The following is a 142458-nucleotide window of genomic DNA, read 5'->3' as shown; positions in this document are numbered from 1 at the left end:
CAGGGAGGCAGAAGAAGGATCTGTAAGTCTGTGAATGTGAAATGAAATTGAATACTTTAAACTAGAATGGGGTTGAAGTTAAATGGAAGTGGGGAGCGGGGAGAAAGGGAGAATATTGGGCTCGCTTCTCTTTAAGAGATCCTCTGAGACTTGGAGAGACTAGAATCAGTCACAGCTAGTTGATTTAGTTCATCACCTAGAGCAGATATTGTTGGTTGCTTACCAACAGCTGGTCCCCTTTCATCCTTATTAAGGAACTTTGGTTTTATTTGGATAATCTGCCCTCCATTCCACAGCCATGTATTTCAGTAAGACAGTTATGGTCATCCTATGTCCATTCCAGGCAGGCATTGGTTTAGGCAAGAGTATGGGGTCTCCCCTACCCCCAACCCCTTCCACCAGGAAGAAGCAGGCAACTTCAGCTTCCTCTGCAGGGTCTAGGTGTTTGTATGTGATGCCAGAGTCCGCCATCTTGCTTCCATGAAATGAGCCACCTTGAATACCAGCCAACCTGTTGAGGACGGCAGAGCTGAAAGACAGGAGGAACTTTGATGTCAAGGAGCCCATGAATTGACTAACGTTGGAGCTGCCCTACCTTGGAACTGCTTACGTTGTGAATAACTCCCTGGTTGTTTATGGCAGTTGAGTCAGAGTTCTGTTACGCTAGCGTTTGAAAACATCCTAACTGATATAGCGCTTTCTTAAGAGAAGTGTTTTATTATTTTTTTTTCGATTTTTTATGACCAACCCATTTCTCTGCCCATATGAGGAGCCTCAAATCCTTAGGAGCGCGTCTTCTGAACCCTGAACTAGACAGTGCTCAAGATTAGTAATAACAACCATCATAATAATTCACACTTATTTAGGCTATGTATTTTCCAAATTTTTTTACATTGGTCCTTACCTGTGAGGCAGCTAAGATGGTTATTATTATCCCTATTTTCAGGATGAGAAAACAAACACAAGGAGGTAGAATGATTTGCCTGACACATCTAACGCCATGTTGATGTCAGAGCTACAATAAAAACCTAAGTCTGGCAAAGAGAAATGTTTTGACAATGAGAAAGAGTAAATGTAGGAAAGGATTAAAAAGCCCAAACTTTGGAGGCCGCCAGAACTGGGCTTAAATTCCCACTCTACCTTTTGTTGACATTACGGCCTTAGACAAGTGACTTAAATCTCTCTGATCTTTAGCTTCCTCATCTATAAAATGATAATGATAAAAACCATATTACTGGGAAATTTCAAAAAATTAATGAGAAAATGTATCTAAAGTACCGAATCCAGCACTTGGCACCTTACAGATTTCCCTCTCTTAAACACTGTGCACCACTTACCAAAAGAAATTGTGGTAACTCGGTCCTTGCGGCTTTTTAAAAGTGAAATGGGCAACCATGAGTCTCAACTAATGCAAAGAAATAGATAGAACTGATTATTTCTAAAAATTCTTTAAAATGCAAAGAGTTTATGGCAAGAAAGAAAAAAACCCAAAAAAAGGAGAATCAAAATTGAAAGTGTTTCTATTTGGTGAAGACGAATGATATAAAACAGGACGCCGTATAATGGAGACAAGGCTGGGAAATTTATGTGGGAATGAGAACAAGACCATAAAAGAGGCCAGGAAGGAGCTGGCAATGTACAAGTATGGAAGAAAAAAATCCAGGGGACATAGTGGTACGCAAGCTAAACATTAAGTCGGTTGTGTTTTGCTCTTAGTAAGAAAAAGGCAATCGTTGCCTTGGAACTCATAAGCAAGCACCCAGCACAAGGGCACTTTGAGCTGACCCTCCCACCCTGATCAGCCTCCATTAGGCCTCTCTTAGAATTCTACCTTCTTTCTGACTCCACCTCTTAAGTAAGTCAAGTGATTGAGAAGGGATTTGAATAAAATCCAGAGAAAGCAAATGAAAATGACTAAATGACTGGAAGGCAAGACTGAAGGAAGTGGAGTCGTTTAGTTTCTCTTGTAGAGAAGAGGGCAAGCAAGGAGCCCAATAATTTTGGTGCCTGAAGGGATATTGTCCAGAGGTCAGGATTCTGGCCCTTCCACCCCGTGTACTCTCTCCACCTGGTTAGGTGTCTGTACATATCAGATGTTCACATAACCATTTGCTGATGATATTGGGGAGGTAAGTTTTACATGCCTTCTGGAAATTGAGGTTGAACATTATAAAGAACTTCGTGACACGAAGTATTAGAGGACCTGGAATATAAACGATAAAATCTTCTTTTAGGAACATTTCACAGAACACTGTAGAAAAACTGCAAAGTTTATTTTATTCCCATGTATTTAAGCCCTCAAAGAAATTAGACCAAATAAAAAGAAATCGGTACTAAAAAGCATGCAGGTAGGTAATTGGGTTCTGGGTTTATGTCCCTGCTCTGCCACTTACAGACTCTGTAAATTTGTGCAAGTTCATTAGCCTCTCTGAGTCTTAGTTTCCTTATCTATAAATTGGCGGTAATAATAGAACCCCCCTCATGGGGTTGTGAGGATTAAATACAATACTGCATTTAGTACATTATTTAGTGATTAGTATTTACACAGTGCTTAGGACGTGGGAAAAGGTTAAAAAGCACAGACATTTGTGCTTAGGAATAAGTCAATCAATCTTAGCTATTACTATTGAGTAGGTAGAGAGTACCAATTTGTCCATTTTAGAAGGTGCCTTAGAACTTCCTTAGTCTTGGACACTTCTGCTCGTTCACTGAAGTCCCTCCATTCTGGGCTCTAGTGCCAGTGTTAGTCTACACCCTAACTCCCCTTCCAGGGTAACTACGACTCCCTCCCACTGCAGCCCCATCTGAGGTGGGAGTCAGGGTGGCTGCTGTGGTAACATGTACCCCACTCTGTCGGAATCACAAAGTGGGAGAGTGTACTCCTGACCCATGAGGTAGCCTGCTCCTATTAGATCCCTCCTCTCACGCTTTCTTTGAAGAATTTCAACTAAGAGACACGAGATACTGGGGCTCAACTGGTGATGGTCTCCAAAGTTAGAAATGTTGACGCAATAATCACTAGCCAATCTATAGATGGGAAAAATAGAGTGATATTTATTGAACCTAATGTGACGGCTAGCCTGGAAGCACTATCTACACCAGGGAAGAAAGCAGCCTGGGCTAGTCTTCATATTAGGCTCAACAAATGTCACTCTATCTTTCTCATCTACAGAATGGTTATTGGTTATTCTCATTGCCAGAAGGTCATCTACATTTGGTGGCTGAGGCCTCCATTTCAGGACTGGCCATGTGGAGCATGGTGAGGGGTCAGTGAGCACAGAAGCTGGTGTGCAGAGGGGACCATCAATCAGAAGTGAGAGTCGATGTGGCTTCAGAGAAGCAGAGTTCTTTGCATGATGGCCTCCCAGTTCACCAGAGGCCTGACTGCACTTCTTACAGATTTTCTGTAATAAACTTCTTGTGCTTAGTGACTTGAAACCAAAAGACCCTTGCCCTGGACACTGGTCCATAGTCTCCTCTGTCAGGCATGAGAAGCCACTTAGTAAATGCTGATGATGATGACAAGTTGGGGGTGGGGGGGTACATGAGCTATCTGCTTTAGAATCTAAGTTCTTAGATGCTGCTGAGCTCTGCATTTTGTATTACTGCCCTGTCCCAGCCATTGAGCGAGGCAAGACACACACAGTAGGCTCCTTATTTCCTTGGATAGCAGGTATAATTTCAGCTCCAGTTCCTACTGATTCTTCTTTCTCTTCTGTCCCTTTCTTCTTTGTTTAATGTCTGCGGCTCAGACCCTTGGGTACCTGACATCCATTATTCAGCTGAACCCTGGGTCCTTCAGAGCAATAATTTTTGGTTAACAGGTCTACCAATTAGCATAATTAAACTATCCTTTAATATGTAAAAATGTGGAGTTGTGTCATTTTGGGAGATTAAGTCCCAAAATCAGTATGCAAGGCAAAGATGGAGTATACTCAAAACTATTATTGGAAGCCCCTTCTATAATCCTGAAGTAGATGGCAGTATATGTGGTTTGTGTACATAAAGCTGTACAGTAATACTCTTGTATTCATGTTTAATAATACATACAATAATCTAGAGTATATGGTGAAGGGTTTTATTCAAAATAAATTTCCTGCTTCCCCCTTCTTTGCTTCCGTCTCTCTTTGCTGAGTGCACATTGTTGAACACACGTAAGTTAGATGTGTCTATGAGGCACCCTGCTACACTGAACTACGCTGCATTTCCTGACCTCAGGCTTTCCACGGGGGAAGAAGGTGCTGTCCTCTCTAGCCTGTGCCTGTGCCGGAAGGTTCCATCATGCCCCTCCCTCTTCCCACACTCGCCTCACAGACACTTCTGCAGCCCTGCAGGCAAATATACTCATCCGAGACCTAATCAGGAAACTAAAAGGAAAAATGAGGAGCTAGGAGAGATGCTAAAATCATCGGTTATCCACCTGGGACACTGTCTCTTCGCTTCCCTGCAAAGACAGATTATGGAAAGGAGGAGAGAGTGAGTGGAGGGGCCATGTGGGGCTCTGGATCCCAGGCTCATTTTACCTGCAGTCTTGAGCTCTGCAGGTTGGAGGTTAAACTGAGCGGCTTGATGCTCTGGTTTTCACCATAGTCGGTCGAGTTTTGTATTGGAAACTAGCCATCCCCCTGGAAACTTCAGATCGCTCTTCAAATATCAATAATGTCATCCTTGGGAATGAGAATGCTCTTGTTCCCGCGGAGAGTAGGATGTCTGACTGTCTGCGTGTGCCTTTAAGTTGTGCTTTTGGTATGGCTGACTTTTTAAATAAAAATCACCTAGCATGGTTTACCATATGTCTGATGAAATATTGCAAAAATGAAACGCAGATCTTTGCCATTCTCTCTTGAGCAAATACATATGCTGTTACATCTCAGAGCTATTTATTTCTCCTCATTTTAAGTGTGCCCAGTGCTACCCATCCAGATGCACATCAAATGCACAAGAAAAAACAGAAAATAATTTCTCAGTTATTTAAATTTTAAATTTTTAATTATTTAAACATTTAAATTATATTTGTAACTTGGAACAGATAAATGTTTTGGATAATGAAAAACAATAAATGGCTTTTATAATTTTATAAAATATAATAAGAAGTTTTGGATGGTAAAATTACACATAATACAATAATAACATAAATTAAGTCATAAAAAATTCAGGAGAAAATAGACCACATGTGTATCTCCTAGGAGTTGGAATGTTGACTCAGGAATCTGAAAATGTCATTTGAGTCTTACTCAGGTTCTGTCATGCCCTGTGTCGTTGGATGAACCAAGAGACTGTTCAGTGACTCATTTTCCTGACTCTTCTTGGAGAATAATCGTTCTGCCTGGGTCATACCACCTTGACACAAGGGTGATGAGAGGAGTGACAGAAGTAAGTGGTTAATAGCAAACCGGAGTTCAGAAAGATGGTCCTACATGTGTATGATTTCACGCATCTTTTGAAGCCTGGCAACTGGCTTAGTAGTTACTTCCAAGAGAATTGCAGTAACATTGTTCTTAAGCTGCTGGCCTGTGACCCTGAGCCTGTCGTCCACAATGGGGCAGTTAGAGTGAAGCCAGGAAGTGCTCAATGGTTGGGGGTCAAGCGAGACCTTCCTCCATCCTGTGGAAGTGGGTGTGAGCAGCAGGCTGGGACAATATAACTTTGCTGCCCTCTCAAGGGGTGTCGGGAACAGGACTCTGTACTGAAGTGTGTGTGGCTGTAGCTAGCTGCTGGCTGTCCCATCTCCTAGCAGCTTGTTAACATTCTGGCTTCCTGTGTGGCCTTGCAGCATCCCTGGACAGGCCGAACTCTCAGCGATCCCTGAGGCCATGCAGTACCCTGTAACAAAGAAGACGTCACTCCACACTGCCAGTGTCACACAATTAGACCAGCCCAGCACCCAGGAGAACAGTTACCCTGAGGTTGGCCCTGTTGCCACCCTGACTTGTCAAGCAACGTCTTCCATGGAGAAAGAAAAAGTCACTCCATGCCATATGCCGAGTCTGGCTCTGGTTCTCCAGTTTATTGGCTCTTACACAACTCATGTTAGGTTCTCCACAGAAATGATGGAGCATTCAACCACTGAACTGCCTTCATCCACAGAACAATCAGCTCAGCTCTCTCTTTCAACCAACCCTCTACCCCCATCCCCTGCTACAGGAATCCTAGAATTTCAGAAGAGGAAGAGGTCTTAAAAATCAGCAAATCCACAGGCTCTCATTTCAGAGATGAGTCATTAGTTGAGCTAATGACTTGACTACAGACAGTCTGCAAGCTGACCTATCCCTTGCCTCTGTCCACTGGGGATTTGGGGTAGCAACAGGTGGTAATAACCTGGGATCCTTGGGTCCCGGCTTGGGGATCTGCTGCTACGCCCCCACCCCACTGCAGAACGGAAGCCCTGCACATTCCTTCCCGCAGGTCGTGCACACATCAGGCTGTGTCTGTCTTTCACTAGGCCACCCTTGCCTCTGGGAACGTGAGGGTCTGTGTGTTAGTTTGCTGAAGCTATCCTAACAAAGTACCACAGACGGGGTGATCTAAACAATGGAAATGCATTTTTTCACAATTCTGGAGGCTGGAAGTCCCGGATCAAGGTGCTGGCAAATTTGGTTCCTTCTGAGCCCCCACCCCTTGGCTTGTAAATGGCTGTCTCCTCCCGGTGTCTTCACATGTCTTCCCTCTGTGTGTATACACCTCTGGGGTTTCTGTGTCTTAATCTCTTCTTGAAAGGACACCATTGATTTAAGACCCACTCTAAAGGCCTCATTTTAATTTAATCACCACTTTAAAGACCCCGTCTCCGAATAGTCAGATTCTGAGGTCCTGTGGGTTAGGGCTTCAATATACAAATTTTGAGGGGACACAATTTGGCTCTACTTCAGCCGCCCGATGCCCACTCCCACTTTCGCAATAGATGCTGAGCTTCCAAAGGCTCAGGAAATCATTGGTCACACTGGGAATATGGAGAAGGAGCCGTGTCCCTGGTCTACCTCTCTGGGCGTGGACAGCAGTTCCCCTACAGCACGATCTCCCCACCGGAGCTTCCTTTCTCTCTTCTCCTCTTGAAGGGAGCTCCAGTCAGGAAGCGAGGCTCCTCTCACTGGCTTCCAGCAATGCAAACTGAGCCCCCCAATTCCCTGCAGCTGCTGCCCTTCTCTTGTGGCGGAGCCCATATACGAGAATGTTAAAAATCAGTGAATCAGATTCCTCTTCAGATTGTACACTCCTAGGCACCGACACAGCAGCTCTTTGCCATGACTCCACTCAACCCAAACTCTCAGGCAACTGCTCCCATCACCTCGTAATAGTAGTTGCTACCATTTATTGAATGCCTGGCACGTGCCAGGTCGGCTCCTTGCTAAGAACTAAATGTAAATATTTAACAGAGTCCTACAATAATCTGGTGAGGTGACTATCGTGACTCTCATTTTACAGGTGAGAGAGGAAAGATTCTAGAAGAGAATATAGCTGGAAACAGAGGAATCTGAATTTGAACCCAGGTCTGTGTGACTTCAAGACTTGACTTCCAACCTCGACACTACACTGCCTGCCTTGCTAACCTCATCAGCTTCTCTCTTAAAATCATGTGTAGTCTATGGAACTTTCTCTCACCTGCTGCAATAGTTCTCAGCTTCCGGCCTCAGTGTGACTCCTTCAGTATTATCTCTTGAAGACGAGCTCGGATAGCACAATATAAAGGAAATGGGGTGGACTTTGGAGTCAGGGTTGGGTTCAAACACTGGCCATGCCGTTTACTAGCTCTTTGACATTGGGCAAGTTACTTAACTTTAATAAACTTCAGTTTCCTTATTTGTAAAAGGAGATAGCCTCTATCTCAGAGGGATGAAATTAGATAGGGTATGTTAAGCCACTTGCACATCTTCTGGCATGCAGTAGGCACTCTGAAAAGGGAGTTTGGGATTAAAGGAGACTCAAGAAACATGACAATTAAATGCATTTGGGATCATTGATTGAATCCCGGGTAAAAGAAAAAAATAATAATTTAATTATATTAAATTAATAATATAATTAATAATTTGTATAATATATATATGTTTCATATATAAGGTTCACATTCCAATACCTCCAATCTGAACGTGAACTTTATATGAGCCAGCAGTGTGGTATTAATGTCACGTTTCCTGAGTGTGATCATGGGATCGAGGTTATGGAGGAGAATGCCCTTGTTTCTAGGAGACACATGCTGAAGTATTTAGGGATGAAGCGTCAGACCATCTGCTACAAACTTTTGAACGGTTCATCAGACAAATGAGTACACACGTATGCTTATGTGCACATTGAAAAAGACATGTGCCAAAATGAGTATTCATTGTTCATTGCAACGTTTTTGTAGGTTTGAAATTTTTCAAAGTAAAAAAGTTGTGAGGGTGAGGGGGCTTCGTGCAAAACATGGGATGCAAGCCGTGGAACAACACAAAGGGACCTCGGAGTTTATTTTGATTTTTCTCCTGTGCTCTGTCATAGCCTCTGTCCAGGACATAAGAAACCACCTCTTCTGGCATAGAAGTCAGCTCTCCTGTTTCTCCCGAGGGCCACCCTGTGCCCACCACCGCCTGGCTCACAATGCAGAGCCTGTCTGCCTTCCTGGCTGTGGCCCCACTCAGTGCTTTAGAGATTTGCAGAAGCCCACATTTAGGGTTGCCACATTTAGAAAATAAATATATAGAAAGCCCAATTAAATGAGAATTTAAACAACAGATAATTTTTTTAGTGTAAGTGTGTCTCAAATGTTGCATGGGACATAACTTGTACTAAAAAAATGATTTGTTGTTAATCTGAAATTTAAATTTAACTGGACATTCTGTATTTCACCTAGCAGATCCTATCCACACCCCCTGCCTCCAACTCGTCTTCCTTCTCATGACCAGAGATCTTCCTCACCTATGAAAACTGAGTCTTAAGATACAGTGGGAAGGGATCTCAGGCTCCCAGCAAGATTTGCAAATTGTCACAGTGACCCTGGGCCCTCTGCCCCAGGACTCATGAGCAGACACATGAGAGGGCAGCTGGTTGAGTGGGACAAACCCATGGGCAGTCCTCCTGGGACATCTGGGCTGACCCTCATCCCGGCCACACCCGTGCAGCTGTGCCTGTGTACTGGGTGCCTCCTCCTCCTCCATCCTTCCCTCTTCCCCCTGCTCCTCCCCCTCCCCAGCGTGGCCAACCAACCTCACACACAACCCTGTGGCTGCAGGTGGGGAATCTGGAGCCAACTGGTTTGATTTAATCCACTGACTGGCTGGGTGCATTTGGGCCCAGCCTAATTATCTAACCTGTCTCAGTTTCCTCATCTGTAAGATCCAGATAATAATAATGCCACCCTCACAGCCAGGATTAACTGAGCTAATATTTGCAAAGAACTCAAGACACTGCCTGGCATGTAGTAAGCTCTATATAAGTGTTTGCTAAATAAATAACCCACTTGTGGAGGAAGGCTGGGGTCGCTGTGTGGTAAACCCGATGGCATGAGGCAGCCAGACCTTGCAGGGGCTGTGTCCTGGAGTTTGTTTGATGATGCAGGCAATGTGCTCAGTCCTTGAGGCTCATTTCTCAGGGGCACTTACTGCTGGGAAGTCAGGAAGGTGCCGCAGAGGCACAGAGGCTGGCAGCCTGGAGGAGTGACTGTGTCTCCCCACCCAGCTAATTGCCACCTGGGGGGACTCAGGCACTGGGGAAAAAGTAGCTCAGTGTGGGCTGTTTTGGAAACAAACCTCATGAACTATCCCATTGCCATGATCTTTTACTCATCGTGTCTCTTTTGCTCTTTGATGCCTTTTTTCTTCCAGTCAAGGTCTCACTCTCTCCTTCCCTTCTCTTTGGTTTTCAGTTTTGTTTCATGGCTTCCTCTTTGTTTTGACTCATGTCCCTTTAACTTATTCTGTCAGACAAAAAAAAATCACTCACATGCTGAAGGTTGTGGTTGGGGCAGGTCAGCTGGTCCCCAACCAGCCCCACAGGGAAGCAATGATGGTGGCAAACTGACTCGTGGCCAGGGGCTGGCCTGAGCCTCATGTTCTCAAGTGGCTGAGTCTCTAGGGGTCAGGGGAGGGGGCCACAGTGACTCACTCACGGTCCTCTGGAGGGAATGATGCTTCAAAGGAAAGAGTCAGTGTCTTCAGGTACAATGATAAATGGAACCGCCATGTGGCTTGGAGGCCCTCTCCCTCCTCGTAGGCAAAGTATTTGAGAAGGAGCCTCTAGAGGGTCCCAGTTCCCAGCAGCGGAGTCAGGCCAACCTTCGGGTCTTCCCAGCGTAGGTCCCAGCCATCACGGAGCAGAGACAAGCCATCCCTGCTGCACCCAGTCCAAATTCCTGACCCACAGAATCCACAGGCGTGATAAAATGGTTGTTGTTTTAAGCCATTCAGTTTGGGGTTAGTTTGCTATGCAGCAACAGTAACCAAGACTCTGTTTCCCACTGGCAGCGCCGGTGTTTGCCTTCGTTAGTCTCCTTTTCCTGTGCTTCCATCGCTGACCAAGTGTTCTCATTATTGACATATTTGTAATGCGTTTTTTAAAAAACAATATTACTATAAAAATAGAAATCCAAGCTATAAGTCACCTAGACAAAAATTTTTTATTTGGCCAGACTTATCTTTTAGACCCACGAGTGCTTCCTACCTGCTTACTGTGTGATGGGACATAAAGAACCAACTTTCCCTCTTTCAACGCCCTCCAACAAAACTTTTCCATGGAGACCAGCCCAGACTCAAGTTGAAGAAAAAAGTATTCAATGACACTTGTTAAAGATGGTAAGAAGGAATTTATTCAAGGGTGGTTACTTTGCACTGGGTGCGGGGACCACTGAACCACTGAACTGGGGTCTTGCAGTGGGAGAGAGAGATTGGACTCCAAATACAGCATGGGCAAGTAGGAATTTAGGGTCAAGGAGCAAGGTTGGGGTTGGTGGATGGAAAATTACTAAAAGGAAACACGAAGGGTAAAGGGGGATTCTGGCTAAACTGAGCTAACAGGATTCTTGAAGGCAGGTCAGGGGGATCAGACGTCACCTGAGGGGTGGTAGGTTGAGAACCTGATCAGATATTGATGGTGATCAGGTAACGAGAGTAGGGGGTTCTGGTTAAACTGACTTATTAGGATTCTTGCTAAAATTAGACAATGCAGAGAGAACATGGAAGTCCAAAAGTCAGCTGAAAAAGAGCTCAGAGGAGCCTGAATAGAGGTTAGTCAATGGAGAATCTTTGTCACTCATACGCTTTTTTTAAAAAAGAATATCTTAGAGTTGAAATCAAATCTTGCTCTCCTGAGATATATTTTTTCTCTTTATGATTGACTTTGAATATCATTGAAATTGATCCATTGTGCATTAATTGAAATATTATTTACCTAATTTCCAAGTTATTATTGGTGGTGGTGGCAGGTACCCATCTTCTGGTGGTACACAGCATATATATAGGTACACACCTATATTTCACCTGGACTAGTTTCTCCTTACTTCCTGCTCTTTCTTTCTTTCTATTATTACTTTCTTTCCCAAGATAGGTGTGTCAATCATATTGTCTAGGACATGGGAGTTTAGGAAAATCCCTAATATCTAGATACCTTGAGGTGTGGACTGAGCTTACTAAGAGGTTCACATATTCTAAGTATCTGGAAGACTCTAGATAGAATTCTCCACTGTGCGCGTTCCTGGTTCTGGAGTCTTATGTCAGCACCAATCCACTCTGCTTTCCTGGTCAGATTTCAGACTCTGTGCTTACATCCTCAGAACTACCAGTTCCCCATATCCTCCCTGCTCTCGCTTAGGTCTTCCGTCTGTTTCTGCCTCCTTTCTCCACTGTTAGGGCTGGGGATTGTATCAGGGCCTTTCTCCCTGGCGCAGAGTCAAGGGTGCAGATGTGGGCTTACGCCCTTGGGCAACAGTCCATGTGAACACTGCAAAGATGACCTTTGAGAGCTTTTTCTTTTATTTTGTACTGAGAGAGCATCTTCAGGTTTGTTGAAGATGGACTAGAAGACCCAGGGCTGGAGTGAGAGTGAGGCCAACGAGGCAGGCTCAGATAAGCGTGAGGTTGGATCTGCCTGTATTTAGAAGTTTGATATTCTGTTTATTGTGGAATTTTTTCATCGATTTTATTATTTTTTAAAGCATGGCTAAGAACAGCTTTTATCCTGATTGCTGAGTTTTGTGGTATCCCCTTAAATTTTGCACCCAAGGCGAGTGCCTTCCTCACCCCTTCCTGACAAGGCCACAGGCCTGTTTCCTTATGGGTTAGTTCTTGTTCTAGCTGTTGTTTAGAGAGAGAAGGCACAGACACACGGTGCTGGTCCCAGCCCCATTTACCCTTGCTGAGCCACTGCTTTTTCTGTTCCACACCCTGCTCCACTCCATCGTTACCTTTCTCTCATGCTTGTGAAGGCCCGTCCCATGAAAACACTGGACCATCTAGTTGAAGTCTGCACCTCAGGAAATAAAGGACTTAGGAGACCAACGGGACAAATCTGGGCACTCATAACTCTCAGTTGATAGAAGTAGATAAGTGAAATGACTTTTTCTTTTTTATGAATTATCAGAGCAATTATTTCAACATGCCTATTCATGCTAGGTGCCCAGATATGGCACTCCCCTGTGGCTTGCACTTAAGGATGACATGTGAAGCAGATGTTTGGTGCAAAAGTGTCTGGTCAAGTATAAAAGTCATTTTTTTAAAAGCGAGTAATGCGTGTCCCACTCATCCCCTTCCTGACCCTCCTCCATCCCTTCCATGGAGGATGGGGGTCTGAATTTCAGAGGTGACATATGGGGTGATTGAGGCTTCAGAAATGGTGAGGTTATCTGCTTCCTTATTCTAAAATAAAAGCTGAAATATTTTTTAAACAAAATAGTTGTATCAAAGCAGTAATGTCAAAATATCATGTCCCCTATTTGCTGATGGTAGGCTCTCAATTTCTGTTTGTTATGATGGTTGTTAATTTAATCTGAAATTTAAATTTTAAAGCCTCGAAAGAAAAGCTAACATAATGGCAGATTTCTCCGACATTACCGATGTGTGCATTTATATAGGTTCCTCCCTCTCTTCCTCCTTTCCTCCCTTTCTTTCTTTCTTCTTTCCTTCCTCCTCTCTTTCCTCCCCTCCTTCAGTTTTAAATGTTGAATGTCATTTGGGGTTGGCCTGTTAGCCATTCGCAGCAATGTATTATGCCCACCCTAATGAACCAGATCAAGTTTTGTATACCTGTTAAATACTGATTAATTTGGTTTAGTAATGATAGTCTAGGGTTTTACTTGGCCAGATTAGGCATAAAGAAGAATATCTTCTTCCAGATATCTCTGGGCATCGGCCAGTACAGTATTCTACTGCATACAGAGAAAACATGAATGAAAACATGTTGAGATAGATTGCCATACGGTACAGGGCACATCAGAACATCAAAGTTCCTCTTTCTGGGACGTGTTTTGACTGAAACTTAATTCATCCTCTAAAGGAATTTAAAATAGATTCTTTACCTATAACATATATTTGGCAACACTTTGAATTTTAATGTGAACCTGTGCAATGTAGACACAACTAAATCTGGCAGGATATTAATGTCACCAATGGCACATTTTTTTTATAGAATTTACTCTCTCCCCGTTCTCAGTTAGAAGCCCATACACAGTAATTAAGCCATTATAAAAACACAATAGGATAGAACATAATAGAACCATCCTGCTGTCAAGGCACACAGAGCAGGGAAATCAGGATGACACAAAGAACACAATGCATCTGATTGAGTCCTGCTGTGGAAATGTCACAAACCAGGAACCTCCAAAGGAGAAGTAGGGGAAAACATTATTTCCACAGACAACTGGGGATTGAGTCTTAATTTTTAGAAAATAGCAAACCAACCAGCAAACTAATCGGTCAATTAACTGATCAATCCATCAGTGAGGAGCAGTGGTCCGCAGCATAGCGAGGAAGACAAGGCACGGTCTTTCTACTAAGAGGTTTACAATCGTTCGGCAGTAAAGCCTTAAAACAAAAATGCAGTGTGACATCGGTTCAAGATATATCACAAGAAGGATGGGAGTAAGCAAATAATATAGACAGCCCATTATATAAATCCAAAAGAAGATCAGGTTGCTGTGCTCCAGAAATGCCAAGGAAGTCTTCACTTGAGGAAGTGGGGCTTGAACCGGGCCTAAAAGGATGTGAAAAACTTGGATAGCAAGTGAAGATAAAGGAAATGGTATAAAAAAGAAATAATGGGAAGCCAGACATTCTAAGAAAATATTTACATGCAAATATTTGGCGTACTCATTCACAAAATAAAGAATTCAGACAATTAAGTTGAGGAGATATTGTCTTTTTAAAACAGAGCAATGATAAAATGATAATATGTAGTAAATAATGTAGATTCAAAATGTATAAATAATAAGACCCAATGCATAAAAGAAATTCATATGTAGCAGAGAAAAAAAACTAGAAGGAAAGACATCAAATGTTAACCCTGTTTTGTTTTTTAATGGGAGATAGGAGTATGGGTGAGTTTTACTTTTCTTAGAACTTTTCTATGATTTCCAAGCCTTAATCTAAACAATAAAATCTCTACAATGAAGCAAAAACAAAGGGAGACAAAAAAAAATCTCAAAAAATATTTTTTAATGCCCTCCATATGTAAGTTTTACATTTTACCATTCATTCATCCATAGACTAATGGGCAGAGTATGTTAAAAGGATTTTCCTAGACTTATCTGTATGGACGGAATTGTGTTCCACCAAAGTTCATATGTTGAGACCTTAACCCCCAATGTGACTGTATTTGGAGATGAGACCTTTTAAGAGGTAATTAAAGTTAAATGAGGTCATAAGGGTGGTCCCCTAATCCAATAGGACTGGTGTCCTCATAAGAAGAGGAAGAGACACCAGGGATGTGCATGAACAAAGAAAAGCCATGTGAGGACACAGTGAGAAGGTGGCTATCTGCAAGCCAAGGAGAGAGGCCTCAGGAGAAGCCAAACATGGCAAAGCCTTGATCTTGGACTTCCAGCCTCCAGAACTGTGAGAAAGTAAATTTCTGTTGTTTACACCACCCAGCCTGTGGCATTTTGTTATGGCAGCCCTAGCAAACTGATATACTATCTTTAACTTACATTATCTGGATAATATAATTTGTCCACCTAATTTTTTGCTGTAAAATTAACATAAAATAACTCATGACATTTATCTACCCAAATGCACCTTTCATACCAATTATGTCTCCCACTCTTGGTAGTAATTTCTTCTGCTGAGCACCACAAGAAAATTGGCCATGGGTCAACTCCTAAAGAAGCTACAGATTGTACAAGACAAAGGGACAGCCTCTGCAGTACCAATAAACAGTAAAAAGTAGAATCGATGGGCACTGCTAGTCACCTAAGGAGATGATCCAGGTAGGAGGTCCCATTTGCTTCTTTTCCTGTGTATGTGGCCCTGCCCGGCTCTTCCTTCAGTATTGAAGGAACTATGCCCTCAGCTTCTGGGCATGCTGCCAGCTGACTGTCAGCTCTCTCTGGAACCGTCCTCTATAAAGACAGCCTCTTCCGAGGGCCACACCCTTCCTGGGAGCAGCTTCCATCCAATGACGGGCCAGTGGAGGCAGAGAAAGATCTGACCCCATTGTCCCAACTGGGGACATCTCTGAAAGGCCAGCCCAGCTCCAGAGCTCCCTGTGCAGTCAGCTGAGACCTTTGCTGAGTCCGCATCCACCTTTACCCTCTGACTAATCCTATTTCCTTCCTTGCTCCCACAGGTATTAATCCTGAGACCACGCCCTAATAAATTTCCTGTGTGAGTCTCTGCTGCAGAGTTTCTAGGGAACTGACTGGCCACCTTTCCCATTTTATCCGCACCATCTCTTCCTGCCTTAAACCCTGATTGCTTATCTACAGACTCTCAAGGCAATTAGCTGCACATCAAGGATTATACTTGACCTTTGTGAAACAGTGAGGTGGAATTTCATGACTTTGGGTCCAGGAGGGAGATTCATTTTATCTCAGATTTTAATTCCTACAGAAACTGTTGTTGAACACTGGGGTTAAATCATGAAGGTCATTCCAGACCTACCTGCCTTTCCCATCAGAGAGTTTGTCCTCATCCAGTCTTAGGAGTTTGAAATGAGGAGTCTAGGTCTCACTTGGTCCTAAGCAGTTGCTCTGTAATAGAACATTAGCATGTTAAAAGTCAAAGCTGAAAAGTCCCTTCAGAATGCTCTAACTCTAGAATAACCAAGGGGCTTTAATTCATGCTGTGACTTGGATCGATTAGTACTGGTTGTTGGAGAGCTACCTTGAGAAGGAGGCTGAGGATGGCCAGGGCTCAGTGGGAGAGAGTGCTGTGGTTGGTTATGGATGTCAGGTGTGGGTGTGGGATGGGGACTGGCAGCAGTCACTTCTTTGACATTCTAGATAGTCCCACTCTCTTCTTTCACCAGAAATGAAATTTGCCCAAGATCAGACCTACTCAAGATTGCATGGCTGGTTATAGGAGTTTGAACCTTAGCCAATATGTCCCAATGAATAGTCCAGAATCCTACAACCCACGGATGCTGTATTTAGCCTCTCTGGCTAAACCTCCTCTGCTCCAGCCCCTGGTCTACAGGAGCACATGAGTTTTGAGCCAGATCCCAGCCTCCTCCTCTTTCTTGGCTGTCTTCTGTTGCCATATGTGAACATGGTTCCTTGGGCCAAATTCCTGTGAGCACTTTCTGTTTCCTCTGTGTTTCTTATAGTTAAGCCCGACAAAGTTCTGACACGTTGGGGTGGGTACACCTGGGAATGGACTAACTCTCTGCCTCTGATCTGCCGACGCTCTCATTCATTCATTTATTCACTAAAAAATATTTTAGGCACTTGCCATTGGGAATATTAAAATTCCTGTTGAAAAAGCCTACCAATACCTTTGAGCAGTGACTTATATGCGTATAAGGCCCAATTTGCCTTGTAGTGGACATTTTTCTGTTTTTTCTTGCTAATAGCATCCTATCTTTCACTAGAGAACTTATTCTTACTACCTCTTCTGCATAGTTTTATTGGAGCTGTCAATCACACCAGCCCATGCTCTGGCTACACGGGTGGATATATAACCAAAACTTGGCTGCAATAGTCTGAATAATGCTCCCTCCCCCACAGATGATGATGCTCTATCCTCAGAACCTGTGAATATGTTTTATATATTCACTGCCATTCACACGTGAGTGTGTCATTTAGCATGCATCGCCATTACATGGCAAAAGGGACTTTGCAGATAGAATTAGGATTGTGGACTTTACAAGATTATCTTGGATTATCTAAGTGGCCCCAATATAATCCTATGCACCCTTAAAAGTGGAAAAAGAAAGCAGAAAGGTCAGAGAATGTGGTAACAGAAAGAGAAGCAAGAGATATTTGAAACGTGAGAAGGACTTGACCCAAGTATTGCTGGCTTTGGAGATGTAGTAAGGGGCCATGAGCCAGAGAATGTGGGTGGCCCCTAGAAGCTAGGAAGCGCCCACAAATGAGGAAGGAAAGAGGAAACAGAGACCTTGGTCTTAGAAGCACAGAGAACTGAATTCTGTCAACAAACCAAACAAACAAGGAAACGACTCTTCCCTAGAAACTAAGAAAGGAATGGATCCTTCCAACACCTTGATTTTAGTCTGGTGAGACTAAACTCTACTAGACTTCTAATCTCCAGAGCCATAAGATAATAACTGTGTCCTATTTTAGGCCAATCAGTGTGGCAACAGGAAATGAAAACACTGGCCAAATCTCCTGGCCATTAGTGATTGTCCCAGGGGTGGGCATGTGATTCAAGCTGAGCCAATCAGAGTCCTCCCCTGAGACTCCAAGAAAGAGAAATCTTTTCTCTTGTTGGGAGCTATAACAATGCGTGACCCCAAACCTGCCGGGGGCATGGCCCCTGGCAAGTGGAGAAGCTGATAAGAACTGGGCCAACACTAGGCAAGAGATGTGATGGGAGTCACCGCAGGTCCGGACAGATTTTCTCTCCAGCTGTGCTTGAGGCCAACTCCACCCCTGCCTTTCCCTATTACAGAAGCCAACTAACTCCTTTTGTTCAAATTCATTTCAGTTGGCTTTCTGCTACTTGTCACTGAAAGACTCTTGACTAATCCATGCCTCTTTAAACTATCAACCCTAGTCTTCTATACTTAAAATCAGTTCTTGGCTTAACACGTCTTCTCCAGAAAGAACCTAATAAATGTATATGTTCCCTGGGAGACTTGGCATGTTAGAAGAAATTATTTCATCAGATAATCCAGCTTCCACTGAGTGATGAAAGAGCCCAAAGAAAATGGTACACACACGACTAGGGGGTTTTGATAGAAGATGGGAACATGGAAAGATCTGGATCATGGGGCAAACAGACCAGGGAGATGTGGGAGGAGGATGTGATGTTGAGAGAATGAGTGAATGTAAGTGGAAGCAAACCATGTCAATCCTAGACATTGGGAGTGAAGTGGGGAGTAAAGAGGAGCAGAGATAACTCTTCTCAAATCTGCTTAGAGCCTCTCCATTCACACAAGTCATCCTCAACTTTCATGACAGTCTTGATAATATGTTCCAATTGGTCCCCATGGCAGGTGGTTAGTGGCAGACCCACAGTGGAGGAAGGAGGGCACTTGTCCCAGGACTCTCTCTAGGGGCCACCAGTGCTCCCTATATCAAGTGCCTCTGTACCCCTTTGGGGAACTCTGCCCGAGCAGGCTGCTGTGAGGACCCCCAGGGTGGCGACTGAAGTTCTGGGAGTCGGTATGGACAAAGTGCCCATAGCATTCTGGAATATCACAAGGTAGAAAAAGAAGAGCTATAGAAAAGCAACACAGAACAATCTCTTGGTGCGGTCTACTTATTGTTGGAGTTTGAAATTCTGCCAAGTGTTCATGCTTCTTATTTGTCAGCAGTTTCGTTTGAGACAATAGTGAAAACAGCTCTTTTGGCCTCCATCTAAACTTCAGCAGAGAAAAAAACGGCTTCAGAAGTCGAACTGGAATGGTCTCCTTACCTCATTTGCCCCGACCCTGACTTGCACTGCGCTAGCAAGGAATCTAGAACATGGGGCATGGAAACGCTGTGTTTACTAGACAAGGCTCGGGGTTACACATTCTCTGAGTCAGAGCCTCTGGAGCTGGCGGGGATTAATAGGGATGTGGGAGGGAAGCGCTTTGCCAACTTGAAAACCCCCTTCTTAGGTTCAGCATTTTAAGCAAACTTGAAAACTCAAATCTTTCAGTTTTGGGAGTTTATTTTCTCTTGGAAAATGTCTGGATCCGCTTTCTCTGTCAGAAGAGAAAGAAAAGGCTAAGAGTAAAGACGACAGGTTTACTTGGGCATGAAACCACTGGTGGACAACTCGTTTTTCCTGAGTTAAGTGTCAAAAAATTTGCAATTTACAGAATAAGTTTTCCTGAAATTACATATGTGGTGGATAATTGAGAGCAAACTTCCTGGGCCATTCGGCTGGACCGGTGCCGCCCTTTCTGGGAAGTTGGGTCCCTCCCAGTGCAGAGCTCCTGGGGCAAGTCATTTATTTCCAGCACCAGGGTCTGACCCGAACTTGCAGGGTCTGACTTGATCCCCAACTCCTGGCTTTGCCCAGGTGCCCTTATTTCTTAGCCGCCATGAGGCTAGCTTCGAGTTTGTTTGTAAGATCTGCAAGTATTCATTTTTATAGCGTCACTTAATAATTTTTATGTGAATCTCAGGAAAACTTGTAAGAATGAGAGTTTTATATGGCCTGGAGGGGAGGGAAGCTGAATCCTCCCTATTTAGCAACAGGTGATTGACAGCTTCTCTGTGTACAATGGGCTGTTTGTCACCAAAGCCATCAGAGCCTATGAGGGGGCACTCAGGAGTTTTCCATGCCTGTCTCTGTGTGTTCTGACCCCTGGCTCTCACCTTACTGACTTTGGCTAGTTTGGTGCAGCAGCCTTATCATGGGGGTCTTATCTGGAAACCCAGAACAGGCCATGAAATTTTAGGTCAGTGCAGAAAATGGTTTCTTTCAAAAGGTCTTTACATAATGTGGTTTTCTCAAGTAATGTACCACAGACAGAGTTTTCTTAACACTTACGTGTCCATTGGTTTTTTTGTGCAGGTGTTAGGACTTGGCATCATCATTAATTGACATTAATGACATGACTTCACATTCAGCTAGCACCAAATCCACCTTAAAAATCCAAGGGTCAATTATAACTAGCTACATAGTGTAGGGAGTGAGACCTCCCTAGAGATGTTGGCTTAAGCTTTGCACGCTTCAGCCTCTGGGTCTATGAGTATCCCAGACTTCTCAGTGTGGAATGGAGAGTAGGGCCTGGATGTGGCTGTAGGCTTTGCCACACAGGGCCTGACAGTTCAGGCCAGCTTTGCCGCACAGTCTCTTGCTGCAGGGAGCGAGAACCGGGTACACTGTGGGCCCATAAGAAAGGCTAGTGTTATGCTCATGGTGTTCGCATATTCTGAAGTGTGGACCAGGGGAAGTTCTTTCCTTCCATATCAGACAGGCTGTGAAAAGGCAAAAGCTCCCCAGTGAACAACCTTTCGCCTGGCCTCTCCTGCCTGAAGTGTAAATAACTTTGGAGAGCAGAATAAGCCAGTCGATGAACTCATTCTTTGAACTTCTCTGACTGGGAAGTGGTTCTGACACTTTGAAAATCTTCAAAGATCTCAGCCCATGAAATCAATCGTTCATTTTTCAAGTTGCCAGAGTTAAGGCAAGAATTCCACTCAGCAAGCAGTGTTGAGGACCTGGCATGTGGGAAGCAGCATCCCAGACACTAAAGAGGCTACTGAGCTGGGGGAGGCAGTCTGTGCCCTTGGGGAGCTGTCTAGGGAGGAATAAAGGACAAGGACATACACGTCTATAGGATCAGTACAGAAAACCACAAGGTCAAGGGTGAGAAGAGGCCCATCAGGCTGGGCATGGGGGAGGGAGGATGGGGAAGGGATAAGGGTTCTTTGCATGCAAGTAATTACAAGAGGAAAGTTGGAAGACAACCAAAATGGTCTGAAATATGTCCCATCCTTCTGCATTTCTTGACTGATAATTTTGAAACAATAACACAAATACTAATAACATAATATTTATTAAGCACTTAGTAGGTATTATGCTATGAGTTTATATGAATTATCTTGTTTAATCTTTATCTTAAGTTCTATGAGAGTTATACAGTTATCTCCACTTTTTTGAGATGAGAAAACTAAAGCCCAGAGAGATCAAGTAACTTGCCCAGGACCCCTCGGCCGGTTAGTGCAAGAACTAGGATATAAATTCACATCTATCCGTGTAACTCTAGCACCTTCCCTCTAAATCATCATTAGGTATTTTTTTTTAATTGTTTGTTTTTTGCTTTTATTTTCTGTTCCTTGTCAAGAACTGAAAAAGAGTCTTATGGCCCTGGATCCTGAAAATGGTCTCAGGAACTCAGGAAAATTCTTGTGCCTCATGTTCAGAGTCATGACTCCTAGTAGCTGGGGCCTGGGCTTCACTGCATGAACCGAGCATTGCCAGCTCCCAGGTGCCCGGTTCTCGGGCCAAGGCCACGTGTGTCCACAGTCATCCGCATGGGGCCTGGCTCACTGCAGGATCGACGAAGTGAGCGCTTGGTGAGCTCTCTCAGGCTGCTTCCCTCATCCATCTGCCTTGTTGGCTCTTAAACTGCAAACAGGAAACAAAACTGAAGAAAAGAGGGAAATGGTGCTTTCAAGAAAAGGAAAAGCACCTTCCTGTAGGCAGTGGGGCTCTGAGAAGGGGAGCGATGACTAAGACGTTTGTGAGATGCTGTTACCTGGTGATGAGGAGCTACAAAAGCCAGATGCAGTACAGGCTGGGCCATTAGTGCCTGTGAGTAGCTGATGCCGAAGCCTCTTGTCGGTTGAGGGTGTAGTGTGAGCTGTCAGCTTCAAGCAGGATGCCAACGAAGCCTGCAGCACCCCGAGGACAAATAATTGAATAAAACACATACTTGATGAGAATGTTCAGCTTACAGACGTCAGCAAGCTGAAGCCACTGTTGCTAAGAGCAGAGAAATCACTGCTTGCAACCTCGGACTCTGCAAACCTCATGCTCTCCTTCCTCTCCTGTGGGCGAGAAAGGATCTAGGATAAATCCGGCTTCTTGGCAGCAAGTCCCAGGAATATCACTTTGTGTTTTGAAACTGCTAGAGAATCATTAGGAACCAGTCCACTGCTTTGAGTAGGTAGGTGGTGGTGGACTTTGGACTTACTGAGGAGGAAGCCACGGAGAGCACAAATCCTGAGACATGGCAAGCAGGAGGCCAGCTCCTGCAGCCGGCCCTGCGGTTACTCCCTTTGCCTCAGACCAGAGGAGTGGGGTTCGGCTATGGCTGTACACTGGGATGGGCATGGTTGCGTTTTCTTCTGACTTCAGAGGTCATTGTTTTTTAATGTTGTACACTCAGGTGGCACATGATCCCTCAGATTTTGAGTACTGTTCTATCCCGGTGAAGAAATATATCAAAAACAGCAAACGGCTTTGCAAACAGTGCTCATAAGTAGCAACTAAAGGATGCTGTGCTGTCTGGTGTCTAGGCAACACTTCCACACACCTTTGTATCTGGATGATATTTTCAATGATCACATTCAGAGAAAATATTTGTCCCTATACTTGGGAAATTGAGAAAAAAATACAGCTATAATCCTACTCTCCTCATTTGTCAATTATTGCCACAATTGCATACCAATTCCTAGTCTTGTTGCTTAGGCATTTTCTTTACATCTGGGTTCAAGTCCACAAGCATTTCCTGGGCTCCTAGCACACGCTAGTTATGGAAGCAGCCCAGGGAGCTTTGGAAAGTTTCGAGAGTGACAATTTAACCAAATGGTAAGTTATTTAAATGATTTTTTTAAATGAAAGCCAATGTGGTCGTACTATGCAGTGAAATGAAAAATGTACATGAATCAAATTTTAATACAAGCCAAGTCTTCGGAGATGGACTTTGGAGCTTCTGTAGGAAGAATGAGTTCAATGGATCAGTTGAGGGAAGCTGTCAGGAGGCCCTTGCAGTTGGTTGAGGCAGATCCCATGAGAGAGAGAGAAAACCAAATGAGGCCGTTGAATGAGGATGGGAGGATAGAGTGGAAGAGAGAGGGTCTTGTGATGTAGAGTTGGGAAGAGTTGGTGACTGGTGCATATGGGGCGAGAGGCAGAGGGAGGAGTTGACATTTTTTGACTATTTTCCTTGGATAACTTCCAGAAATCAGACTTGTGTGGCTCTTAAAGCCACAGTGCAGCCCTCTGTATTGCAATGGCCGAGTAATAATGCAAATAGCAATAAGAACATTTACTCACATTGACTGAGTTCTCTCTGTTCCAGGCGTCATGCTGACCTCTGCACATGCATTATCTCGTTTAATTTTTACTCCACCTACAAGGTAGGTTCTACTATTTTATTTCCTTTGCAGATGAAAAATTGAGGCTCAGAGGGGTTAGGCAACTTGCCTAAGATTAAACAGCTATTCATATGCCAGGACTCATGTAACTAAACCATCAGGAGGGCATCTTCCAGATGAAGGACACTATATAAACATAAACAGCAGCTCCTCAGTTTTATTGGAGTCCATGGAGTGTGAACTCTTCAGCATAATCTTTCTTTTGGATATTAGAAACATACCCCCTTTACGTGGTATGTTTTTAACATTTGGTAAGAAATCCTTTTAAAAGATATTCCGTAAGTACTTAACCTCTTATATAGATTATTTTGCACATCATTTAACCTTTTATTGATTCTTTGTTTGGCTGTTAGGACCATCAATACTGTCATTCTGAGAGGCTCTCTGGTGCAGAGGTGAATGGGGAGTTCTTGGCTCCCAGGCAGCCCAGCTGTTCTCCGTTTCTCTGGAGCCAGCCTTGCTCTGCCACTGCCCACAGCCTCAGCCCCGCTCCACCACCTCTGGTCCCTGCTTCCACGTGTGCCATCTGCCAAAGGCTTCCCTCTCTCCTCCCACTTTTCTTTCTCTCTCCTTTTCCCATCACCTCAGTGCTTCTCAGGGTTCACAGGGAGCATGTTGTCTTTGAATGATGCGAATTGCTGCCGTGTGCTGAGTGCCAGACACCATGAGGTCTCTACACAGCCCTGTTGAACCCTCACCACAGTTCCAGGGGCGTCGTAGTCTCTGTTCCCAGCGGAGAGTGTGGGGGCTCAGCCATGAGGCCGTTCCTCTCGGCAGGCTCGCTGTTCTTGAGGGTGGAGCTGGGATGCCAACTATGTCTGTCTAATTTCAGTTCTGTTTCCTTAGGCACAGGTGGTGCCATCTGTGATCACAGTCCTAGGAGAGGAGTCTGCTCCTGGCCTTCCACGGAGCAAATCAAGACATGGCTTGAGTCTGCACTGCTTCTGGCTTGTTTTCACTGGAACAGCAATTTCTAGAGGTTCTAGAGCCAATGAGAGCCAAGACCGACCTGTTCATTTCCACACACCTGCTTCATGACCTGGGAATAACCAGGATTCAGCTCTGTGCTGTAAGGGGTACACGCAATCTTACAAATAACGACGATAATGATGGCAGCAATAATAATGCGAATGGCAGCTGACATTCTCTGAGAGCTTCCTCTGAGCCCTTTGTATGCATGACACTCACATGGACCCTGCGATAGGTGCCATGATTTTTACCTCTCATGGGTTGGGGAAACCAAGGCACAAAATGGTTAGGTGACTTGCCTGACGTCACATGTCTAGGAAGTGGTGTTGCTGCCATGCAGACCCAGGTGATCCTGGTTTCGTGTTGGGACATTGCTGCTCCTGTTATTTGCAGGTAGGGTGACTTTTTCTCTCTCTCTGCCGCTTCCCTCACTCGTGCTTGGTGGCTCAGATCTTTGTGCCTCTCTCTCCTGCCTCCCATCCTCTCTCTCTGCATCTCTCCTCTCTCCCCTCTTTTTCCTTCGTTCTCCTCCACTCTTAGCATTTGTTTCACTCTCTTTCTTCCAGTCCCCAGATGGCCTCTGCTTCTAGAAGCTAGGGTTGCTGACTCCAGGTAACCAGCTGTTGCTGCTGGAGCTTCCCATCCCTTGGCACATGGGCACTCGTCCCCAGGAGTACGTCTGCCCCTGAGCCTGCAGCCTGCGGCAGAGTGCAAGTTGCTACCTTGCCACCAATTACGCCTATGTATCATAATTGTACATTTTTTCTTTGAAAGCCAAATGATGAAGCTAATAGGGTTCATGCTGAGAACAGATGTTCTTATTTCTGCCCAGATGCTGTACATGGCAAGGAGTCTCTGATTCTTTTGTACTTTCATTTGAAGTGTTTCTGGTTGAAGGCTTCTTGGGAAAGGCTGAAAAAAATCACGCTGTCCTTCCAGCAAGGAACCAGGCCCAGGTCTTGAGGGGGTGTGAAGTAGCCATCCTTGGCATTTTCCAACCCATCTGCTTCCTGAGGACATAATCCTGTTTCTATTTGAAAACTGCCTTTGCTTGCATTTTTTAATTAAGCATTCAGATTTTCGATTTTCTGGTTGTTTCAATCTCCAGCTAATGTGGCTGTTAACAATTCTTCCATTTTCTGCTTTATTTCCTCTTCTCTCCCTACTTGGAATTCATGGAAGGCTTTTTTCCTCCTCATTAAAAATCTTCAAAGATGGTGAAAGTATCATTCATTCATTTAATATTTACTGAATGCCTTCTACAGGCAAGGCAGTGGGGTACAACACAGACAAGATTTCCACTTTCATGGGGCTAATGTTCTGGTCAGGGAAGAAAGTAAACAAACAAACAAATAAACAAGCTAATCTCAGACTGAAGGAGTGCTGTGAAGGAATGGAACAAGATGATAGGATGGAGAGAAACTTGGAAGTGAGGGTTACTTTGTATGAGGTGGTCAAGGAAAGTCTTTCTGAGGTGACAACAGTGAAGCTGAGGTGAAGAAAGAGTATTCTAGAAAGAGAGACTGACAAGTGCAAAGGCCCTGAGGCAGGGAAGAGCTGGGCAGTTAAAGGCACAGGACAAAGGCCAGAGTGTTGAGTGTGCTGAGTGTGGGGAGGGGAGGCAAGATGAAGTCAGAGAGGTGGGCAGGGACCACAGCTCATGAAACCCTCAGGATTCCTCACTCTTCTCTGAAATAATTTTTTTAAGTCACTCAGCAAAGGATGACTAACTAAAAATCTTTCCCTGGGATTTGTTTGTGAGTTCTGGTCTCCTTTATGAACCACTGGGCAGAAAGTTTGTACCAGTTGCCCGCTTACCTGACAGGCCTTGGTGAAGCTCTCTTATGTTTTCCTTTGCTCTAAAGGTTATGATGGAGAAGGAGAGCAAGATGGACTTATCCAGATAAGCCTTAGATGGATTTCCTTGGCTCAGGCCTCCAGACTGTGGTGGAATTTGACCACAGCCACAGCTGGCATTTCAAAGAGTCATGGAAAGTCACCCAAACTGTGCCTCGGTTAACAATCCATTGTCTTGAGACAGAGAGCAAATTTTGCAGCCCTGCTTACATTAAGACACATACACACAGAGAGAGATGTCTGTGTTTTAGTGGTGCTGCTGAAGCCAGGGAGGTGCGTGGTGACGTGTCACAACCCTGGACAATTCTTCCTCCTGCTCATCTATCCTGCTCAGAAGAAGCAGAGCCCAGGGTTTCATCATGGAGTAGCCCAAGGTCATCTGGCTGCGTGGTCAGCATTGTGCCCCCTGCAAGGTCCCAGGTCAGAAGTATGGGCTGGGGTCTTCTCATTGAACCATGGGCCTCTTCTGGAGTGGACCCAACTTTCCAAGACACTGCTCACAAACTCAGCCTGCCTAAAAACCTGAGCTCAGCACATCTCCAAAGACGAGAGAGAGGGTTAGCTCAGGTGTCTATCCAGCTTCATTCAGGAAGGAACTATATGCAAACTAGATCCACATGCAATCTCAGGAGACACATTTTCAAGATCCCCACTCCCTAGTCAGAGGCATTTACGGGTTTCCGTTTGCACTCACTGAAGTCGTTCCTGAGCAGCTGACACAGTCCACGCTACACTGCCTCCAGGTATGTGCCCGTTGATGCTATACACACCATCAATCAAAAGATGTCTCACTCTAGCCAGTAGTAGGGGAAGGGCTGGGACGGACTGGGTGAGGGAAGCTCAGAGAAGAATGGAATGGGCTCTGAAGAGGTGGAAAGCAGACAGAAAATTTCCTCCAATTCACAGGAGAACTAGACCTCAGGACTGTCCTGCCCAAGACTGAGGTGGACAGTCTGGGATTGGAGAGAACTCTGGGAGCACAGAAACCCCTGGAAGGATTGGAGGCGAAAGAACGGAACTCTAAGATTTCTGGATGCAACTGAAGGAAGTGGGATATTAGACTCAGAGGCTCATGATGACTGTCTTCAAATATTTAAAGTGGAAGAGAGTATTGGATTTGTTCTTTGTCACCCTGGAAGGCAGAACTACACCAATAATAGTGATGACAATACACTAATGTGTGGCATTAATTGAGGTGATGCCTATGCCAGGACTGGCCTTACTTTATAAGGAGTTCCTTAATCAATTCTCACCACAGCCCTCTGAAATAAGTAATGCATGCATCCTCCTTTACCCACTAGAAAATGACAAACTGAGGTACAAGAGCTTAGGGCCTTGCTCATGGTCACACTGCTAGCAATACGGAGAGCTAGGATCAGAGCCTTTGTCTGACCACCTCCAAGCCCATACTGGTAGTCAATGCACATCATCACATGCGATTTAACATAAGGAAGAATATTCTCAAATAGAGGAAGGAGAAGTGAGCTCCTTGTTGCTGGAGGTGCTTAAGCTGAGATGGTGTCATTGCTCAGGGGAGGTTTGTGGGCACTTCTCACACCAGAGGTTTGACAGGGACATGGTCACGTGACTTCTCAATCCTATTCTAACTCTGAGATATCGTGACTGTTGAGGAGCTTAGGGGTCGTGAGTCAACTTGTTCCAGAGGCCAGAAAGATCACAAACTCGTATACTCAGATATATTCTGTATGTATGCACTACATTCCAATAAGAGCCTATATGTGTATTGTCTACTCTGTTTCACAAACCTGCAGAAAATCAGATGGTAAACACTGAGATACTTGTCTCAGAGGATGCGATTGTCAATGACTTACCTTGTATTTTCAAACAATATCCAGCCTTAGAGTAAAAAGTACCACAATTATTGGGAAAATCTTTTCTGCATAAAGAATCAACTCTTTTTATGTGTCAGAAACTGCTCCAGGCCTATAAGCACACTGCTTGATTTCCTCATTCCTGAATTGGGTGGTCCCGGGGGGAGAAATGGTGGGAAGGGGGAAATGGGTACAGATAGAAAGGTGTTCTGGCAGAGAATATACCAAGCATAGACCTCCTGGCCTCCAAGACTTGCCCGAGGCCCCCCTTCAATCATGGCTTCCTTTGGATCAGAGGGAAGGGAATTCCGTTTCCATATCTTGGTTGAATAACAGTAGCAATTAATATCTATGAGTCTGAACCTTTGGAAACTGCAGTATTTACAGGTTAAAATGACCAAATATAGCAATATAGAATAATACTAATAATATTAACAATTGAGGAAGGAAGGGGGCATTGAAGTTACTCATTAGTACTTGAATCTGCAAAGAATTCTAATTTTCTTATTTTCTTTCAAGGCCTCATTTCTTACTTGGTGACAGAAGGGTGGATGAGGGAGGGAGAGTGTGCTTTAATTTTTCGATTTAATGCAATTCTGGCTTCCCGATTTCAAACAGCCTCTTTTGTGTTAGCATAGTTTATTTTGGGAAAACAGTAGTCCTTTGGGATTTCTTCCTACTCCTCTTCTCTTTCTCTTTGTATAAGGGGGCCTGAGTTGAAGGGGAAGCTCATGTAACATCCTGGTGGAGGGCAAGGAGTTCTCAAGAGTGTCCCTCGGTCCTTTCTGGCCTCACCTGAGTGACGCCTCCTCTTTCCTGGTACTAAGCATCCTGCAGGTGTGTCTGCTGAAGGCTCCTGTGCACATCTGTGGACAAGGCCTCTGCCTCTGCCTGGATCTGGAGCCTCCTGTACTGACTGTCTTTCTTCTGATCTCCTGGTCTTTTCAGCATTGCTGAGGTCCCCAGAGGCTGGGAAACCTTCTGCCACTATCTCCCGCCCTGGCTCATTGTGCAAGGCTCTGGGTGGCTGCTTTTGTGCTCTCCCTCCATCTGTGCTTCTCTACTTGCTCCCAGTCCACACTGGACGATCTGGCCCCCAACGCAGGCCTTCTCCAAAGGCTTTCAGGCTTTTCAGGCAATGCCCAAGGACAGAGAAACCTGACCTCAGTATTCTAGTCATTTCTCAAACCTATAGAGAGTTTCTAACCACCTCCTCTCACTGCCTCTCTCAAGGTTCACCTGAGGGGTGGTGGACAAGGAAGCGAGGACCCTCCTCGGGCTGACCACTGCCCGTTCTCTCCTCTGTTCCTGATCCCTCCAATTCCCTTCTGGGTGGAAGGAGATCCCCATAATGTCAGGTCACCCTCTTTCCCCACTTTATGGAAGGTTTCTACTGATTTATTGATGCATTTCTACTTTATTGCATTATTGATGCATTTCTTTGGTCTAGGTGGAACTAAACTTACCTTTGCTCAGCACAGTAGGCCTTGGAGGTACAACAGGGTGTATTTCAGAAGCAGTATCTGCAATGTCTAAAGGGGCAAGGTAGGTGCCCATCACTTTACATGTATTCTTTGATTCAATCCTCCCAATAACCCAATCAACAAACTCGTTTTACAGCCGATACCACTCAGGCATAGAGGTGGAATGATTCGTCTGAGGTCACAGAGAACAAATTGGTGTTGCAAAACTGAGATTTAGACCCAGACTTCTCAGACTGTAAAATGCCAGGACCTCCCAATAGCTGTCATTATCACATGCCTAAAATATCGCTAATGCATCTATCACATACACATCACACAAGTACACTTTTTGTGGGACCATATATATTTATATATTTCACAGAGTATAACTCAGAGGGAAAGAGGAACTTTGACTTTTGGGAATTTATGTCATATTTCAACTCAGAAGGTTCGATACCCCTGTCTTATCATCCTTTGATTTATTTCCTCTCCCCAGCCTCTGAAAGTCTCCTTTGATGTAGTGAGTCTCTGCAGACCATTGGTCGGGTCTGTTGTTGACAGGCCCAGATGTGAGTTGGAAGAGCTGGAGCCCCATGGAGTCAGGTTCCCCACATCCTGCCTTCTCTGTCCAGCTCGACAAAACCTATCACTGTGTCATGTTCCAGTCCCACAGTGAGTGTTGACTGAATGACTGGCTGGCTGAGAGAAGCCACAGGGCAGACGGATGCATCCGGCAATCAGAACTGGAGAGCACTGTTGTGGAGTCGAAATGATGGTGAACCATGAACCCTAGAGGCAGGTAGGAAGAGCAGCAGACTCCACAAATGTTGGCAGCTCCCACAGACCAGCTGATGGTCTGTGTGAGTCCAGAATGGAAAAGACTGTCACATGTTGGGTGCCTGGCCTGGACCTCACATCAGGCAGTGACTATTGCCCATTCTGACCATAAAGGTCAGTGATTAAGGCATGAGCACAGCACGGGTCTGACTGCTCTGGCATCTCACCATGCCAACCTCTCTGCACAGAGTGTGAGTTTGGAGAGACAGGGCCTGGGCAAGATCCTCCTGGCTGCCTTCGCTCACTAGGTCTAATTTAAGGCACAGGTGCCATGGTCGTTCAGGAACAGAACAGATCCTACAGATACGCAAGGCTGGTGTGCCAGACCTGGGTGTCATACGGTGCAACTAGATTGAGGCATCCATGGGAAGCATAGCTGTGTGGGCTCACAATACAGTTGACATTGGAATTGGTTTCTGAATAGTGAGAGAGTTTGCCAGATAAAAAGTGGGAGAAGGTATCTCAAGGAACAGGAAACAGCAAATGCAGAGTTGTGAGAGTAGGAAGGTGTGTACGTGTGGGGTCCAGAGAATGCTTTGTTGTGAGGGTACATGTTCTTGGGAGAGAGTATTTCCTACTCCCAAATGCTCTTTTGGACTCCGACGTGATGGAAAATGTCTTCTCCCTTCTTGGTCCCTGACTGTTTCCCAGCCCCTCCCTTTGTGGGGCTGCCCTCTCACCTTGACTTATGCCTGTAGGCTCAGTCCACCTAATCCTTGGCACCAAGCACTGACCTTTCTATTTTAGAGAGGAGGGACCAAAACAGTGGAGCTCTGGTTTATTTCTGGATTCTACCTGGAGTTTTCTCCCCAAAGACTGGTCCTCATAGACTCGTGAGGGTGCTGCCTAGTTTTACTAATCTCTCTCCAAACATTTGAGTCCTTTTCTGGAATTTTAGCTCAATAACTGGGACCTGCCACATGCTGTAATACTTCCCTGGTGTAGGCTGCCTCTAAGTTGATCCATTATTTGTTTAGAAAGGCTACTTCTTTCACTATTCTCTGAAAAAATCCTAATTATTTATAGTTCCCGAAATTGCTTCTCTCTCTGTTCATTGGCATTGAAGCTTTCTCTCATTTACTCCTGTTTATACTCTATGCTCTAATTTATTAGTTCTAAGCCCAGTCCCTTGCATTCTCCGTACTGTCAACATAGGGGTAGTTTTCATTCATTCTCATTCATTCAGTACATATTTATTGAACACCCATTGTGTTCTAGGCCCTGGGAATATAGTGGTAAGCAAGACAAAGTCTCTGCCATCATGGAGCTTAAGTTTTAGTGAAATAAAACTGATAATACCCAAATAAAGAAATCAACAGGCAAGATTTTTTTTAAAAGATTTTATTTTTCCCTTTTTCTCCCCAAAGCCCATCGGTACATAGTTGTATATTTTTCCTTGTGGGTCCCTCTAGTTGTGGCATGTGGGATGCCGCCTCAGCGTGGTTTGATGAGCAATGCCATGTCTGGGCCCAGGATTCGAACCAACGAAACACTGGGCCACCTGCAGCAGAGCGCGCGAACTTAACCACTCAGCCACAAGGCCAGCCCTAACAGGTAAAAGTTTTAAAAACTGTGAGATGTACTAGGAAAGAAAAGTTTGATCGACAGAGAATCTGACAGGGGGCAGATGAGGTGAGAGTGGAATGACATCTCAGGGATGTGCCAATAAAAAGATCACCTAAATGATGAAACTAGCCACGGAAAGCACATTTCAAAGAGTAGGAATAGCAAAAGCAAAGGCCGCTTGGTGGAAAAAAAAGCTTGGAGGCTCACAAGAGGGAGAAGTATGAGATGAGACAGGATAGTAAGACAGGCGCCCAATCTTGGAGTGCAAGGCAAGGTATCGGATTTTATTCTAGGGGCGTTCTCTGTTGAACCATACTATGTGGAATCTGTGTTAGTTAAGATGGATTAATAACAAATGATTGCATTGAAAGATCCAAAGAATATGCTTCTAGGATGGAGGCTTCAATGAGGGGAAGAGCCGAATTCAGAGACAGAAGCTCCCCATGCTTCTCGTAGTTTTCAAGGGGCTACAGAGAGATGGCTAATTAATCATCTTAAATGTCCATTATCAAGTCAAATCTGTGAAACTATCCAGAGGATAGAAGTTGCTACCAACCCTTGGACCTGGCAGCATTATGTTCTCTCTTGAGAAGGTGTGAGTGTGTGTGTGTGTGTGTGTGTGTGTGTGCAGGGATCGTGAAATGTATGCCAGGCTAGACTCCTCATTTCTTTTCATTTTAAAGTTCACATAACACACCGAGTGGGCACCTTTGAGATGTCAGCTCTGGCTAGGAAGTAGTGAGATTGCAAACAGGGAAAATGTGTCAATAGGTCACCAAGACAAACTACCTTCGGAACAAAGGTATTCACCTTTTCCTGCAGGTCTCTGCCGTGGATGGATGAACGCCAACCATTTCATTCAAATTTTATTTAAGAAATGTTTTTACTCTTAAAAAGTTATAATTAACAACACTGGCATAAATTTGTTTTGTATCAGAAATTCATTCACTGGAGACAGCACCCACTCATCAGTGTCAGCTGCCATGTCCATTTGCTATGCCAACTTGAGGTAAAGCTTCTCTTGCCATCTCGGTTGAACTGGACCATTTTCTGAGCCCACAAGACCTATTGACTTAAAAAGTTATTATTTGTAAATACTTACCTATCCAAATAGAAATTTTCTCAATCTGTTGCAACCAGAAATAGAATGGATTCTGAGGCTAATATAAGACAGCAACTGTCCTCCATCACTCTTAGCTTAAAATACTTAAATAGTCTCATTGTCTTTATTAATTGACTTTTTACATTTTATAAATACTGAAGCACTAATAAAGAACCATTAACTGCTCTGTACAGGAGGGCCTCCTCCGGTCTTTACACGTCAATACCTTTATGCCTGCCTTTGACAGTTGTCACAGTTTCAACAACTACATATACATATGTACAAGCATATAGAGAAACACATACCTATATATACACATACACATATACATCTGTATTTAACTGTTCATTACAAAAGCTTTTTGGGAGCATTCACTCATTCAGTCTATTGACGGATATTTGAGTCTCTACCAGGTGCCAGACACTATTCCAGGCAGTAGGAATACAGCAGTCAACAAAACAGACAGTATCTCTGCCTTCATAGAGTTTCCATTTTTGTGGAGGGAGACAGATAATAAAGAAGAGACATCAGTAAAATATATAAAATGTTAGATGATGATATGTGTTAAGGGAGAAAGAAAAGCTGGGAAGGGAAAGAGAGAGTGTGGGGGAGGTGGGTGGTGGTTGTGAGTTAGATAATGGCCAGACAGACAAGCTGAGATTTGACCAAGCCCTGAGAGGTGAGGGAGCAGGCCTTGCAGGCAGGAGCAACAGCCAGGAGTAAGTGAACACAAAGAAGAATACATATATGTGTCATCAAAATATAAAGTACGGAAGCATAGGGAGTAAAAAGTGGAAGTTCTTGACACCCAATCGCAACCTAATTCCCTCCCAGGGCGAGAGTGGAGACAGTTAATGTGTCTCCTTCCAGGCCATCTTTGCACATTTTTAGAAAACCAAATACTAAATACATTGTCTAGTGGATTGCTTTTCTGTTCAATTCACAGTATCTCACAACATTCTTTATCAATATGAACATAGTCCACTAATTTTAATAGTTCTGTGGTATTCTGTTGGATGCATGCACCATATTTTGCTTGGCTATTTTCCTATTTTTGGACCTTTCAGTTGTTTCTCATAAGTATTAAAAAATGTTGCGCTAAACGTCCTTGTACGTTTTTTGAGTGCTTATGGGTGTATATCTGTAGGATAGATTCCTTCTTTATCCAAAACTTTCACGAGAAGTTATTTCCCCAATTAAAAACTTTTAAATGAATTTCGTTATGAATTACATGTTTTGATTAATGACATTTTGCTAAATCCAGAAAATCATTTTAATAAAAGGTTAGGGAAAAACTCCTCTAGTGTTCTTTTTCTACCTCCCTGCCTTTTGCCATATGCCCAAAAAAAAAAAAAAAATTTTTTTTAATGATTTTCTTGCCAGTGACTGCTTTTGGCATAGCCAGAAGCTGAACATCACAGTGGGGGCGGAAAGGAGCGTTTTGCTCCAAATTGCGTAATTTGGCAAACTGTCCTACTACGGTAGTCATGTTTTTGCAAGATTCAGTGAACTTTCTAAAGACTGCCTCTCCATCAACAGTTTGCTGCTGCAAACCATGAGAGTGTGGCCGCCCCTCTCCCCTTGACCCCCTCCCCTCTCCCCTGCAGGTGGAGGCTCTGTGGAGCTCATTTGTTCAGATCCTTGGGGAGTTCTCCTGCTCAGTGTTGTAGGTCTTGCTCGTTCTTTATTCCTTCTTGCATTTAAACCCTTTCCCCTTCTAACAAGTTGCCTCAAATATGATAACAGAAGGCCAATGAGGAGTTCATTCCCGAACTATACTTGTGTGAATGTGCGCTTCCTGGATGCCTGATGAAATGCCATTCCATTTCTGTCTAAAGGGGTAAGAATGATCAACAGCAGCAAATATTCTTCAGCATTTACTTTGTGCTGGGCACTGTCCTAAGCCCTCATCTTTTTGTTTCGTTCTAGTAACAACCCTACAGAGTAGGAACCATCCTCCCCATTTTACATGTGGGAAGATCAGGAATGCGAAAGGACTTCCCAAAGTACACACAACTAAAAGGTGGGAGGTCTGGGATTTGCAGCCAGGTCTTTTGGACTCTGGAGTCCCACAGTCTTGACCACTGTGCCCCATTTCCTGTCTAGGCCATGTCTGAGGGCCTTTCACGTTGATGGAGCTTCTTCTCTACTACTCCTCTGGTGCAAGTCAAAGTCATGGCCATGGGCCAGTGCTAGGTTTGAAAGAAACAGAAAGATATCTTGAGGGTGCTTGTGATGCTGCTAGTGATAACCATGACTCACCTTCCAAGACAGACCTCCTATGTGTGGTGGAGGACACAAACAGATTTAGACTGAGAGACCTGACTTACAATACTGTCACTTCGTGAGCACTATGACATTTCTTGGGTTTCTTAACTTGGAAAATGATGACCGTAATAACTCCCTTATAGAATGTTGTGAGGGTGAGACACTATGTGGAAATGCACCCACTAAGGATATTTTTTTTTATTATTTATTATTATTCTTCCAAGAGAAGCAAAGACAATACAAATTTCTATGAGAAGAAACATCACGAGTCTGAGTTCCTAATTGAAAACATGCAAGAGTTTCTGGGAATTACAACATGGCTGAACCTTGAAAACATTATGCTAAGTGAACGAAGACAATCACGAAAGGCCACATATTGGATGATTCTATTTATATCAAGTGTCTGGAACAGGCAAATCTAGACAGACAGAAAGTATTTCACCAGTTGCCTAGGGCTGGGAGGTTTTGGGGGAAGCAGAGAGTGACCACTAATGGGTGTGGAATTTCTTTTTGGGGTGATAAAAATATTCTAATACTGATGGTGGTGATGCTTGCGCAACTCTGTGAACACAATAAAAATTACTGAATTGTATGATTTAAGTAGGTGAATTATAAGGTATTGGAATTATAGTTAAGTAAAAAAGTTTCCATTAAAAATAAGTTTCTCGTGTATGTTTAGTTAAAAGAAATTGAGAGATACCACAGTTTATCAAGGGCGTTTATATTGAATGCATTTCTCCAAAAAGATATGTGCTGCCTCTTTCTTACCAAGACACTTAGAAGTATCAAAAAAAAAAAAGTATAAAGTTAAAAAAAAAGTCTAAAGGAAAAACAAACCCAGGAAGAGAAGCTAGACAGAAAAGTAGAAAGCTGGGAGTGAAGCTGCCTATAAGTCTCCACGTAGCCTGACTCACGCTTAGCAGGGCATGCATTTTGAGTTGTTTATTATAGGACGATGGATCTGCTGTGATTCATCCACACTGTCCTGTGTAGGATCCATGTGACAAAATGGGCTCCATGAAAATGAAACTTGACCTTGCCCCACAGGCCACACAGATGCGCATGTGGCAAGATGCCGAGGGAAGATGAGGACAATTTGGTGCTTGTGGAATCAAAGCATGGCGTCTGAATCCCAGTGAAGCCATCTATCAAGGTCCAGCTCTAGGTATTCAGCCCACAGCAGGTATAACATCCGCCAAAATATGAGAAGATGCAGAAGTAACTTGGTCATAAATGTCTTGTCTCTTGTTTCTGAAAAGAGAAAATATCTATAAAAGTGCCTGGCTCAAGTTAGGACCTTAATGGATTTTGTGGAAAGTACTGTTGTTGGAACTAACCCAGCCATAAAAGACCTCATCTCCCTCCATGACTTTTCGGTAATTAGTCAATTCATTGGAAAAAAAGAACTGACCTGCTTTCCTGACATAATAATAATTTTTATTTTTGGTGGTGCCTTACAGTTTATAGAGTGCTCCCATGTCAATAGCTCATTTGATTTTTGAAGAGCACTGTGGAGGCATAGAATGCTAGAGAGCAGAGTCAGAGATGGCCGGTGGTTTTCAAGGTCACTTGACCAGGGCAGAGAACGACCCAAGTCCAGTCTTCTTCCCAGGACAGGTGAGCTGAAATTACTTGGCCTAGTTAGTCAATTTAATTTTTCAATGTTTCAAGGGATTATATTGATGCTACTTAGCATCAAAGAGAGTGTTGTTGGTAAAAACATCAGATATGGCAAGGATGGGAGTTGGCCAACCAGGCCACCACTTCTTGAGGCCAAAATGAAGCAGTGAACTAAGCCTAAGGACAGAGAATCCGGTGCCTGTTGGGAAAGGAGCTTAACAAGATGGTTAAGAGCACAGGTTTGGAATCACCTTCGAGTTCCATCACAGTTTCATCACCTATAAACTGGGGGCAACATTACTATTGTACAAGATTGTTGCAAGGGTTGAGTGTGCTACTGTTTGTGAAGTGTTCAGCAGAGTGCCAGGCACAGAGTAAGTGCTCATTAAAAGCTCCTTTTTATTGCCCGTTTTCTTCTCCTACTTCTTCTTATTTTATCTTCTCCTTGTCATCCTCCTCACTGTCATCTGCTCAGGAGAGTGCAGGGTCATCTCACAACAACTGAGAATTTAGACCACTTGAGAGGAGGCATAGAGATACCTGTGGGATTCAGTGTCAGCTGACATGTGAAGGGAAGTTGAGTTCCTTTTAGCTTAATCTTTGAAAGCCAAGGCCATTCTGGTTAAGCTTGTTCTGCCCTTTCTCCAAATGTAATCCATCCATTCATACACTCATTTTTTTCTCACTATCATTTGTTGAGCCTCAACCATGCTCTATATTTAAAGCCCAGGCAGCCCGACCACTGAGACATGACCATCCACTGAGCTGGAGAGAGTGGGTGCCAGGTCACAGAACTATGGGTCAGACATGCCCAGGAAGAATTTGGTCAAGGCCTCGGTCTCAGAGGCTGAGATGACAGACACCTGTCTGGTTTCAACCTTGTGATCTGAGCACCTAGACACGGAACTACTCTGAGAGGATGAGACATGGGTTCAGATCTGGGAGAGGTGAGTGGCCCACCCAACCTCCCGCCACACACTAATCTCCAGGCAGGCCCAAGCTAGCAGATAGGTGCTTGTCCTCTGGGCCTTCAGAGACTAGAGCTGCAGTAGAGGGTCCTAAACAGGATCCCATTAGCTCTCGATTGCCCAAATTTATTCTTGATCTTCTTAAGATCAATAAAAGGTTCAAGTTGGGAATCTCTTTTGGTTTTTCAACCTCTGCAGGAGTTATCGACCCATCAATCAACTCTGTCAATCACCAGAGGCTCATTTGACACCAGGAACCAATCACTGCCACTGTTGGTGACCCCTCTGCGTGGCCCAAACATCCATCCTCATCTTCTGCTAAATCTTTGGTGCGTACCTGTGCAACTCGGCGAAATATGTCTTTGTAGTTTGTCTGGTTTAAACCAGTGCTTGCTGTAGGTGAATGTTGATTGCAAATTTGGGCCTTGCAAGTAATGTTAATGGTGTGCTATTGGGAAGAGTGGAAAATGCCATTGGAGAGATAAGTTAAGAGTGAGGAAAAGGCAGCTTAGTGGAAAGAGCACTGAGTCAGGATTTCAGAGATTTGAATTCGTCTTTGCTCTACTATTAACAGGACTGTAACCTGGATTGGTCTCAGTGTCATGGACTGTTGAAAAGGAATGATACTTGAGTTCTTTATTTGACTGTTACAATGATCTAATGAGATAAACATGTAGAAATGTTTTGGAAACGAAAAAGTGCTTAGTTCTTCTATTCAAAAGAATTTGCCAAGAGCAGCATATCGGTTGCTAACTCAGTGTAGTAGCCAGGGGAGGGCAGACAGATAAGAAGGACACGCAGAGCTGGCGTCCCCCAGGGTCTCTGCTACCTAGAGGGTGAGGCTGGGCCTCCGCTGTCATGAGAGGTGGTAGCAGAGTGCAGAGGAAGAGGGAGAGGAGCAGGGTCCGGAGCCCTGGAGAGAAACTGAGGCAGGAAGAAGGTAGCTCCCTCAGTTTCAATAGGCAAAGATTATGAGCTGGAAGCCAGACTGCAGGGATCAGGAGCCACTGCCAGGAGTCTGGAAAACAGAGGACCAGAGGTTCAGAAAGGCTGATGGTCAAAGAACTGGCCAGTCACCCCGGCAGACCCCAGGGTGCAGCCAGCCTGAATGGAGCCCAGGCGTTTTCAAGATCTCTTCCCCTTACCAGACCAGATGAAAAAGACCACTGAGGAGACACTTAAGCAAGCTCTAAGTAAGTGTAACATAGTGTTGTTTTCAAACTTGGGTGTGCATCAGAGTCAGCTGGAGGGCTTCTTAAGGCCCAGCTAGCTGGGCCTCACTCTGAAGTTTCTGATTCAGTAGGTCTGGGTGGGGCCCCTCTCTGGAGCATTTGCATGTCTAACAAGTTCCCAGGTGCAGCCTGGTCTGGGGACGACACTTAGAGAACCGAGCACGCTGTGGCAGTTGTTATGCGTTCTTGACCCATGAAAGAAAACGTAAGCAGAGGAAGCATGTCAGAAGCGTCCAGCTTCCTCCTCGCCGCAGCAGGTGTTCTAAGCTGGCTCCAAGGCAAGCGCAGACCCACCCAGGGGCACCCACCAGGCTAGGATCCCTGGCATGGGCAGTGCTGCTGCTGTCTTCTCCATCTCTTGTTAATCTTGAGCATGGATGGACCCTTTCCCAGGGCACCCAGTGTCCCCTCCACTTTTCCTCAGAGACTTAGGGATGCTCAGAACAGGCTAGAACTGCTGCTTACGGACACAAACAGTTTGGGGGCATTTTTCATTTTTGAAATATTTGCGAGTGGAAAAACATCTGCTGTATCATGCTGAACCTCTTCCCTCGTGGTTTGTCTGACTTTCGTCCAGGCTTGGGAGCGGCTGTGATGACCAGGTTACATATTCTCCCTTTCTGTGATTCTCCTGCACCAGTTGTGCGCCCTAAACTGGGGAAAGTTGAGGTGGCCAGTTTACTCTCCATTCTGCATAGACTTGTCTTTGCGTAGTCTTAGCCATATGACTGGATAATGCAGGGGGGCTCCTCCTCCCCCTACCCCTCTTTCCTCTCCCCCCCGCCATGAAGACACATGCAAGCCCTACACTCTTCATTCCCTGTTTTCTAAACGCTCTGGTGGTGGGCAGAGAGATTGAGTAGAGTATAAGGAGAAGTAAATTGTCACTCAAGCATACAGGGTGGGGTGGGTTGGCCATGGCTAGGATGGGGAGGTTTTTCTAAACTGGTGTTTCCTAATTCTGGCTGCGTGTTAGAATCACCTCGGAGCTTTTTCTAACCACTCAGGTTAGAGTGCATCTAACCAGATGCTCAGGACGTGAGATGCTGATTTAAATTGATTTGGGATGGGACCCTTGGCGTTGGAAAATTTGAGTCTCCTCAGGGGATTGTAATGTGTAGCCAAGCCTGAGATTCGCTGTTCTAAAGCAATTTTTTTTGACAACACCTGGGTGCTGAGCACAGCTGCATTTTTGTGTGACTTCCTTTCAACAACCACAAGCCATCTTAAGGCGGGCTGGAGGCTGCCACCTCTGGGGTAGGTTAGAAGTCAACGTCACAACCCTAAGTTTAGACAGGTAAGAGTGGGAAGGAGGGATCTTAAGACCAGGTGGGCAAAACCAAAACTGTAGGTTCAGAGAGCAGCCACAAGTCCCCAGGCTGAGGACAGCAGAGGCTCGGACAATTCGGGAGCACGAGCCAAAGATTTCAGAGCGGAGAGAGCAAACTACCAGGGTCAGGTTATCCCAGGCCCATGGGCTGAGCACAGGGATAAAGCTTGATCCTAGAGCCAACAGCAGCCCAAGTCACGAGCTCTGTAAGTCCCACGTCCTGGGCCGGAAGTGGATGAGTGGGGCTGAATTCACCTGGGTGTCCACAGCCAGGGTATGAAATACGGGAAGCTGGGAGGGTCTTGAGAGGAGGGAGATGAAAAGTAAAAAGTGCAGAGGAAATTGTTCAGTCTACGTAGTGCTCAACACCCAGTTGCATTGCTGTTTTTCCACCAAACTGACCAAATATTCCTGACATTGGATAGATACTGCCTGAGACAACGGGAATCGAAACATGACATTCTCTCAGAGCAGTGCTCCTTAAACTTTACCAGCTCAAATGAATTTCCCGAGGGTCTGGTTAAAATGGTGACTCTAATTCAGTAGAACTGGGGTGGGGCTTGATGGGCCTGGCACTCTGCATTTCCAACAGTCCCCCATCACATGCGGATCTGAGGACCATTTCTGAATAGCAAGGACTTAGAGGCCAGGGATGGTGTCTACTTAAAGTGCATTGATGAACACCTTGCAGAGACCTGTCGAGTCACTATTGACATGGAGGTTGACACATGCTTTTCCTCTTTTCTCAGGTCATTTTAGGGAGTCTATGGTTTTTGCAGAAGAGGCCCATTCCATGAGAAAAGTAACTTTCTCAAGACAGGAGTATGAGGACAGCATCCTAATATCAACAGTGTCTATTTCTCTTCACCCCCTCTCCTTCCCCACATCCATCCCATTGGAAAGACTGACAGTCTACAGACTGAGCCAGGCTTGAGTTCACCTACTGAAGCAAGAACCACAAATAAGTAACCTGTTACCTGGGAAGAGAGCAGCAATTCTTTCATAAACGAATGTCAATGAGGTATAATTTTCTGCTGTAGCAGAATTTCTACACCTGACAGTATTCTTAATATACTTTAATTAAGAGGTTAATCTGTTGTAGAAATTGCTTTTCTCTGAAGCCACCTGAAATCAATTTAAACTCAATTACAAGTGGTTAGCTATTGTTTATGTGGTTAAAGATTAGAGAATACATTTTTGCTTGTCGGGAGCCATCCGAGCAAATTTTGAATGTCATGATCAGAGGAGAGTCTGAATAGTTGAGTGCTCTTTAATGGGCATAGAGAAACCATTAGAAATGTAATCAGTCAAATTTGATGACTTGACCTTGGGACGCAGTAGAAGAGGGTCTAATCATGTCTGTCCCATAAGTGCCACCAGGATGGCTCTGCTGAAATTAATTGATCATTACGTGTTTTCTGAGAGCCTAATATACCCTATTTGATGGAATATAAATTGCAAAAATAATCTGTAAATTATATAACAAGCTTCAGAATACATTTACCCTCAGTCTCTTTAGCACAGATTAAATCTGACAGCTAGTTTCAAAATGATCAAAATTGCTTAACTCCTCCAATAGTTTGGAATGCTTGAGTTTTACAAAGAAAAAAAATCTATTTCACGACATGTGCCTAGTCTATAAATTTGAATTACAATCCATTTTCCATCAATAAAATGTAGCGACAAAAAGAGGTCTGAAAAGGTTTTCTGGGGCTTGAATGCATTATTTTATTCAATTGCTTAGCAAGGTACTTAGCTGCTATTAAAAATCTGGATGCATGTCAGAAACAAGGAAGCTGTTTTGAATCCTATTCACTTCCGTGCTAAATATATGAAAGAATTAACATGCCTCTAATAGGCCAGCCAGCTTGCTACTGTGATATCCTATAGTCTGGTTGAGAGATACACAACGACAGTGCTCTCCATTGGTTATCAGCAGGTTAAAGGTTTCTTGCCATCTTTTCAGGTGTCATAATGATGAATCCAATGATCTCTGTTTATGTGTATTCTTCTGGGATCGAGACATTCTGCCATTAGAGTGTACACATTCCATGACATTTTGGTTAAAGTTGCAGAAAGTTCTTCCTCTAGAACTCTTTCTCCCCCCAGAGAATTATTTAAAAATTTTTCCTTTGGGCTGACACTTTTCATATTTGAAATAAACCTTCCAGGATTTTCTTCCATAAATGTTGAATGGTTCACTGTTGAGTTGAAGACCATCTGTTCCTGCCTAATTGGCATAATGAGGGAAGACCAGAGTTTTGGAGCCTGAAAAATAACGTGTGATGAAGTAGGCTCAGAGGAGTGTTTTGCATAAGAGACTGGGGCAGCTCCCTAGATGCCAGGACAGCGGTAGGTTTTTCTGGGAACTGGACCTTTGAAAGCTAATTTCTCTTGGGAGTTGAGTGAGGGGTGAAGTTCAGCAATAGGGACCATATTTATCATCTTAGGGATCTGGGTCAGAATACAAGGGTTCAAATTCTGGCTCTATCACTTACTTATTGTGAGCCTTTGAGCAGACTTCTTAGCTTCTTAGAGCCTCAGTTCCCTGAACTGTCAAGTGGGGATAATAATGAAGATCAAATGCAGTGGTGTGTGTAAAATACTCAGTAGAGAATCAGGCACGTACACTTACTAAGCTCTTCATCATAATTAAGCAAAGCACAAAATGATTTGGTGTCTCTCTTTACTTAGCCCTAAATAGGGGTGCATGATTTAAGAAAGAATTTTTTTCCTGCCTTGTGAAATTTTCAGTGTGAAAAGTCTTACAAGGATACCAAAATGAAGCTGTATTTGATTTTTCGTTTCACAGACACACCTTATGACACCTCCTGTAGTGAGGAAGGGGGTGTGGGATAGGAAAGATTTTCAAGACAAGCTCTGCACTGGGAGGCAGGGCCTAAGTTATAGTCTCAGAAGAGCCATAACCCAGATGTGTGAGGCTGAGAGCAACAAGTCCCCCCTTCTCTGGGCTCAGCTGATTTGTGTAAAATGACAGGGTTGAACAGACGACTGCTGAGGTTGTGTGGAGCACTGGGATTCCATGGTTTTATATTGCTGGCCATCTCTGTAAGAACATTTCCTGCTCCACACCCAGGACACAGTTGGAGGGTGGACACAGACAGGGTAGTCTGAGCAGTGTGGTGACCCCCACATCTGTGGCTTTGAGCCTCATGCCACGTGACCCCTCTGCTCATGGCACACGTTGTCCCACACGGGTGGCCACATGTGGGTGGTCATTCACTAACGCAGGGTTACACAGCCTTTAAAAATTATGTCTCCCTTTGAGAAACATAAAACAAAAATTGTATACTTCCTCAATTCACTCCATTCTGGGAGATACTAATAAGCCTCGTCCACATCCCCCACTACCCTTCACTACTTTATGTCTTGGGGAGTGTCTGCTCTCTCCCACCTCGTCCCACCTTTGCCCAAACGTCCGCCTTCAGCAGAGGTCATAAAAGGGCATCCTGAGGAATAGATGCAGCCCACAGATGACCTTATTTGTACCCCCCAAAATAATTTTTACAACTGGAGCTAGTTCCCAGCACTTAAAAATCACACTTCACATAAAACCTAGTTTTCTAGCTTCTTTTGAAAAAATAACAAAGAGGAAAATATGACCAGAATTTCCCTGAGAAGGACGAACTAGTTTTTGTAGCAGGGGGTGAAGAGTCTGGCCAGGATGCGAAAAGGGCAGCCCTCTGACTCCCCAGTCCAGTGGGTCTCAGTAGTAATTGAGTGCTGTCCCCTTGAACCTCTTTGAACTGACCAGGACCATCACATTAACCAGTCACCCTGAGACTGTTGCAAAGGAGCCTCGCGGGAGAAACTCACTCCTGCCCTCTGCCTGGTGTCACTCCTTCGAGCTGCCTGCCAGGCCCTCACAGACGTTTCAGCCTGTGCTCCACCCATGGGTTCATCCATGAAGTCTGATCTATAAGTGTGCCAGTTCTTTAAGAGTCAATCCTTGTGAATGTGCAAATCCCTCCGACAGGATCGCGCTTTGAGATAAATAAGATTAAACATGTTGTATATCACCGTGCAAAAGGCGCTGAGTGCACGTTTTGCTATGAACAAAGAGGAGAGGGTTGGGGGCACATAGATTCTAGGCTGGGCTAGAGGATTAAGCCAAGAATCTGGGAAAGGTGGGAGAGGACGTGGGGCTGGACGAAGGACTGACAGCCTTGCCGAATCCTGGACTAGTAGTCGTGAAAGTGAGCAGGAGGCCGGGGGCCCTGGGAAGTGAGGGGCCCTCTCTCAATACAGTGGTAGTTCCACATCTTCTCTTGGGGGCCTGGGTGCTCCCAGCCCTCTGCTGTCTGTAGGGGGACAAAGCCTCCTCAGAGGCAATAAGACGGTGGAAAGGAAGTTTGGAGCAACCTCAACACAACCAATTTGAGGACAGGGACACATGCAAATAGCCTGCCGCCTCTGTACCTGATTTTCCTCAGATGCTAAATTGCCTTCCAGCTCTGAATTTCTGTAGTTCTGGTTTCCTTTGCTGTCCCAGAACTGTGTCTTTTGGCCACACATGAAGGTTCATTGCTATTGCTCGTGTAAACCTGCATTCAACTTGCCATGATACACACGACTTGTTTGCCAGTCAGGCCACAGTCCTGTGGAAGGCAATCCTGAAGGAGTTGTACTCCAGAGAAGGTTTGTGCTGGAGCCATGGCCTCACTAAATCAAAACTACTGAGGACAATACCACTGGTGGCTAACGTCAACCCATGAGATCAAGTTCAATGTGCCTGGTCAATGACTGACCTCAGAAAAAGTCAAAGGCCATGAAATCAATATCTACATAGTAACCTCAATACAATATTCAGCATTACCTTAAATTGAGTCATTCACCTGAGAACTCAGCTACTGAACCGAAGGCAAGAACAGATGCCTGCAGAGTACACGTGCAGACAAAGGAAATTCCGACCGAGGAGAGAATCTCCATTGATTTAGTCACACAATGAAAGATTTCACTCCTGTGCAAAATACTTTAACAGGCAAAGGCTTTCTGCTTTGTACTCTAAAAGCTCTCTCGAACTCCGTTTCCCTAGAAATAGCAAGCAGACTATGTCATATTAAATTCCCTCTGTCAGCTGAATTGTCTGGCGTGGAATTTTTGGGTTGAATCATTTTGTCTAAAAAGGAAAAAAAAATAGGTCATTTGCCTTTTCTCTCCATAACTCTTTTGTTCATTCACTGAATACTTCAGCCAAATCCTGTTGAAGGAATGAAATGTGGCTTATGCTGCATGCAGATGTTATAGGAGGTTTGGGTTCCACACCGAAGCTGTCAGAATTTTTTTTTAATAGTTAAAAGCACAAATTCTGCCATCCTTATGCAGCTCTCATATCTGTATATTCTCCTCTAACCTTTTGTTTGTATATTTATATAAAAAGTTCATAAAAGGTAGCAAAATTTTTTCTTTGGTTCTTTTAACTTTCCAGACTTGGTACAGAGGCTTCATTTTTAATGCCTGGATAATAACCCATCAAATGAATATACCATTGTGGTAGATTGCAAAACTGCTCTAATTCTTTACCTCTCCCTGTTTCTACATTCTTTGCAGTGTGATTTTTGTAGCTCCTCCCATCTGGGGGTGCAGTTTATTTTCCAGCCCCTGGAATACGGGCTGGTCTTGTGACTTGCTGTGGCCGGCAGAAGGCGGCAGAAGTGATGGCGTGCAGATTCCAAGCTGGTGCCTCAAGAAGCCTTGCGTACTTCTGCTTGCCTTCTTGGAACCCTGCAGAACTTCTTGGAACCCATAGACTATCATCATGAGAAAAATCCCAAGCTAGCCTACTAGAGCCTGGGAACCCATGTGGGGGCAGGACCAGAGATCCCAGCCATCACAGCTCAGCCTTCCCAGACCAATAGGGTCCTGATTGGCCTGTCAGCTGAGCGCAGTTGCCTGAAGGAGTCCAGCTGAGACCAGAGGAACCCCTCCGCTATAGACTTGTGTGCAGAACAAATGCTTACTGTTTTAAGCTAAACAGTTTTGGAGTGGTTTGTTATACTGCAATAGCCAACTGATACAGCCATAATTCTCTTAACTGTTTCCTTTTTCTTGTTTATGTAGGTGTTTCCTAATTTTCTCTTTTACAAAACAATGTGGCGATGAACACTTTGGTTCAAGTGGAGATTATGTTTCTATGAGGATTTTCATTTTGTTTAAGGAAACTGGTAATTAGATTTTACCTCCTATAACAATTATCAAACTACTATACTATGGAAATTCTGGAATTGTCTATAGAAATGGCATTCTCAAGCAAAGCCTAAGCTTTTATATTGCATAATTGCTTTATCTGTCCATATGCATGCATTTTCCTTATGGAAAACATGGCACAAGGCCCTATCCAGTCTTAAACCAGACAAGTCTCAAAAAACCTCAGAAGCTCATAGAAACTTATGTTTCAGGTAGGCAAACCCTGAACCTATTGGCTCCTCTCAGGTGGTTCTATACAATAACCTAGGTTCATTTATTCTACCAGTCCATATTTTCTCCTCCAGAGAAAACATTATCACCCCAAAGTTTGGCTTCCTCCTGAAAATGCCAAATCATTTGCTGAGTAAGCTGTGGCCACTCAGATGGTATATTGGTGGGGGGTCTCTAGCAAGTCATTTGTTTAAATGAAAAGCCATTCTAACTAATGACTGCTTTCTGTAAAGTGAAAATAGCTCAGTGATAATAGCACTAATTGTTTAATATTTCTTCATTGTGTGTATTTACGCCTTGCCCAATAATGGTCTATGTTATGTCAAAAGCCAGTCTGAGAAAATTGCTATTTGAGAAGAGTTGTCTAAGGGAAATACTAGCTGTCAAAGACCTGTCCCTTTACTAGGTTAGATAACCAGAAAGCCATATAGTCACATTATTTATTTTACGTCTCTTGGTTCATCATTATTATTGTTATTATTGGTGCTGTTTTTGAGATCTCTTTAAGAAAAGAAAAGCACGTGAAAGACATTTTTGGAGCTTTGAAAATCTGTTCTTGATGATGTTGTTGTTGTGTTTTTCACCATTTCTTACATAGCAAACCATGTTCTATTTCAAACCGTGGTTCAAACCATGACCATGTTCTATTTAGCTTTCGAAATTGTTTTATAGTACCTCTTCTTTGGTAAACTGTTATGCATCTTTTTATTAGCTATTGAGAATTAAAATCATCCTGTTGCCCTTTTTCTTTGACTAGCAGGAAGCTCAATTGCAGTATGTGTCTTTACCTAGATTGTTCCTACAATGCTTCTCCCTCCGGGGCTTTCTTACTATTTTTATCTTTATTATAATGGTTCTATTATATTTACATACTTGTGCAAGTTCCTTTAAAGACTTTCTGGTCATATTCCTGTCCTATTGTGACTATGTAGGCCTCTGAAAAAGTCTTAGTTGTTCTGATCACTTGCCTTACCAGGAAATTCGAATTGTCATCATGGAATATTAGACCCACTTGGTCCTTCACTCATTTTGCAGAGGAGTAAGTGGAAACTCAGAAAGTCTGCCTACTGGAAGGGTGTTCAGTGTAGAGGTGGCGGAGCCAGCTCTAGGACAGAACCCCTGACTCATGCTCTCTTTGAACTATACTTAGGTCCAGCACTCTTTCACTAAAAGTGTGAAAAGCACCCCCGGTATCATTTCACTCAGCATTAGAGTCTTCATGATTAAGAGAAAGATACTAGACTGTTTTTTCCGTGTCAGTAGAAGTTGTATTTTCCAAGCTTTTCTGGCATCTACTCCTTCTTACCCAAATCTAAATAAAGTCTGAGAGATTGGTGAGATAATTCTCAGTTTAAGTCCTGAATTTTATAGTGTTCTTATCCACTTGTATAATTTCAGTTTTTTGAGTCACACTCACTAAAAAACCAAGAGGCTGTGTTATCTGCCCGAGACTCTCCCTACCCAGTCATCCTGAGATTCCAGGCTACAATACTTACGGATCCTCCATATGTCCCCGGGGTCACTTGTCACTTTTCAATGAATGGAGAGAGAGTGGGAAAACACCATAAGACCCTGTCTCCCTGTCCCCAAGCAGTTGGAGACTCAGGTTAGGATTATGTGCTACAAGAGTCGTCCATGCTAAAGGGCTCTGTGCACCGCTCTCATCCAGCATGACCCCCGCTCCTATGAGTCCCCACTTTTCTCAGGACCCTTCCTACACAGCCTTGCCCCATGAGACCCAGGGCTATTATTATGAGCCCAAGACCTGCCTGGGTCAGGCACTCAAGTGATGGTGTAAAATTAGATCCAACTTGTAAAACTGGGTCATTTGTATGTGAGCTGTCACTGTATAACAAAATTGCATTTCCCTAAAGAAGTTTTTTTAATGATCAATTCATTTGTCTTTATAAAATCCAAGAAGTTAGCTGAACTAAGGAACTCTGTAATAAGCATCAATAACTAGCTGGACACTGAAAAACTTTCAAATATTTTTTGGAACCTGTTTTTTGCCTCAGAGGAATGCCTAGTGAACCATCTCAAATCAGACAGATATTGAGTGGTTTATTGAAAGCAACTAAAGTCTCGAAATGTTCTCTAAAACAAATTGATTAATCAGTTCCCACATTTTTGCTGCTTCCTGATCAAGGATCCTGCTGTTAATAAAGCTTCTATCTTATTATCACTGCCTTTCCCATTCAACAGGTTTTTCCTTAACGGTCTAAACAAAGAAAGGGCATGTCTGTAGTCTGGGTAGGAGAGAGTCACAGTCAGGATTTTGTCCCACAGCCATGGGGAAGCTCCAGAATATTGTCTCTGGGGTGATATGTCACCTAAAATCCTGGACAGGAAATTTAAATAATAATAAAAAGAGGATGATATTGTTGGTTAACGTTGATTATAGTCGTACTGTAGGTAGTCAATTAATCTGCCTGTTGCCCTCTTTTTAGACTTAATTATCCTTTTATTTACTAATTCACATAACAAACATTTAGTGAATGACCTTAGATGGCTGTTTGACTAGAGTCATTCATTCATTGATATCTTCTGGAAGATGGGCAGCAACCCATATGTTGGAGATATGGCAGTCAACATAAAAAAATCCCTCTTTCCCGGAAGTTTACATTCCAGTGGGGTAGGGGACAGACAATTAACAAATCTGTGGCATGTCATGGGGTCATAAGTGCCATAAGGAAAAAAGGAAAGCGGGGAAGAGTCATAGCGATAGAAGCAGAGTGGAAATAGTAAAAAATTTATAAAGGTGGTTAGCTGGACTATAAACATAAATGTTTGTTTTGAAATGGTTAAAGTTTTTTTTGCCTTAGAAAAAATTCAGATCATCTAAATCTCCTAAGGCAGCAATTCTGAAACTTGGACCCTCACTTGCCAAAATCCCCTTTGCTATGCCTCAGTACACCTTTAAAGATGGCACCTGGAGAAGGAAAATAAACTAAAGAAGCATAAGCATATGACCCTGGAGGTCACCTTGTCCTTAACTTGTAAAACACCGTTTGCGGCCTGTCTGACGTCAATCAGCAAAGGTTGACAGATGATTCATCTGTGTTCGTACCATTGTTGGTTCCTGTTATTGTTTTTCTTCTCACATGTTAGTTAATCATTTGTCTGAGTTAGGTTAAACACTCACAGGCTTTATTAGGCCTTTTCCTACAGTTTCATCTTGGCCAGACCCTGGGTGGAAATGCAGATGTGGGTCGGGCCTGTATTTGTGATATGAGGCCCCTCTGGTTCTCCTGAGGGCCAGTATACTGGCATGAGAGACCAGAATGAATGAATCCAGTTTGTAAAACAAAATCAGAAATAGCCATAGGTTGGAGGACAGAATGTGCCACTCTTTGCACAAGCAAACTCACCTCGGAGGTCCTATTTCTACTCTGAAATTACAGCCAAGTTTAAAATAATTCCATAATGAGCCATTGACCTGAATCCACATCATCAAATAACACGAAAGAGAGGGTAACAAGGATTTAAGGATAAACTCAGGAAGCACAGAGACCAGACTCCACTAGGATTTCAAAAAGCCAGATCTGCTTACAGAACACATTCTAACCCAAAGTTTCTGAGTCAAAAGTCACTTCTAAGATATGCAGACATGAAGGGAATCGCTTAATAAAACTCTCCTACTTCTGAGGCGGGCTGAGGCACAAACAGCAGGAGGCCTTTAGCAAGTCTTGCTTTCTTTTTTCCCTAAAATATCCTTTTTCTTAGCTTTACAGTGAACAGGAGGCACTCTGGACCTGACTTGCTTCGTCTGGGTTCTTCCTACCCGGCTGGTGAGAAAGCTCTCTGTCCTCAAACACAGAAAGAAGTCGATCTCACTCCCATCAACATGCATGTTTCTGACCCAGCTCCAAACGAAACTTCAGACCAGACTGGACTCTTTCAGAGCCAGGCCGAGCCTAGGCTGGGCCCCGCTTGCAGAAATTGCTAATGACTTGCTGGTAAGCACCCAAGTCCGAGAAGCCTACGAACACTCGAAGCAGGGCTTTGGAACCGAAAAAGAAAGTTCATCTCCTCACCATCTGGCTAGCTTTTATAATCCTTATTGCACTATGATTAATTTTTTATGCTGTAGATTTCTGCTAATTAATTGTAATTACCAAGAACAGGAAATTTCTGCGCGGCCAGATCATGTTTACCCAGAATGGCAAAGTTGGAGAACTGTTCTTTAAGAGACGTTCTTGGGATTATTGAATTTTAAAAGCTGGGTGGAGCCTCTGAGGCTGGGTCTCCCACGTAGCTGGTTAGTAGCACAGCGAAGACAAAAACACCAGCTTCCACATCCCTGGTCCAGTCATGTTTGTACCATGCCCTGCTGCCTTGAGAGCTAGTTCACACCAGAAGCAGCCACTCCTCTCTGTTTGGGTGGATTCATCAAATCCAGGATGGAATTTGGTCAAAATGTCTCATTGCATCACCATGTCACTTTGAAACTCCTAGTTCTTCGGACATAGAGTTCTTGTCCATGTGATATGAACCAATAAATTCTCTGGAAAAAAATCAGTCCAAACACTTGGCTGGTATCTTAGAGGGGGAAAAAAAAAAAGTCTGGGTGATTGAATTTTTAAAATTGAGTTAAGCAACTGTTTTTGCATTCTGTGGATACTCATAGGAACTCTAGACAAACTTGTCCAAAGCTGGGATTGGGATATAGAATTGTACGGAAATTGTGTGGCAGCTCTGTCACAGTGTCATGTGACATATGAATGCTCAATAGTCATCCTGGGTGACGGGGAAGCTCCAGGTGTTAGTCCAGAGGTTTTTAAATTGTCAAGCCACATTTTCTCTTTTGAACAGCAGAATCGTTTTTTCAAATGAACTATTTATGTGTAATATAATATTATTATAATATATTATAATATATTAATATTATTATAATATTAATAATACAGTGTAATTTTTTGTAAAATAGATTAGGACAATATTTTATGTTTAAAATGTTTCCCCTTTCTAAAAATAATAAATGAGAAAAATACAATTGTCTTAATGAACTGACGTTTGCAATGGTGAGGTATAGGAGTCGGTTTTAGTCTTAGAGCGCGGTCAGCACCTGATTCGTTTCTGTGTGTGGATTTACTGGTACCGTAACTTATTCATCTGGTGTATCAAGTGCTCAGCACAGCATCTGGCTTAAGGGAAAGACGAATGCATCAATGACTCTTAGCTGGGAGCTTCATAAAGGTAGGACCTGCATCTTAATTTGCCATTTAATCCACCCTTCCCTGAAATGACGCCTACTGCCATGCCTTTAACAAAGTAGGCATCCAACAAAAATCGACTGGATTAGGAGGTAAGGAGTTTGTACCTGATGAGGTTAACTAATGATGGTCCACTGGAGAGGTCAGGGCAGTGGAGGGTTGTGGCGAAGTCAATGAGTTCGATGGGATGCTTTAGCTGCAATGTCAGGGATGAATTAGAACCAAATGTGTCAGCTTGCTTCATACAGACTCTTCCTCCTTGTGGCGTATTTTAATTCATGACATTCTCTTGTACACGTGGTCACCAGGACACAGACATTTTTCAGCTTCTCCTCTGGCCTTACTCTCCCCCTCTTTCAGCCAGTGACAACCCTTATCATTTTCTGTCCTATGTGGCACTTTTTGCCTCTTCAGATAGTGCCTTAATCAGGTCTTTATCATCTTTCATCTGGACTACTGCAATAACGCTCTAACTCATGTCCCTATCTCAAGAATCTACCTTTTCTAGTTCATGTTGTGCTTTGTTATAAAATTTGCTTTCTAAAATCCAAATCTGGTCAGTATACTCAGCTGCTTAAAAGCCTTCAATGGCTCCTTAGTGTCTGTAGGTTAAATTTCAAAGCTTCTTTGCAGGGCATTCAAGGCCACGCTCTTCCTCCACCCCCACTCCCCCACCTCACGTGACCCTTAGTTTCCCTGCGTAGAGGATAGTTCTGTTTGGGGCCTCTGCTCCTTTGCTTGCATTATTTTTCTGCCTGAAACGCCCTTGCACACTCCGCCTTCTATGTCTGTCTCCCAGTAGACAGCACCCCCCCATCATGGCAGGTACCTTGTATCTTTTTCTCACCATTCTATTTCCAGTGTTCAGTCCATGGTCTAGCACAAAATATGTATTCAATGAATATTTGTTGAATGAATAAAAAATAAAAAGGGTGATAAATATAATTTGCATTGAATTAAAAATCAAATATATTTTCATTACTAGGAGCTGGTCTACTTAGACTGAGATTGCCCAGTTCAGTTCAGGCCCTTACACAGTAGGAAACACAAAGATTGATAAGACATAGTCTCTACAATTTAGAGAGTCAGTCTGAAATAATCGGGGCTGGCAGGAATTGTGGGAAATATCAGAAGAATGGGGCAGACTATTGAAGTAAACTCTGGCAGTGGTCTCCTTACTGGATTCCCTGCCTGTGATTTCTGCCCCCTCCAATCCAACCTGCACATGTTTCTCAGATTCACCTTCTCAAGTGCCCTTTTAGATATGTCAGCTCTCACCTTAAAAACCAAATGTTCTGTGATCTTTGTTACCTTCAGATTGAAGTCCAAACTACTTATTAACTACATATATTCTTCCTAAAGGATCCAGTCTTTGGCTGCTATGACCTGCCCTTGTGGGATTCTGTCTTGCTCCAAGGGGCTTCTTACACACCACCGGCCTGTGTTGGTTCATTCCTGGAAGGATGCTAAAAGCCACGGCAAACCTAAGGCAGCAACCCTGTCCTGGGAGCAGGCATCATCTGTGCTGGTATGTGACACCTTGCTTGTCTGGATTCTACGAGGCAGGTCTCAGTGACCCAGACCGAACTCTCTTCTATCTTATGACCCCCTTGCTGTGCAAATTGCCCCCTTATAGCACACATTCAGGACGCTTCTGCCTGCAGAAGCCTCAGGAAGGTAACTTGGGCTCTCTGTCCGGGCCTCTCCTTGTCCTACAATCAGTACCTACTATAGATACTTCTCAGCTTAACTCCATGTCTTCTAAAGTCTGCTCCTTCCCTACCCCACAGGGAAGATTCCAGCATTCAGAGCTGTAAGAATCACCCCGGAGCTTATTAAAATGCAGATTTCCGAGCCTCACCTTTGAGAAGTATGCATTTTAGATCAGCCTTCTGGCTGATTTTGGGGATTGGATTCACTGCCTGCACTTTGAGAAACATCTCGAGTGTGGTCACCCACAGTTCTTCTGCATGAAGTCATTCATTCATTCACAAGCACAGGCATTTCTTCTACAGCAGAGCTTTTATAACAAGAATTGCATATAATGGGATAAGTTAATTAAGAACAATGGATTACATCTGCTGTTAATAGTTATAAATCACTGTCTTCTAAAACCATCCAGTAATCATACTTCCTTAAGGAAAAAAACGCTGCTCGAGTCCACTCCACACAGCTGCTTGGAGAAGCTCTGTGATTTCTTGGCGCATCGGCGGATGAAAAGAAAATACGAGAAATCTGCCCTTACGTGGTAAGAGGAGAAGAAATGCCTCACTTAAACTAGATGGATGGTTGGCTCAATAATGTTTAGTTTTTCAAGTTATGCTCTTATAATTTTTTTAATTCCAATAAGAAAATAAAACTTCATAATTTCACATCTGAAACTTTGGCCCCTAAGTCCCTAATATGATTTTTGATAACTGAAGATTGATTAGGAACACAATTCTCAAAATACAGAGAAGAAATTGTATTGGTTCATTTAGCCTACTAAGTTCCAAACGCTATGATGGGGACACAATAATACACAATAATACACAGGACTTTCTTCAAGGTATTTATCAGGGTTTAGTGGGTGGTGACATATGATGATCATAATCTCCCAGATTAAAGATTAGGGGCCATGATATCATATATGGTCTTACAAATTTGGATGTGAGATTATTCTTGAAATTCCTGGACGTATGTTCCTCTTTCCACATGAATTCACAGCCTAGCCAGATTGATGTACTCATTGTCCCCAATCTTGCCCCACACCTTTCTGCAGCCTCTCTTTAGCTCATGCACTTGCCCATTCTTGAAATACCCTCGAGGCTTCTATTGTTCTACTGCGTAAGCCTAACCTTTATCCAAGATCCAGTTAATGTTCCACCTTCTTTGTGAAGCCAACCTAAACCATCTCCGACCATAATGAACTTCAGAACACCTCCATCCCTTATTGTTTCTACTCTTACTTGGTTTTTAACAGATGCCAAGGCAGCATTACAAACCTTCTTACGCACAGGTCCCTTTTCCTCAATTACAATGCTGCACAGCCCTTTGGAAAGCAGTGGTCAGGCCGTATGTATCTTTGTAGTCACTATATTGAGCCTAGCATCTGACCCTGACGGTGCTCCTTAAATTTGAGACACAAATGGGAACACGAACGTTGTCTTTATTCTTTTTTTTTTAAAGATTTTTTATTTTTTCCTTTTTCTCCCCAAAGCCCCCGAGTACATAGTTGTATATTCTTCGTTGTGGGTCCTTCTAGTTGTGGCATGCGGAACGCTGCTTCAGCATGGTTTGATGAGCAGTGCCATGTCCGCGCCCAGGATTCGAACCAACGAAACACTGGGCCGCTTGCAGCGGAGTGCGCGAACTTAACCACTCGGCCACGGGGCCAGCCCCTGTCTTTATTCTTTATTTGTCAAATTTTCTCCGTTCTTGGTCTATGTCATTGCGCAGGCTCTAAATTCTACTTTTGTTTATGACATCTAAAATTTCAATGATAGTTGTTGTCAGGTGCAAAGTTATCTCTGGTGATAACGTCTGTTTAAAACCAGGAACCTCAAACTCACGCTTTTGGGGCAAGTCAAGTAACTAAGTAGGACTGTGCCCATCCAGCTCCATGTCCTTGCCACAAGAGAATACGGGGAAAGCTAAGCCAAGCTCGTCTGTTCTGCTAAGAGCCAGCAGGGCTTAGCATGTTCACACCCCAACAGTCTACACCACTAGGGCTCTAACTTTATTAGCTCTTTTTGGTCTTTTAACTCTCTGCCATGGGCAGTTTGTTCTCTGCTTAAAGTCGTTTTGCCATGCTGACCTAAATGCAAATGTCTTGCCGGACCCAAGTGCAAAGAGCTGTCTCCAAGTCTACCCTAACCTGGGTCTACCTTTTCACACAGAGCCCGATTGTCAAATATCAGTACAATCTCACCGGGCAAGGCTTGTTGGCTCCCACCTCTGCCCAGAGTTCCATAGCCAAAGGTGCTCATCAAGTTCCAACTCTCTGCTGCCCTCAACAGGCCCATGATCTCATTGCCTTGGCCATTTAGCCTGGTTAACTAGGTGGGTTCCAGGTGAGATAAAGAAGGTCTTGCAGTGTGAAATGGATCATGTATTTTGTGTCAAGTGATTTTGTGTTTGGCAGGTAATTTTTGTTTTGGTTGTGTGTGGGGAGGTGCTTTTTTCTTGACTTACTTTATTTTTTAAATTATTTTATTGAGGTCATAGTGGTTTATAATATTGTGTAATTTCAGGTGTATATTATTATGTATCAGTTTCTGTATAGACTGCATCGTGCTCTCCATCAATGGTCTAGTTTTTATCCATCACTATACATATGTGCCCCTTTACCCTTTTTGCCTATTCCCCAACCCTTTCCCCTCTAGTAACCACTAACCTGTTCTCTTTATCTATGTGTTTGTTTATCTTCCACATGTGAGTGAAATCATACGGTGTTTGTCTTCCTCTGTCTGGCTTATTTAGCTTAATACGAATACCCTCAAGGTCTACCCATGGTGTTGCAAATGGGACAATTTTGTCTTTTTTATGGCTGAGTAGTATTCCGTTGTATATATATATATATATATATATACTACATCTTCTTTATCCATTCATCAGTTGCTGGGCACTTGGGTTGCTGCCACGTCTTGCCTATTGTGAATAATGCTGCACTGAACATAGGGGTGCATAGATTTCTTTGTATTATTGATTTCATGTTCTTTGGATAAATACCCAGTAGTGGCATAGCGGGATCATATGGTAGTTCTGTTTTTAATTTGTTGAGAAATCCCCATACTGTTTTCCATAGTGGTTACACCAGTTTGCATTCCCACTAGCAGTGTCTGAGGGTTCCCGTTTCTCCACAACCTCTCCAACATTTGTTGCTTTTTGTCTTGGTAATTATAGCCATTCTAACAGGTGTAGGGTGATATCTCATTGTAGTTTTGATTTGCATTTCCCTAATGATTAGTCATGTTGAACTTCTTTTCAAGTGCCTATTGGCCATCTGTATATCTTCTTTGGAAAATGTCTTTTCATATCCTCTGCCCATGTTTTGATTGAGTTGTAGTTCTTTTTGTTGTTGAGTTGTATGAGTTCTTTGTGTATTTTGGAAATTAACCCCTTGTTGGATATATGATTTGCAAATATTTTCTCCCAGTTGGTGGGTTATCTTTTTGCTTTCTTCCTGATTTCCTTTGCAGAAGTTCTTTAGTCTGATGTAGTCCCATTTGTTTATTTTTTCTTTTGTTTCCTTTGCCTGAGTAGACATGGTATTTGAAAAGATGCTGCTAAGACCAACGTCAAAGAGAATACTGTCTAGGAGTTTTATGGGTTCAGGTGTTACATTCAAGTCTTTAATCCATTTTGAATTAATATTTGTGTATGATGTAAGGTAATGGTCTACTTTCATTCTTTTGCATGTGGCTGTCCAGTTTTCTCAACACCATTTATTGAAGAGACTTTTCTTTCTCCATAGTATGTTCTTGGCTCCTTTGTCAAAGATTAGCTGTTCACAGATGCGTGGGTTTATTTCTGGGCTTTCAATTCTGTTCCTTTGATCTGTGTGTCTGTTTTTGCATCAGTACCATGCTGTTTTGAATACTATAGATTTATAGTGTATTTTGAAGTCAGGGATTGTGATGCCTCCAACTTTGTTCTTTTCTCTCAGGATTGTCTTTGTTATTCAGGATCTTTTGTTGTTCTGTATAAATTTCAGGATTCTTTGAACTGTTTCCATGAAGAATGTCATTGGGATGCTTATTGTGATTGCATTGACTCTGTAGATTGCTTTAGGTTATATGGACAGGTTAACTATGTTTATTCTTCCAATCTGTGTGGATGGAATATCTTTCTATTTCTTTATGTCTTCTTCAATTTTCTTTCAAATTAAGTATAGGTATAAGTCTTTTACCTCCTTGGTTAAGTTTATTCCCAGATATTTTATTCTTTTTGTTGCAATTGTAAATGAGATTGTAGTCTTAACTTCTCTTTCTGCTACTTTGTTGTTAATGTCTAGAGATGCAACTGATTTTTGTAAGTTGATTTTGAACCCTGCAACTTTGTTATAGTTGTTGATTATTTCTAACAGTTTTCTGATGGATTCTTTGGGTTTTCTATATATAAAATCATGTCATCCACAAACAGTGAGAGTTTTACTTCTTCCTTTTCAATTTGGATTCCTTTTATTTCTTTTTCTCACCTAATTGCTCTGGCCAAAACCTCCAGGACTGTGTTGAACAGGAGTAGTGAGACTGGGCACCCTTGTCTTGTTCCTGTCCTCAGAGAGATGGTTTTCAGTTTTTCCCTGTTGAGTATGATGTTGGCTGTGGGTTTGTCCTATATGGCCTTTCTTATGTCGAGGTACTTTCCTTCTATACCCATTTTATTGAAAGTTTTTATCATAAATCGGTGTTGGATCTTGTCAGAAGCTTTCTTTGCATCTATTGAGATGAGCTTGTGGTTTTTATTTCTCATTTTGTTAATGCGGTGTATCACATTGATTGATTTGTGGATGTTGAACCATCCCTGTATCTCTGGTGTAAATCCCACTTAATCATAGTGTATGATCCTTTTCATGTATGGCTGTACTCACTCTGACAATATTTTGCTGAGGATTTTTGCATCTATGTTTATCAGTGATGTTGGCCTATAATTTTCCTTCTTTGTTTTTTCCTCGTCTGGTTTTGGTATCAGGGTAATGTTGGCCTCATAGAATGTGTTAGGAAACCTTCTATCTTCTTCAATTTTTTGGGATAGTTTGAAAAGGATAGCTATTAAATCTTCTTCATTGAATGTTTGGTAGAATTCTCCAGAGAAGCCATCTGGTCCTGGACTTTCGTTTTTTGGGAAGTTTTTGATTACAGTTTCAATTTCTTTACTTGTGATTGACCTATTCAGATTCTCTATTTCTTCTTAATTCAGTTTTGGGGGGTTGTACGGGTCTAAGAATTTATCCATTTCTTCTGGGTTATCCAACTTGTTGGCATATTTTTTATTCATATTATTTTCTTGTAATCCTTTGTATTTCTGTGCTATCTGTTGTAATTTCTCCTCTTTCATTTTTAATTTTATTTATTTAAGCCTTCTCTCTTTTTTTCTTAGTACATCTGGCTAAGGGTTTGTCCGCTTTGTTTATCTTCTCAAAGTTTCTCTTAGTTTCATCGATCCCCTCTATGGTTGTTTTAGTCTTTATTTCATTTTTTTCTGCTCTAATTTTTATTATTTCCCTGGTTCTACTGCCTTTGGGCTTTATTTGTTCTTCTTTCTCTAGTTCTGTTACATATAGTTTAAGATTACTTATATGAGATTTTTCTCGTTTCCTGTGGTAGGCCTGTATTGCTATAAATTTCCCTCTTAGGACCACTTTTGCTGCATCCCACAAGAGTTGGTATGTTCTGTTTTCATTTTCATTTGTCTCCAGGTATTTTTTTATTTTTCTTTTGATTTCTTCATTGACCCAATCGTTGTTCAGTAGCATGTTGTTTAGTCTCCACATTTATGACTTTCCCAGCCTTTTTCTTGTAGTTTATTTCTAGTTTTTGTAGTCAGAAAAGATGCTTGATATGATTTCAATATTCTTAAATTTATTGAGGCTTGCCTTGTTTCCCAACACATCGTGTATCTTTGAGAATGTTGCATGTGCACTTGAGAAGAATGTGTGTTCTGCTGTCTTTGGATGAATGTTCTATATATCTATTAAGTCCATCTGGTCTAGTGCTTTTTTTTTTTTTTTAAGGCCACTGTTTCCTTTTTGACTTTCTGTCTGGTTGATGTATCCATTGATGTAAGTAGGGTGTTGAGGTCCCCAACTATTATTTTATTGCTATCAATTTCTCTCTTTAGGTCTCTTAATAGTTGCTTTATATACTTTGGTGCTCCTGTGTTATGTGCATATATATTCAGAAGTGTTATGTCCTCTTGGTGGAACATCCCTTTTATAATTATATACTGCCCCTTTTTATCTCTCATTGTCTTTTTTATCTTGAAGTCTACTTTGTCTGATATAAGTATGGCAATGGCTGCTTTCTTTTGTTTGCCATAGCTTAGAGTATCATCTTCCATCCCTTCACTCTGAGCCTGTGTTTGTCTTTAGAACTTAGATGTGTTTCCTAGAGGCAGCATGTTGTTGGGTCTTGTTTTTTAATCCATCCAGCTACTCTGTGTCTTTTGATTGGAGAATTAAATCCATTTACATGTAGAATAATTATTGATATAAGAGGGCTTAATACTGCCATTTTACCTCTTGTTTTTCTGGTCGTTCTATATTTCAATTATTTCTTTTCCTTTGTATTTCTGACTGCCATTTCAGTTTGGTGGTTTTCTGTAATGGTTTTCTCTTTAGTTATGATTTGTGGCTCTGCTCTAATTTTTTGTTTAGTGGTTACCATGAGGTTTGTATAAAATACGTCATAGGGGCCGGCCTTGTGGTCTAGTGGTTAAGTTTGGTGCTCTCTGCTTCAGTGGCCTGGGTTCAGTTCCTGGGCATGGACCTACACCTCTCAACAGTAGCCATGCTATGGAGGTGACCCACATACAAAATTGAGGAAGATTGGTAGAGATGTTAGCTCCAGGAAAATCTTCCTCAAGCAAAAAAGAAGATTGGTGACAGATGTTAGATCAGGGCAAATCTTCCTCAGTGGGGAAAAAAAAGATGTCATAGATGAGATAGCCCATTTTCTGATAGCCTCTTATCTCCATTAGCCTAAGCAGGTTCCATCCCCCTCCCCTTCCCCTTCTGAGTTATTGTTGTCACAAGTTGTTCTTTTTTGTGTTGACTTTTTGACTAAATTGAAGTGTTTATAGTTATTTTTGATGCTTTCCTTCCCTTTATCTTTTATGTTATAATTGGTTACTAACCTATTCTGATATAGAGCTGCAATTTTCTGATTCTATCTATCTATTTAACTCCTTGCTCAATGTTTCGTAAACCTTCGCTTTTTAGTTTCAGATGGGAGGGTTCCTGTCCATGTTTCTTGTAAGGCAGAACTAGTTGCAATGAGCTCCCTCAGCTTGTTTATCTGGGAAACTTTTTATTTCTCCGTCCTATCTGAAGGATAGTTTCACTGGATAGACTATTCTTGGCTGAAAGATTTTGTCTTTCAGTATTTTGCATATTTCATTCCACTCTTTCCTAGGCTGTAAAGTTTCTGCAGATAAATCCACTGAACATTTGATAGGGGTTCCTTTGTAGGTTATTTTCTTCTGCCTTGCTGCCCTTAACGTTTATTCTTTGTCATTGAATTTTGACAATTTTAGTATTATATACCTCAGAGAAGGTCTTTTTGCATTGAGGTCATTAGGAGTTATATTGTCTTCATGTACTTGTAAGTCCAGTTCTCTCTCCAGTTTTGGGAAGTTCTAAGCTATTACTTCTACAATCTCTGTGCTCCTTTCTCCCTCCCTTCTCCTTCTTGAATATCCATAATCCTTATGTTGCTTTTCCTAATTGAGTCAGATATTTTTCAAAGGATTTCTTCATTTTTTAAAACTCTTAGTTCTCTCTCCTCCTCCACTTGAAGCATTTCTATAATTCTATCCTCTAAATCACTAATTCTGTCTTCTATAACATCAGCTCTAATTTTCATGGTTTCTAGATTATTTTTTATCTCATTAATTGTGTTCTTCATTTCCAGAATTTCTGTTTGTTTGGGGTTTTTTAGAGCTTCAATCTCTTTGGTGAAGTATTCCTTCTACTCATTAATTTTATTCCTGAGCTCACTGAACTGTCTTTCTGAATTTTCTTGTAACTTATTGAGTTTCTTTATGACACCTATTTTCAATTCTCTGTCATTTAGATTGTAAATTTCTGTGACTTCAGGATTGGTTTCTGGAGACTTGTCACTTTCCTTTTGCTCTGAAGTATTACTGTAGTTCTTCATGGTGTTTGATGAATTGATCCTTTGCCAGGGCATTTGTGGTAGTATCAGGTCACAGATTCCTCCTGTCACTGCTGTGGGGGGTGGCAGGAGCTGTGTTTTCTGATCCCACTCCCTCTACTGGAAGCTGTACAGGTAGTGACGCTCTGCATTTGTGTGCTGGCCGCAGCTGCTTGGTGGGTCATGCATGCAAGTGCAGGCAGGGCCCCTGTGCTTTACCAGTGGGCGGCTTTCATGTGGGCAGGACTGCTGCACTTGGCTGGAGAATGGCTGAGCTGCTGCACTAGGCAGGAGAGGAGGGGTGCTTTCTTTCACATTCTGGCTGATCCTGCGCTTGCAGGTGGCTCTGCTGAACTGCTTTGCTTGATGAATGGGGCTCTTTTCTGAGTCAGCGGGGAGCATTCCCACAGGTGGGCCACCTTGGCACAGTGGGTGCTCCTGTGTACCAGGCTACCACTCCAAAACCACTCACACACAGGCTGAGCTTCCCCCTCCTCTTATAGTCTGACCAGCTGCTGTGTGAGGACTGTGACCTAGATCACTGCTGTTGGGGAGGGGGAGGAGTCAGCTCACCTAGTTTCATTGCTTCCCTGGGATCCAGTCCACCCACCTTCAGATGTATGGCTGGGCAGATCTCTCAGGCATCCTGTTGTGCTGTGTAGGGAATCATCTATTGGCTAATGAATATCCATTTAGTTATAACTTAGAAGGATGAGACAAAGGGAGCAGCTCACACCACCATGATGCTGATGTCACTCCTCTTGACTTACTTTCAATTACTGTAGGTACATCCTGGTTTTTCCTCCCTTCATACCCACCATCTTCTCTTTCTTCTACTTAAAATAGCAAAACCATTAAGTAGAAGTCAGTTATTTTTGTAAAGACAGTATGGTTTAACTAAAAGCATGTGACATTTGGAGTAAGACAGATCTGAGTTTTAATTCCCACTCTATTAATCACTGACTCTATGAATTTGGGCAATATTTTTCTGTTTTTTTCCTCTATAAAAGGGCATTATATGTAATAATATGCAAGCAAAACTGACTCAATACTGCTTATTTTCCCCTTTTCCTCATGAAGTATTTTCACTTTGAGTAAGGTAGCCAGTCATCAAGTTTCTTGCTATAGAAATTAGAAGTCATTGTGTGGGTGACATTTGTAATCTACTTCTCCCCTCCCCCTTGCCCTTCTTTGTCTTCTTCCATCTGTGATCTCTTAGATTCAGGAGAGAGAATGCACGTTGGGCATATGTTTAGTCAGCAACCCCAGCACTTTCTCCCTGTACTGACTAAAGGGATCTTACTTTACCTACAAGCTTGGGAACTATCCTTAGACTGTGAGGCACAACCCTTGTGAAATGTTAGTTACTGTATGAAAACTAGTCAGAGTGGTCCATCCCATTAAATAAAACTGGGTCTAGAAGGGCTCATTGGAAGGCTAGGCACTAGTTTCTAAGCATAATGGCCAAATATATGATTCTACTAGCAACATAAGTACAGGGCAAGACCTGATCTACATTGCCATTTGTTGAACTTTTACTACGTGTCAGTGATCTTACAGATTATATCATTTAATCATCAGAATAACCTAGCATATTAGGCTTTCATTCCAACTTTACTAATGAGGCAATTGAAGCCTAGAAAGGTGGCAGTAACTTGCTCAAAGTCACATAACTAATAGGTCAAATCTCAGATTTGAATTAAGGTCTGACTGGATACAAGTCTGTGCTTGTGTCAGTTGTCTTCCTCTGCCTCTTAAAAATAGGAGATCTGAGCGCCAGTCAATGGAGAGGGCACCCTGTAGGGATATAGATCTTCATTTGGTTCCACATGGAGTCACAGGTTTTGGCATCCTCATGCCCTAGGGGGGCTCCTCAAAGGTAAGTTGAAGGCTAGTTTTAACTATGATACTGTAAAATAGTAATGTCAGATCACAGCCTTTTGTCTGTTGCTGTTCCAGTGTTGATTGATAGTTTATGGTTTTAAAGATTGCATTAGTAATTCGTGCTTTATTTCTCCTGAATTAGTCTAATGCTTCAAATCATCTTGTTGTAATTCAGCATAATTATCTATAATTAAAAATAAATTCCTGTAGGGTGATAATATTAATTCCTATTCAAATCTCTTTATTTCAGTTATACTATCCACCATTACTCAACCCTTACCCAACAACTCTGAGCACTTGTTGTGGAACTAACTTTACTCTAACCAATGAGTTTATACTTTCTATACCATAGGGCATTCTCCTCCCTTTGGGATCAGTGTTCCTCTAGGCATTTGGTCTTAATAAATGTTCTTAAAGTTATTGGCGTTTGTTTGTTTGTGGTTTAATTCACTTTGAGATTCTCATGAAAGCTATGAAGCACACTCTAGGATAGACACACACAGGCATATATATACAGGTTGTGCATGGAATTTCAGGAGAATCAAGGCCCCCTAGGATCTAGCTTCTGCAAGTGGGATCCTCAGACCAGCAGCGTCAGCATTGCTGGGAACTTGTTAGAGAAGCAAATCCTTTGGCCCAACTGAATCAGAAACTCTGGGGTGAAGACCAGTAATCTGGATTTTAACAAGATTTCCATATGATTCTGATGACCAAACTTTGAGAACCAAGGCACTAGGAGGAGTTAAGATCCTTGTCTTGGCAGGATGTCATTTAATATACTGCAATTAAATGTCAGAACTTCTGAGAACAGAAAAAGTAATGGATCCTTGCTAGCTCTGAACTTGTTAGCTGCACTGGGTGTTAACAACTGCTTCGTGTTTCAGACCAAGGATCCATTTGCTCACCAGGAGCAAGGAGGAGGCTGCTGGCACTATCACTGACTCAGCTGGAAATACCGCAGGGAAATGCTCCCAGGTGCCCAGGAACATTAAAGAAGATTATAGTGGAGATAGAAATCGATGGGCAGGTCCTCTTACTGAGTACATACCCATCCTTAGATGGCTCTCCAGTCACACCTGTCCTCGACTAGGAGTCATCCTTGCCCTGAAGGCAAAGACGCTTTTTCTGGAGACTAACACTCTAATGCAGAGCCTGGGTGTGATTAGAGTAAACATAGTTTGATGCTAAGAGTTTCAAGAAGTCAACTTTTGGAGTCAATCTTTGTGTTTCTCCATGTAGGAAGTTTTACTTCTCAGCCAGATAGCTCAGTCATTAGAGCCAATCTTTTAACTACGTTTCCATGTTTAAGTTTTATTATGTGAGGAAAAATTACTTAGATTCATAAAGAAGCTCTCACCTAAGGCCTGAATCTCTCTTGAGTAAGTGCTTTGACACATGGAGTTTATTGCCCAAACTAGCCACAGTCATTTGTCCTCACCATTCGATTTCTCTTCTGACTCTTGTTCCTTCTCTGCCTAAAACCCAACCCACCATCCTCCCAAACTTAGTGCAAAGAATTTGAAAATATAGAAGAAGGTTTTTCAAAGTGAGCTTCACTGTAGATATTTATTGTAAGTGTCTGCATTTGCGTTTTCCTCTTTGAAATATGAGAGGCTTAGAGGGGCCATGTGTTTTAAATTCAACATTTCACTATTTTGGTTTAGCAGAATTTATGTTGAGTATTGCAAGTAGGGTGCTTATAAGAGTATGGAAATGGGATTATTACTTATGTTGACCAATTGACTTCTTTGTGGTCAGTGGTCAAATCTGTTACAAATTAATGTTGTTGGTTTCAAGGAAGGACCAGATTGGAGACTGTAAAAAAAAATTGAGGGCAGAGTTGACATAAGTCAAAAAAAAAAAACAGAATTGGCATGCTCTTTATATAAGCTCCTCTGCTCTGAATGCTTCTTCACCCTTCCGGAGACTGTCATGCCTCTAGGCATTCATTAAGACCCAGAATAAATACCATGGCTTCTATGTTAACACTGTCTTTTGGTGATATTTTTGTTATACACTTACAACACTGTTTGTAAATATCTGTTTCAGGTCTGTTTTCCTGGTCTTCTGTGAGCTCCTTAAATTCAAGCACTATGTTTTATAATTGTTGTGCCTGCAGAACCGATCATTGGCTAGTATATCATAAAAGCTCAATAAGTCTTCCTTGAGTCCAGAAATGTTAGCACACAAACCATTGTACTTTAGTGCAAAGGGGGCGTTGAGGATACAAGCTAAACACAACTTTGCTGAATGAGTAACTTAGTAGATCCAGTGGTAGGCTAGAGCTTCTTCTCTTAGCTCTATTGACAACTAGGAAACCAAGATCCTTTTTGACAGAGACTTCACTCCATTCCTACATTTCAGGAGATCTCATTCTCTTAAAAACAGAAGAAAATAAGAAAAGAGGCTATTTATTTGAATATTTGAATGCGACCCAAATGCTAAGGACTTTACACAAATCTAAAAATAAAAGTCCTCTGACTGTATTTGTTAATTATTTCTAATAGTTTTTTGGTGGTTTCTTTAGGGTTTTCTATATATAGAATCATGTAATCTGCAAATAGTGACAGTTTATTTCTTCCTTTCCAATTTGGATATCTTTTAGTTCTTTTTCTTGCAAAATTGCTCTGGCTAGGACTCCTAATACTGTATTAAAGAAGAATGGTGAGAATGGGAATCCTTGTCTTGTTCCTGTTCTCAGAAAAATAGCTTTCAGTTTTTCACCATGGTTTAAGACCTTGGCTGTGGGTTCGTCATATATGGCCTTTATTATGTTGAGGTAGTTTCCTTCTATATTAACTTTATTGGGAGTTTTATTATAAGTGGATATTGAATCTTGTCAAATGCTTTCTCTGAATCCATTGAGATGGTCATATGATTTTTATTCTTCATTTTGTTAATGTGATGTATCACATTGATTGATTTGCAGATGTTGAACCATCCCTGCATCCATGTTGCAGGGTACAAATCAACAGACAAAAATCAGTTGCATTTCTATACATTAACAGAGAGCTAGCAAAAAGAGAAATCAAGAATGCAATCCCATTTACAATTGCAACAAAAAGAATAAAATATTGAGGAATAAATTTAACCAAGGAGGTGAGAGACCTATACAATGAAAACTGTAGGACATTATTGAAAGAAATCCACAATGACATAAAGAAATGGAAAGGCATTCCATGCACATGGATTGGAAGAATAAACATAGTTAAAATTTCCATATTACCTAAAGCAACCCACAGATTCAATGAAATCCCACTCAGAATCCCAATGACATTCTTCATGGAAATAGAACAAAAAATCTTAAAATTCACATGCAGCAATGAAAGACCCAAATAGTTGAAGCAATCCTGAGAAAAAAGAACAAAGTTGGAGGTATCACACTCTCTGATTTCAAAATATACTACAAATCTGTAGTAATCAAAACAGCATAGTACTGACGCAAAAACAGACACACAGATCAATGGAACAGAATTGAAAGCCCAGAAATAAAACCACACATCTACAGACAACTCATCTTCAACAAAGGAGCTCAGAACATACAATAGAGAAAGGAAAGTCTCTTCAATAAACAGTGTTGGCAAGACTGGACAACCACATGCAAAAGAATGAAAGTAGACAATTATCTTACACCATACACAGAAATTAACTCAAAATGGATTAAAGACTTAAATTTAAGGCCCGAACCCATAAAACTCCTAGAAGAAAACATAGGCAGTACACTCTTTGACGTTGGCCTTAGTAACATCTTTTCGAATACCGTGTCTACTCAGCCAAGGGAAACAAAAGAAAAACTAAACAAATGGGACTACATCAAACCAAGAAGCTCTGGCACAGCAAAGGAAACCATGAACAAAATGAAAAGACAATCTACAAAATGGGAGAAAATATTTGCAAATCATATATTCGATAAGTAGTTAATCTCCAAAATATATAAAGAACTCATACAGCTCAACAAGAACAACAGCAACAAAACAAACAATCAAAAAATGGGCTGAGGATATGAACAGACATTTTTCCAAAGAAGATATACAGGTGTCCAACAGGTACTTGAAAAGATATTCAACATCACAACATCACTAATTATATTAGAGTGATACAAATCAAAACTACAATGAGATATCAACTCACACCTTTCAGAATGGCTATCATTAAAAAGTCAAGAAATAACAAACGTGTTGGAGAAGATAAGGAGAAAAAGGAGCCCTTCACATACTCTTGGTGGGAAAGTAAGTTGGTGCAGCCACTATGGAAAACATTATGGAGATATCCCAAAAAGTTAAAAATAGAAACACAGCATTATCCAGCTATTCCACTTCTGAGTATTTATCCAAAGAACATGAAAACACTAATTCAAAAAGGTATATGCACCCCTATGTTCATTGCAGCATTAGTAACAATAGCCAAGACTTGGAAGCAACCTAGGTGCCCATCAATGGATGAATAGATAAAGAAGATGTGGTATATATATATGTATACAATGGCATACCAGTTAGCCATAAAAAAGATGAAATTTTGCCATTTGTGACAATGTGGATGGACCTTGAGGGTATTATGCTAAGTGAAATAAGTGAGGCAGAGAAAGACAATTACCATATGACTTCAGTCATATGTGGAAGACAAACAAACAAACCAGCATATAGATACAGAGAACAGACTGGTGGTTACCAGAGGGGAAGGGGTGGGGGAAGGGCAAGAGGGGTAGGGAGGCTCATGTGTTGACGATGGATGGCAACTAGATTTTTGGTGGTGCACATGATGCAGCTGATACAGAAGTTGAAATATAATGATGTACGCCTGAAATTTATGTAATGTTATAAACCAATGTGACCTCAATTAAAAAAAGTCCCCGGACTTTGCTTCTCCCTCGAGCTAACACCCCGTCTCTTTTCTCTGCTGAACAGCTACTTCTGTTTCTTCAGCCTCATCATCCATTGAAATAGTTGTTGTCGAGATGACCAATGGTGATGTTGTCTCTATGTCTAGTCGTGTTCAGTTCTTAGTTGACTTCTCAGCAGTATTTAGTGCTGTTGATCACCACCCACACCTCCAGCCCCCATTTTGAAACTTTTCCCTTCTTTTTTTCAAGCACACGTTTTCATTTTGTTACTCTTTTTTTTTAATTGTTGCAGTTTCTTGGATGCTAGCCTGCCTGGATATCTTAAAGTCTTTTTTGGTTGTCAGTTTCCTTTGGTGTGGATTTCCCTAATGGTTTTAGAGTGGAAAAGGGGCATTTTAGCACCTGCATCACCAGCATGTTCCTATTGTTCACAACCCCACTCTGTTTCCTTTTAGTTTTTTGAGGTACAGTTCTTATTTCCACCCTGGAATCTTTACATCCTCTCCTCTGTCTACCTAGAGGCCCCTCTCCTCATCTTTGCCTTCAGATGTCCACACAAACATCTCTCCTGGGAGGAGCCTTCCCCGACCCACCCCCACCACCCCCTGCCTGACACCCCCCACCGCCGACTACCCCCATGCTGGGCAAGTTATCCTTATTATTGTTCATATAGTGCCAGCTGCTTTTCCTTCAAAGTACATATCCAAATTTCTAAATGTACATCTATTTCTGGTGATATGATTAATACCTGTCTTCCCATAGGCTGTAAGCTCCATGAGGGCAGGGACCTGGTCTGCTTGCTTATAGTGAGTACTCAAAACATTTTGGCTAAAGAAGTCAGTTTATTATCTCATTGAATTTTAAAAACAGTGCACAGAACTCTGACCTGGCAATTACTAGGGGGCACCATTCCTCCCCACCTGCATTCCTATCTGAACCATAAAGTGAAAACATCGGTCCTTTTGTTTCATTCTTCACGAAAGGGAGGAGTGACTGCGTTTACCAGGAAAGTTCGGAAAAGCAACTCTTCTTACACACATCTGCCTGGACACGGGACACTCTCTGCTCGTGCCTGCTTGTCTGAAGGCTGGTTGGGGTGAGTGAGCATGGGTGATTCCAGGTGGTTTATAATGAGGTGGGTAGATCTGCCTATTTCCAGGATGAAGCCCATTTGGGGCATGGTCTGAGCCACTTCTCCAGTCTAACTTTATCAATGAATCTGACAGTTTGAGTTCCGTCTTCCTGACCTTGTTATTTTCTCCATGGGTTGGTACTCTAGATGCTAAGAGTTGGGCGTTACTTAGTGTTCTAACAAAAATAGCAGGCTTCTTAGATGTTCCCTTTCCCTGTTAGAATTCATGCCCTCGTTCCCTGAGCTAACTGGATTTGAACACTTTTTTCTGTTTTCTAAAATCACGGTATAAATATTGCTAAGTTTATTGTCTCCTCTGAAACTCCTTCCCCGTTCAAGTACTAGTTGTTCTAAAAGCGTCGTTAACTTCCTAATGCTGTTCCCAGAGTCACTGGTGAGAGGAGTCTCTTGCATCTCAGCTGCCTGCCTCGCCCCGACTTCTGGGGAGAGAGCTGTGTCAGGCAGATCACGCTCTGCACCCAGCACCCAATCTCCCCTGCCAAGGGTACTGAGCAGACCTATGGGTTGGGGGCATGTGACCCATGGGCAGAGACTCCAGGGAATCAAATTTCTACCTGGCTTGCAGCCTATGAGGTAGCCTGGCACAAATGTAGTGTTCAAACAAGGTCAGAAAATGATTAACTAGGCCAGCAGAATTGAATTGGAGATGTGGGCAAGTGTCCCTTACTTGGGAAGGAGAGCCCAAGAAGAAGAGTTCTTGAAGAGGATGGAGTCTGATAACTGAGCCTTGTTACCGAAGGAACACCAGAGTGAGATCACCGAGATCCTGCCACTGGTTGCTAGATGGATGACCAGGTGGTTAGAACTCTCTTGGATCTCACCTGCAATACTATTGGGAACCTGGTACACCTTTCTCCTCTGTAGTCAACAAAGCCCAGTGAAGACTCTCACAATTCAGGATATTTCTATTTGTCTCTCCTGAATTCCTTCTCTTCTCTGCAGCCCCCTCGAGGACACTTCCATATGGTATTCCTTAGCACAAAACAAAAGCATATCTCCATTCAATACCTGGCAACTCTCCATGGTCTTGGTTTACTCCTAACTTCACATATGAACTTTTTGGACACAGGGTCCCATGTAATCACTGTGGTAGACTAGAGAAAGGAGGGTGGGACAGAGGTGGCAAATACACAGCTTGCAGGATGATCCTAGCCCTTTGATGTGCTTGGTTTGGCTCACAAGTATTTGTAAGAAAATTTTTTGAATTAATTTCTACATTTTAAAACAAAAGAGATTCCCCATAAAAATCCAGATTTCCAGATTCCCTTGAAAACTAAACACCTGACAGCACTGGGCCTTCTTCCCCCCGAGGGCAATCATTGGTCAGAGCTGGGTAATGGCCACCCTCCTTTAGTTGAGCTCACCCTTAGCTCTAGTTCATCTCTGGCCTGCCTCCATCACTTATGTGCCTGTCTGACCCCTGTTATCATTGAACTTTGCGTTCACTGTTAGAGACAGAATGAGGGAGCACATGAATGAGGAGAACTAGAAGTTGTTTCTTAAGCTAAGGCAAGAAATAGCATTAAGAAAAGGATACAGCCAATAGAGGATGTCAGCGAGAGACTAAGGATGAGAACCTGGCAGTGTCATTGCTTTTGATTAGGAGGGGATCCTTAATGGATTCCATGAGTCCAAATGTCAGATGGCAAGAGGGTGGAGAAGCTGATGATGGTCATGTGGGATATTGGAAATTCAAAGAAATCAGTCATTAAATGGAGAAGAGAGATATGATAGTTTCGGAAATGCGAAATAGTGCCTGTTGATAACGTCTTCAGAATTTCAGAGACTTATGAAACCTTCAAACAGAGAAGGTTATGCCTATGGTATGAGGGAAAAATAGATATTGTTCAAAAGGGAGGTGATGTATCTATGAGGAAATCCGTAAGGTGGATGGAGAGTTGTGATGACTACACGGGGAAGGTTAGTATTCCAGTCCTAGAGAGAGATGGTCTGTCTCCTTTGAGATTTGTAAGGCTTGTGGCATTTTGTCTATATTTTAATTTTCCTCTCAATATGTAGGGAATCTTAAAAAGTTTTAATTCACAATTGATAGTTCACTTCTTTTTAAAAAAACATGTCCCCGTGATAGTTTTTTTGATGGAATATTGTCCTGTGGCCTGTTTCCTTTTCTGTGCTTTTGGGAATATCTCATATGAAATAAGTACCTCAAACTTACATGAAGAAATTTGATTTACAGAAGATACTATGGAACAGCCATTAAACATTATTTATTGAATTTGCATACAATCATTGAAAATCATGACTTCTGTTTATAAAATCCATGTGCCTCAACTCACAACTGTTGAGAATTTATTTAATTCAAGAACTTGAGATACACTTGGTTTGTGTTCTGCTCCCTTATCTTCTTGGTAGGCTTAATAAATGCATGCACTTCTGTCTTCCTCAAGCTTCCAGACTAGAAATATCTGCTCTCAAGGAAATAATTATTCACTTTCTCACAAAGCCATGACTAGCTCCTGATGGAGCCTAAAAAAATTCTTTCAGATTCACTCACTTGAAATACCACCTCTTCTTTCATTTGTGGCCTTAGGCTCCCTGCTTCCTGCTTTGTTGAAATCCATATTATGGGGTAATTTTTGCCCCTCTAGCTTGACCGACCTCTACGTAAAGAACCTGAACTCCCTTCTGGGCTCAGCAGGGGAAGAGGACTTGGCTCCTTCCACTGGAGGCCGCCATCTTGTTTCTACTCCCAACTCTGATATTTCCCCAACTCCTTCATGCTAGTCAGCTACTTCTCCCAGCATTGACTCCCTTCCCTGCAGCAACTCCCACAATGCACAACTGTGGAGTTTCTCTGTTTACAGTTTGCTGCGGGGTTCATTATATTTATTTGATGGGGAAGGTTTCAATTACACCTCAGCTGACCCATCCTCTTTAATTTATACTCCCACTACCTGCTCTCTTTATCTATACTTCTAAATATTAGTCACCTCTGTGAATGGAAGATATTAAAAATATCTTTCTGGGTTGGCCCAATTGTGTGGTTCTTTTCAAATAGCAACTGCTTATCTGAAGGGAACATTAAACCCTGAGCACAGTGAGAGACTTATAGTAGTCACAGTATGAAAGTTCTTTGTAACTGGAAGGATCTTGGAAAGAATTTAATCCAAACTCTCTTTTCCAGATGAGGCTTGGGGAAGAGAGGTGATTTACTCAGAATGATTTTGTTAGCTAATGTCAGACCTCTTGACTTCCAAGACAAGATCCTCACCACCCTAGATATTTCTCTGTGTGTGTGTGTGTGTGTGTGTGTGTGTGTGTGTGTGTATACCTGAAGAATGGTTCCCAAACCTGTCAGAATCAGCTGAGGTGCCTTTAAAAAAGATAGTAGCATGGTCCCCTATCAGACACACTGAAACAGAATCTCTGAGGCTGGGCCCAGAAGCCCAAGGTCTGGCTTGGGAGGTGCTGCTTTGTAGAATTCTCTTGCTTTTCTCCTCCATCTCTTTTTCTCTCACATCAGGCACTGAATTTTCTAAGACTGGCCCTGTTTTTATAATTCCATTACCAATGTGAAAGAGACCCTAGGTGAGTTCACTACACTACGTTGTCATGGCAGAATGCAGAAATCCAGAAGAGAGAGGTGTGCATGTAGCAGCCTGCAGCCCTGAGCAGAAGGTCCTGTATCTTTAAGCAGAGCTCAGCAAGTCTAGCAACTGGCTTTGTTTGTGTATCTACGTGGAGGCGGCCACAGGCTTGTGAGCAGTACCTGGAGCCGTGGGCATTCTCTAGGGAAGCTGCCACATGAGTCAGGCCTGCAGAGAGTTATGGAGTGGAGTCCTTGATATGCTCAGTGATGATTCAGGGGCACGGTTGCGACCTCGGCATGCCAGACTAACTGAATAACCTACTCTTCCTGGCCAGAGTTGGCCTTGTATGGATTGTAGAAAGTCATCCTGACTTGGACAACTGCAGAGTCACTACCATCAGTGAAAGAGATAGACATGAGGCCATTTTCCCAGAATCAACCATGACATGTGGGCATAAGGAGAGCGAGGGAACTGTGGGGTCAAATGGTCCCGGATGACCAGCTCCCAGAGAATAAACATATTCACTAAGGCATTAGCTCTAGAAAGACCACAGAATAGCTAGGTATACCAATGGGTGGTTATTCATGTGATGATACATGGCTTGGGGATCTAAATCCCTTGATACGTGTAGGTGTTGGGCAAGTCTCCCCTGTGGTGAAGGGTTTTGGGCAGTCCCATGTGAAAGCAGTGAGAATGGCCCAGAGACTTTGGGGCTGCTTCCCAGCCCACTGTGGACTACATACACCTTTGCTTTCAGTTCAGGCGCTCTTTATTGTTTGTTTGTTTGTTTTGTGAGGAAGATTGTCCCTGAGCTAACATCTATTGCCAATCTTCCTCTTTTTACTTGAGGAAGATTCTCGCTGAGCTAACATCTGTGCCAATCTTCCTCTATTTTGTATGTGGGATGCCACCACAGCATGGCTTGATGCGCGGTGCTAGGTCTGCACCCAGGATCTAAACCTGCGAACCCTGGGCTGCTGAAGTGGAACGCATGAACTTAACCACTATGCCACCAGGCCAGCCCCTCAGTTCAAGTGATCTTTACTTTTGACTCTTTGGAGGTGAAATATTGACCTCTTTTTTCCCTGAAGATGCCCAGTGGGGCAGAGCTCATAAATATTTACCTTCTTCTCATTTTATAGCTCAGATTACACCCAAAGCATTGCTGTCTGGCAGGAAAAGCAAAGGCTGAGGAATAATAGAAAGAACAGGGTGTCACTCAGATTTTTCTGTCACCACTTTCTCTCAGGGTTGGGACAGTACCACTGCTACTGCACACCCGTGAATCACTTAGAAACCAGGAGTCACAGAGCAGAGGGTGGATTTCATGCATAACAGAAAGGTCTCCTGGAGGTCAACAAGTAGGTGCAGCCAGACCAATCAAGTCCTTTCAGGTAGACAAGGGAATGCAATGTGTATGATCTGTAAGTGTTTTTATTTGTTTGTTTTTGCCGTGAATCCTTCAGGCATTCTTGCTGGAGAACCAATCCTGGGAGAGGGGCTTCTTGACCAAGTGTCTGGTCCATGCTGAAGGGGTACAGTGAGGAAAAGTGAGCTGAGCACCACAGTGGAACCACAGCAACCAGTAAGTGGCATAACCCCTTGGCAATGCTCCCTGTCAGTTTCTCTACTACCTGGGCACAGGTGGGTACAATGGATGTAGGCCCTTGAGTTACAAGGAACCATGACCCGTGATGGCTGGGTCATGTAAAGAGAGGGGCCAGGGTTATTGCAAGAAACGAGGGGGAATGAAAGAGCAGTTCTCCTGTAAGAAACCACAGTATGATTAGTCCACACAGAGATTAGAGCAGTATAGCTCTTGGGACCTTGGCACTTGGGGGTGGTGGATCTTTACGGTCTGCTATTAAGCGACTTGGCCAACCCTTAGTTTCTGCTGCTGTCTATATGTATACTTTAGCTTCTTCTCCTACCACCCGTGACTGAATACAACTCTTCTACATTATGTCTTCTGTTTAATCCTAGTTTCTACCTCCTCACAATTTTGCCTTGCTCTTTACTTTGCCTGGCTCAAGGCTACTATGGCCTTACCCAGCGAACCTCAGCCCCCACGGCAAACATCCTGAGTCTCTGTGTCTTCCCCAATTCAAAGTCCTGTGAGTGAGGATCTGATTGGCCCAGTGGATGCCATTTGAGATCAGTTGTTTGAGCTCAGCTTTGTACAACAGGTCATGTGATAAGCCTGGATAGGCAGCCTTTGAAACAGGTATCATCCAGTCAGATAAGGACAGAAGTAATAGGGACATATGTAGGGCTGCCATTTCAGCCGGGGCTATGGGTAGAACAGTACCTCTTAGAAAAGGCCATGGATGTGATCTAACCATCTTTACTACAAGCAGCCAAGAGTTAAAAAGCTCCCAATTAAAGAGAAAAGCAATAGTTCTAATCACTCAGATAATGCCATTAATTGGGATATTGTTACTAAGCCCTTAAAATACAGAAAAAATTTTGAAGTGGCCTTGATAAACTACGCAAGATGAAATATAATGTTGCTGGAACCAATGCCATATAGTAAATTTTACACAGGTGCAAAAATGGTGAGGAGGGAGACAGATGGGGAGAAAGGAGGCTTGGAAATCCAAGCAAGCATGAAATACAAACATCTGGGGGTCATGGCGAAACACAAGCATTGCTGAATATGTACAATAATGTGAAGTTAGAATATGACGTATAGGAGATGATAGAGTTTTGTATTCTTCTCAGCATTGGCTAAATCATTATTTTATTTAGTTTTGTTTTGTTTCCGTATTTTTTAATAAAAGAAGAAGAAAAGAAAAGAAAAAGATACTGGAGAAGATGGGGGGATGCAAGGTGAAAGGAAAGAAATAAAAGGGGTGTAAAATAATAGTTGGATTCCTTTAGTTTGGGAATTAAAAAAAAAAAACAGGCTAAGGATTGACTTTTTAAATTAAGCCTCAAATGCAAGGCAGCAGATGGGTGGACCACCCTTTCATTCCAATGCTACAATTAAAATCAGAGAGAAAAATGGGGAGACAAAAACTATTGGCAAGTTGATTGCCAAGCAACCGATCGAATTGCAAAGGGCCAAGCCAATTCACTTTTCTTAACAACAAAATAATTGGGCTGTGTCTGAACTATGTGAAATTATCTCCATTTTAAAGACACCAGATGAGTTTGATTATTCAGTAATCAATTCACTCCTCAGCACTAGCTTGTTATATCAGCCAAAATAGCTGATTTGACTCCAAAAATGTCAATTCAGTGGCACCATGTAAATGCATCCTCAAGCTTCATATGAGAATGAGCTCCAGATCCAGCACTTTAGTCTCTGCTTTACCCACAGAGATAACTGACAGGAAAGCCACTTGGCTTCCTCTTAGAGAGGGTAGTAGCAAGGAGAGGAAAGAGAATTTGCTTTTACCTCCCTCACTGGATTGTAGGAGATTCATCCCCTCATTCAAAAATATGCTGCAATGCAACTGACACCAACTCCCCAGAGTTAGCACAGACTTCACAGGCAAAGGGCACTGTTCTCCAGAGACTCCCTTCACTTTAGACACCAGCCACATGTTCCAGAGTCCCCCAGGCCACCCATACTTTTGAAGAACTGGTGACAAATTTGGGGATTCCCATGACCCCCTCAGTTTTGGTAATTCGCTAGAACAACTCACAGAACTCAGGAAAGCACTATACTTACTATTTTATTATAAAGGATGCAAATAAGAACGAGCCAGAAGAAGAGACCCATAGGGCAAGGTCTGGGAGGATCCCTAAAACAGAGCTCCCATGTCCTGTCTCTGTAGAATCTGGATATATCACCCTCCTAGCATATTGCTGGGTTCACCAACCGGGAAGCTCACCTGAGCCTCAGTGTCCAGAGGGTTTACTGGGGTTTCATTATGTAGGCATGATAGAATGAAACCTTAACTTCTTGTTTGAATTCAATCTCCAGCGTTCCTCCCCTCCACAGAGGTCAGAAGTTTGGGCTGATATCGTGTGGCTCAAAGCTCCAACCCTCTAGTCACATAGTTGGTTTTCTGGCATGGCCAGCCTCCATCCTGAAACAATCTAGTGGCCCACCATAAGTCACCTCATTAGTATAAACTTGGGTGTGGCCCCAGGGGGTCACTATCTTCTAGTGAGGCTGGAGGCTCCCAAACTGCTTTGGCTGCTGCCACTTCCTGTGGGGAGAAAAATAAAGTTTAGGTGGTATTTCTGCTTCCTAACCTGCATCCCAGTGGTTTGCCCCTTCACCCAGAACTTCCCCTTCTCCTATCAGGTTTCCCCTCAGCTCTAACTTCAGGCACCCAGAGCTCTAAGATGAGGAAATGGCTCTATCCCCTTGTCCTGATCACTTTTTGGTTCAGACAATCCATGTCCCAGGATAAATGACAGTGGACTATTTATCGCAAAGCCCCATGCAAAGTACCCCAAAGAAATATTTGCACATTCATGCATTTCTCAGGGTCTGGGTTGGGTTGGGCTGCTTGGTCTGTGCTTGCTTTTATCATCATCAGCCTCTCCCTCTTCCTCCACAGTCACTCAAGAACAGTATCCTACAATTGCCTGTAAGAAGCAGCCCTCTGTGTTTTTACCTAGAGAGCAAACCAAGCTCTGGGGAAGGAAGTGGAAAACGGTCCAGCAGGCACAGCAGGCAAGATGCCTGGGCCCCACAGTGCTGGGAGGTGGGAGGAGGAGAGAGCAGGCAGGAAGGACATGAAACATCGGCCTTCCTGCAGACAGCTGGCGAGGCCAGGCGGGCCGTCAGCCAGAACAGGCCAGAACATGGCCTCCCAGGGAGAAAGGTCTGCTGGGATAGTCAAAGCCAATTGTCTGAAAACAGAATTATAGAGGAAGGACGGCAGCAAGAGTTAGGGCACTGGCCCTTGCCCTCTTGCCTCCCCAGACACAGGGACCAGGAAGAGCACTGAGTCAGAACAAGGGCGGCTCTGTGGGCAGCCGGCACTCACAGGGGCAGGTGGCCACACAGGACACACGCACCAGAGTTATTGTGCTCTCTGGGGTCCATTTGGTCGTCATGGAGATAGAGGGAAATTCCCGGTTCTCCTCTTAGTTTCCAGATACACAGTCTAGTGTGGCACTTTGGTGCTAGGTAGACCTGGGTTTGAATCCTGGCTCTGCCGATCGCTAGCTGCGTGACGTTGGGCATGTCACCTGGCCTATGCTGAGCCTCATTTCCCATGTGTACAACAGAGCTAATATTATCTTCCTCCTATTGTTGTTGTGAGGGTTAAGTGAGATGATATACATTAAACTCCTATGTTACCCGGCACCTTTAGACCATTTCCCTTTCTCCCTCCTCCTGTCCTCAGGTCCCTGGTGCCACTGTCCTTCTGTGCACAGTGTCCTGCACCTGTAGATTTCCCTGAAGCTCCTGCTCCATTTCTTGCTGGGCTGTGACAGTTCAGGATCCCCCACTGTCCAGCAGAGTCAGCTCCTGAGAGTGAGCAGTGCACTGGGAGAGCTTACCATTTTCCCGTCATTCACCCAGCTGACTTTGCTGGAATAAAAGGAAGTTGGCATTTATGTGCCATGATTTCAGTGATACCAGAAAGCCCTTTCCTCTTCTCTCTCCACTCCCCTAAAAACCCCAGAAAACAAAATCCCTCCTCTACATTGCCTGCTGAAATTCAATTATTGGCATTTTGTTCTTTTGACTTAAGGCTTTTCAATAGTTAAAATGCCAATTTCTTAGAAGTCCTTATGTTTAAAGCCTGATATTTGTCTATCTGTATGACTCAGTTAGTCTCCCTCTCTCCTCTGAGGTCCACGAGTTAGGGAGGGCCCGAGGCCACTGGCCAAGGAGCAAAAGCGGCTCAGACTTTACTTACTCCAACTTCACAATTTAGCTTTGAGCCTGTTTCAACAGAGGCTGCAAAGCCAATTTCTCATCCAATCCACAAAACTCCTCTTCTCAGCCTTGGAGTTTTTTCTCCCCACCTCACCCCCTCTCCACTCACTCCCCACCTCTATATGCCACTGGTGCATGAAGGAAAGAGTTCACATCTGTTGCGTGCCTACTGTGGGCTGGTTTGGGAATGACATGCGTCATCTCCTTTATACCTTATTGCAACCCTGGCGGCAGGATTCTTCATGGCACTTCATGAAGAAAAGAAACATAGCAGAGAGTTAGTAAATTGCCCAAAGACACCAAAACCCTGGTGGTCCAGCTGGGATGTGGACCCAGGTTGGTCTTGCTCTAGAGTTTTCATAAGTCACTGTCAACTGTTTCCACTTTCTTCTTATTTCCCCACTTCCGTTTCTAGTTTATTAAGCTTAATACATGAATTAAAAAAAATACATTTCCAGAAAGAGGATAATACATTTCAAACAAAAAATAACCCATCACAAACTCTTAGTATTTTAAAGACATCTTATTATGAAAACACTTCAACATCCATGAAAGATAAAGGATAGTATTACAAACCCCCTGTAATCGTGGCCTGTTCTTGCCGGTCAACAGGTAAGTGCCAGTTAACAGCTAGGCGTCATGAAGAGTATCGGGAGAGGCAGTGTAGTGAGCGAGCGAGCGAAGCTTGTGTTCTCTCCAGAGCCTCCAGAGCTTCCTTTTCCACAACCGCATGTCCTAGCACGGCTCCCGTCCTGTTATTCACAGGTGACGGTGATCGCTAACCCTTACTGGGAGTTTGGTGTGGCAGACATGCCTTGTGCTTCACAAATGATAACCAATGTAACTCTCCCAGTCCCCCAGTGGGGAGGGCACAGTCATGACAGGCCCATTTTGCAGGGCTGGGTGCTGAGTTCAGAGATGCTCCTTTCTTGCCCAAGGCCACAGGGCTGATGATTAGTGGCAGAACTGGGGCAGGAACCCAGGCGACCAGGCTCCAGAGGCCAGGCTTTACGCTCTGAACTTGACATCCTCGATTCTTTCCCCGACTAAATTTATATTGCACAACGTAATCTGAAAGCACCACGTTCCCCATCTTTTGTCTGTTCACAGTGCTATGCTAATCTATTCTTTTTTCTTATATCAAATGCAAACAATTTAGAACTAGTGTTTGGAGATTCTGCCACCTTTGTCCCCAGAGCAGGGGGCCAGGACTTTGAGTTTCCAGGCCAAATACTATGCACCCTTCTCCTGACTACCTCTTTGGGCTAAGCGTCCCTAGACGATGTGCAGAAACAGGGCATCTACAGCCCCCCATTACCCTCCACCTTACCACCTCCCAGTTTTTAAACAGTATTGAGACTCTCCTTGTTTATGAAGTTGCCAAATCAATTCCAATTTATTAGCTGAGAACCAGCAGGCAGATAAGGTAAAAACAGGGCTTAACAGACAACATGAGAAGCATGGGGAGAGCCCTTAGAACAAGCAGGGCTGGCTGCTCAGCCTTTGCAGACTCAGGGATTAGGTCTCACAAGGACGCGAGCCTTGCTGAGTCCCTTTCTAACAAAACCACACCTCGTAGCCACCTGATAATAGTCCAGCTTACACGTGGTGTGGGAAATGAAACTGACCTCAGGAGCCGAGCGCTGCCACCTGGGCTGCCCGAGGCCTTCAGCCAGAGAAAAGGGCACCGGGATGTCTCACATCAGAAAAGACAGAGAGGGCCGAGGCCATGTGGAAGTCTTCAGAGGAGCATGGGGCATGTGTGTGGGGTGGGGACCTCCCATGCCAGGCTCTGTGCTAATGCCTTATGCCTAGTAGCTCCTGGCAGCCCTGCCATGTGGCCTTTTCTCTGCCCCTTGTGGCTGATGAGTGGGGTCCTACAACATAGTGCTCAAGAGTGGAGCCTCAGGACCAGAGGGCCTGCCTTTCCACTTAAGCCCTGCCCTCTCCAGCCTTGTGGCCTTGGGCAAGTCACATAATCTGTGTGGGCCTCTGTTTCCTCATCTGTGTATTGGGGACAAAAATAGTTCTTCTTCTATGGGATTGTGAGGTTTAAGAGTTAGTACATATAAAACGCTCACAACGGTACTCAGAACTTAGAAAGCTCTGTACAAGTACTCTGATACCAGAGAGGAAAGCCATGGGGGCGGGCATCAGGCTGCCAGGGTCCAAATCCTGGCACTGCTACTTGCTGCTGTGTGACCCTGGGCTAGAAACGCAAACCTTCTCAGCCTCAGTTTCCTCATTTGTACCACATCAGGGGGTTGGTGAGGGGTTTAAATGAGTTAATATTACAAAGCTCTCAAAACAAATAGCACTCGGTGAGCACTCAGTAAGATTATTATTTTACTATACAGCAGGTTGACATTGTGCAAGGTGATGACCTGTAAAGGAGGTAGTGGGCTGACCTGGGATACGTGTGATTTTGTTCCATGATGAGATAATATTAAATTTTGGCCAGAAAATGACCACTTCTATTTATCCCTTCACACAGCAGTCAGAATTTCCAAAAGCTACAGTTTCCATCTCCAGCTCCTTATCCAAGACCTCTCCCCGGCTCCCCCTCCTACCTGAGTCCCATGCCCCCTGACTTCTCCACGTCGGTGACCCACCTATGTAACCAACTCACGGGTTCCCGCCTCCTGCCTGAGTCTGTACATTAGCCACAATTGCTTCACAAAGTTATATGGCTCGTAAAACAGAATAGCATATCGAATGGAAAATTCAACCACAAATAAACCGGTTTCATCACACCTTGCCAGCATGCTTGAATTGTTCCATGTGATTTGATTCCAGCTCAAAAATTGCTCGAGGGCTTTAGTCAAGGCAGCTACTATTTATATCCCACATTGTTTTGGGGGTTTTCCGATTGTCTGAGTCATGGGCATTCTGTAAACGTGTTGTCTGTTAACTCTGTTCCTTGCAATGCTACTAAACGTTACCAAAAACATGAGATTTGGGGATTTGCTTAACCAGTGGCCACAGAGTGAAGCATAGATGGCTTTGGAGAATGGAGAATCTAGAGGAGGGATCTGGATGCTCCCGCGTGATCGTCTCTGTGAAGCCCTGGATCACATAGACGGGCTGGTCCAGGGCTGCAGAGCTGCAGACAGGGAAGTAGATCAGTCAGATGTCATTGGGAAAGGATCAGGTGGATTGGTGACAGCCCGGATCTGGGGTAAGATGAGAAATTAAAACAAGTCCCCTCTCTGAGCTTAGAATAAGAGGGAGATTGTTGTGATAGAAAGGTTGGGAAGAATAAAGGGTTTAAAGAGAAGAAAAATCATCAGTTCCCTATTTATTGAGCACTATGGGAGAAAAGTGTAAAACATATTCTTGCTTTCAAAGAACTTAACATTTTTCCTGGAGATAAAAGACAAAAGAATCCCCGGAATGACCAACAATTGATTTAGAGATCCATCCGGGCCAGGAAGAAGGCTGCTTCATGACAGGATAGCATTAATTGTGGTGCATAATTACTTTCCAAATGTTTATGTAGAGAATAACTATTGGAAGCTCATTTCTGGCCTGATGAGACAGAGAAGGCCATAGATAAAAGGTGCCATTTGAGCTGCTTTGGAAGCATTGGCAGGGATGACGAAGGTAGATAAGACCGGCAAGACGACGTGAGCACGAATATGGAGGCTGACAGGCCAAAGGCAGGGCGAGCGCTGGAAAGTAGAGTCCTGGGAGGTAAATAACTGGATGTAAAGTTAGAAAAGTAGACCGATGTGAAGGACTTTGAATACGGTCTGTGGAGTTAATTGCAGTATGAAATAATGGACTTTATATAAAAATATGCAAGTCTATTGAGTCTCCCACTGGCCATGTGACTTCTCCCCACTGCCTTTGACTCACTCTTTCAACAGTTCCTTGCAGGGCGGAGGTCTGGGCTGGTCGGGGAAGGTACGCTCACGTGCAGGACCATGAATGGTGTGGCATTGTAGTGCTTTTAGCTGAGGAGAAGAATTCTTCAAATCACAGCTCTCTGAGATGGATTAGTCATCATCTTTCTGCCACTTGAATATGTCACTTTGTTTTTCAGAGTGAGGAACAGACTGCTGATGGTCGGGCTTTCACCATTTACACCTTCAATAGGTACCAAGAAATTTGTATAAGTTAGGCACCGTCCTAGGCACTGGGGACGCAAAGATGAATAAGACACAGTCTGATAGGGGAGACACATAATTAAGAGATAATTACAGCAAAATGTGTAAAATGCAGTGATTGCCAAATACCTAAGAGGGGTGTGGGGGAGAGAAGACTTGGGCATCTGATCCAGCCCCAGGGTCCAGGGAAGTTTACCTACAGCTGCTGCTGTCTAAGCCAAGTCTTTAAGGATAAACAGAAGCTGGCAGGCAAGGGCAAGGAAGGGAGGGAGAGGGCATTGCAGGCAGAAGGGAGAACACAAAATGTGTGATAAAATTAAGAGAGTGAGTTCTGGAGTCTAATTACCCAGGTTGAAATTCTCTCTCTGCCACTTACTAGCTATGCAAGTTTTGGCAAGTTATTTATCCTCTTTCTGACTCAGTTTTCTTGCGTATAAATGAGAAAAATGATAGTACCTACCAGATAAGATTATTGTGAGGACTACCTGATACAACGCATATGAAGAAATTAGCATAGTGCCTACTACATGGTAAACACTCACTGAATAATAGCAATGATGATTATGATGATGACGACCACCAGAGGGTCAATGTTACTGGATGTGCAGTGGAAGATGAGACTTGGTGAGCACTGAGGCCAGAGACATAGGTGATGCTAAAACCTTTACCACTGATTTTTATTCTATAGGCCAATGGGAATTTTTTAAGAGTTTAAAGCATGGAAAATAGCATAGCAATATTTGTGATGTAGATAGATTCTTCAGGGCTTTGTGCAGTGCACTGATAGGAGGAGGACAAAACTGGAGGCCAGAAGTCTTGTTAGTGGTAGTATAGCAGTCCCAGTGAGAGATGATAAGGGCCTACCTAAGCCAGGGAAATCCCAGTAGGGACTAAAAGGAAGGGGCAGATTTGAGAACTTTGGGTGGCAAATGTGACAGGATTTGGTGAAGGAGAAGAAAGAACTGAGGACACTCCCAGTGCTTCTCATCTGGGAGATGAGATGAATAGCGGTCCATCTACTGAGAGGGAGAACGTATAAAAGAAGCCTGTATAGGAAAGACAAAGGTAAGATCAGATTATTCAGAAGAGCTGAGTGTGAGGAATCTGGGGGCAGCCAGGTGGAGAGGTCCGGTAGACCACGGTTTATGTCACAGTGAAACTCATTGGGAGGAGCCAGCTAGAAATACAGATTAGGGTGTTGCTAGTATGATGATGATTATGGAACCATGAGAGTGGATGAGATTGTCCAGAGAAACAACAAAAGAAGAGGATCAAGGATAAAATCCTGGGAGACACCACTGTTTAAGAAGCATGAGAGGATAGGCAGCCTATAAAACCAGGAAGGACTGATCAGAGAGGCTGAAGGTGAAACAAGAGAGAGTGGGGTGATGGAGACTAAGAAAGTGGAGAATGTGAAGAAGAAGGGAGAGATCAACTGTCTTCAAAACCATATGGAGGCCCACCGAGGTAGGACAGGGAAGGGACCAACTCATCTGGCAAGAAGGAGGGGAGGAAGAGATGTGAGATGAGGAAGGAGAGACAAAAGATGTTGATTCTTTGAGATATTGTGTTGAGAAAAGAGTAGAAGTAGCTAGAGGAAGGAAGGGAAAACAGAGTTAGAAGATGCTTCACGGTTTTTTTTCTTCTAGTGGGAGGGATTGGAGAAAGTTTGTATCTGATAGGAATGAACTTATGGAGAGGAAGAAGTTGTAATGGCAAGAGAAAAAGAAGATATTTGATGAACCAAAGTCCAAAAGGCCATAGGAAGGCATGATACCAAGAGCTCAAGAGGAAAGAATGCAATAGGAATAAAACAAACAAACAAAAACATCATCTTTTCCATCTTTTGTGAGATTCCAGGCAAGAAGATGAGTGGATGAAAGTTTTTGTAGGTGTGGACAAGCTTAAAGTTTGCACGTTAAGTCTCAGGTTTTTAAAAGATGTAGAAGTAGGGGGCCATATGCTCTAAGTGAGGGGTACGGGAAATTATTACGCCTTTCTGGAGAGTTGAGAAGAAGTGCAATTTCTACTAAAAGGGTGCAGCACATGGACAAGAGAAAGACTGTCCCTCAGTCCTGAAGCTCAGTTGAGGAAGACCGTGAATTTGTGGCATCACCCGTCTGAACTGTTGGACCATATATTTCCACCCTCCTTGAATGAGCTGAGTATAGGAGGAGAAACACAGGGTGCAGTGTTCACTCAGGGGTGGAGCATTGCCACGTGGGCACAGTGAAAGCAGGGACAAAGGGCCAGTGGGGGTGCTGGTGAGATGATAGTTCCGAGGAACAAGCCTGAGACCGGGCTCAGGAGGCTGACAATAGTCTTTCTGTCTTGTTTATCCCAATGAAGCTCAAGGGAAAGAAATTACCTCAGAAGAAATTATGCCTGTCTTATAATCATTATTCTTTAACAGATGAAATGCCATTTTCATTTTTGCTCCAATTACAATCACGAAAACAATATATTTAACTTCAAATATCTCTTTACCCTCGTCCTTGGGTTGTGCATCAGCTTGAAGTTTTGGAAACTCCAGAACCACTGGGTGACCTCCCACAGCAATCAGGCATTTTCCCAGCCACCTTGGGGGTAGCATGGTCTTTATGCACTTTTAGCAAGGATGCAAGGAACATTAACCCCGCCTGCTGAGGGGAGGCCCTCCAGCTCTAGATAGAAATGACAGAAGAAAGACCAGGAAGTCACTTAAGCAAACAAGCATCTGGAACATGTTGTGAAGATGAACCCAGTTAACCCTCACCGCCCCCCACCCCCTCACCAAATAAGAGTAGAGCAGGAGTGAAAAAGAAATTATTTTGAAGAAAAATAGGCCAGGCTGTGGTCTAATAGAAGTCGATTGGTTGGATGGAAAGATTAAGAACATAGCGAATGACAGTGTGTCGCTACCTTAGTTTAATCAGAAGAACCACCTTTTTTGGTTGTTGTTGGTGGTGGCAGCACAAGACTAGTAACGATTTCCTCTCTCTGTTCAGGACCACTCCCTCAGTGGATGGATAGAGCCCACGCCACTCGGGACGTATCACTGCCATGTCCTCAGGAGGCCAGGATGCTTTGACAATGCCCATTCTGATTCCTTTGGTGGATGTTTTGGAAAGGGCTCGCCTACGCATCTGCTACAGGAAAGCAAGCTCCTTGAGATGATCTATCGCGTGGAGACACGCAGATAGATTGCGTATCATCCTCGCTTTGGACAGAAGGGAGTTGAATTAAAGATCATATAAATATATCATTAAAAACAAAAATGGTATTTGAGCAGCACATTATGGTTTACAAAACAATTCCTCTTGTTACTATATCCGATCTTCACGAAAACGCTTTATAGAAGATTGTTATTGAGTAAAAACAACCCTTTACGTTTCTTAGCTTGAAAATATACTTTTTCATTATATGGATTTGATTGTATTGCTCTATTGCTTTCCTTGGTATTTCTAAGTCATTTGTGTTTCACTCCCTTACTCCTAAAATCTTCAATAGATTTCTAGAATTGAATAAAATTTCTCCTTCAACGCCCTCCATGCTTAGGCTCAAACTGTTCTTCCCACGTTAGCTTCTCTCCTCACCTCCTTGGAGACATATTTCTCTATCTTTGTCCTCTCTCTTCCTCCCTCCTCCATCCCTGCCTACCTCATCTGCTGAGCTCTCTGCTTCTAACAAGGCTCCATCCTAAACTTTAACCAGCTCTTCGCTTAGGTACCACCTCCTTAATAAACTGGTTCTTGTTTACACTCACATTTGGATGCAATCTCTTCCTTTCCAAGGTTCCCAATATATGTGATACCCTGTTTCTAAAACTGTCATAATGGTGTCGAAGACATTTAGTGAAGTGTCTTCTTAGATGGTAACTTCTTGAAAGCTCTGGCTTTTTTCTTTCTAATTCAAAACCCAGATCAAGCATCATTTTCACTGTGAATTCTTTTCCATAGGCATTTAATAATTCCCTTCTCTCCCTACCGTCTACTTTTTACATACTTTACACAGATGTGCTTATCACACTGTGTTGAAACGGTTGGTTTTGATGTTTATCTTCCCTGTCAAGCTGTAAGCAACTTGAGGCAGCACAGCATAGTGGTTAAGCAGCCAGACTCCTGGGTTTAAATCTCAGCTCTGCTGTTTACTACCAGTGTGACCTTAGGCAAGATACTTAACCCCTCTGTGCTTCAGTTTTCTTCTCTCTAAAATGGCGATAATAATAGTACCTACCTCACAGAGTTGCTGCAAGGATTAAATGAGTTAGTACACGTAAAACGCTTATCAGATGGTAGGCAATTATCATTATTGTCCTTCATATTTTTATTGACAAGAACAGTGCTTAAACTAAGCAGGCACACAGCAGGTGTTTTTTGAATAAATAAATGAATAAAGGAGAGAAAATGTACATGATGGTTCTTTCTAACAGATTCCAAAGTCAAAGATAGACCGTCCTCTCACCCATAGTTTTCCCACAGCAATTAATATGAGGTTTATAATAGGTGATCAATAAATATTTGTGGAGCGTGCTTTATAAATATTAATCCAGTGACTGGCAGATTGAGAAGGATAAAAATAATAAAGATGCAATGAATTAGGCTCATATCAAATAAATGGTGATGGTAGATTTGACATGAAGGTTGTGAGACACATTTCTCTCTTGTTTTAAAGCTCCCCGTTGGGAAGATTATTAAACTTGCATGCTTGGCTTTCTCCAGACTCTAGTTCTGTAATAACATGGCGGCTACCAACTGGGGTCACGGAGGGAGCCAGGGCCACGCAGTAGGAGAATCCTGACACTGAGAGTCTCTCGCCTCCAAAGGGCAGATGTGGACCCCGGACCCTGCCTCTGGGGAAGGTGAAGCGAGCCATGCAACAGCTCTGCAGGAGACCTGGCCAATCGGGACTCTGCAGCCCCGAGGAAGGCTGCCACCGCACTGAGGCTTTGGCTGAGAAAAGTGAATCAACTGAGGATTGCGAAAAAGCAGATTAAAAAAAAAAAAGCCCTTTTTGGCAGATTGTACAGGCAGGTATGGGGCTGTTTCACAGTCCAGCAAACATGCACATTCATGTCAGCGGCCATGCCGCAAAAAAGCAGGGGACTTGGTTGTTCTGCTAGAAATGCTTACACCAGCTCTGTCCCCTCCCTGCCTGCTCTGGCTTTGTCACTCGACTTTCCTAATTCTGTGTTAGGGAGGTTTTTTTTTACCCCTCCTCTCGGCTTTTTAAAGTAACATCGGTGGAGCAGCTAATGAGGCGGTGGAAAGCAAGCTGGTCGGTTCTGGGTTGCTAATGACTCCATTCCCGGGAGCCTAATCAAAGATTTGTACATTTAATTGCTGTCAAGTCAGCTCCAACCACCTGCCATTTCTGCAGCACCGGAGCTCCCAGCTCCGTAGCCCCTGATTCTAAATGAATCCATCACCATCTTTAAAGGCCAGAAAGCCGGGCTGCTGGGCAACCCTGAATGGGGTTCATCCGGGAGTGCAGAGACCAACAGGCCTTGCGGAGACCTGTCGCTGCCCTAACTGGGTCAGTGCTGGAGGGACCTGCATATTTCTTGGATCTACTTTTCCTGCTTCCAGAAGGAAAAAGGGTGGGCGTGGTGAGGATGGGGGTGTGGAAAGGGAGAGATGAGGGGAGAAGGTGACATCTGATCCCTTTCTTTCAGAATCTATTGATGCTTTTATCCTTAAAGATGACTTGATTTCCATCCCCAGCACATGGTTGTGCCATGGATCAATATTTGCTGGAGATCTGTTCCAATTAAAATGGTAATTGTTTTATCGTCTTTCTCTAATTCAGGTTGTAGTTATCCTCTGGGCTTTTTTTGAGATTTGGGGAATGAGAAAACAGTTAATCTGGACCTGAGTTTAACTTAATGGCAAAACAGGCTACCTCATGGGGATATAAATTAGGAAAGAAAATTAGGTCTAGCCTTTGTTCTAACTGCAGTAAAAAGTCTGAACTCACGGACCACACTCTCTTTATTCTTTTCACCTGTGAGAGGTACGTCAGGTAAACCTATTCTATCTGATCTAGTGAGGTCAGTCTCCAGAGCAGTGGTTCTCAAACCTGAGTCTGCGTCAGCCTCACGTGGAAGAGCTACTGAAGCACAGCCTGCTGGCCCCTCCCCAGTTTCTGATTCAGTCTGACATGGCTGGGGCCTGATGATTTGCAGTCTAAGTTCCCAGGCAACGCTTATCCCACTGGACTGGGGGAGCTATCTCAAGTCCTTTGGAAATGCCAATCTCACTATCCACAAGTGGATGAGATTGTCCTTTACCAAGAACTTGATCAGCTGTGTCTGCCTGCTAGGAACTGAGTTGGCCACGCGGAAGAGGCACTGACCCTGAGAACTTACATAGGAAAGGAAGGGATTGCTCCTTTTTTCTCCTTCCCATCACAGGCCCACATATCATGCGTGAAGGAAGGAGACGCGATGGGCCACGTCAGCGGTTGGGCAGGTGCAGTGCTTTGACCTACACACGAATAGCCCCTCCCATCCCGGAATTCCTTCAGCCAGAATAAAGCTACTTGTATTCGGGAATTTATTCTCCCTTAAGGTAACCGACCATCCTGATCTGCCCAGGGCTGAGGGGTTTCCCAGTGCTAACATTTAGAGTTCTGGGCAAACTGGGACGCTGTTCAGCGTATCTCCCCTTTGGTTTAGCAGAATCTACATCAAGAAAGGCATATTGCTAATTCAGATTTACAAATAAAATGAAGGTAAATATTGTCAGGCTATGTACATTTTTTCCATACCCCTGCCAAAAAAAGACCTAAGTGTTGAGACTGATAAATCTTCATTCATAATCCCCAGCTTGCCATTGGCAAATATTTGCTCCAGACAACTTTGGAACCAGACCCATTTTTCATTATTGACTAACAGTGAGGAGGTTTTCTTTTTCACTTCCTTATGAAAGAAATTTGCTAAACTTGAACTGATTTTTCTAAAATAGTAGCTTTTCTAAAATGAGGAAAGCCATCATTCCACTGTAATCTGCAGCTTCTCCTTGACCTTGACGTGAATTTCTGGCTTAGTCTTTTATGACCACCCAGTTGATCTGATGAAGATATTGTGGTGACCAGCTATATCCTCCAGCTTTCTGATACTTGTTGTTTTCTTATATTTGTCTTCTTCCACTCTGCACAGTTGTCACCACTTTCCAGACAAATGCACACTTGTTTTGATTTCCTCCTTGCTGCCCAGTCTATTTATATCAGGGGACCCTGGAAAGTGTGCAAGATAACCTTACTAGAAAGCTAAATTAATTAGAAAGAGCAAACACCGTATGATCTACTGATCAGATGGGAAAATATTGTTAATTGTTATTCACTTACTACCCCAAATCTTTCCCCAGAGTGCTTGAAATCACAGAAATGAGGTACACTTGCTCTTGCTCACCTTTGGAATTTAGATTTAAATGCATCCCTGACCTGGGAAGACAGAACAAAAGAATAATGGCTATCAATCTGACAAGACCGAGGAGGGCAAGTGTGTGTATACGTATTTTCATGGAAAAATTGAATTGGCAAGCCCTCTTGATGGAAAATTCAATGTTCTTTGGGTTGAGAATTCCCCAGCAGCAAAATGCCCTGAGTAGGGGACTCCTGATTCTGTCACTCTCTGCTCATCTTGAAAGGCTGTGCTGAAGCACCATTCTGGAATATCTTTTCCTGGACACAGTCCTTCTCCACCCCGAGCTGCTTTGGTCACTCCTTCCTCCATGTCACAATTATTTTGCGTCCCTGTTTTAGCCCTTATTCCATAGCCTTAGGATTGTCTGTGTATGCATTTATCTGCCAATTTGGCTGCAAACACTTTGAGGCCAGCATCCAGGATATATTCCTGATGGGCACCTTGCTGCCTCCTCCAGTGCTTGGCCTCCATAGATACTCAAAAATATTTGTTGATCGAATGACTGGCTGTTACTCTTGAAACGGCTTCGGTGATCCCATGCACAACTCTCAGCTGATCATTTCTAAGAATTTGTTGTAGTTATTTTACTACTGTCAGTGGGATTTGGGCGAAGTCAAGAGATTCTTGACATTCTGCCCTTGTAACACACAATCTGGGCACAGGCATACTTAAAGGTTAAGCTGGCCGGTACTTGAGAGACGTGATTAAAAACATAAGGTTGAAAAGGCAGTTGGTTTGCTTGATTTCACCTATAGTTCGTGCTCTTGCTTCACTTCCACGGGTCCCATAAAACCTAGAGCTGTGGAAAGTAGAACCACCAGGAAGCTTATCCTTCTTGCCACCTTATTTCTCCTGCCGCCTTTTCTGTATGAGTGGGAAAGTTTCTGCCTGCTTTGCTATGGGACAGGCAGACGCTCCGGCCCAGAGAGGCTTTTATTACCACCCTATAAACTTCACCAGGGACACTGTTCAAAATGGTAGCCTTGTGCCCTGGGACAGAGGTCTTTGCTCAGCTCAGCCTAACTCTTGTGCTCACTGCTTCTGTATTAATCTTGCCCAAGGATTAAGGAAATGGTCGAAGAAATGGAGAACATTCTCTTCTGGAAACCTTGACTTTACTGCAGGTGTGACTCGCTTTACCCAATAGATGTGGTCCCTAAGAGCTACGTGAAAATCACAGCTTTAGAAGTCTAGTCATATTTAAAATGCACTGGAAAAAGCTGACCATTTAATGGAGGTGTTTGTGAATACTTTCAGAGTCACATCTTTGGTAATAGCACAACAATCCATAATTTCTCTTCTGTGACAATGCAGGTTTTCATAAACAGAGTTTGCTCCAAGCAAGATGCACGAGAACTGTTTAAGGTTGGTGGCAGGTAGCATGGAGATGCACAATTATTAGCAATTATTAATATGCTGGGAGTCCTGTAAGGCACTGGCACTTTTGGGCTTTAGTTTCCCCTCTATTGTGCTGCCTCACCAGTGTCCCCTCCCCAATCCCTCCCCTGACGCCTCCCCCACCTGGAAGAACAAAGGAAAAAACACAAGGAACAGAGAAGAGACTCTTCAAATATCTTTCACTTCCTTCCGGAGGAGGGGCTGTTGCTAGGGGGTGATGAGGAACATTGAGACTGAAAAGAGAAAGAGAGGGGGAAAAATACAATCCTCAGAGTGTCGGGAAGCAGCAGGGTGGAATTAAGCCACCCCTGAACTCTTTCCTCTTTCTGGCCTGACTGAGAAGGGGACTCAGTGTGATCTGCAGTAGTGCAAACACAGCACTTGTCGTGTCCTGTTCCTACTCTCTGTCCACATCACTAACCCTGCTTCAACGGTTCAGGGCCTCAGTTGCCCATCTAGGCATTATGGAAGGTCTTTAAGCAAGGGTGCGATGAGAGGGTGCCATCCGTTTTGTGTGACTGTTACAGACCCACATAGGACTCTGTTGTTCTGTTAGGCAACGTGCCAGAAAGAGAGGAGAGAGTCTAGTCAGGATATTTAGCTTATCAGCTGCCACGGCAAGAATTTTCCCTGCTACAAACTTCCTAACATTCTGACCCTTCTGCTTTGAAAATTTCCAAGGCTGTTCCTATGCAACAAAAAACATTACATGATCTATGTTTCTTGCGCAATGTAGCAGCGGGTTGTACGTTACCAGGAAGACATGTGAAAGGTGTGATTTATTTCCCATTCTTTCGTGTGGGTGAGTCCAGTGATTTCCGATGGAACAACAGAACTCCGTGAGACACTGAAATGTTCCTGTAGATACCCGACTGCCGTGAGCCTCCACTGGTCTCTTGGGAGGTATGCAAATCAAATACTGGACACCTGGCCAACACAGAAAATAGCAGATAGTTCCTCTCAAAACTCCAAACATCCAGGTGTTTTCAGTCATTTAGTCAAAATACCTGAAGGCTGCCCCGAATTAAACTGTAAATTAGATGCTTAGTTTCAGGTAGGCACAGCCTGACTCTTCTGGACAAAATCTTGACATTTACTTTATGTCTCTTTTTCAGAAATTCACTGTAATTTTTATCTTTGCGGTGAGAGAAAAACTTTTATCTGTCTCCACCAGTCTTTCTTCATATTTTGATGATTGACTCATCTCAAAGATGGAGAGTTAAGTACAATTTAAGCCACTGCCACCACCAACATCAAGCAAACAAACAAGTGTGAAGTCAGAAGCCCTGTGGCCCAGCCCTAAAGTCTGCTGCCTTGCTAAGGACTAAGTCACATCCCCCCAAACCTCAGCTTATTCGCCTACACAACAGGGTTGATAACCCCTGTCTTGGAAACTTCTTGGGAGGCTCAATGAGATGCCGTGAAGAGGCAATTGGAAAGTACATGTACATCACCTCATATTTTTGCCCATAGATCATTCAAGCATCTGTCCTTTGCCCTAGAGGAAGACCATTCCCAACCTACACTACCAACAAGTTCTAGAAGTCAACAAGTTTGAAATGTTGTTCCCACGAGGGCCTCTCAGAACAGCAGTCCACTTGCCCTGCTGGGTGTATGTTGCCCAATCCTGACCCCATTTAGGCATCAATTCAATCATTCTCAATTAAGATCGTCTGCCTGAACATTGGAGTTAAGAGTAGAATAATCACACTTAGTCGGTTTTTAAAATTCTTTTTACAAAAAAATTTATTTTAAAATTATTTTGGGTCAAGTTTATTGAGGATAATTTACATATACTAAAATTCACTCTTTTTAGTATACAGATCTATGAGTTTGAACAAACATATAATCTTGTGTGACCACCATGAGGATCAACATATGGAACATTTCTGTCACCTCCAGAAATGCCCCTGCTCCCTTTTGTGGTCAACCTCTTTCCCTTTTCCAGCACCTGGCAACCATTAGTTGGTTTTCTGTCTCTATAGTTTTGCCTTTTCCAGAATGTCATGAAAATGCAAGCATAGGGCGTATAGCCTTTTGGGTCTGGCTTCCTTCACTCAGCATAACACATTCGGGATTCATCCATGTCGTTACATGTGTCAATAGTTTGTTCCTTTTTATTGCTGAGTAGTAAGTAGTCCAATGCGTGGATGTACTGCAGTTTCTATATCCATTCATCAGTTGAAAGACATTGAGATGTTTCCATTTTTTTGGTGATCATAAATAAAGCTATAAACATTTGTGGAAACTGTTTCATATGTATATACATTTTCATTAGACGTTTGGTTTTAAGAGACATATTTTAGTTCTAGATGAACAATCAGAGACTGAAAGATTTGGGGACCCCTGGGGAGAGGAGAGAGTATGTTTCCTTTAGCAGTCAGTCAGGCCCAGACCTGTCAGTTAAACATGGGCTAGTTGGAGCAAGAGACTGTTATTATTTTCACTGAGGATATTTTTCAAATAGAAATTAAAATTAACTCTACTTTTCTGAGCCCCTGGGGAAGAATGTAAGTACATGATGGCGACCATCAATTTAGGGGGCCTAAGGTTGTCTAGGTGGTTAAACCAACGTTTCCATGGATTCTGGCAATTCCCAGCATAGGTCGTCTGCGTGTACTCGATAAATTCCTTTTCAAGTCATGGGTAACTGTTCTTTAATAGACAAGGAAGAATATAGAGCCTGTGGGTAGTCTGTTAACAAACTCCTCAGGGTCATTCAGCTTGAATAAACTTTCTTTTTGACTCACTTAGGGGGAAATCCACGTTTCTTAGTTAAAATAGTTTTATTGGAATCGTTACTGTGCACAGGATACCAAGGTAATTATCAACCCCACTGAGGAGTCCGGTTTAGCACCAATTCTACCTGCTTTCTCCCATCAAAAAAAGGAGTTAGGGAGGAGTTACAGCCATATCAGTAAGAAAGTTTAGCTCACCCTGGAGTCTCATCGAGTCTCTCCCACCATCCCACCTCATTCCCCTGGGGCCATTGCAATCTCTAACACCTCACCACTAAATGTTTTCATCCACCCAGGAAACATTCACTGTGTGTTCACCTGGTGTCAAGCCCTTGGATGAGGGTGGGAGCTCACCAAGATAATTGCACTAAAGAATAATCTGACCTCTAACGTCCAGACGTCAATGTGAGTTTCAATGCTGACAGTGCTACAATCATATCAAGGCAATTTTTCAGGAGCAGCAGAGACTATAAAAGAACATGTAACTAAAATACAGTGTTAGATATGTATAATAGTCTCGTGTTCTGCTCTTTTAATTATACGTGTAGAGTATTTCAGCTTTATTTGTGTGGGCTGATCCTCTCTGAAAAATTATTTCAAGGAGGAAATGTGTTTGGAGTTCTGAACAACTAACTTATGGACACAACTTTGAATGCAGCCCATGAATAATTTGAGGAGTTAGGTCTCTCAATGGCTGATCTACCTAACTGCTAGGTTTGGGTTTATTAGTATCCATGTTGGGAGGCATCTGATCATCTGAGGTTCAAGTTTCATCAGGACCACTAACTAGCAAGGAGACTTTAATAATGTTAACAATAGAAATAACAATGATAATAACAGTGACCAGAGCTAACTGTCTATGAGCACAATGGCTCAGAGAATAGGTGTCGAGGTTAGCACCAGTTCTAATTGCTTTCTCCCTGTGCTCATCAAAATAGGTGTAAAGGAGGAAGCAAACAATGACTAGACTTAAATCTCAGTTCTGACGTGTTAACGAGGTGTTACTTAGCAAGCCATATAATCTCGCTAAACTGTGGATCTTTATCTGAAAAATGGGGATGAGAATAAGGCTGCTTCATAACATTGTTATGAGAATTATGTGGAATGGCAGAGGTATTTAACCTAGTGCCTGGTATACAGCATGTCCAAAGTAAATGTTAGCTGCTGTTATTTATTATTATCATTGTCCTTGTGTGTGTGTGTGTAGCCAGGCAGAATGAATTGGAAAAGAAGTGAGTGAAGAATTACCCTTCCATATTTCAAAATGATAGACTCAGAGACTGGTAAAGAAGATTCTACCTTCCTCCTGTTGGAGAAAGAAACAGATCCGGACAAAAGACCTTAGTCTAAAATATGAAGGGGTAATCTCCCACCTGGGCTGATTAGGGATATTGTTTCCACAAACAGAACAAATGTGTGAAAGCGTCCTGGGTGAGGGTGAGTGGCTAGTGGACAGTGGAAGGACAGAGAGTCACCTCACAGAAACACAGCTTACGCAGATCCCATGAAATCAGAGCAGGGACTGAGACAGCTCCCCACACCCCTTCCCTTCCCTTCCGTTGTCTCCCCTGTTTCCTCGCTCTCCTTCTTCCCACAGGGCCTCTTCTTTCTCCTTCTCTTTGGGAAGCTGTCCCATTAGCCCAATTCTTTCTGCTACCTGATCTTCTCTTTCTCTGCTTGCTCCTCACTGAGCAAACTGATCAAAAGTCTGCCCTGGCCTTACCTACCCTATGTAACCCCATAGTTAAAGGACACAGCACCATCTGGCTTCATCCTCTGGCGTCTTATTTCAATATCCAGAAGGAGAGACTCTGACCGTCTAGGCCTCAGCTGTGGGTAGAGGGGGAAGGGTCGTGTGGGCCGTGGGGATGGTGGGTGGTGAAGTTTTCGGAGAAGGAAGCACATGTACCATACAAGTGTAGAATTGGGACATCAAGACATAGAGGCAATGCATGAGAAAAAAATTGAGTGGTGGAATTTAGCTGCAACATGCACCAAATAACCTACTTTAGGAGTATTTTCGTTACAGCCAAGCATACGGTTTCCTCATTGGTCAGAACACAAGTGGAACGTTTTGTTTAGCTCTAGATCTCACGCAGGGAAGGCTGTCAGGAGAGTACAATGTCTACAATAATTGGAGAATGTTTAATCTAAGAAAAAATAGTATTTTAGGGTACTTTTCAAAATTCAGAGTAGGATTAGCTGTGTCTAAATGTCAATGGCTCTTTTTTGTGAAGGAAACATGCCACTCTTTCCTTCCTGCCTGTTTTCCTTCCTATCTTCCCTCCCACCTTCTTTCCTTCCTGCAATGCACAGGCAGAGCCACATGGAGCTGTGCCACAGGCATCTAGGGAGCTCCTGGTTCCCAACAGTCAGACACTGTACTGCTGACCCAGGGCTCCAAACATGGATGGCTTCACGGGCTTCACATTCTGGTGGAGAGGTGAACCTTTAAAGAAGTGTCCCTAAAAGCAGTAGCTATTGTGACTGAGATGGACAGAGGGCTCAGCAGAGGCCCAAAGAGGGCAGGAGTCAGCAGGGATCAGCTTGGTCTGAGGAGGTGAGGGGAGGATGGGATGCTGGGGCCAGCCCTGAAGGGCCCATGGAACTTCGCTCCCGCGATCGAAGGGGAACAGTGTTTCAGATAAAGTAACAAAATTCATTACTGCTGCACGGTCAGGGAACTAACCCTAAGTGGTTCCACAGGGTTAGAACTTGCCATGGGAAGGGGGTTAGGTGGAGTATTGGGACATACAACCGGGGAGCTAAGCTGAAGCCTGGTCATGGAGTGGGAAGGAGCTTTATCATGTAGTGTTAGAGGGGCTTCAGCATAGCGTTTTACAGAATGTATCGATTCCATTTGAGTGGTGAGCCACAAAGGGTGAGGTTAAAGGCAGAATTATCAGTTATTGACTATTGCAATACTCCAAGAAAGAGATCTTCGGGACAGAGAGAGGGCAACAGACCCAAGAGGCTGTTTTCAAAAGACAGACTCACCTGGGTTTGATAATCAATTAAATGGGAGAAAGAGTGGTATATGGGGCCTGGTTTCTAAGCGGTTGATCTGTGGTTCTATTAGTTAGAATGGGAAACATAAAAGAAGGGGCTGGTTTGAAGAAAAAGAAAGATAAATTTAGTTTTAGATCTGCCATGGAAATTACTAGGAACCTGTTCTGGCTTGATATCAGGAAGATCCCCCTGACATTTAGATCTGCACAGAAGTGAGTTCCCCATTGCTAGGAGTATTCAAGCAGAGATTTACATAACCTTCTGTCAAGGCTATAAGAAAGCTGATTCCTATATTGGTTGGAAGCCAGAGTAAACAACTTTTCAAATCCTTTCCAACTTTGAGATTCTATGAATATCATAGGAGTAGGAAAAAAGGCTATTTATTTCATATATTGTTGATGGCTCCTGACAGATTTTAAATATGGCTATGGCATACACCATAAAATAAAAACAAGTAGAAAAAGAGAATGATAAGTCAAGTGCATAACTTTTAAGTGTGTCTCGATCACTGTATATTTACTTTATATACATTTTTTATATGAGGCTGTTTATATCCGGAACTTTAGTTGCTGTTTAACAAATCAACATTCAGCATTTGGCATACTTGTCAGTGTCGGGGCTCTGACACAGCCAGCTCTACGTGCGTGTGTGTAAATATGTGGTTATGTATGTGCAAATAAAAAGAAAGGGGCCATGATTTGTAACTAAATGATTACTATTTTCCACTTAGTGCCACATCTATTCTATTACTGCAAAGCAGTCATTTATAAATCTTTTGCAAGGCACCGATTCTGAGGGGAGTTAAATATCAATCTAAGTATAACATCAGTATGTAAACAGATTGATGAATTGCTAGATTGCTAGGATAGGAACCATATGGAGCTGCGGATCACACCCTGAGGAGCTGCGGATAATTTTAGCATTTCATGAAAACCGAGGACAAGACAGAGCTCCACCACCGGTGGGTGAAACTTCCCGACACTGTTCTGCTTTCACTCTCAAGGCTATATGGGACAATTCGCATTTTGAACATTAAAAATATAGCATGCTAGATTGTTTCCCTCCTAATGCAGGATTAAAGGACTCTGTGGGTGTTAGTGATGGGAAAGACTAGACATAGACTGGGGAGGGGTTATTACCCTGAGGGCTCTGCTATCTGCGCCCTCAAATTTTGTACATATAATACAAGGTTTAACAGGTCTTCAAAGGGATCCAGGATGCAAAAAAACAAAGGTTAAGAATCCGTTACTTTTCAAGTGGCCGGAACAAGGCGGGAATCCAGGCTTGCTGTCTCTCAATTCTGAGCTGTTTTTATGAAACGACACTAGTTTCACGTACTAAATCCAGAGACGGCATGATGTCTTTCAGCCCTTGATGTAATCAGGAGACAGGCTCTCTCTTTCCCAGGTTATATAAGTAGATCCTTCTTTCTTTCTAGTTATGGATGTAGCCTTGTTACTAACCCTGGAGGTGGGTGGAATTAAGTTGAGGGGTCCTGGGGATTCTTTTGTGATTTAAGGAATTTTAGGCTAAATCTATGTAATCAGAGTAGAGCCGAGAATTAAGCAATTTTCAGCTAAATTTCAGCACAAAAGGCAGCCAATGTGGAAAATTACTTAAGCTTTCAGTGAATTTGGGTTCTGCAAAGCTGACCTGAATTACCAAGGAAGAGAAAATTTTCTGCGGAGTAATCAGAGGTGAGCCCCGGAGATTAGTAAAGAAAGCTCTCAGGAAAGGCTCTAAGAACTGCAACCACTCAGCCAAGGAGGCTGAGGGTGAACGCCATTGTGACTGCCAAGTTTACGCAACCCTCTCACGCAGGGAATTAGGCCCTGTAGTCTCTGAGCACAAAGGGAGATGGGGCGAAGCCTGTAGCTCCACACCTTCACCTTGGCTTCCGGGGACTTGTTGACAGAATGGCCGTGCAAACAGCCTGTGGACAATGAAGTGGCCTCCCTCTTAAGATGCTCAGAACAGCAAGGTGGGGACAGCACCGGGGAGAGACTGGCGGGCAGGAGAAGGGTCCCTGAGTGCCTGGCTGGGCTCAGGAGTAGCTGGGCTTGGGGGAGACCCTGCCCATCTGTCTCCAAACTGGCCTCCTTTCTCTCAAGAAAAACTCCACGAGGAAGATTGGAAAGTGACCAGGACAAGAACCATTATTTTGTTGCATTTTCTATTCCATTAGAGCATGGACTCTTTTCACAGTGTTTTAAAAAAATAAATGAGAGTGCTCTAATTTAAATAGTAATAATAATTGTGATAAATGCCTCTATGATAAATGCCTCTTGCCGTTGGATGTGATAATTTATTCTCACTTCGTTAGGTATTGATCCCAGATGAATCTCTCGAAGTATCCTTTACTGCCCTTCCAAGACCCTCCATTCCCTGGAGCATAGTGAGGTGGCTCTCCTCGTCAGCATCTTCCTGGGATGGGCATCAAGAACAGGACTTAAAGGAAATATCATTGCTAAGAGTGAGTATATCAAACACTGGGAGAAAAATGTATGCACATCACCTTGAGTGGCACCTGGTAGAGCTTGGTGTGAGGCATATCTTATGAGGTTTTAGTGAGCTAAAAAATTATAAACAGGGGCCGGCCTGGTAGCACAGCAGTTAAGTTCACATGTTTCCGCTTCGGCGGCTGGGGGTTCAAAGGTTTGGATCCCTGGTGCGGACCTACGCACCGCTTATCAAGCCATGTTGTGGCAGGCGTCCCACATATAAAGTAAGGGAAGATGGGCACGGATGTTAGCTCAGGGCCAGTCTTCCTCAGCAAAAAACAAGAGGATTGGCGGCAGATGTTAGCTCAGGGCTAGTCTTCCTCCAAAAAAAAAAAAAGAAATTATAAACACACAGGATAGAATAGAGTTTGAGTCAAATGGATTGGGTTAAATGGACTGATTACTGTTCTATGAGAGGATGGGTAATGGAGGAGGAGGAGGAAGGGGAAAAAGTGGAGGAAGAAGGAGGAGAACGAGGAGGAGGACGGGGAGAAGGAGAAGAAACTGCAACAGCCCAAGACATTATCCGGAACTTGAAGGCACTGAAACCACCCTTCCCAAAGGAAGTTTCTCAATTTCACTCACTACCTAGACATTGGTATCCCTTGTTTGTTGCACGTGCCATCCTTAGAAGCAATCCCGATTTGTCAGTTGCTCTCTGAGGTGTACAACCTTTGCCAGAAATAACGTGTGTTTGCTCATGCCTAATTCCCGGTGGCAAGTCCACGTAGATAAAGCCCTCCTCTCAAGGCCATCTCTCTCCTGATGACCTTTGGGGCACTCCTGCTCCCCTTTTCTGCTTTGAGAACTTCCTAGTTAAGTCCCCCTTATCACTGGGAAAACTTGACCTCTAGCACACCAAGCATGTTATGGAGCAGCGGCAACGGAACTTTCTGGCTTAAAGTCAATTTGACTTTGCTTACCTTTGATACAGAGCATTTGTATTTTGAAACTGTTTATGAAAAGTCCTCTGAGCACTGACCTGCAAACACAGATACCAAGAAATTCTGGGGCCAGAATGTTCAAATAACTAGGATAAAAACAACCGAGTTGAATAATAATAAAATCTGGCACCAATTCCTTAGGCTTTTGAGTTCTCCAATGGCAATCCTTCCTTGTCTTGGGCCTTTGGTCCAGGGGAAAGAGCACAGGGCTTAGAAATGAAGAAAGTGTAGTTGAGGCTTCACCTTACTGTTCACCGACTGTGAGAACTGTGGTATGGTGCTGCACTCAGGAAGCTGGACCCTGGTTTATCACATGTAATAGGGCGCAGCATCTACTTCACAGGATCTCTTGAGAAGATTAAGTGAAACAATAAATGCTTCTCAAGTGCTTCACAAGTATTTTATTTTTTTTCCCCCATTGTATAGATAAAGATACTGAGGTCCATAAAGGCTAAGAAACTTGTCCAAGGTAACACAGCTGGTAAATATTATATTCTGGAACTTAGGTTCAGAGTAGGTGGTCAAGAAATGCCTGTTAAAATAAGATTAATATCCTATTACTATGATTCTCTCTCTCTCTCAGAAATTTATCTTTTGGACTAAAAGAATCATAGTGCCCTTTAGTATTTTCACAAATTGTTTTAGGCTCAATTTTTTTCTATAAGACATTCTTGGAGATAAAAGGGAGAATGAGCCCCTGTCGCATTTGTTCTGTGATCCTTGTAATACGAAAATTATAACAGAATTAATCCAGAACTATAAATATAAATTGAGGAAAGCATTAACACATAGAATCCTTTAATATAGTGTTTTGAAAATAGTACATGTTCGATAAGTATATGTTGATTGGGTGTTTAGAAAAATTAGTTCTCTGATATTCTGGTAGAAGGCCAACAAGTCCTGGAAAAGAAAACAGACATTTCACATGGCTTTAAGTGTCCTTCTCTGGAGGAAAATAAACAAGCATAGAGTTATGACATCAGGGCTGGAGTCGACGTGACACTATAACAACTATGGAATCAAGTCAGTGATTTTGGCCAGTGGAGTTCTAGACCCTGCCACAGCACGGACGATGCTTATTCCAACCGGAAGATTAGTATAATGCATCTCTCGGATACATTTTTTCAGTTTTTCCTATTACAAGGACATTGTGTCAGATTCAGCTAAAATAAACTAACGCTAACTCTGCCTTCCAAATGTAGTTGCTTTTCACTTTCCAAAGCACGCCTACATCTTTATACATTGCCGTTCTGACTTGATCCCCAGAACAACTATGGGGAAGAAGTAGAGTGGGTATTATTATTATTTGTGATCTTAATGGGGTGGGGCTGCTGAGCTTGTGTGTCTTGCACGCATCTAGCAAAGTGGCTGGTGTATAATGGGTCCTCAATATACAATAAATAATAGCTATTATAGCTATTACTATATAGCTCTTACTGAGTGGCAGACACTACTCTCAGCACTTCGCATACGTTGACACATTTCTTTGTGAGGAGTCAGGCATAATTGTGATGAGTATGGGAGACTGCCACTCACTAGCTGAGTGACCCTGGAGAAGTTACTGAAGCACTTTGGCCCTCATTTCATCATCTGGAAAAAATGGGAAGAATAACCTCATAGGGTTATTGGGAAGATCCCTGAGTTGATATACACAAAGCATTTGGAACAGTGCTGGCATTCCTGATTGCTCAATAAATACTGGCTAGTATTTGTATTTATCCCAAAGCAACCTCTCAAGTCATTGGTGGAGCCAGGATTTGAACCCAGGCTGACTGGCTCAAGAGTCTGGTCTCTAATCACTATTTATTTTGAATAAGTAACCAAGTGAATAAGTAACCTAGAGTCATATGACAGTATAGTGGCCTGAGTCCAGGTCTCCTGTCATTCACCCCATGGTTCTAGGGCCAGATCAAGGCTGGGCTAAGGTGAGTGCACAGATCTGCTTCCGGGGAGGGAAGCAGGAAGTGGCTGCTTACACGTGGGTTTCATGCTCCCCCTTCATCCTCAGATCACACTGCCGCCCAGGCTGCGGGGCCTGGTAGTGCCTGTGCACACAGTCAGGAGTGCACGCGTGCGCTGTCAGTCCTTTTGCATTTTAGTGGTCAAGGACTGGGTTCTTTAGCCCCCTGCGGGAGAAATGAACTGAGTGAGCACAACAACAATAATAAGTGGTATCTGAATAGCACTCCCCAGTTTACAAAGCAATTTCACATCCATTGTCTCACTTGATCATTGGAACAACCCTGTTACGTAGATTACGTTATCTCTGTTTTTGAAGCAACCCAAGCACAGAGCCAACACGTGACTTGTCCAAGTGTCAGGGTTGGCAAACCCAGGGCCCAGACTTCCAAGGGTCTGCTCACTCCAGATCCCACGTTCCTTCCTTAACAAGATCTTTGACCCTTTACACTGAGAGATCTTTGGCCTGGGCCTTGGCCTTGGCCTTGGCCTCGGAAGAATTATTTCATGATATTTCCAGAGGAGATTTTGATCTGCTTGGGAAAGTTTCAGTTCGAACCTTCCTGAAGACAGAAAAAAGGGACAAGATGAGTTCCCAGATCACATCTAGAGCCATGGAGTCTGTGATTCTTTTCCAGGAATTTATGAAAGAAATACAATTATTTATTTGGCATGCTTGGTACAGGAAATATCACGGCAGCTGTAAAGAGCTATTTATTTGGGACCATCTGACCATGTGCTGTGATCGAAAAAATATAGGAGAAAAAAGGGGGCATCAGGAAAATGATTTCATTCACTTTGTAGGTTATTGTCTTATTCTGATGACATTTTATTTCAAAACTTTGTTCGTAGCACTCTTCCACAAAAACAGCGCCCTCTGGATCCGCACCCCACACCCCCACCTCCGGCTTCATCCTGCTTCTTTCCCTCACGTATGTAGAGACTGTTTTTCATTTTGAACCCAATTGCTTCTTCTTTGATTCTGCAGTGAATCGCCCTTCTGAGCGTGTGGCATAATTACTTCCATGGCAATGGGCTGAAGTCAGACAGGCCATTATGTGAGACTGCAGGCTGAGCAGAGAGACGGGAGCTCAGAGTTCCTTTTAAACCTTCTATCCTTAATAATAGCAGGACAGAGGAAGAAAATTACTGGCATTATAAATTGTTTTTTCGATAAAGGTTTTGTCCCTATCTTTTAAAAAGCTGGGCCACACTGAGAAAATTTCTCTATATTTTTAATTGTAGATCATTTTGTGTAAGAAAAACCTCCCAGTGAAAATGGTCTAATGAAATGTGCTTGGTTTGGCTTTGGCAAAGCTCCATGTCATCCTAAATGAGTGCGGAAAAACACACACAAGCAATAGTTGCTATTTCCTAAAAGTGTAAGCGATAACTTACATCAAAAGCAATGCGGGAGATTGAGAAGTGGAGATTGGCCCCTAAGTAGAGCTCGTCTTTTTCACACACTTATGTAAGAGTAGGGACAAAGGAAGTGTGATGTGCTGCCATCAAGTGGTGAGCTAGGTGAGGCCGATGACTACCAGGATCCCTCACTTATCCGGAACCCAACCTCAACTATCTGGAAGCTGGACAAGATCAAGAAGAAAGCCAAAAAGACCCTTGTGTCGCCAAAGTAACTGCTGGAAGACAAGTTTTGAAGCTTATGTGCTTGACTCAAAGAGTACCATATCAGAACCTTGTTTGTGCTTATCTTAGGTATGATTCTAACAAGCTTGGTTTTCAAACCCTATAGCACACTAGAGTCAAGTAATTAGAATGGAAAGAAGAAAGGAAGATGAATATACTAGGTATTTCATACGTATTTATTTTATTCTAACAACCACCAATATCAACCAATGTTACACTGGTGTTATGGACTCACTTTAAGGATGATAAAACGGATTTGGAGAAGGTCAGTCAGTCAGTAAATGGTAGACTAGGTCTTCATGTCCAGGTTTCTAGGACCTCAAGACTCGTGTTCCTTTCTCTTCTTTCCCTGGCCTTTCCAAGGACAGGAACACTGAGAAGCAAGCCCCGATAGTCAGGGCAATGGCAGGAGACAAAAAGGAATCAGTACTTAAAATTGACCACATTCTGGGACCACCATGTGCAGAGGCAAATGGCCTCACCGCTCCCAAATGCACCTGCAGTAGAGGAAAGTGATGACTTCGTGCCATCAAGATGTTCAGTTGCACACAGCCTTCTCTGTGCAAGCAGAAAGGAGCATCCTGAGGACGGCACGTGGTGTTAGAGCCTGGGATCAAGTGTTGCTTTGTCACTAGCTGTGGGAACTTGGTCACGTGACATCAGCTTGCTGTGCCTCAGTTTCCTCATCTGAAAAATTTACATAATAATTACACCACCTACCTCATGGAGCTGGTTTGGAGGATTAAATGAGTCAGTTTGTATAAATAGTTAAAGCAGTACCTGATGCTTAGTAGGCATTATATATCGAGCATGCACATTTTAGAATTTAAAAGTGCAAATCCTTTAAAGACTAAATCTGGGCTCTAATTTAAATTGTTTCTCTATTCATTCATTCATTTAACACACATTTATTGAGTACATATTATGAGCCAGCAGTGGGTAGCCACTAAGTAATAAATACGAATAAGCTAGAGTTCTTCTCAACTAGGAACTCAGATGTGTAAATAAAAAGCTACAGTGATGGGGAAAGAGCTGGGGAAGCATCTCTGTGGGAACGCAGATATGGGAACACACATTCTGTTTCTACCTGGAGAAATCAGGAAGGCTTCCCGGAGGTGATGTTCAAGGAAGAGTGTGGAAGGTGAGGAGGGGAAAGGGCATTGCCGTGGAGGATGCAGCATGTATAAGCAAAGGTTCAGAAGGAGGAAGGGCAGGTGATTCTGCATATCGGCTTGTAGGGTGTGTGAGGCTGAGGGGGTGGGCAGGGCCACCCCCACAAAGGGCCCTATATGCCGAGCTAAATCCTGAGATTTGTTTGTGATTTTCAAACTTCTTTGGCACTAGGTATTTTTTTCCCCAAACGAAATCTCCTGGAGAACCCCAGCATGGGAATCAAATAAAAACAGCATTTTATTAGAGAACTTTTAGCTTTTAAGTTCAAATTTATAACAGTTACAAAATCAATCAATGAGAACAATAAAGAGGTAGTAATTAATTCAAGTTGGGATTACGTGTGACAAACAACTTCTATTATATATATTTTTTCTTATATAATATTGAGAAAACTGATTTGCTCAAAGAAGTAGTTGCAAAAGGTGGCTTTTTTCAAAAGAACTCAACTTATACTCTCAGGATACTCAACTGATCTAGAAGTTTAAAGGAGAAGTAGAAAGATATTTTTACTTCAAATTTAAATTGTCTACCAACATCTTACATTTCTTATCATAAATATAAAAGTCAGATGAGAAGCAGCAGCATCTGAGGATCAGTGCTAAAATGATCCATATAACACAGCATTATCAAGATGTGACCCAGCCTATGTCTACCCGTCATTGCCTGGCTGTTAGGCTGGGATGAGAATGGGTACCCAGGCAATGCACCTGAGCCCTGCCCGGCCCATGAGTGAGCAAGGCCATACCTGTGTGCTCTGGTGGGCCAGTAAAAGCTTTGTGTTGAAGAGCTGGCATGAAGTATGTTGATGGTTCTTAAGAAATGGTAGCAGATTAAAAAAAATTACTATTGCTATTATGATTACTATAAGTTTGAGTGAAAAATTCAGTAGGTAGCTGGAAATAAAATTACATGTGAGCCCTGAGAGCAGACACCATATTTTACACATTTCCCTCAGTCCGGTATCCAGCCCAGGGCCTGCCACACGGTAAGTTCTCCATTGATGTTTGTTGGGTGAACTGAAGTTTAGGAGAGAGTGTTGACCTAAACACCTGGATCCGGACATTTCCAGAGTGTGCACATGGTGACCAAAGCCCTCCACAGCTGTTAAAAAACCCCGGTGGGGAGCGTGCATAGAGTGAGAAAAGAAGAAGGGCACAGGCAGCACCAGTGAAACATCAATACGAATAAGGAACCTGCAGTCAGGGAAGCCGCAAAGGAGACCAAGAAAGTGCCAAGGTGGTGCTGAATTTCCCAGTCAGCTCTGGAGATTTGATTATGCTGTACCAGTCTGCATCGTGAGAATCCATTCACCACCTTACATACATACTTGACTTAGCACGACGTTTAACCTACCTTTCATTTATTTCAACAGCCTACCAAAAGCAACAAGTTAGCAATGTTCATACAACTGGGGGGGGGGGGGGGGGGGGCGACCCTTTTCAAGGGTTTGAAGATTCAAGTATAAAGTCTGTACTAGTGTTATAAAGCCACATATGGAAGACATTTAGACCAGGGGGCCTTTCTTATGCTCTTCTGTTCCTCATCCTCATTTAGGTTTTAATCTTCAACTTTAAGCTCGTTCCATAAAGTGCAGCAAGTCCCTTTGCTGTATCAGTACTGTGATGGTGATTCATCAGACTCTTGGGAAGACTTCTCACTGGGAAGGAGTTGATTGGACTCTAGAGGATTAGTGGGTTGGGAACCAACCATATTGAAGACATTGGGTTCTTTTACTGGGCTGAATCATAAGTCCCAATGGAAACTTTCTCCATCCTGGGAGTCATTAATGTGTCATAACCCATAATTTAAAAATTATTGGGTGTTTGGGACTTCCTTTCTTGTCCAACCCACCGATATTTATCCTCATACCCAAAATGAACCTTCTGAATATAAATGAAGGGGGAAATCCTCCTACCACCTCCTCCTGGAGCAATAATATGAGAATAGACACAATTGAGAACCGTCTACTCTGGACATCTTAGGAGGACAATGATGTTTACCCTCCTAAGTCCTTGTGTCTGACTGCTGCTTATTGTTCTCAAAATTCCAGCACCTTTCTCCTCCTGGCAGGCCCTGGGTGAGCAGTCAAAGTGAAGTAGTCCTCTCAGCCTGGCAACTCAATTACTTAGCTCAGCAAAGGCCAACCAACAAGGCACACCTCATAGTGGAGTGACAGAAGTCCTGCCTGTGAGGATGGAAGTCTGAATTTCCAGGTGCCCTCAATCTGTGAATATCTCTTCATTTCCATGTTTGTCTTAACGGGTTAGGAAATGGAAGTTGAGAGAGAGATGGCGTCAAATGTTTGCAAAGGTCACTCTGTTTCACGTCTGAAAGATAAGCAGGGATGCCAGGACCAAGTGGACAATGAGGACAAGGGGAAGGATGACAGAGAAAGAGGTTTTTAAAGGCAGAACCCCCTGAGACTTCCTCCCATTTCCCTCTTCTGGTGTCCCTTTGAACATCCTGCCGATAAATTTAGCTGTTGATGTCTATATTTAATTTTATGTGCAGAAAGAAGGGAGAATAGAACTAGTTGGACATTTAAAGGCAGTTGTCTGTGTTTCTTATTTACTTCTAGATAAGAAAAACACCCACATAGTTTACTCTTGATAAAGACTACTGGGGCTGCTTGTTTGCTAAAGACATGTGACTTTTAAGCCATGGACAGTTTGGGATGTTACCAGAGCAAAACTCTTAATTCCTACTTGCCAATCCCCTTCTGATACACACACACACAAATGCACGCAGTATTTTTTGGGCCCATTTTTATAGATGTCACTATCACCTGTGCTTCTATCCATTCCTGTTTAAACATCTGTATGTCCATATGTTGTGACATCAGTCAAACTTTGCTCCTGCCAGCTCTACTGTGTTAGCCACATGCCTGGGGACTCTTCTGGTTTGCTCCATTGCCCACTGAACTCTACTGCCCTCCAGAAGGTTCCACATGGAGGAAGAGGGTCTCTGGGGTGTGCACGGAAATAAGAACATGACAGCCAGGCCTACAGGATGAGGACATTTGTCTGACTACTCTGCTCATTCCTGCTGTGACCTCACAGAGGCCTCAGTTGGATCAGGCAATTAGTATGGTCAGGAGTAAATGCTGCCCAATTTAATTCAATTACTCTTCACCGTGCAAGAAAATATGGTTATTATAGTGACAGCACCTGTGTGAGGAATACAGGCTCCCGGCCAGCAACCTGCCAACACGATGCCAGGCTGAGGATCAGGAAGGGTGCAGATGAGAATGATTGGAGGGGACAGGGTGGAGCTGTGCCCGCTCCGAGCGCTCAGACAGGCAGTTGAAGGTCCAGCCACAATTGCCCAGAGGCGCCTTTCAGACGGAAACCCACAGATAATGCAGGCCTACCTGTTAGCCAGGCTCAGAGTCGAGGTGTGGAGCAGCCAGGTTTAGCTGTTACATGGTAACTATGAATTATTTACCAAATCCTGGGGAGAAAAGGATGAAGTAGCACAAAGTGACAGCAGCCAGCAGAGGAAAGGGAGCTCTTTTCCAAAATTACTGTTGCAAGAGAAATTTCTTATTTATGTTTCATAAGTCTCTATGAAAAATTTGATAACTAAGAAGACAAAGTAGACCTTGATCTTTCTTTTTTAAACCTTATCTTCCCCTAACTGCCATTTACCTCGCTGTATTTAATAGTAATTGACATCATCATTTATTCCACGTTTACTGGTAGCCAGCCACTGTTCAATGCTGTTCATGTGGATCAGCTCCTTTTAACCCCCAAGAACACCGTGAAGAACGGGCCATTTTATAAATGAGAAAAGTGAGGCTTAGAGAGGCTGAGTAAACTGCCCAAGGTCACATAGCTGGTAAGTGACAGAGTGGACTCCAGCCAGATCTGTTGGTCACAAAGCCCTTGTTCTTGACCATTATGCCAAACTTCTCCTTGATCTGCTCTCCTCTCAGATCTTTTTTGCCTTTCTATGTGCATCCTCATATCACTGAAGAGAGAGGGGTATTCCCAAACACTCAGAAGTACATTGGATGCACAAGAACCTGTGTCCACACAGAATCATACCAACATCTCTTAACCAGCATGGTTAAACACTCTGAGCTCTAGGTTCAAATCCCAGCTCTGCCACTTCTCAGCTGTGTGACTGGGAAATCTCTGTGTATCAGTTCCCTCATGGGTAAATGAGGAACATATGTCCTCATAGGGTCGTGGGAAGGTCTAGCAAAGTCAATACACTTAAAATGGTGCCTGGGAATAGTGTGCAAATATTGCCAACTATTATTATTACTTCCCTTCTGAAAGCAAATACTGCAAAAATGTGTGGTAAAAGACGTCTTCCTCGGTGTGCACATATGCACACACTGAGACCCTTTCGGTGGAGACTGGCACATATTTGCAGTACACACAATAGTCAGGCTTCAGCTGGGCACTGTGGTCATAAACAGTCATACTGGCCGGAGAGCCCAGCCTTGTTGGGGGTGGGGAGGCTGTAGGAGACCTAGGTGACCCCTAATCAAATTCCTTTTGGGGTCAGGTAAGCTATTCCTTTAACTTTATCCTCTGTCTTAGGTGCTGCCTCTTTTTACACAGGAGCACAGCAAATGAGAGAGGCAGGAGGACTGACACAAGGCAAGGGGCAGTGCGTGAGTCCTCCCCTTCCCTCTCCAGGAGGCCATGCCCCGTAGCAGGTGCTGGCTAAGCCCCTTCACTTCCCATCTGGCTCACTGCCCCCTACTCAGAGGAAGAGGAATACACAGCTCTAAGGGTCCGTCGAGGTAAATGTCCTTCACACATTCTCTCTGAGTTTGCCAACATGCTTCCTGTAGATGAAGTACTGTCTGGTAGCTTTGCAGGGAGTTTTGAAAACTCTAGAAACTCAGAGGAATTTCCCGAAGGCCTTACCACACTTGCCCGGGTCATCATGTTGACACCTCTGAGAAGCCAGGATGAGGGCGTCTCCAGCCTGAAGAAATGGAGTGCAAACACTGTGAGTCATGCTTACGTTGTTAAGGATGGTTCTTAACCACTTGGATTTCTTCTAGGGCCAGGGTCACTTTTTGCAGGTGCCATAAATCTAAGCTAATATACATATCAATGTATATCAAATAATGGAAACTCTGGAATCAGGCTTTATAGTGATTTTGGCAGGTGGGTGCCAGACCTCTCTGTTTAGCTACATACCAAGATTTATTTCCTCCCTCCATCAGGGCCCACCGTGGCTCCACATTACTCTGAGGTATGGAATGACGATCCACCATGCACAGTGTCAGTGGTTCCTATATCCCATCCTGTCTTTTGCAAATGAGCCGGATCAGTCTTCAACGCCCCGAGCCCTTCAACGGCCAGCACTGTACATTTAAGTTATAATTGCTGGTATTACTCAGACAAGGAAAGCAAACCTTTCTAGCTCCAAGAAGAGCAGGGCTCACAGCTGTAGCCGAGTACGAGAGGAGAGAGACTGATGAACCAGGGATGTGCCCAGCTCTTGAGTCCTCCGAAGGGACCCTGGGGAGAGAATGGCAGCCCCAGTCAGATAACTGTTTCAGTGTAACATGAAGTGATGTTACCTTCATTTCCACACCAGCTGAGCTCCTGAATAATTATATTTTAAGCAACACAGAGCCTAAAACAACCAGATCCACTTAGCATCTGGGGAGCCAATTGCACCCAGGCCTGCCCAAACTGGCCTCTCTTCTTGCAGGGTATGGGAGAACACGGGGCTTTGTGGGTCCCCAGGGCTTGCCAGCCCAGAGCTGTTGCTCAGCTGTGGGAGGCACGCCAGTTCTCAGGTCTGCTAATGAGTGGTGTGGTGTCTGGCAAGGACACGGCCTGTGAGAGAGTGTGACTAATCATGAGTCTTTTCAATAATGCTGACGATTCATTCTCTTTTCTCTCCTTCGCCTGCTCTCTGTGCTGGAGCTGGCTGAAATAGGAGCAAATTAGCCTCATTCTGGAAAAGGCAGGGCTTGATAAAGGACCCCCTAACAGGTTTGCAGTGCTCCGTGCCTGGATGTTTTGCAGTCAGAGCAATTATCTGACTTGGGTGGATTGACAGGGTGTTTTTTGTTGTTGTTCCCGCCACTCAATAGCAGGCAGCATCTGAAGACAGTGCCCTGTTACCGTTCCATGGGCTATTTAACAAATTTGTGTCGGACACCCGCAAAGGCAGTGTCATTATTATTCCACATATGCTCCAGCCCAAACTGAATACCCTCCCATTTCCTGTTCAAAGGCTACATTTCAACAAATAATGTTTCCATCCCCACATGGAAATGCGGTCGACCTTAAATGCCCTGGAATCCTTGATGGGGGTGGGAGCCGGAGAGTGGGTGAGCTTTTCCTCAAACTTCTCTCTCTTTCTGCCACCTACTTTGTTGCTTGATAACTTCACTGTGCTTCCAACACGAGAGCGGAACTGTGTGTTCTCTCATGGGGAAGGTGTGTATGTGTGTATCTCAGGAAAGTTGGTAATGCCATCTGTTGGTTAGTGGGTTGGAAGAATTTCAGGCTGGAAGGCAGGTTTTGCTGATATTGGACCAAAACTTTTAGAAAGGAATATGAATTGTCTAATGGATGTGGTACCCTCTCATGGACCAGACCTCCAAGAATGACTCAAATACAATTTCTTAATAACAGAGCCAAAGCATTTAGATTTTTGAGGGACATGAAAAAGTAAAAGAAAAGGAGTAATGCCTCAAGAGCTGGAAAATATTGGGGCAATTTTTAACATTCCTTATTCCCTAAAACAAAAATAGTGTCTAACTCAACCTTCTTGTCACCCTTTAACATTTAGACCTGTTTCTTCTCACTTTCTCAGCCTTGTGGGACTACTACTAACTTCTAAGGAGGTCCAAAATGCTAACTAGAAATATTAAAGCTTTATTTTCCAAATTAAAAATTGGTACGTGTTCCAACATGTGTCAGAATATTTGCAGGAATGATAAGTGAAAGTATTTTAAATTAGAGTCTTCTAATTTAAACATTCTGTTCTAATTGGAACATTCTGACCACAGAACCCCCTTTCAATTTCTGAGTGCCCTGTATTCATAAGGCATCATGGATTATAGTTTCATGTAGGAGTTGCAACTGGTGACCGGAAGTCAGATCTGGCCTTGATCCATGTTTTGTATGATACGTACCATGTTTAAAAAACCAGGAAATTACTCATAAACATCCAAATTTCTAGCTTCTCTTTAAAAGTCGTAAAATCTGGATACATTGACTTCATAGGCCAGCATGAGAGCACTTTATAGCACTGCTTCTTTACAGAATACTTTCTCACACTCCTCACTGCTCTCTATTGCTTCACATTTGGCCTCTTTTTCCTACTTACATGATGTACCTGGCCTCTCTTGTCATTTGAATTTGTCCTCACTGATTCAGTGGTCAACAGATGATTTGGGTCATTCTCTAATAATATGAAATGTGAGACACAGACACCTCATATGTGTTGTTTGTTCTATGGCTGTTCACTACATTTGGAGCCAATTTTGTAACTATGATAATCATTTTTAGAAGAATAAATGGCTGGGTCAGGGAGTGGGACTGGGAAATGGAAGAGTTATTCGGCTTCCAGGTAATGTACTGATTCATCATGATGTATTCAGTAAATTGGGCCTTCTTACCGTGTTTCAAGCTGGTTTGGTCGGAGAGAAACAGTGATGAGTATGTACAAGTTCAGGATTCAGAATGTATACATGTGAACATGTGTGAGATTGACTTAGACAATTCTTAAATCTTCTGTTTTCCTGAAAACAATATTGTAAACCGTTTCTATTATTTTACTATAAAAACATAACTCATTGATATAACTTAGATTTTTAAGAAAATTCTACTGGAAAATAAAGAATGGATTAACATGTATCCAGGGAGATAAATCAGTGTTTGTGAAACTCATGGCATCATTTAAGAGACTTGTCAGCTGCTAGTAGGTCAGTGGGAGCAAAAGTTCATTCGTTTGTTCATTCTTTCACTCATTTATCGCGTTACCAGCAGATATTACTAAGCACCCACTCTAGGTTGAACCACATGAAATTGCCAACATTTGAGTTTTTAATCTGTAAAAACAGAAATCTCATGAGGTTCAGCATGAAGTATGTAAGGTGCTATGATAGGTACTGGGGATACAAGAATAAGAAACAAGAAGAACAGATGTGCAGATGATGTTGCAACGAAGGGATCTAAGTGCAGTAACCAGAACACGTAGGAAGACTTGTGAGGGTCTAGGGGAGACGGAAGTCGCTTTTGCTCTGAGGGTAGGCTTGCTGAAAGGCTTCAAAATGAAGGGGATGCTTAAAATGAATCCTGAAAGAAATCTCCATGATATTGAAACATTTTTGCATGTTGTGATGGGAGAGTGTGAGTGGGTGGGAGTCAACATTTAAGCCCAAGGGAAAAGTGAACAGGCAGAAAGGCATGCTGTGAGATTTGTGGATTGTAAGCAGTTTGGGCACGGGGTCAAGGCGGGCATGGCAGCTGGTAAGGCTGGACTGGTGGGCTTGGGGCTTCATAGACCATCTCAGGAGCTCCTCATGATCGTGTTAGTGAAGAGCTATTGGAGTGTTTCCAGCAGAGGTGGGGCATGATCAGACTTGTCCCTTATGAAGGGCTTTCTCTATGCAGCATGTGGCAGGAGCCAGGTTGTAGGCCAGGGGACCTAATCGTGCCATTGAACTGACTTTGCAACAACCTGGTGAGGTAGGTAAGTGAACATCATCCCTGTTTGATGGCAGAGGAAACTCTGGTAGAGATTCACAGACTATTCACATGGAAGCGACTGTAGATGTCTTTCGTGATGAATACAGTTACTTCCTCAGTAGACGATGCAAACTTTTTATAATTACTAGTAGTATTAGTTAATACAAATTGAGGGTTGCTATTACAGCGCTGTGTTAAGGATTTTATATTTATCTCATGTCCTCACATAACCCTATGAAGTAGGTATCACTACAATTCCCGTATTTCAGAAGAGGAAACTGAAGAACAGAGAGGTTACGTTCTTTGCCCAAAGTTACATAGCTGGTAAGAGTTGGAGCTGGGTGATCCACACTGAGGCAATGCAGACACAGCGTTGCTCTAGTTGTGAAATAGCAATGACAAGACCAAGGACTTCTGAATCTTTATGTCAAATCCTTCTAGAGATCCATAACCAACTCTGTTTCTGTCCCCAAGATGCAGTTTTCAGGTGCCTGTTCTAGACCACTTGGTATGGAAGTGAGTAGGAAATAGTCCCACTCACGCACACATTCGTACATGTGCTCCCGTGCACACTTACCCCATTCTAACTCCTGAACTTCTATGAACTCAGGATCATAACAAAAAGGCAATAAAATGTGGTGCTGTTTCCAAGCAAGTTTCCTCTTAATGAAATGGAGCTAGAATATTGCCGTGACCTAAATTCCAGGGATGTTACATAAAGGAGCCAGCTACCATGTTGTACAGTGATTGATTCTCCTTGGAAAAACGGAAATGATAATTATACACTGGCATAGCCTCAGGGAACATCAGGGGAATTCAAAAAAAAAGAAAGAAGGAAAATTGAGAAAATTGCAGGTTAGACCCCTTGAGGCCCTTTGTCAATGAGCACAATAGGACTGGGTTTCCCGGGTGTTCTCAGGGCTCATTATGCAGCAAGCCCCTGGCTCTGTCCTTTCCAGAAAGAGTCCAGAAGCTGCTCTTGCAACTTGGCCTCTGTTCTGAACTCAGCAGAGCACTGGCAGCAGGGCCTTGGAGTATGATTCAGATAGTTCTGGGATGGAAAAGTGGAAGCACTATGGAAGTGAAAACAACGAAGGAGAGCACCCTCGGGGAACCATGTCCATCACCTCTCCCTCCGCCCACTTCCTATACTCCTGAGCTCAGCCCTCGGCAGTAGTAGCCTCTGTAAGAAGAGAACCAAGACTCAATCTCCAATGGATTGACAGGTAATTCAAAAGAGATGTTATAGGGAAAATGTCAAAGAGAAAATGTGGGGAACAAAGAAGTGGAGAGGAGTCAAGAAAAATGCCTTGTCAATTACTGTTAGTGAAAGGAAATCATAGCTCTGAGAGGAGGAACGGGGAGGCTGTGGCTGATACACCACAGCCTGCCATGTTAATGAAGGCAGAGCTGACTGTGATAACAGGTTAATCTCCAGATCTCATTGACTTAGCACTGTCTTCTGTCTGCCTAGCATCTGTTGGTATGTAGTTAATTGGGGGTCCTCTCTAAGAAGATAGTGGGATCAGAGCGTTAATAATTCTTTACAGCTCAAAAGGGTGAGGGGCCTTTCTCCATCCCATCCTTTCTGGGCGTTTTGGTTCTGAACACAGCAACAGCTGAAACTGAGTGTAAGGAGAAGGAAAGTGATCATTTGCAATCCAATGTAAGATACTTATCTTGAAACTAGATTAAAATATATCTATATCATATCTACATATCTATATATATCAGAGTATCTATACCCATACCTGGTACATGTTTTGTTATTATTCCTACCAAGTAAGTCTCATCCTTATCATAGACTCCTCCATGTCAGGGATTCTTCTATTATTATTATAACCCCACCTCCACCTGAGGCACACACTCACACACACACACACACACACAACGCTGCTTGAAAAAGCAGTCCATGACACTAAGTTGCTTTTGATGCATTCTATTGAAGAAACAAGACATAGAGGCAAAAAAAAAAGAAAACCCACAATTCAAAATAATTTATAAGAATCAAGTAATACAGTAAGCAAGTGATGTGAGAGCTCCACCATTTTAGGCAGCAAGCTGGAGTAAGGTGGGGGAGGGTAAAGGGTACGCTCCAAGTGAAGTTATCTCACAGTGAAGGGCTATTCTGGAAGCTGCATGCAGTACTTTGACTTACATCCTACTTGTCAGAACCTAGTTACAGGTCCATACCTACTGCAAGGGAATCTGAGAAGCATGAATTTTTGCAGTGTTTTGTGACTGGGAATGGAGTCCTAGAACAAAATAAATTCAGTTCTAGAAAAAAAAAATGCCAAACTATGTTTTCCCCAATCTGAGCATATGCTGGAAATTTCAACTCTGCTATGAGTTTTGCTCTGACTAAGGATCTAGGCTGTTGTGGTGACTATGTGCTATTGGAAAACATGATTTCAGCAAGCAGAGGGAAGAAGCATAGTGTCAAGTGAAGATGGTACCCAAGGACAATCTTCTGTTTATTGAAACATGCAGGAGCTTGGCCACAGCGTGATAAATGGGGGATGACAGGGCAGCAGAAATGTCTACAGCAGCAACCAGGGCTCACCAGCATCCCTAGACATTCTAGGGCTTAGAAGGGCATTGGGAAATTATACACAAGGGTTGGGAAGCACTGACTTGGGGTGGTGAAAAAGCACTCTTCTTGACCCTACTCTGCCAGAAGAGGTTTCTCTGCATAGCTGGGGAAGAGGAGAGTGGGGTCAAGGTAAACTCAATCACAGGGCAGTGTGAACTGAGGAAACTCTTTAAACTGTCCGTGGAATATTACCAGAGTATCTAAATTTATTTGGCTGATGTCCTAATGCAGCCTAACACAAGAAAGACTTGGTATCTCTCCTCTCTGCCATGTCTTTCTCCTTCCTCCTAACTCCTTTTGACCAACCGTGGGGAGTGAGTGAGTTCATTGCCTGAGCAGAATTAGGTCAGACCAGAGCTGAATATCAAGCTGACAGAGGCGAGTTTGGTGCCAATGTTGATTAAATGAGAAGTGAAAAGAAAGTCTCACTCTGAATCCAAATATGGGAATTTAGAAAGGAAAAGGCTAATATTAGACTTCTTAAGAATTAGTACGGAATGATACGTTTATTATCAGAGAATCAAGAAGTTTCCATCTGTGTTATTACTTTATTGTAAAGAAGTCACATTTTCATGTTGATAGATGTTTAAAACACTCGAGGTTTAGCTGTTAGGGTAAAAATTGTTAATTTCTCACATGGAAAGTCTTGAAAAACTGCCTATTACTGCTCTTCAAATACATATCATGACATACTTTGTTACGGCAGGGTCATCTCTTAAGAGTTTTCTAACTGCCACCGTCCCACCCCAGACTGAAAGAGCAATTCTCTGTCAAAAAGGGGGCAGCTTCTGACAGTCTTGCTTCTACACAGAAATGACAATCTTATTAATAATGCTAAGCTGATATTGTAAATATATTATCACCACTGTCACACCAACTGCCTATGTTAAACAATAATTACTAACTAGTTTCTGCAAATGTATTATAAAAGCGTGGCTAATCTGAACTATTTTCCTCCTCCCTATTTTATAAAAAAAAATTGGGTGATTCAGAGAAAGCAATCTGTTACCTGGAGGAATGTAGAATTTTTAAATGATCTTTGATCAGTGTTTTTAAGAATCTTGTGAAAATGGTGGTTCAGGTAATAAAAGAAGTGAGTTACAGCCTTCGGCTGGTATCTTTCTCCCCCAAATTTAATGATAATGAATATTTAACTGACTACTTTTGCTTCTAATTTATCTCCAGGATGCCCATCATAGATGTTGTCTGGACACCCATTCTACTCTCCCTAGTAGCAGGCTGGAATCTTCTAGATCTTTGCTTCTCTTCTTCCAAGGACATCTGTTCTTCAGCCTCACAGACGTCTACCCCTTTACTCCTCCCCTCGCCCGCCCTCTTTAGATGCCCCCTCCTCCGACTTTGAAGCCTCCCTATTCAACCTACACCCCAAGAGGGAATTTTTTTTTTAATCAGTATCTCCACCAGACCCTGGTCTTCCTTTTCTATCTTGTCTTCTGCCTCTTTCCAGCAAAACACAAACCGGAATCAATCAAACTTCCATTTTCTCTTCTTTTAACCGGGAGCATCAGATACTACTGCAGAAAATCGCACACTTTTGTGTATTGATTCTACTACAAATTCGTGGTTTCTAGTGTCAGTTGTTTCCTTAACACTGCCCAGAAATCTTGTCTGTTCCCAAAGAGCTGTTATTCCTCATTATGGTGGGGCTGAGCTTTGCCATGCTCCATTCCCAGCTACAGCCTGGCTCTGACCCTGGGATTGCACGCTCCACACGAGCTCCGCGGAGCCTTCTCTTTGCTGAGTCTCTGATAAATGACCAGGAGTGGAGACTCTGGGCTGGACAACTGGGCTCATATCCTGACTCTACCACTTATCAGGTGTGTCCTTTGGGCGAGTTTCTTCCCTCTCTGAAGTTTCCATTTTTCACCTATAAAACAGATCTAAAAAGGGAAGAATGATGTGAATAATATGGGTATAATTTTAAAACTTTAGTCCTATAATCTTTATCGTTTAATCGGAGTCGTCCATTTACTAAACACTAAATTTAATCGTTGATATACTGAGTTTAAATTTTCCATCTTAGTATTTGTTTTCTATTTGTCCCTCTTGTTCTATATCCCTTTTTTCACTCATTTCTTGCCCTCTTTTGGATTAATCAAGTATTTTTTGCCTATCATCGTGATTAAAATGATTTTTGTTTGGGTTAGGAAACTATCGTTAACTGTGGGATTAAGGATTTGTTTCAGGGAAATTGACAGGGATGAAATTCTTGATGTGGACAGCAGGCTGTTCTTCTTTTATTTACTGAGCACGTACTCTATACCACATTCTGTTCAAGGCTCTGGGAATCAAGCAGGGCATAAAAGCAGGCAAATGCTCTGCCTTCGCATTGTTTATGGTCTAAAAGAACAAAAAGCGTGAACTCTGAGGTCAGATGGTCCTGGGGCCAGAAACTAGCATTGTCACTAATTAGTTGTGTGACCTTAGACAATTGCCTACACATAGTTTCTTCAACTATGATCCTTTCTTTGGAGGGTTATTATGAGGACTAGAGAGAATGTATAGACAGCTGCAACACAGTTGGGACACATAGGAGGTAATAAATGGGGCTGTAATCAATTATTATTATTATTATATTCACCAAATTCTAACCATCTGAATGCTTAGCCACGAACTCGTATTATTAAATATGTGCCAAATGGAGACCATTTAGTGTTACTCTCACTTACTCTCTGCCTACACAATAAAACTGTTGCATATGTGTCTTAAATGTTTGTATTTTTCTGTACTCTGATTTTCAATTTTGTGAACATGATTTAACCCATGGTCTATGAGTTTGCAATAATAATAGGATTTGGAATAATAAGCATGTGCAACATATGGTGACATTTGCCATCTTCCTCATGAAGGCAGATGTTTAAAGTTAGTGTCATATTACTTCTCGCAATTATTATTAACTACTAAGTTTAATGTTCATGTGAAAAGGATGTTAGGAAATCAAGATCATGACTTTAAAATAGTACTATCTGCAAATATAACTGCCTGGAATTGCATAATTAATTAGCATAAAATCGCTTTTCAAATTATCTGGCTCATGACTACAATTTTTCACGTTGGAACTACTAGAAGTTCAAACTCTTTATAGTTATCCTTGTATTGAAGTTATTACTGGCATTTTAATATATTTCTCACTCATTGGCTATCACCTAGACACCAGGGACTGAATCTCTCATGCTGTCCACTAATATGTGCTCTTGGTTGTACCTCCCAGGAAAGTGCAATTTAATTGGAAAAGAGTGATTGATTGTATTGCCAGAGAAGGTTATTAGAAGTGGTTCTGGAACTATACTTTGCATAAGAATCACCTGGGAGACAGCTGGAAGTGAAGGATGGTGTGTCTGGGGGCGGGGGTTGGGGATTGCTATAAATGCAGATGCTTGGGCTCCAGTCCCCGAGACTCCAGTTGATAGATTGGCCATGGATAATCTCTTTTTTTTTTTTTTTAAGATTTTATTTTTTCCCTTTTTCTCCCCAAAGCCCCCCGGTACATAGTTGTATATTCTTTGTTGTGGGTCCTTCTAGTTGTGGCATGTGGGACGCTGCCTCAGCGTGGTCTGATGAGCAGTGTCATGTCCGCGCCCAGGATTCGAACCAACAAAACACTGGGCCGCCTGCAGCGGAGCGCGTGAACTTAACCACTCGGCCACGGGGCCAGCCCCCATGGATAATCTCTTATCTAAAGACGGGCGCTCACTGGGGATCTCTCACTTCTTGTGCCAGTGCCCGGGAATCAAAGCTGCAGGTGGGATTTCTGCTGAAATATTACGCTTCAAAGCTCTTCTCTTAGTTTCTCCTGTGGTCATTCCACTCTAGCAAAGTTTACAACTTTACCTTGACCCCAGTTAATCTTTCAATAAATATTTATTTATAAGGAAATTATATGAGGCAGATTTCTTGAACTGAAAATTGAGCCATACAAACTGACAATTTTAACTATAATTTAGAGGAAAAATGCGAAATTAGAAATATCAAATGAACGGTTGGCAAAAGGTGAGTTCAAATCAATTCAATTACAAAAGAACTTATTGAAGGCCTACTGAGGGCCAGCCAATTCACCAGGCCTAGGGTAGAGAAATGTATGAGACATAAGGGAGTTCAATGTCCAGCAGACCAAACAAACACATAAACAAAAACTAATAATATAATATTGTAAGCATTAAGGCATAGAGAAAGATATCCCAGGAACAATGATGAAGAAACATTCAACTTTGTCTGGATGTCCAGGGAAAAAGTGACATTGAAGTGGACCTTGAAAAATAGGTAGAAATTCATTGAGTCGAGAAGGGAGACGGGCTATCTAAGCAGCAAGACAAGTATGAGCGAGCATGTGGCGGGCCGTTGCGTTATTCAGTGTGCCTGGAGTAGTAGAAATAGACTGAGCAAATCGTCTAAGCCTGCTGCAAAGGGTCTTGCATTTTTGCCAAGGAGTTGGGTTATTTTTCCGTAGGGAGCAGGGAAGAGTTAGAGGCTTTTAAAGAGAAGAATGACATGATCGGATCTGTGTTTTAGAAATACAGCTCTTACTATGACACAAAACCAAAATGGGCCATGATCTCTCTTGACCCTGGGTCTTTACATGTGCAGTCTCCTTCGCTAGCTTGCTTTTCTCGCACCATGGGTGCTGGTTTATACTTCCCGACATGTCTTATGCCATGTCCTGAAGCACCTGGGCAGGGTGCTCTGATCTACTTAATTCCTGATTATCTCCAGGGCTCAGCTTTAGACATTATTTCCTCTGGAAAATCTTTCCTGACAATCTCACCCCACCCACCTCCAAAATGGGTCAAGTGCACTTGACAAGTGCTCCCCAAACGGTCTGTGATTGTCCCGATCAGAGCCTTTGTCATATGGTATCAAAATGCCTGTCTTTTTTAATAGACTGAAACTTCTTCAAGTTAAGGGGATGGACCTTGTTCAATTTATATAAATAGTGCCTGCCACTTCTCTTGTCTGGCTCATAGGAGACAGTCTATGCCTTCTTTGAATTAACTCATCTAAAAATGAGAAAATGAGTTTTTTTCAGCATGTGTTGCATTGAGGCGCATAGTACAGGGTTGGGAGCACAGACCTGAGTCAGACTCTGGCCTCTGATCTGCTCTGCTATTCACCACTGGGTGATTTGGAGGAAATTTACCTTCTCTGCGCTCCTTGTTTTCTTGTTTCTCACATGAGGTTAATAATAGTATTTAATTCATGTGGTGGTTGTGAGCAGTCAACAGAATAGTACAAGGAACAGATTCCTTCCAAGGTCACATCACAGCAACATGCAGCCTCCACAGTATGACAATGGACAGACCGGTGATGTGGTCCCCTGACTGGGAAACGAACTCAGGCTTCGTTCTGCTGTGGCGAGAGCACCAAATCTTAACCACTAGACCACCAGGGCTGGCTGAAGCCGTTTAGACATATTTATACTTTTAAATGCACGTTGTAGAAAAAGAATTAAAAATCAATGATCTAAGTATCCATCTCAGAATGTTAGATATATTAAGGCCAAATAAAGTAGAAGGAAGGAAATAATAAAGACAAGAACAGAAATCAGTGAATTAGAAGGCAAACATACAATCAAGTCAACAGAGCTAATATCTTAAAAATAAAAAAAGACTAGGAAAATGTAAAAGTTTCTGCCAAAACTGATGAAAAAGAATTAACAGAGGGCGTAAATTATTCTTATCAAGGAGTGAATAAGGGAGCTTTGCTACAGGTCTTACAGACATTAAAAAGATAGGAAGATATCTAAACATCTTTATGCAAAATAACTTGAAAATTTATGTGAAATAGACAAATTCCTAGGAAAACACAGCTTGCCAAAACCATTAGAAATAGAAAAATCCAACATCTCTTTAAAAAAATGAATCTTAATAATATGATAATAACGATGGTAATGATTTTTGGAGAACCTCTTAGACCCTGGCTTCAATTTTTTTATATTGTGGGATTTTTATTAGCCTGACACCTGGATTCTCTCCCATCTTGTATTTATTCCTCCTGACAGGGGAAGGGATTACCTGATAGAGGAGCTGAGGGAAAAAACTAGATGTGCTAGTTCAGACTTTCCTTCCCTGTGTTCAAGTCTGTCTTCCTGCCGAGGCGAAGCCTTCTGATCTGCTCTCTTCTCGGCAGGTGTTAACCTGCTGGCTTTTCCTGAGTCTCCCTGCAATTGTCCAGAGGTGTCTGTAAGTGGGAGGGCAAACTGTCTTCTGGGACAAAATATTAGCAAGGCTACATATCTGAAGACATTTTTCTCTGATAAATTACATAAAAAATAAAAGTGATATTTAGGGCTTCATCTGCCTTACTCCTATGTCTCTCTCTCAATTCTTTTTCAACCTGAGAAAAGAAGAAAGGAACATTATTTGTTGATCTTCTAACTTCTCACAAATAAGTGGCTCCAATTCCTCATCTGTAAAATGAGGAAATCATCTCATTGAATGTTAGTATGTAGAAAGTGTTTAGAAACTTGCCTGGCAAATAAGCACTTAATTATTAATTGTTAGGTTTTTTTCTCTTTTTTAATTAAATCCTTACTGAGCACCAGAACTGGGCTAAATACTTTACATTGCATTATGCTGTGTAATATTTAGAAGAAATCTATGAGGTAGGTGCTATGATGAATTACTCTTCTGTCACAGATAAGGATGCTGAAATTTGGAAAAATACAGCTATTTCGTTGAAGGTCACACATTTTGTAAGGTTTGTCTCACTTCAAAGTGCACAGCTCTCTCTTGCAAATGCAAGCCATTGTTACTACGTGAGTGAAGTAAGAGAGCAAGGATTCGTGGCAAAGTTGTCACTATTACTGGAGAAGAAATTTAGAGTGCAGGTTCTATTGATAGTAACCAACAGCATCAAGTCCTGAGAAAATGACAATCAGTTTGTTATGATATTTACAAGAACCCGGTCTAACAGGAGTAAAATTCAAAGCAATATTACATATTTGTCGAGCTCCAAGCATGTCCAGGAGTATTTATTTATTTATTTTTTTGAGGAAGATTAGCCCTGAGCTAACTACTACCAATCCTCCTCTTTTTGCTGAGGAAGACTGACTTTGAGCTAACATCTGTGCCCATCTTCCTCTGCTTTATAGGTGGGACGCCTACCACAGCATGGCTTTTGCCAAGCGGTGCCATGTCCACAGCTGGGATCCAAACCAGCGAACGCCGAGCTTCTGAGAAGCAGAACGTGCGAACTTAACTGCTGCGCCATCAGGCCGGCCCCACATGAACAGTTTAAATATTACATCATTAAAAGTAAAAAGATTTGGGCCTTTTTAAATATCACTATCTAACCTTTGGACCTCCAACTCCAGTCCTCTGATGTTTCATGGGAAAGTCTTCAAACTCTATCCTGATCATTGCCGTGCAGATTAAGTTAGATCACTTCACTTTTGCAAATGGCTCCAAAATCACCTCTCCCAGGAATCTGGGCGAGCCAAAACTCTCTCTTTTTTTTTTTTTCATTTTATTTTGTTTATTTATTTATTTTGAGGAAGATTAGCCCTGAGCCAACATCTGCTGTAATCCTCCTCTTTTTGCTGAGGAAGACTGGCCCTGAGCTAACATCCATGCCCATCTTCCTCTACTTTATATGTGGGATGCCTACCACTGCATGGTTTGCCAAGTGGTGCCATGTCTGCAGCCAGGATCTGAACCGGCGAACCCCGGGCTGCCTGAGCAGAACGGTTGCACTTAACTGCTGCGCCACTGAGTTCTTTTTCTTTTCGGCATTAACAGCCTTGTAATAGTGCTTACCGCTCAAGCTTTTCCTAGTCATTCCTGAAAAGAAGGAGAGAAATTTTTGGAAAGAATATATGATATCTGAAGCAGATCTTGGATCAATGTTTAGTGGAGAAAACATGATTTTTTAGACAAAAATATATAGGCCCCGTACACAGATTTGGATCTTCTGATATTCATGCAGGTGTTTGGGAAGTCTTTACGACCTGAATCTAGGCCAGGAATTAGAGAAAAAGATATGTTTCTCACACTTTAGTGAGAGAGTCTATGTGATGGGGGATTTTCAAGACTGCATTCATTTCTGGGACTAAAATTGTATAACCCTGAGAAGGGAGCTACGTATTAAATTTCAAAGTGCTATTCAAAGAAAGCAGAGTTGTCCAAACATCGGGAGTTAATGAATTAATCGATATTCAGAAACAAACTGGAAACACTTTGAGGTTGTTTTTTTCAATGGGTTATATTTGTGTGAAGCCTTGTTGTAACGGCTGATTTGTTTTGTCTTTGGGTAAGTAGAAATCTCTTCTCAGGGACCTCAGTTTCCCCATCTGCAGTTAGGACTCAGTAAAGCACATTGGCATGCAAAGAGGATCCTTATGCAATGCCCATATTTCGCTTAGACTTCCCTGGATATGGCAGCTATAAAACCACCAATATCTGAGGCAGATTTTCCTTATGTCTGAGCTACCCTCCCAGGAGTAAGTGAAACACTTTTCAAGAGTGCCATTAGTTCTGCGGAATTGCTACTTCCTTATATTATATGGGACCTGTGTGGCTTTTAAGCGTTAACACAACTTCCTTAAAACTGCCTCCCTGGGTCCCAAAGATTAACTAAGGTACTTGGATAAGATCTGCTCATGATTTTAACATTTTCTCTATTTTCTTTATAGGGTATATTCAGTTAGGCCACCCCAGAGTTTCCATTTTATATGAATACCCCTTCCCAACAAAAAAGAATATTTACACAGCTTGTTCTGACATCTCCAAAGTTAAAGTAGTAAAAAGAATTGTTTAAATTGCCAGTCTGAAACTAATGTTCCCTTTCCAATAAGAAAGAATGTTTTTATGAAGCTTGTCCTGACACTTCTAATATTAAAACATTTTTACCTCTGCCCGTCTGAATTTAAGGCCGATCGGGCGCAGGTCCCTGTGAGGCCTGTGTATGACGTTTCCACGTGAGGTCTTGGGGGAGCACAGTCTCCTGGTCCTTTGGTTGGCTATGCTGTTTCTTTTTGCTTGTTTTCTTCCTTACATAGAAGTATTACTCAAAGTTCAGGGCTTGGGCCCTTTTCCTCTTTCTCCCTAAACTCTCTTTTAGCTTCATACGTTCATACAGGGATTTGCATAGAGCAAGGGTCTATGAAAATCATAGCAACCTGCAGTCCTGAATTATCCCAAATACCAAGCAAAAACTCTATGTTCCCCTGGTAGACACTGCAAGCCCAGGGGAAAAAGAAAACTGAATTAGGAGGTACGGATGAAGAAGAAAAGAGAAGACAAGTAAAACAGTATAAATAAAAAAAGAGAGAGAAAGCACAAGAGGTTTAGTTGCCTGTTTCCAGAGAAACCACTCAGGGCCCCAGCGTTGATGGCTGCTTGGGGATCTCCCATCAGAGAAGTGGGTAAGACTCTGGATCGAAAACCACAGGAGAAACATTCATTGCGAAACTGAGAAAAACATTATTTCACTGAAGTTTATGAGGGCAAATAAATAGAAATTCTACTAAGCCCTTTCCAACTACATTTATATAAAATACATTCCATGTTGTTGATCCACACAAGTTTTAAATCAAATTTATTTCAGAACGCTAACGTGAGCAAAGCTGTTACCCTTGTGTGTACATGTGGGTTGGTGGCGTCGGTGACCATAAATGACAAACAATAAGTAATAATCGCGTGGGAAGTTAAAGATTTCTACATTTTTATGCCCTTGTATCTGTAACTATTAAATGCCAGACTTGAGAGAGAGGAAACAATTTGCTAAATCACAGGTTTGGTACTAAAAACTATGTTATCTGCAGAAACTTTGCATAAATAAAAGCTGTGTGTGTCAGGAGGTTTTGACAGCTGAGGCAATAGCTTAAATTTTACTCTTGAGATGTTACCGTGTCTCCAGGATCAGGGTTGAAATTATAGCTTTGAAATGTTCAGAAGTGTACACTTGATTCCTTAGGTAAATTATACATGAGGATATGCTTTAGGCATTTTCTAAACTCGTAGTTGCTTTAAGTGGTATTGAATCCCAGAGTGCTTGAGCCTCAACATAGATCAAAAAAATACTACTGATTTTAAAAGTAGTATTCCTGGGGCCAGCCTGGTGGCACAGCAGTTAAGTTAACATATTCTGCGTCGGCAGCCTGGAGTTTGCTGGTTCAGATGCCGGGTGTGGACATATGCACTGCTTATCAAACCATGTTGTGGCAGGCATCCCACATATAAAGTAGAGGAAGAGGGGCACGGATGTTAGCTCAGGGCCAGTCTTCTTCAGCAAAAAGAGGAGGATTGGCGGCAGATGTTAGCTCAGGGCGAATCTTCCTCAAAAAAAAAAAAAAAGGAAAAATAACATTCACTTTTTATTAAAACATGTACATGCATTACAGAAAATTCAGGAGATGCATATAGGCAAAAAGAAGAAAAAATGATGCATAATTCTAGCATTTAGGAATCAAGACCATCATACCATCTCATTCCATATTCTTTTCTCCATCATTTATAATGGCCACATGGACGTACCACAATTTATTTAACCAATTTCTTATTGTCAGAAATTTAGGGTTGATTTCCATTTTTTGCCAAAATACATAAAATGGCAATGAATATCTCTGTAACATAGGTCTCTGTACGGATCCATTTGATCTTCTGCAGTTAACCTTGGGCAGAAACAGAGCTTTTATGAAGAGCAAATGTATGAGATGGAGGCAGCAAAGAAACCTTGCTTTCTATGAGGTCTGCTCTGGCTTCCACAGCCCACCTGGGCAGAGTCAGACTCCAGCTGCCTCAAGGGGGTTGGGGAGGCAGCCTCCTCATTGAAAGACTCTTTGCTCTGCACAGCTTCCTTAGAGACCAATAAGACGCCTGGGCAGGTTCTAGGAACGTCTCGTCTTCCAGTTCTAGGAGGAGGGATAGCTCTGGAGATGATAGTCGTGACTAAGCTGGGGAAGGCTACAAACTGAGAACCGTGGGAGAGAGGTGGGAAGAGTTCTCTCGGTGTACATCCTCTCACTGTATCCTATTGATTGGAGAAATACTGTGGCACTGGTGCCAGCACGCAGGTGGGTGCAGAGGATAGTAAAGGCTGTATCCTTGATTTTCCCCTGGCAGGGACAGGGCTCACTCCATGCTCTCCTGCTGCAAAATCTCCAGTGAGTCCTTAGAGCCCACGCAGCGTGATGCTTTATTTAGCCTGGCGCACAAATGAACTCTCCCTCACCCTCTGCTCCAGCCTCCCTTGACCACTCATTAGCAGAGCAGTCAGGCCTCTGGACCCTTGGCTCCCTCGGCTCGAATGTCCTTCCTCACCTCCAGGTGAAAATGAAGGATAATCACTATTTCCTCCATGGAAGCTTCTCCAAGCTCCCAGGCAGAATTCATTTCTCCTCACTCTTATTCCCGTAGAAGTCACAAAATCTGGCTGGTTGTCTATGCACTGCCTCCCCCAGCAGGCTGTGGAGCTCTTCATAGCCAGGATTTTGGCTCTGTATGTCTGTCTTCTTGGTGCCGAGAACAGAGTGTGACACCCCAAAAGCACAGCTTTTCAGTTTTTATTTATTTTCGAATGAATGAGTTTAAATGTTTGAAACCTCTAACTCAAGAATTCGCACATGATTATTTTTAAACAGCATTAATTAGCCAGTATCAACCCTTATAATGAAATCATTTATGCAATCCATCTGATCTGGTTATTAAAATGGGGAAAAAAATCACAAAACCATTTTGTCATGAAACAATTTTTGGAAATCTGTTGCTTTTCATTATATCCTGTTTTTAAAAAGAACATCAAAAGAAGGAAAACAACAGAAAAGTTGTAGCATCATGCTATACTGTTCTAGAAGTATGTGTCTCTCATTTGCCTTGGTCCACTTAAGTATTCACAGGGAGCAGCAGAGAATCTCAGAATTTATATTAAACCAAGAACTGGATCCCCAAACCTCTCTTTATTAGAGGGCTAAGTATGGTAAAACCTCAGTGCCTTAAAACAACCAGAAGAGCGATACAAAGATGGAGTTCTTATCAAATGGTTACAAAAATAAGTAATAGAAACACATAATAAATATTTCAAAAGTAAATATAAGCTAATATACGATTTTAAGTGTCTTTAATTTCTTCTCATTTAGTTCTTGAGAAGGGCCATCAAAATTCATGGTGTGTGACAGTCCAGAAAAACGTAATTGTGTTGTGGTCATTTTAAAGAAATAACTGTTTTAAAAGTACCCTCCAAACATTTGAATTTTATTTTGATGATCAGAATTTTTTATAATGAGAGTTTATCTTGGATGCCACCCTAAGAAGTGACTTTAATTTAATACTGCAAGATCTTGGTGTAAGGTGAGTTCACCAGCGAAAGGTGACATGCCACAGAATCAAAGAACAGAATCACAGGGAACCCCAAAGTCTAAGCAAGCTTTCTCTATTCATTTTGGGGTAGCCGTGTCTCCCTGTAATTGTAAGTAATCTGGGGAAAAGGAAGGTGTGCACCGTGTATGAAGGACAGAGAGGTCTCTGGACAGAGGCGATGAAGAGGGACAACGTCGTTTCTGAAGGATTTTCCAAGAGAATGTCGTCCTTGAGGATTACGTAAAATGAGTTCCCAAAGGAGAAGCAGCCTGCATTTCACCTACGATTTTCCATGCTGACGATCATATTTTATTTAAATGCAGAGTTGTTGGAATTTTGGAGCTTTCTTTCATTTCAGAATCATTTAAATGATAACCTACATAATATAAAATCTGGGAGCATGCGTGAGAGGCACCTGAGATGTGTTGCCTCTGGGAGGATCCTAGGAATTGGAGGTTAACATAACAGAGGGGATCGGCTATAAAAAAATCACAGTTCTTGAAAAGTATGGAGGCATCTCATATAACACACAAGACGAGTCCTAGAGGGAGTAAGTTCTAAAACTGTTAACAGTCTGTGCCTCTGGGCAATGGAGATGGAGGGAAAATCAAACTTTTTATTTTGGGCTCTACTGTCTGGATCTCTTAAAAATTACCATTCTGTGCATGCCTTGCTTTAATAAAGGAGAAAAATCTAAAATAACTATAAGGGATATACCCTTTAGAAAGAAGTAGCTTAGATTTCAGCTCCTCAGGCTGACTCAACACACTGAGTCTTTTAAAGAAGCCGCCTTCCTAGACTGAGTAGCACTAAATTGTTACTGTTGTTTCCATTTAACATCTATTAACTGTAACAAAATGGTCTGTAAAATAAAATATTAGATATCATTTGTAGCAAATTCTTTAAAATCTAAACATCAGTGGAAGATGCTTTAAATAGAGCCTTCTATCTTTTCCCCACAAATCACCAGGATTTTACTTATTCTCAAATCCATCTTATGCCATAAAGCTAAATATTTTCAACTTAAATTTAATATAAGAATAGTACAAATAATAATACCAAATAAGAGTAGGTACTATTAGAGGAATGTCCCATAAGAATCATTAGTATTTGAATTCTGTTTCATGAAAATGTAATTTTCTCCTTCATTCTCCAGCCCTGGTGAAATGAGATTGAGTCTTAATAAAGTGTTTGTTTACTGTTCCTTGTTTATTAATAAGGGACCAATAAGGCCTTTTAAATGAAATGTAATTCAAAGAATTAGTTTGAAAATAAATAGAGCACATGTGGTTAACTTTGCTTTTGAAATTAACCTATCAGGTGCAGATCTCTGTAATTAATGAATCCTAATTCACAATTCTTGAATCACTGCATTTGGCAGGCAAATGCCGGTAATTTTCGTTTCACAACACAGTGCCTCAGACAGTAATAAGCCAGAACAAAACACATGCAGGTTTAATCAGGTAACAAAGCATGTCAAATCCTTATCCTGAAACAAGGGAGTCTGGCACATGAAGTGCGAAGCTCCGAGAAGTCCCTCAGGGGATGTTATATTCTCTGATCTGTACCTTTTCACAGCTTCTGCTGATACCTTTAAGAGAAAAAAAGAAGGCTCACCCAGAACAGGCATCAGTATTCAAAACAAGTCACTCTCAATGGGACTTCTGGGAGCCAAAGATACAAACACAGATACACACACACACGTGCATGTGCACAGATGCATAAAATGCACATATGCATACACACATGTACACTCACACACAAATATATATCAGTGCAAATATAGATGCAGATATATCAACTGAAGAGTACTTAAAGAATGGTCTTTGTTTATCATTAAGTAATTTTGGTCCAAATGCCATAAGAAAAAAAATGCTATATTTAACTCTTAGGAAAATGTGTAAAAGTTTGACTTTGGTGGATAGGGTTCCTAACCAGCCATCTTAGAGCCCAGATATAAGTCCAGAAAAAGCAAGGAGATTACCTGGTTCTTTTATGGCATTGCCAAGGATCTCAAGTAAGGGACCTGACACCTAAGATCCATGATGTACGGAGCAACCTCACGAGGAGCTAGTGAGGAAATAGTTTGCAAAATACGTCTTGCATAGCCCACGTCTCAAAGCTAAAGCCCATCCGTTGGTGGACATGGTTGCCCACAATAGTGCCTCCCTTGGACCGGGACAGCCAGGTTGGCCAGCCTGGCACCCTCCTTGGGCTGTGAGGTGAAGAGTCCACAGGGCCAAGGGGAAGTGCCCATCTGAAACCCTCTCACCAAGATCCGGGTGTACGGTTCCCAGAACACATCCCTCTGCCCCAAACAGCCCCAGACCCATTTCCAAGGTCCTTGCTGGCTTTTCCTGAGGTCCATCCTCCTGCGGGCAGAGTTTGTTGCTGGGGTGCACACTCTAGGCCCGAGGGGTGGCCTAGGACTGATTGTTGGAGTGACTATGGCTCTAACCCGCAGCCTGGGGTACCCAGAGGTGTGAGCTCCATGCCTTTGTTGAGGCAGGCAGGGCCTAAGCAGGAAACAACTGGGAGTGAACCCTGGGTGCAGGTGGGTGGGTCTATTTATTCACTTCCCCAGCCCCCATTATTAGGAAAGGGCCTGGGTACATTTCTGCAGAGAAAACTTATCTAGGTTAATTTGAGGTCTCAAGATTCCATCAAGGCGATTTGCTTAGCTTCTTTCCATTTTCCTCTCTAGGCAAGACCAAGAACCTCTCCTCAGTGGCTTTCCATGATTATTTGACATCCAACGACAAACTTATTTTCAACTATAATCATGAAATGCAATGAAATATAAAAATGACTAGTAAAGAAACATAATGACGATTTTCTATTCTTGGCTATTGTATATGTAATCCAGCTAGTCAAAAGTTAAAATAAAATTTTATAGTAGGGGAGAAAGTACACAAGTCATGGATTAAAACTTTTTAATTAAAGCATTTTTTGAAAAATGGGGAGAACCTATCTACATATTTGTCTTTACAATAATGAACAATACATTTCCATTTAATAAGTAACTCACAATTAATGAGGAATAATTTATAAAATATTTTTTAATGTTAAAGGTATTATTCCAAAGAAGTAAAATATTTCAGGCATGAACTAAAATCTGCACTTACCAAACAGAAATATTATACCTTGCAATTTGCACTCTGTTTCTCTGTTTTAAATTTTAAACACAAATAAAAGTGCTGCGTCATCACAATGAATGACAAAATTGAAGTGGTTGACGCTCTGTTTCTTCTTTACATTCCCTCTCTGTTATGTTGTGTTCCCCGCCAATTCATATGTGGAAACCCTGACCCCCAATGTGAGTGCATGTGGAGACGGGACTTCAAGGATGTAGTTAAAGTTAAATGAGGTCATAAGGGAGGAGCCCTGATCTAATAGGACAGCGGTCCTCATGGAAGAGGAAGAGACTCCAGAGATGTTTCTCTCTGTGTTCACAGAGGAAAGACCATGTGAGCACACGGAGAGAAGGTGGCAGACCACAAGCTGAAGAGAGAGGCCTCACTAGAAATCAAGCTTGCTGGCACTGTGGTCTCTTTTTTTTTTTTTTTTTTGAGGAAGATTAGCCCTGAACTAACTGCTGCCAATCCTCCTTTTTTTCCTGAGGAGGACTGGCCCTGAGCTAACATCCATGCCCATCTTTCTCTACATTATACGTGGGACACCTACCACAGCATGGCTTTGCCAAGTGGTGCCATGTCCGCACCAAGGATCCGAACTGGTGAACCCCGGGCCACCAAAGTGGAACATGCAAACTTAACCACTGTGCCACTAGGCCAGCCCCTGGCACTTTGGTCTTGTACTTCCAGCCTCTAGAGCTGTGAGAAAATTAATTTCTGTGTTTAAGCCACTTCATCTGTGCTATTTTGTTATGGCAGCCCAAGCCGACTGATACACTACCATTGTTTATTTTGCATCTACCCGTTAATCGCAGGACTGTGTAGTACCAATGGAAATGAAGGCACGCACTGTCACTGAAGCCAGCTTGAACAATTCTAATCCGCTAGCCATGACCCTTGAAAGAAACATGTACAGTTCAGTCATTGTGGGTGAGGACCGGCTGGGAAAGTGGGGTTCTCTGCATTAATTTCTATGTAAAATATCATGTTAGTTAAAGAATACATAATCAAAGCATGCTAATTGGAAGGTTACGTAGACATTTTTACATGTACAATCAATAATAACTTCATCAATTGTTCTGAACATTAGTGTACAGATGAAAAAAGATTTTTTTCAGGAAGGCATGGTTTATCACCACCGTTGTTTAGAATTGCCAGGACAGGGAGATTATAAAAAGCAGACAGAGTTTTAGTTGATTTTAAATTCTCTACAAACCACGTACTCCCTATTACCTGCATTTGGTTGTCCACTTCCACAGCCCTGCCTTTGACATTGCAAAGTACCTCTTTTATCCTGGTTCTTCTGAGAAGCAGCCCATTTGCCTCATGGGGCAGTAGCCACAGTCATCGCAATGGGTCCCATCATCACATGATAAGTCAGGAGTCCTGACGCCTGAGGGAAGTGAACTGACCATCTGCCACCATCACCTCAGGGGTGAAGTATGAACAAAATTTCCTAACACATTTAAGAGATATTTCTTTCGGGTTACAGTGGCCCTAGTTCACGTGGGAGGAGAAAACAAGAGTGGGAGAAAATACGTCCAGCATCTGTCTAGCTAAGAAGCATTTCTTAGGCTTCTTCTTTGTCAGCAAATGATAAAGGAGTCTGTTTTCAGGTGGATCCTTTGAATCATGTTATTACAGCACGTAGAGCTGATAGTTAGAAGACGTGAATACTGTTATTGGCTCTGATCCTGGTGTTGCCTGTGATTTAATACCTCTCTGTTTTTTGGCAGCTCCACTGTTACTTGCAGCTGGAAAGGTCCATTTATACTATGTGAGTAACTGGGGAGTATGGAGTGGAAAGGAGCTTTGGCTGGTTTCAGGAGCCACGAGGGGACTCTGGTTGCTTAAATGAGGGGACAGTAAGAAATTCTAGCTCTTCTTTTATCTCTGCTTTAATAATTATATTTTCTGAGAGCTCCCCTGGACTACCATATCATTTATTAGTTGAGTGCCAACTGTCTCCTTGGTGTGGAAAGAACTCCATCCCTCCATCTCTTGGAGCAGAAAATGCAAGAAGGATTGTGACCGCAAGGAGCAGAAGAGCCACCTAAACAAACCAATAAAGTGATGTTTAAAAAGAAACAAAAGGTCTGTCAGTTTCAGAGTCAGTTTCAAAACATGTACTTCAAAGTGATAGTGGGATTAGAAAAAAATATATCAACTGGACCTCTAAGGGGAAACAAGGCCTGGCACATAGCAGGAGCTCAGTAAATAGCTGTTGAGTGAAAGGTTCTCAGCTCCTTAGAAGAAAGCAATTGCTCACTCTTTTTTCATTCAATTCTTTAAAAATAAAGAATACATGAATATGTCCACATTTTACTATCAACTGGCAAACTATATGACTGAAAATAAACAAAAGGAAGAGAAAGAAACGGGGCTTGGGTGGGTAGTGGTGCCTGTGAGTTGAAATGAGAAAATTAGCATCAAGAAGGGAAATCCAGTAGTCCAAATCTGTGGCTTGAATCAGACATTTGAGATGTCTGGCAGGAGAAACAATCCCTCAGGAAAGATCAGGCCACAGATCAGAGTATTTCAGCCAAGCAGCTTGCTCCTTGGATGGCTAGACAAGGTGACACAGAGCAGAGGAAAAAAACCCAGCACTTCCGCTGGCCACAGATGTTTGGAGGGCTAAAGGGCTTGTGGACCGTTTGGCTTTTTTCCCACCCTTATCTTGAGCTCTCCTCCTTGCAAAATAAAGTAATAAATAAGTAAGGCTCCCTAGAATCATGAGACCTAGAGATGGAAGATGTACCCCAGCATCTTGACCAATGATCAAACCAGATCATCAACATAAAATGCCTGACGTCAGGAATGTCAGCACCTATGGCTAAAACTCTAGATCTTCAAGAGGTGACAGGTCCTTCTGAGTACACTGCATCCTTCTGAGGACTGTGATAGCCACACTCATAGTCTGTTGTCTTGTTCACTGTTTATTATCACCAGATACTGGGTAACAGCTTGGCAGAGATATTACAGAGTAATTTTAACTGCAGATAACTGGGTAGAATAGAAATGCTTTAAAGTCCCTCCCTAGGCTGAGATCCTACCACGTGATTGCCTTACCTTCCTACTTTACGTCCCCACATCCCACTCCCATTAGCAGATGCTAGGATCAAGGAGGTATGATGTTCAAGTCAGACATGGAGCGAAGAATCGTCCATCCACCCCACCCCCCCCTCCCCAATCCATCCCCCTTTTCCTCTGGTAAAAAGTTACATTGGTAACAAAAGTTCAGGGTAAGGGTCTGCTTACTGGTGCTTTGCTCCTGTTGAGATATGCTCCGGTGAAGTGTGATCCATAGCTAAACAGTGTTCTCTGAACCGCTTCTCTAAATACAGGACATTATCAAATTGCCATTTTTCACCCAGCAGTACAGGCCACCAGATTCTTTCCTAGTCCAGAGACTTTGGAGTAGAGGCAAAAAATGGGATGATCTTAATCACGTGACTGTGTGGGGCACGGTGTCTGCTTGGCTCCCCTAAGAGTGAAGAAACAATAGAGTTCCTTATGCAGACTGTTTCCAACATGAAGCTCCTCAAACGGTGTGTTAAATTTTTTCTTTTAGCAAGATTTTGAAAAAGAAAAACAATCTTTGGTGTGGTCAAAGAAACAGCATTTTTAAACTTTGAAGTGAGGACTGGGTACTTGTTTCCTTCAACCCTGGCCTTGCCCAACATGCTCCATCAAATAAATCTTAGGTCACCGGGCATGGATGCATGGGCATGGAGAAAAATAACAACAGAAAGGAATGGCAATTGGTAAAAACAGTAATACCAACAACATGGGAAAAAAGCAATGAACTGCACCAAAATGGAATGTTCCATTCAGGGAAAAAACTCCATGGACTTTTTTAAGATATACTACTTCGGAATTTCAAAAGTAGTGAAGGCAGTGTGTTCTAAAATACTTGGACTTGGCTCAAACAGACTGTGTCATTTCATCTTGACAGAGAGCTCTTCCTGAAAAGACCCCTGAACTACACTGGACATGAATTAAATTCCATCTGTTGGACCTCAATTCATAACTACTTGAGAGAAAACTCAAGTTGACCAAGAATGCACTTTTGCTTGGATGGTGTTCCTTCTGGATGATGCATTATTAGGAAGAAGGACTTGATGTCTACCTTTCACCCAGCAATTGCTTATTGGAGAAAAAATTGGCATCGAATAAAAAGGAAAACACTACAAATTTTTTCCTTGTTTTTGCCATTAGACTTCATTTTTGTATACTTTGTTTTGTATTACATAACATCATTCTCTATTGATAAATTCACTTATTTATGTAACAATTATTTATTATGTATCTGATATGTACCAATTGCTAAGTATCAGTAATTCAAGTATAAAGGAGGGATGTTCTTTTATTGCAAGAAATCCATGGTCTGTTGAGGGAGAGTCACTTACAAGCCAGTGATGACAATGCAGAGTAATAACAGTAAAAGTTAAATAAAAAAGATAAAAGAGTAATCAGTAAAAAAGACATACAAGAGTGGGAGACAAGTGAGTCTACACTCTCTGGGGAATAGAGGTGGCAAGGACTACCATGAAAATATTGTTTTTTTCTGCAAAATCACTGTGGTGAAAACTGTAAAAGAAATGACACAGGCACATATTGAAATTCCCTATGAAGGTACACTATTACATAAGTTTTCTATTGGTAAGGCTATACGTAATTTTAAAAATCACTAACGTATTAAATCGTTTGCCACTAGTGCGTTTATTTTCTTCCTTCTTAATAAAATAGAAGAAAAAAGGGAATATGCACATTTATACAAAGTCACTTCAGTTCAAAATAACACTCGTCAATGAACAGAATGAGCGGCCGTTGAGTAGCCTGTGCAAGTCACTGGAGTTTATGTTCCATTTGGTCGTTTACACACTCGTTTTCCAGAGAGCTCCCTTGTTAGGTTTCAAAGAGGGGGTTTTCTTATCTTAAATGTTTCACTGATCCTCCAAGATAGATGCATTTTTGGTTAAAAGTTTTTGCATCGAAGAAGACATCCTATTCATGACGCGCTATTGATAACAGCTCAGCCTGAAATGGCTGGAAAGGTCATCAAGGGGCTGTGGAAGCACAAGAGTAAACACACAGCACGTGCAGCATCCCTTAGAATCTAAATGCCTGGACGTTAAAGGAATGCCTCCTTATTGTTTCACTAGGGAGTCTCGGTGACATTTCTAGAAGAGGCACAGTTCTTGGCACTTTTCTTACAACAGTGCTCTCTGCTCGCTAGATGAGGGAGTACCTCCTGTCCCACTAACAAGGCAGGAGTCAGCAGGAGACAGGCTGGCAGGCCAGGGAAATGAACTCTCCTCTCCGGGGCTGCTTTGTGGGGTGGGTGCACCCTGATGTCAGGATATTCTCAGCTAGAGCCATGGGGAGAAGTGGCACGGTGAATCCCCTAGCTTTACCTATATGTTCCACTGATGACGAGTTAAAATACACTTTTATTTTCCTACTAACCCCACTTCTTCTTGTGAACAGAAGAACAACAGAGCTTGTAGCTATCAATTCGGAAGCCTCACCTCTCTTGAGAGGCTGCAGGATGGAACATCATTTTTGATAATAATCTCTCACTGTGATGGAGTCACTTGGAGGCGAGGGGGCCTTCATCACTGGCTGATTTGTGGTTTAAGTGCTGAAGTTTGTGACACCTAAGAGTGTGCATTTTAGAGGAAGATTGATTGACTTTTCAATTTTCGTGGGGTATTTGCCTACGTTTAGGAAAGTCAGTCACTGTGGAGGGGACAATGGGAAGAGGCCACAGGAGTTGAGAATACTATCTCTGCTCCAAAGAGTTTTTACTATAAGGAAAAGAATTTTTCATTTTTAGACCTTTACGGAATTGTGGAGATGGTGTAGTCTAACACCCAAATTTTAAAATAAAGAAATCGAGGCTCAGAGATGCCAATAATTTGCTCAAGGACACATAGCTGGTGTTAGGACAGTATTGCATCTCTTCATCTAGTGATCTTTTTAAAACAGTGCACTGGCCCTTCTTCTATGAAAGAGAGAGAGAGAGAGAGACATCCTCTTTGATGATGTGATAAGCCAGGTACCAGAAAGGAAAGCTTTCCACCTACAGGTCTGGAACTACTTATGAGTAAATGCTATGCTGTTCTTCCCACCATAACCAGCCTCCAGTTGAGCAAATCTTGATGGTTAAATGGGGTTTCACTTTCAACCTCAGGTCTACAGAAATGGTCATGATTCACTCAAATTCCCTGTGAACAAAAACAACTTAGCTTCTCACACCTCCAGGGAAGGCTGGATGGTGGTGGTGGACTGCTGCTGGTCTCAGTTTCAAATTCTTCCAGTCCGTTTGATGCCCTGGAGAGCATATTTTGGATTGACCCTCTATGCCATGAAGGACGACCACATTTGACCCACTGACAGGGAGCAGTTGTGGCTGGTTAGTGAAGCCAGAGTTCCATTTGTCTATGGACAAATTCACTGTGCGTTGTCAAGGAGTCAAAACTCAGCTTAACTGTGGAGTGGTTGGAGACTGGCCATCTTTCAATGCCCTAATAAAAATAAAAACTCTACTAATGGCTGAGTTCTGGACTCTCGTTTAGAGTTCTGCTCAGTTGCATGTTAAAGTTGAGTGAATCGATTCAACCTTAACAAACAAGAATGCCCAGGGACAAGCAGGGAGCTGGTGTTTTTTCTGAAGGGATTTTTAAGAAATCTGCTTATCTTACAAAAAAGCCTTAGTAAGAATCCTTCTATGTCAATGACATTGCTAGGTTTTCTGAGACAAGCAAATGAAGTTCTCTGATTTCAGGCTTAGGGATCATTTGGTTCCACATAACAGAGACTCACTCCAACTAGCATATCTAAAAAATGAAATTTGTTGGAAGGATATGAGGTTATCGCTTGGAGGCCAAGGACAGGAAGAGGAGCCAGGGTGCATGAAGGCCTGGAATGAGGAACTGGAGCAGTGTCAGGAACCAGCATCTTCTCTGGGGACCAGCGGTTGCTCATCTCTGCTTCTCGCTCTGTATCGGCATCATTTTTCTCTCTTTGCAGACTGGCTTTTCCTGCTTTTCTGGAACTTTGGTTCTACACCACTTCCCAGTCTCAGGGCTCCCAACTGCCTAACCAGTTCTAGTTCCCTTTCCAAATTTCTGAGAGAGAGACACTAATAGACTCGGCTTAACTAGAGATTGACTCCTCTTGTCCACCCTTGGTTCAACTAACTCTGGCCAGGAGCTCGGCAGCACATTGAATGGGCTGCTGGGGCCCAGTCCTGTGGGTGGGAGAGGCTGTTTTGGAGGGGGGCGGTTTGGGCTAGTCAACCACCATTGAAGCAGCCCCAACAGTTGTCATTCTAGGAAGGATCTCAGATTGGTTCATAAACATTGAAGAATTTATTCTCTCAACATCTCCTTAAATTTAGCAGGGTGAGCAAAACTGTTTTACAGATAGGAAAATGAAGGTAAAGAGTTGTCAGTAAATTGCCTACATCAATTTCATACCTGAGATGCTGGCTCCTGACTCAGGCTTTGCGATGTTAAATATTTATCTCCTGCCCTGTGAGGGCTGGCTGGCTGCAGATGCTCCGTGGCTTTTGGAGAGGAGTGGGGAGGTTTGTCCAGATAATCTGCAGTGAAACCAGGCAGAAAATCAAGTCGATCCATGATTTACTTTGTATCATTTCACCAAAAAAAAAAAAATCTCTTCCCTGAAGTGCAGCCCAGCTGGCCAGGGAGTGACCTGATCTCCTGGTCCCTTTCATCCCAGCTCAAATGGTAGTGGCTCAGCTCAGTGTGGTTGAGCCTGACATTTTTTCGTCAATAAAAAAGACATTAAAATTCATGTTGAAATATTCTTCCATCACTCTGAAAGTATGCACTTTGCTCATCTGAAAAATATAACCAACTTGCCAGTTTCTAAGTTGAAATTTGTATGTCCTGCCTGGAATAACATTGACTCAGTATTCCTTTTAACATCAAGCGTCAGTAATGTTTCTCCTTTCAGTTTTCCTCTTCTATATCCTTCGCACAGTCTTCTACAGCTGGGTGTGTGCATACACACATACACACGCAGATGTGCACACGTGCAGATGTGCACAGGCTTTTTCTCTCCTGCGAGTCACAAATTACAAGGAATAAATGAATATAGAGTATTTGGGACTGGAAAACGCTGAAGGTTGACTTCTTTGCGTAAGAGGTTAGCAAATCGAGGTTTGGATAGTTGGTCCCTTCCTACGCTGGGCACCTCATTCTTCCTGTATGGAATTTCAGTACCGTTGATGGATTTCTACATCACAGTTTGCTGTAGAAAGTGTTTGGCAGCACATCCAAGTTAGATTTTCGCCAGAAAAGGTACAATGCACTTTTCTAAGAAAAGAAACATTAAGTTCCAGTGGAATTAGTGCAATGATCACCTATTTAAGAAAACAGTTTATGAAAGACCCTCGGATGAGCTGTAGGGAATTCTGAGGCCAGAACCCAGGTCCTGTTCTTCATTATTTTCTGATTCAAAACACCTGTGGAGTGATTGATCTTTATGAGCATTATCGTCTCCCAAGCACATGCAGCAAATATAAGAACACAGAAAAAAACCCAAGAACTCCAGATGTGTAGACATTACCTTCGTCAGAACCTTCTCTAATGGAAGATTTACCATTTGCAGCTCTTATTTCTTCCTTTGCCTGACCCCTTCCTGGACCCCACAGTCAACCCTGTTCCCACCCTGCTCCCTGCCACTGAGAGGGCTAGTGCATTTCTTTCTGGCCTGCCTACCTGACACGTTAATAATAAATGAAATAGCAATGGCTACAATGAACATTTCTGAACCCTTTCTACATGGCAGTCAGAGTGCTGGGGCCATGACAAATACAATCGCATTTCGTCCTCACCCAGCCTGGGGCATAGGTTTAGTTCCCAGGCTAGATGTGAGGTCTGCCTGATTCCAAGCCCCTTGCTTTCAGAAACCATTAAACTGAGTTTTTCATTCATAGTGATATTTTTAATAGTTATTTCGAGTGTTTAAAGTAATGCTTTAGTGCTCAATTCCAAGGATGTTAGGATGAGGAGACAGAACATCAGTGGGAACTCTACGAGGAACACTCCCAGCCTCCAGCTCCAGCTTTGACCTTCGTCCCAGCCCCAGACCCACAGAGCAGCTGACACACCCAGGCTCAGATGGAAGTGTCTGGAATGGACTGTAAGAGAGAATGTCAGCCTCAGATGTACAAATAGTCTTAAGACCTAAGATTAGCACAACTTCTTCCTTATGGTGGATTATTTTTCCATCCCCAGCAAAAACAGGTGTGCCTTCCTAAAGAGAGGAAGTAAACCCCGGAAAATGTGAGTTAAAATGAGAATTACTTTTAAGTGAATATTAATATTCTTTAGATTCATAGGAGAAAAATAGATCAATGCTATAGAATCACAGAGTCTTTAAGTTGAAATGATTTTAAACCTCATCTTGTCCAACTATTTATTTATTTTTTGATGAGAAAGACTGGCCCTGAGCTAACATCTGTGCCAATCTTCCTCTACTTTATATGTGGGAAGCCACAACAGCATGGCTTGATGAGCAGTGTGTAGGTCCGTGCCCAGGATCTGAACTCGCAAACCCTGAACAACAAAAGTGGAGTGTGTGGACTTAACCGCTATC

General features: G+C 42.8%; 2 long non-coding RNA genes across 6 annotated transcripts; both read left to right on the top strand.

The window, feature by feature from the left end:
• The first annotated feature begins 50093 nt into the window (after positions 1 to 50093).
• On the top strand, positions 50094 to 87723 carry LOC124240582 (uncharacterized). Of its 4 annotated transcripts, none has more exons than XR_006888947.1 (6): positions 50094 to 52076; positions 53456 to 53621; positions 54234 to 54341; positions 69655 to 69767; positions 74842 to 74960; positions 86323 to 87723. It is a non-coding gene; the product is annotated as an uncharacterized LOC124240582 (long non-coding RNA). The 4 variants fall into 4 exon arrangements; XR_006888946.1 differs by having other exon boundaries at positions 54216 to 54341; XR_006888944.1 differs by having other exon boundaries at positions 53884 to 54341.
• A 12023-nt stretch (positions 87724 to 99746) lies between these two features.
• Positions 99747 to 124943, top strand: LOC124240608 (uncharacterized). 2 transcript variants are annotated; one of them, XR_006888953.1, is made up of 4 exons: positions 99747 to 99866; positions 100209 to 100358; positions 104142 to 104221; positions 124489 to 124943. It is a non-coding gene; the product is annotated as an uncharacterized LOC124240608 (long non-coding RNA). The 2 variants fall into 2 exon arrangements; XR_006888954.1 differs by lacking the exon at positions 124489 to 124943 and adding an exon at positions 110681 to 110790.
• The last annotated feature ends 17515 nt before the right edge of the window (positions 124944 to 142458 follow it).

Source organism: Equus quagga, chromosome 6 (assembly GCF_021613505.1).
Source record: "Equus quagga isolate Etosha38 chromosome 6, UCLA_HA_Equagga_1.0, whole genome shotgun sequence".
Taxonomy (NCBI): domain Eukaryota; kingdom Metazoa; phylum Chordata; class Mammalia; order Perissodactyla; family Equidae; genus Equus; species Equus quagga.
The sequence above is the reverse complement of the archived record's forward strand: the minus strand, read 5'-3'. Positions and strand labels throughout refer to the sequence as shown.